The 112,954-nt window shown below is 33.6% G+C and overlaps 6 protein-coding genes and 4 long non-coding RNA genes across 12 annotated transcripts; 6 read left to right on the forward strand and 4 right to left on the reverse strand.

Annotated features, from left to right (window-relative positions):
• Window positions 1-8,995: 8,995 nt before the first annotated feature.
• Window positions 8,996-18,191, forward strand: LOC128176924 (contactin-3-like). The gene is made up of 21 exons (XM_052843445.1): window positions 8,996-9,158; window positions 9,260-9,367; window positions 9,547-9,882; window positions 10,070-10,165; window positions 10,345-10,575; window positions 10,815-10,920; window positions 11,056-11,240; window positions 11,907-12,176; window positions 13,737-14,030; window positions 14,192-14,355; window positions 14,448-14,574; window positions 14,926-15,090; window positions 15,285-15,431; window positions 15,529-15,623; window positions 15,843-15,929; window positions 16,040-16,187; window positions 16,401-16,522; window positions 16,666-16,852; window positions 16,937-17,052; window positions 17,564-17,738; window positions 18,052-18,191. Exons 1-21 carry the CDS (start codon window positions 8,996-8,998, stop codon window positions 18,180-18,182), a joined length of 3,453 nt encoding a protein of 1,150 aa, XP_052699405.1. The 3' UTR covers window positions 18,183-18,191.
• Window positions 18,192-18,571: 380 nt separating this feature from the next.
• On the reverse strand, window positions 18,572-48,248 carry LOC128192740 (uncharacterized). Its single transcript, XM_052865687.1, has 21 exons — window positions 45,810-48,248; window positions 43,834-43,898; window positions 43,490-43,573; window positions 34,767-34,894; window positions 34,405-34,478; window positions 33,720-33,828; window positions 33,430-33,454; window positions 33,180-33,246; window positions 32,878-32,963; window positions 32,428-32,572; window positions 32,030-32,086; window positions 31,566-31,717; window positions 29,352-29,401; window positions 28,169-29,062; window positions 27,744-27,871; window positions 27,295-27,441; window positions 20,429-20,545; window positions 19,833-19,928; window positions 19,548-19,588; window positions 19,419-19,435; window positions 18,572-18,741 (listed from the first exon to the last, which is right to left on the reverse strand). Exons 1-21 carry the CDS (start codon window positions 45,891-45,893, stop codon window positions 18,572-18,574), a joined length of 2,736 nt encoding a protein of 911 aa, XP_052721647.1. The 5' UTR covers window positions 45,894-48,248.
• Window positions 48,249-52,916: 4,668 nt separating this feature from the next.
• Window positions 52,917-54,860, forward strand: LOC128192747 (DNA-binding protein Ikaros-like). Its single transcript, XM_052865698.1, has 2 exons — window positions 52,917-53,100; window positions 53,425-54,860. The coding sequence occupies exons 1-2, from the start codon at window positions 52,917-52,919 to the stop codon at window positions 54,858-54,860; spliced, it is 1,620 nt and encodes a 539-aa protein (XP_052721658.1).
• A 14,627-nt stretch (window positions 54,861-69,487) lies between these two features.
• LOC128166153 (uncharacterized) lies at window positions 69,488-70,510 on the forward strand. Of its 2 annotated transcripts, none has more exons than XR_008241134.1 (3): window positions 69,488-69,574; window positions 69,985-70,110; window positions 70,311-70,510. It is a non-coding gene; the product is annotated as an uncharacterized LOC128166153 (long non-coding RNA). The 2 variants fall into 2 exon arrangements; XR_008241135.1 differs by lacking the exon at window positions 69,488-69,574 and adding an exon at window positions 69,797-69,815.
• A 1,923-nt stretch (window positions 70,511-72,433) lies between these two features.
• LOC128170914 (uncharacterized) lies at window positions 72,434-73,246 on the forward strand. Its single transcript, XR_008241943.1, has 3 exons — window positions 72,434-72,525; window positions 72,633-72,725; window positions 73,063-73,246. It is a non-coding gene; the product is annotated as an uncharacterized LOC128170914 (long non-coding RNA).
• Window positions 73,247-76,926: 3,680 nt separating this feature from the next.
• Window positions 76,927-77,810, forward strand: LOC128183829 (uncharacterized). Its single transcript, XR_008243653.1, has 3 exons — window positions 76,927-76,990; window positions 77,316-77,429; window positions 77,552-77,810. It is a non-coding gene; the product is annotated as an uncharacterized LOC128183829 (long non-coding RNA).
• Window positions 77,811-79,019: 1,209 nt separating this feature from the next.
• LOC128183796 (uncharacterized) lies at window positions 79,020-82,949 on the reverse strand. Its single transcript, XM_052852956.1, has 2 exons — window positions 82,146-82,949; window positions 79,020-81,768 (listed from the first exon to the last, which is right to left on the reverse strand). Exons 1-2 carry the CDS (start codon window positions 82,897-82,899, stop codon window positions 81,356-81,358), a joined length of 1,167 nt encoding a protein of 388 aa, XP_052708916.1. The 5' UTR covers window positions 82,900-82,949; the 3' UTR covers window positions 79,020-81,355.
• Window positions 82,950-83,050: 101 nt separating this feature from the next.
• On the forward strand, window positions 83,051-84,641 carry LOC128183836 (uncharacterized). The gene is made up of 2 exons (XR_008243654.1): window positions 83,051-83,706; window positions 83,906-84,641. It is a non-coding gene; the product is annotated as an uncharacterized LOC128183836 (long non-coding RNA).
• Window positions 84,642-84,792: 151 nt separating this feature from the next.
• On the reverse strand, window positions 84,793-88,531 carry LOC128183822 (protein FAM167A-like). Its single transcript, XM_052852983.1, has 2 exons — window positions 86,966-88,531; window positions 84,793-85,989 (listed from the first exon to the last, which is right to left on the reverse strand). The coding sequence occupies exons 1-2, from the start codon at window positions 87,332-87,334 to the stop codon at window positions 85,735-85,737; spliced, it is 624 nt and encodes a 207-aa protein (XP_052708943.1). The 5' UTR covers window positions 87,335-88,531; the 3' UTR covers window positions 84,793-85,734.
• Window positions 88,532-88,663: 132 nt separating this feature from the next.
• LOC128183806 (protein FAM167A-like) lies at window positions 88,664-94,438 on the reverse strand. 2 transcript variants are annotated; one of them, XM_052852973.1, is made up of 3 exons: window positions 94,292-94,438; window positions 89,992-90,588; window positions 88,664-88,963 (listed from the first exon to the last, which is right to left on the reverse strand). In XM_052852973.1, the coding sequence occupies exons 2-3, from the start codon at window positions 90,439-90,441 to the stop codon at window positions 88,712-88,714; spliced, it is 702 nt and encodes a 233-aa protein (XP_052708933.1). In that variant the 5' UTR covers window positions 90,442-90,588; window positions 94,292-94,438; the 3' UTR covers window positions 88,664-88,711. The 2 variants fall into 2 exon arrangements, with proteins under 2 accessions (XP_052708933.1, XP_052708926.1); XM_052852966.1 differs by lacking the exon at window positions 94,292-94,438 and adding an exon at window positions 92,508-92,650.
• Window positions 94,439-112,954: the final 18,516 nt, after the last annotated feature.

Consider the following 112,954-nt stretch of genomic DNA (forward strand, 5'->3'; position numbering starts at 1 on the left):
CTGCTTAGTAATACTCATTAAACCACAATTTGGCACAATGCGAATAGAGTGCAATAATTCCAATCAATCAATCAATCAATAAATCAATCAGTCAGTAAGTCAATCAATATTTCACTCAAATGTTAAAGCAAAGCTTCCAAAATAATCATAAAATGAATATACAATATATCAATTTACAAATATTAAATAAATAAATATCAAGAAAACGGAAGGTGAATTCTTTTTATAAAATAAATTTGACTCATCCTGCTTAAAAAATTCACACACATAGATGACAAGAAAATTCATTAATTACATGGTTCTACATGCTTTATTTTATCAGACCCACATTATAAAAGTCACCACAAATTAATCTCAAATCTAGGTAAAAACAATCAAAAAGGAAAAAAAGTTGGCAATCGTTACCGCTATACAAGTTTGTGGGTAAAGATAAGAATTCGTAAAGGAGAAAGAAGCCAATTATCTGATTCTGTTCTCATACTTTAAGGGAAAAACAGAAAAAAATCTTGATTTCTTGAAATCGAAAAGAGATTAAAACACAAAACTTCTTTGCGACCTGCACCGAAATGAACGAAACTAAAAAAACCAGGAATTACGAGAGACGATTTGCAGCGTGTATAAATAAAACATCTCCAACAAGTGCCTTTGTGTAGTTGGATGCTGGTTTCACTGGCGTGTTTCAAGAACATAACTTTTTTTTCTTATGACCTTTATGATAGAAATTGACCTTGAAAGAATTCTTTGAATGTTAATTCGCGATTTATTGAGTAATGTCCACCTCTATTCTAAAGGCAATCGCTTAAACAATAGATAGCTGTAGGCATATGATGCATAATAATATTATTATGTGCGACCTGATTTTCTCTAGTTTTGAATTTCTAAGACAAACTCTAAAAATTAAATATAAAGGATGAGGGCATAATCCGCTAAGAGATGAAAATTATAGGATGTATATGTTCTTAGCTATCTAGTTGAGGTTAAACAGCTAATCAGATTATAGTACAAAAGACCTACATGTTAGAATGGTTAACCTGCCATGTTGCGTTTATCGTCGATTTACTGCGATAATCAATACTAGATTTCACAAATAAGATAACTGTAAAAGCATCTCAGATAAACACTACATTTTTTTTTATTTATGATGATGTCATTCTATTTTTAAAAAAAAAGTTCAACGACCTCTTAAAGTCATTATTTTCGGCGACAGAACTATTCGGACATTAAAGTCGTAATATGCCGTTGGAAGGACTTAATGCTAACTTTAGTTGGATTGTACTATAATCACATAATGTCATTAAGTTTTCACGAATGGTGTGATCACAAACAAATCAAGGCAAAGATGTTCTACTTACCTCAGAGTCCAATGAGACGCACAGTAACCAGAAGAACATTTATATATACGCGAGTTAAAACATTTTTCCTCGAGGGGTACGATTCTAACATTAATTCATTGATCTACTTTCAAAAAAATTTTGCAATAAATGTCAATTCTTCTAGAAATGAAACTGGAGCCTTCTTTAGGCAAAGATACAGCGAGAGTGGTCGGAGAGATTTGGTGCTCCATTTCAGTACATAATTTTTAGGATAACTCGTGGTCATGTGCAGGGAAATGTCACTGATTGCCAATGCAGTTCGCCATTGTCATCTGTACAGATTGGATGTCTCGGCGATGATAATGTTTCGGATAAGTATACCCCAGAAGGATGGACCTGGTTCGACTTTACCTCTCTAAGCCATGGAGGGATAAAGACAGATAGGGTGTCCCATTACCGATCGCAAGTCTAAATTACAGGGTGACTTTCACTCTAATTATATGGGGACTAATCGCTATTGCAACAAATATTTCCTCGTCTTTATATTTTGTATTTGTTTGTAAACTTTTATGTCATTTCTTTGGTAGAGGATGGCTGTGAGAGGATTGAGAAAATAGTTGTATATTAATTAACTTAATAAACAATGACATCAGATGGAATATCCTTCTAATCTGCATCATATAAAATTGTTGGTGAACCATATTAAAACTGTAATTCTTTATAAGAATTCTTTTCCATGTTACATCCTGTTTACGTAAAAATGTGCAAAATAATAATTACAAAAATAGCATTCTAATATAATTCCATCAATTTCCATGTACTTTTCCTTCAAACAGTAGTGCTAACAAAGACAATGATAAGAATATCCCGAAGAATGGGAGCAAATCCTGGACAGAAAGGAGATAAATACATAAATACCCCCATTGAGTTAGTCGACCTTGCCGGGGGATACCATTCTGTGATATTGTCAAGACGGTGTTTGTTTCTCAGCATAAAACCATGATCTTGACACGTTATTATGGAGCCCTATTCATCAACCTTGGGCAGAGAGCTTGCTATCACACTGCAGAAAAAGGTACTTAGGAAGGTTTCAGAGACCTGATTAATAGTCATTTCAAGAGAGACACTGGGTTCTTTTAATATGAACAAGAATCAGCACCAGAGAGCAATGATACAAATGCCAGTTTCAGTTATCAGTGATTGATAACAAAAGAACAAGTGCGAGTAAGACGTTAGAGGTACCCATGAAACGGACTTCATTTAACATTTTCATCAACAATCCGTCCTCGAATGTGTTCATTATTCATTTTATTACTTTGTTTTCATAAACCGCTGTTTTAATTTAAATACTTTTAAAGTACATGTACATGCGCGGATCTAGAGGGGGGGTCGGGGGGGTCCCGACCCCCCCTGGAAAATGAAAATTTATTAAATTTACATAGTAAAATTATCACGAAAATATGCCTCGGACCCCCCCTTGCAAACACAATTATCCTTCGGACCCCCCCCTGGAAAAATTTTCTGGATCCGCGCATGATGTACATGGGTATAACATACCGAATCTTCCAATAGCGTGGTTTTTAGAACTTTAAATCATGTGGTTTTATAAAGTGGAGTTTAAATGAAATTTTTGTTGCGGTTAAAAGCAAGTATGATTAAAAATAAACAATATGTATATCAAACATTTTCTAACACAGCATTGATTTTACACTATCAATAAAAATTAAAGTCTTGAACAGAACAATAAATAACAATTAAATTCTACATGTACATGTAGTACCCTTGATTGTTGTGACTTAAACGGTTCATTATTATTATGTTTTCCAATTGTGTTTGGCTTAAAGATTCAAGTTTTGTTCTTTGTTTTTTGGGTTTTTTTTTTTAATTATAGCTGGAATTCGGTCCCGACTATAACCTTTTTTCTACGCCACTAAAAATAAGACTAAAGTAAAAATTGCTTTGACGTGCTTTCTTGATGTTAAAATGAAGTTTATGAAATAGACAGACAGACGACGTACAGACAGACGGACGGACGGACATGCATTCTTTATTTCTTCTATGAAATTAATATACATATATATTATCTACCCATTAAGCATTAGCTCCATCTTATTCACTCGTGCTCTTTTAAGAATTAAGAGTGACCAAACGAGGGCATTAAAATAAATCAAATTCCATTTCAAACATGACAAAAACTAATATTCACTAAAATAAGAAAGTTGGTATTTTTAAACGCGAGTAAATAGAATAATTCGGTGCATACATGTTATTAATTACAAATACTTTACATATGTTGTAGCCATCAGAAAGTTGTCCAAACAGTGGTACAATATGCTGGGTTTTATTTATTTACATGTTAGCGTTTTGTGTGGGAACATGCTATATTTCTTGCTAGAAGGCTTTGATCTCGCTAGAACTTGATTTGTTTTCGAATACATATATATATACCATACGCGTAATGTAGTTACTCTCTCTCTCTCTCTCTCTCTCTCTCTCTCATTAAATTTGTCAGATGGAAACAATGCAGAGTATAGAATTTCAAATATAATTACTTTTTTACATAGAAAATATCTGTATTATAAATAAGTCACTGCGTCATTATAAAAAATACATGTACATCTGGTGGGAATGGAAATTCGGTCGATAATAAAGACACGCGTTCCAAATTTCTGTAATAACTTTATCGTTTTTTACCGCGTTGTTTGTTTAAGACTTAGAGATGTAATGCTCATTTTTCTCCCCGTTCTTATCAGCTAAAGTGATATGACCCCGTGGTGACAATATTTGTCAACACCCTGTCAAGGGCTAAAAATCACATATAACCGCCCGATACCTATCTCACTTTATCTCACACTATCTTTTATTGAACACCTTTAACCAACTGCACACTTGCTCTTGCGGTGCGCTGTGTGCAGTGTCGGTACGTGTTACAATGAACAATGTCATCCCAAATTAATTCGGGTATCTTTGATTTGTCCACGTGAAATTAGGACGAGTTTCATGATCATGTGAGAAGAGTCACTTTGGAATGTCACTGTTTCGAGGCATGTTCATATGCAATTCGGATTTAGTTCAAGTGATGAAGCACTATCACCATCTTGATTGGAAAGATCTACCTGCTTAGTGTACCAACGAATCGCTCATAATCGTGTTTCATTAAACTGAATTTCGGACTTGAGGGTCATGTATTTCGATTGTCAGTTATTGACTCTTACAAATATCCATTAAATATTGCATTACTTCGTAAAAAATATGACAAATTTTAACATCAACTTTTGCCCAATGATTGTATTATCTTCGAAACACTTTGGAAATTTTGTTTGAATTGAGAAACTCTCAGTTTATGTGCAATTCTTTAAGGATGACGCTTCAAACACCAATGATAAAACACGTGCACCTGGGACAAAACCTGTGATTTATAACATACCTTCCCTACATACAGTGCATGACATATATCCAAGCATCTAACTTTAGAAACTCGATAGGCTTTGGGAGTATTTTTATAATAAATAAAAAAGCCCTTACCTTACGTTTTGATAAAATCACCTCCAGAATGAATGAAAGCAACCGATACATTTAACAAACTCCCACCGATAATCAAAGTTTCTCTCATAAAATTCCTCAAATCAAGCCAGAGGTAGAAAACTCCCCCAAAACGGCGAGCTAACAGTTGATTTTTCACAGTCGTCGCAGAAATAAAATGCAAGTTAAGTGGTACGGGACGCTTACGCAACGTGACGGGTAGAGTTGTAACTTTTATGACTGTCTCTCTCTCGCCACTCATCCCCGTGTCAAATACAGGTATCACTTACATCTCCTTTCTCCCCCCATCTTTCCCTTCAGTGTCAACACAAAAAATATAATATATCTGAACCCAATACAGTAAACTGAACAAAATACAGACCCATATAACCAAATACTTGTTAATTATCGTCTTCTATGATTTTTCATCCCTTTCTTTATTGAGGGCTGCAAAGCATTCTGACGATAAAGATCAAAATCCACAAAAATGGAAACTTTACGACTTTATTAAAATTTGAAATTTTACCGGCATTGAATTCATGAACAAAGATAACTTTTAAGGATACACAACTATTTCTGTAATCTTCATAAAAGCAGGGGGAAAATTGTAATAAAAATATTGGTTTTATGTTCGGTCTTTTATACGCTGTCGTAATTGATTGTGACAACAGGTGTTTATATAATGAGCTGGATAAGTACCTATATTACACATCAACTATTATATTAAAGTTTCAAGATTGATTTTAATTACGCGTATCTTACAACAGATTTCTATAAAGGTGCACCTTTATTACTTAATGACGATAGGTGACAAACTTGTAGGAATGTTCATATGCCGATTTTATGATCTTGTAAACGCTTCTTAGATTATAGACAGATATACCGGTATTTCGATTCCGATTTCAAATGAAACCACATATCATAAACAACAATATCCTAAAAACCAAAACAGTAATTATACAGCATGTGTGATACGCAAGGAAATTATGGTAGAGTTTGTACCAGATAAGTTTAGGATAACAAAAAAGAATATAAAAATAGTCTATTATAACAATGAAATTGAAAAATTCTCTGTTTATCGCCCACGACTGTTTGATATTAGCGATTTCATCTCTGGATCATCCAAAATATAAATATTAACGTTCAAGTCAACAAAAGATTCAATATCACTCTTAATTAGAGTAATCTGGGTATTAAAATATACAAATGCATATTAACTTCCTGATCGATTTTCTTATTTGAAATTTAAAGCAACTAATATAGAACTTTTAAAAATATTCATACACAAAATTAAAAATTTTGTTTAAAATTCCCGCCCGTATCAATTATATGAACGTTATCCACACATTCACAGGAAGTTATAAATAGAAATTTACGACTGTAGAACAACTGGTACTCAACATGAATGTTTCCCGGTCTCAATCGATGACACATTTTTATTATGGATAATAAAGTAATAAAATTAAAAGTTCGATTGCAAACTTCATGGAGTTGGGCGATGAATCAAAATGAGGCAAGTAGCCATTTTTAGTTTCTTTATATAAAAGTAACAACTTTTTCAATATCCCATACTAGTAATCTTTGAAATAAACATAATTAATTATTTCAAATACATAAATAACGATGTTTTTTAAGCGTTAAGAGTTTCTACTTCAGAACAAAACTTGTACTTCGTGGGTACGTCATTACTCGTACAATGTACATGCAATCATTGTAACCCTCTCCATTCGAATTTCAGACAGGCGGTTTTATCACTATTATTTCTAATCCAGGGAGTTTCCTCACAATGGTTTAGTAAGTATACAAGATCATGTCAATGACCATGCATTAACTAATAGAAAAACAAAATTCTTCAACAAATTTATTGCATTAAAGTGCGCGTTTAAGTTTTATTTCGATTAATTTCAACATAGTGTTGATGACATATTTTCGAAACGAATATATATTTCTAACAAGCTGAAGTGTCAATAAACAGATAGCATTTTTACTTGATAAGAAAGAAAGTATATATACACAAATAATATCATTCTGCTACATAGAGAATGTAGTGTTTAAAGAATACACTAATTTATTACTAATTGTGTAAAATGCTTTACACTGCAGATTATTCGATTCTGTATATCCAAATTTTACCCTTCAAAGAGCAGGTCACTCTAATTAAACAAAAGTACTTGTATCACAGAACTCCCATCATATAAATTTATACAGATAACTCACCATGTAGCATGTAAATGAACATGTACATGTATTTACATGTAAATGACCTTTAAGAAAATTCAACTTAACAGGTGCCCTCAAACAAGAAGCCTACAGGCCTTGACGGTCACATGTGTACCATAGCACTTAGACTTACCTGTCAGAAGGTGTAATCTTTGCATTTTAAGATTTGTTTTGGAGTCAACTCTAATCCAAAACACCTCAGAATGTTGCCCCTGCCATTCATAATTTGATTTTCTTAAAAACATTCATTCCTGTACATGGGTTGGGGGAGGCAAGAGTAAGAAAAAACTCCAGTTATTACATCCTAGCTCCAGGCTCCAAATATTGTAAACTTCTGGTAAAAGAGACCTGCAGGCCTTTACTGGTCGTTCTTTCATAATATTCAGTTTCATTTAAAATGCACACATTTTGTCAAGCATACACTGCACAGTATATTAAAGTAGATTTCCTAGAAGTTTTCAATTTGAAAAATGTAAAATTATTTACAGACAACATACGACCAACAGCAATAGGTTACCCCAGTGTCTCAAGTGACTTAAAAACATGTTTACTACATGTATAATTGTATATAGCCATAATTATCACCCCCCCCCCCCCCCCATCAAACCCTGCCCCATGGGCCGTGAATGTCACTGATAAAAAAGAAGACATCATGAACAAAAAACAATGCATTTAATTTATCTCAATTAACAGTGAAAGTACAGAAGAAAATATTTAAAAATTTTAATGAATTTCACTATGTTGCCATATTAGCCCTACGCAAAAGACCTGACCCAGGGGCCATGCATTTCATAATTTGGGTAAAGGATTTCATAGCAATGCATTTAGTTTTTCTAAAATATATATGGAATTAGAGAAGAAGATTTTTAAAGATTTAATACATTTTCACTATTAGCCCCAAGAGTCTGGATCCCTGACCAAGGGTCATGAATTTCTCAATTTTGATAGAGGGTTTCATTGACATCATAACCATGCATTTAGATTTTCTAACGTGTGGAAGTAAAGAAAAAGATTTTTGAGGCCCCGGGATTGGTAGAGCAATTTTCTTATCATAGAGATGCTTCAAACCAAAAATGGTAGTAATTCTTCGCACCAAAAATGGTAGCAATTTACCGTGTAGTTTTTTGAGAAGCATAAAAATGTAAAACTGTTAACCACGATGCACGAAGCACGGTGCGCCGGCGACGGACGAAGACCGACAATATTAGGTTACCCGAGTGACTCAGATGACTTAAAAAGTTATGATTTCCATATAGTTATTCTCAAATTACTTGTATGCATTAAATGTATTCAGAACTTTTTGTCATATTTCGTTTTTATAAATAAAGTATTAAACCGTATTTTTATTAATTTTGATTTATCTAATTTTGTTTTTTCAGACTGTCCGGAGAATTGGGTCCTATTTGAAACACACTGTTATCAGTTTAACGTGTACCCTTACCGAAACTACGTGGATGCCAAAGCTGCTTGTGGTGTAGGGAATTGTTATTTCTCAATCCCTCTGTATCATCTATTCTCGATGTTACGGAAAAAATCCTAAAAAGAAACGTTCTGAATTCCTAAAATAAAAATCCTACTAAAAATTTCCGAACACGATATTTTTAGATTTAGGAAGTAATGATTTTTATTTTCATTCTGCGAATAAAAAGTGCACATCTTAAGATCAAAGCAATGAAATCGGTAATTGCAAAGAGTAAAAATTTATATACTTTTTGTTTCAAGGCAAATGGCGCACAGTTGCTGAGCGTTAACACACTTCCAGAGCACAATTTCATTGGCCAATGGCTGCTTAACAACGATGTTTCAGCGTATGTAGTATGGATTTGTCTTAAATCCTCACGCATTATAAAATAATATTTGAGGTCTTTAATAGAAAAAGGAGCAAGAAGTTGAATGCATGGTAAACAATGATTAATTCTTAAAATTAAAATTGTCTTGAAATGTACAGGTATCGCTGGTTCACAAGTGGAGTTGTGTACGACATGGCGAACTATGACGTCAGATGGGAGGGGGACGGGACCAAAGAGTATCTGGGTCACTCCTTGTGGGTCAATGAGGACGAAATGAATAAACCCGGGAGACAAGTTGTGTATACTTATGGAGGTCAGTGTTTGCAATATGAATTATCATAGAAATAATCTTTTTGTGTAAGATGCAGTTTAATAAGAAGATATACAATGTATGTGTATGTTTCTTAAATGTAGTGTATGCGTATCTTTTGGGGAGGGACACGTCATCAGCCATGAACCCGTTTATTTGTGAGATCAGTCAGGAGGAATCCTACAAGGTTGTACAAGACGAGAGGGATTACAGTGAGTATGTTCAAATGTATATCATTAAGAAATTACATGTATAACCAAATACAGTTGTTGCTATGCCAGCATTATACATGTATATACATTATACAAACTCATAGGACTGCATTAACCAGCTAATGGCATTAACACAACTGATTCTGATCTAACATTAAAATAACTGTTTCATTCCTTAGCGTATGGCTTTAACACAACTGATTCCGAAAAAGTTCCACAAGGACCAAGATTCCTGATACAGCCTCGCAGCATTGTGGTGGTTGGCAAAGCTATTGCAGCAACCTTTGAGTGCGTAGCTTACGGTAATCCTCAACCGGATTACAGAATCACCAAAATAGCCAACAATGGCAGTGTGTATGACGTCAGTTCCGCCACCGATTACCGGTACACTTTGACCAATGGAAAGCTCTCTATTCAGAGCCCGGATGAGATCTATGATGCCGGGACGTACTACTGTACCGCGGAGAATCAGATTGGGACGGTGAGGAGTGACTACCTGTCCATGAGATTCGGCAGTAAGTGTTGTGGTTGGCTAACCTAATGATTTTGAATACAATACATACGTGTACTACACAAACATCAAGTAACCAATTCTATCTATAATAAATGTCTGCACCTTTTTAGAAGTTTTTTTCTGTTTTGTGTATACATGTAGGTCTTGCACCATACTTTATATAGCATTTCTATGTAATTTATATACAGGCCTTGGAGAATTTAGCAATGTTGACCGAGCACCAGTGACAGCATACGCCTTCCAGTTTGCCGTCATAGACTGTCTTCCCCCAACATATACACCAGGTGAGCCAATTATCAGTTTCGTAAAATTTGTTACAAAAATATCACAGACGCAAAAATATATGAAAAAGTTATAACTTCCCTCTCTAAATTTTCGATATGATGGCTACAATCACATCAATACAAAATAGCACTGCGATCAGCAAGAATTCTATTCATTCAGTTCGATTTCCATTTTGCAGCTGTATCCTACCAGTGGTACAAAGATGACAAACAGTTTGTTCGACCAGATCTTCATTCCTACATCTTTATCTCCCGCAATGGGAAGCTGTACTTCAGCGAGGTGTCGACCGCGGACCGAGGAAACTACCGGTGTATTGTGAAACTGACGTCTAACAATGGTGCCGCTATAGGGACTGACCAGCCCCCGAGTAGGACTAGCCTACCCACGTTACTGGACGTACAAAACGCAGGTGAACGCTTGTTTACGTCACAAGTGTATAAAGTATAAAAGTATACCAGTATAAAATAGTGTAGGCAGTTTACACTTTATAAACCGCAAAAACCTACAAAAAGCCCATGCCAATCGTGTAAATATATTTACAACCTTCAAATGTTCTGAAGTTACTGTCAGATGATTAACAATCGGCTATTACATCTCAAATGACAGAACTGTTTAAACTCAATTTTGATACTTTTTGGTATATTACAGTTGCCACTGTTTGGGGTCCAGAAATTTCGAATGAGTTCATCTCAGTACACCCAAGGACACCTCAAAAAGGACAAAGGGTTTATTTGGAATGTCTTGCCTTTGGAACGTAAGAACTCTACCCAGAAAACTTGGGTATTTTGATGTGAATAGTCCATGCAGTGGACCAATTAATTATATTTTGCTGATGTCTTTTTATGATTTATGATTTATGTTTATACCGAGCTTTCACCTATTTATTTAGTATGCCAATAACGTATTCTTGGTCTCGCCACGGCCTTCCAATGTCACCAAGAGCGAGTTTTACGGACCACAACCGTGTGTTGATCATTGAGGATGTCCGAATAGAAGATGGCGGGACCTATATATGTCACGCATCAAGATACACAACAGCCAGGACGCAGAAAAACGTCACTTTGTTTATAGAAAGTAAGTGTCAACTTCGTCTCATTACCATTATGGAAATATACTATAATTTATCATAACCAAGTTTTCAAAGTTTATTGTGCACAATGATGATGAACTAAAGTATAGGCACAGTTATCAATTAATGTAATTGCGCTCATATTCGTTGAACACCTTTTTCATTGACATTTTTGTTAATTGGATTCTCTAATCAAAAGTTCATTAAATTTGATGTGACAACATACGAAATTGATTAAAGCCAAGAGGTAATATATCTTCGATTTTTTTTTTATTTCACTAAATCAACGGTAACTGATGTCAATGAATATTAATGAAACTTCAGTATTAGATCTGCAAAGTCAGATTGTGAGTAGAAAACAATGTAGTTGTCTGTTGAGACGAAAGGCGGCAGAGCAGTGTTAAGATCTCTCGAATTTATCACGTAGATTCAGCAGTAAACATTCTAGTTCGAATAGAGATAAAGAGATGACAGATATACTGTTATTTTCAGGACAAACAATGTCACGCCTACAAGTGAATACAGATTACATCAACATCTCTGTTTTACATTGATGTTAAATGAAATATTATCTCGTTCGTTCGAAAACACAAGTTTACCAAGTACATAAAAAGGACGCGCTCTTTTCTCTATATGAATGCTTCCTTGTTTTATTATTTTTTAAATTTTAGCAAAGCCTTATTTTAGTTACCCTTTGAAAAGTCAACATGTGGACATAGGAAGCAAGCTAACTTGGAGATGCGAAGCTACGGCTATGCCGGAACCGGTATATGAATGGTATAAAGACGGAGTCCGGCTGGTCATCATTCCGGGGAAAATAAGCATTGTCAGAAATGTTTTGACGATACAGAACCTAGAAATCAGTGACAATGGAATGTATCAATGTTCAGCAGAAAACATTTATGGAAAGTCATTTACGGAGGGTCAACTAAGGGTGCTAGGTATCCACTTATTTTTCAAAACTTTTTAATATACTTAGTTTCTTTATATCCAAGAAATGAACAAGCAACTTTAAACTGTCAAAGTTAAAAAAAATGTTTAAGATAATTTTGTAAAAAAAAATGGTATAAGAAAATTATGAATGTCGTGTAAATTAAGTATGATTAAAAGTAAGTTAAAAAATTGTAAAGAAATTTTGAAAACATCGTTTTAAGGTGGCTCTATACACCACTTTTTGATGACGCAGTACGCAAAAAAGTAAATCTGGAAACATGCATTTCCGGTACTGGCTGATTTAAACTGAGGTGAATTGTATGGGAACCGCTATTTTGAAAAATGTGTTAAACGAATAGATTTAATTTGATAATTGGAAAATTCATTACTTACAAGTAATGTGGTATGTGACACCTTCACGTTGTGTGGTATTATTTATCGAAATAAACAATAAAATCAAGTATAAATTTTTAAAGAGTTTCTTTAGCATCATCGATATGTTACACCGTAGCGCAGTGGGTTAGTGGGTTCACTACAAACCAGTAGGTCATGAGTTCGATTCCCGTTGAGAACAATAAATTTTTTAACTTTCCAAAAATTTCTAAAACGTATTTTTTGGTTGAATACCGTGAAAGAAAATTCTAAACAGGTGAAAATATTTCAATTATAATATACTTTAATGCACATTAATATCGACACCTAACGGGGATGAGAGGGTTGCTTTGAATTTCTCTCAGGTTGGGATACATAAATCCTATTAGCCTAGTCAATGTTCCCCTTTATTTATTTGACTTAGTTTTGCACTAAAGCGAATATATTCACTTATACAGGGCAAAGTCTATAATGAAATATGCATGTATTTATCATTCCAACATTATATTTAGGAAATTTTCTTCAACTCAGAAATGAAAAGTCCCCAAGGTGTTTGGGCCTTGGGACTTAGGAACGATAACCCTTACATGAGGAACTTTCATACCAAATAAAATTTTAAATATTTTTTGTGTTTATTTGCAATTGTTTTCATTCAATTTTTTATTTCACATTTATCAAAATACATTTTCTTATAACATCAAGCAACTTTTTCAGATGATTTGTCATCAGAGTAAGAAAATATGAAAAAATATGTTTTGGGGAAATACTAAAAAAAATTGCAATAATAACATTTTTGAATGTTAAGAAGTGTTATATTTTTTTTTATGTGTCCGAAGGAAATATCCATCATATGACAAAATAATTTCTCTCAATTTGTTGATAGCTGTCTTTTTAAAAAATATTTTACAAAAACACGAAAAAACATTAAAAAATTCTTTAAAAATACCTATAGTATCCCTATCGTCATTTTGATATTTGATAAGTATATGTTTTGTGGTCTTCTATTGAAAATTTGAATAAACTGTGGGTGTATAGAGCCACCTTAAGCGACACTTTTATAAGCACATATATTTCAGCATCTACAAAAAGCCATTGCTTTTGTTTATGTGATAAATACTCCTCATTTTAAGTTTAACAAGAGTAACACGAATTTGAGTTCGCGCCATTGTTTAAAACATGGTTTGTACGCACTGCAGCTTTCCCCCCATCGTTCGTCAAAGAGCCCCTGATTGACGTCATGTTTGGTGTCGTTGGCGGGAATATCACATATCCGTGTAATCCGGAAGCTGCACCTACGCCCACTTACACCTGGCTGAAGAACAATATGGAGCTAAATTTGAACCCCGGGGACACCACCTCCCGTATCAGGATGCTGCAGAACGGGAACCTGCTTATTCTGAACATCAATCCCGGAGACGTGGCGTACTATACGTGTAGGACAGAGAACCAGTTTGGAAGGTCCAGTAGTACAGGACAGCTGCAAATAGCAGGTAAATCAAACTATTTGTACCTCTACTTGTAAACCATATCATATGCGCAGGAAATTCTGTAACTGAAAAATACGGAGTACATGCTTTAGAAAAATACTCATATTTGGTGCATAATATTTGTTCCGAGATCTAATCAAGGTGTCCGCCGATATCATCCGCAGATAAAGTGGTAATAGGTCTACCACCAGTAAACGTCCAAGTGAAGGTGAACCAGACTGCCTTCTTAAGATGCCAGGCTTCGTACAACAGCCTCCAAGACGTCATCTACACCTGGCTCTTCAATGACGAAATCATCGACATCAATAAAAACGTGTACTACAAACAGGTATGGAATTGGTGCAATTCTCATAATTCATCTTTCTTTGTATTGTGCATCTTCTCCTCCCAGACTTCTCTTTACTATGCTGTATTTGACAGGGTGTATCGCAGTCCCTAACAGGGCTTTTCGTCACAGCTGCCCAATTTAAACACAGTGGAAAATACACGTGCAGAGCACAGACAACGAAGGAACACACAGAAGCCTGGGCATTTCTAACTGTTCTAGGCAAGTCTAACTCTATCTTGCAATGATTATTCAGAGTAAAAATCTCTTTTTTGGTTACGCGTGTAAAAATATTGTAGGAGAACTCATAATAATTCAGTGGTCATATTTTTACTTTTAAAAAACATCGCAATCTGTAACCAGCACCCGATTGCTCCAAATACATTTACACCAATTACAGTAATAAAACGTTTTTCAATGGGCATATGGCAATATCAGTTTGCTTAGAAATAAACGTTGTTTAATATGCTTTCAAAGTAATTGTGTCAATTTTTGCGTGAACTGAGAGTTAAAAAAAGAAGTACAAATAACACTCACTGCACAATCGTTTGATCCGCCATCTTCTTTTCCCAGGTCCACCCAGTGAGCCCGCGGGGGTATACGCCATCCAGAGCAGCATCGGGACGTCCTCTCTCCGTCTGTCGTGGACTGTTGGTGCTTCTAATGGAGAGAACATCCTCTTTCACACCGTGGAAGCACTGCCTGTAATGTTAAATGAGTGGTATACTGCCGTAGACTGTAAGTTTAGTTATATTAATAAAGATTATTGTGATAGAAATGTGTGTTTTTTTATTTTAAATTAGCTAAATCATATACTGGGACTTCTATAATCAATTTCAACCTAATAAAGATAAAATGTTGAAAATTTACACTGCAACATTTAAAGAAAAAAAACATTAAATATATATACTTCAATTTTTAATCAAAATTAGATGTTTCCGACGTCTCGTCAATCGTTCCGGGTTTGGACAACAAGAAACGGGTTGTTGAAGTTCATGGACTCAATCCCGGATGTGGATACCGCTTCCGGGTTTACTCGACCAACTCGTTTGGAGTAGGTCCTAGAAGTAGACAATCCGGTAAGATTCCTATCAAATCGTGAGCTTTTCAGCACACGTTTTACTGAAATTTTTTATATAGAGATTTTGATAAACGGCCTCACCTTTGATCTTTTAGACGCCTACACTACACGATATGGACCTCCAACCCACCCACCCACTCACGTGGGAGGAGGGTACGGGAGTGTGGGTGATTTAACCATTACCTGGATGGTACAGTATTATGTTGATTATTTATCCATATTCAGCAGTTTTCCTATCCTTCTTGGAATTAACCGATCAACGTTTTGCAAAAGATAAATTAAATACGAGTGAAATTACTTTTACAATTTTATAGATATTAATATGAATATTTACCTAACCACCTAACCATCAAGATAATATATTAATTCAATTAAAATAAACTGTATCTTTATGTTTCCATTTGGTTAGCCTCTAGAAGATTATCAGCTAGGAGGACCTGGTATTGGATATCATGTATACTACCGAAGGAATCTTACAGATACTTGGACCAACAAGGTTTTTGTCATGAATATAGTTACTCCGTTCCCGAACCGAGTCGTGTTTTCGATAATGGTTTGAGTTTATTGTACACGGAATTAGTAGATCTCATTTCTTTGTTATATTAGGTTCAACTGACTGGAAATGTCGGAAAATATGTGACTCAAGTAGGGGCGTACAATTACTACCTGTTGTATGACGTCATGATACAACCATACAATGACTTAGGCCAAGGACCAAACTCTAGTGTCAGTACGATCTACTCTGCAGAAGAAAGTAAGAGCCAGACTGAACACAACGATTTCATTTCAGTAATTTTAAACATGAAGACTAAAATTACTTCAAATAACATTGTTTTGCTCTTGGTGATACACCAATAGCATTCTATTAGAAAACTGGGAGCGAAATCGCGTTTGCAATTCCGGTCTCTTATTCTTACTTGCTGCCCATTTGCCTGTGTGACAGAATGGGTTGATTTATTTCTTTTAGTTCCATCTATTTCAATCACAAACGTACAAGCTTACCCGTACAACGCCAGTGCTCTGATGGTAACCTGGGACCCCGTGCCCGACACTCGCGAGGTTATGAAAGGGAAGCTGCTTGGATACCAGGTGAAAAATGAACCTTCCTGGATAGCTCTTTAAAAAACCTATGTTCTCTAAGCCCTCATTTTTTAACTATAGTTGAAATAAAAGACAACGATTATCTTCTGCATAAAAAAACTCTCTGGTGTTGACTTTAATTTTTTGTTCAGGTAAACTATTGGGAGAGATTCACCGAGGACCCTATTATGAACTCCATCAGCTGGCGCGGGCAAATGAGTAGCGGTTTAGTGATTGGTCTGTTGCCAGACACGTGGTACACCGTGAACCTGCAAGCACTGAACATGGCGGGAATGAGTCAAATAAGCGAGACGGACTTTCAGCTAACCTTAAAAATGGGTGCATGTTACAAATATATTTCTCTATAGATTAAACTTTTCCTTTTAAATGCAAATTTAATTCTTCTACCGATTGATTTTTTAGCGCCCCGCATGTATCCAACAGAAATCCACGTAGGATCTCACGGCTCCCAAAGCGTGTATGTCACGTGGCGCGGGGTCACTACAGGCATTGAAGAAGAACCAATCCAAGGATACATTGTGAGTGATAGAAACGCAATTGCAGAATTTTAATGAATAAAATGGAAGCAATCAAACAAACGCATTAGTTTAAAATACAAAATTCTAAAACTCCCATACAAGAATTAATGACTCATTAAACAGGTTAAGCAAAATTGTGAACAATGGCAAGTTCATTATGGTCTTGTATTTAAAAATTGTTTGTTTCGATTGTGTTTACATAACGATCACTAGTATGAAATCATGGTTACTAGATGTGTCCTTAATTTCCAATCGCAGATAAAGTCGTAATCAAACTGATAATCAATCAGGCATAGTATTTATTTAAATCAAAATCTATCATACCGTATATTAAAGATTCAATACAAAAACAACTGCACCTACAAAACGATGCATATTGTTACATATAAAACGTTCATAAACGTTCGTTGAATGCTAAACAGAAGTTGTGTAGTTACATACAAATGTATAAAACATAATTTACAAGCACACGTGTATACAACACGTAACCTTCTACAACACGTCTTCACAGCTACGCTACTGGTTTGACGGTGACGACATTCGAACCGCGTCCGATGTGCGTGTGGGCAAGCAGGACCAGGCGGTGATCTACGGCATCCAGAAGAACTACCTGTACTGTCTGCGCGTGCTGGGATTCAGCACGGGAGGGGACGGGACCATGAGTGAACTTGTCTACTTCACACTGGGTGAGCAATGTTTACATGTATGACAAGTGTGAACTCGTCTTCTGTACTCCAGTTTACCACAAACATCATTTAACATCCAATTTGACCAACAAGGGAGGCAACCCCTTGGCCCTTTTCACTGATACATGTCATACAAAAACTTTTGATGAGTGCAATAATAGTAACACTTGCATCTATGCATTTATGAAATTCAAGTTGATGTTAATAAATCATTACATGACATTTGAATAACACACTGCACAAAAACAAACAAACTAAACGATATTTGGCAAATCAGACAACACTTTATCAAAACAACTGCTTTGATTTCCAGGTGGACGGATTGCGGCAGTGGACCAATCTTTGACCGAGGTCAGGGCCACAGCCAGTCATCTGACTGTCTGCCACTACACCATTCTATCACTATGCATAATACAAGCGATTTCAAGATTAACATATCATTAGTAATCACCTTCTACTCAACGCACAAGAAGTCAAACTGAACAAACGAAGACATCTTACGCTTCCAATGTTTAAGTTCATTATCATCAAGTAGCAGTAGATTTCACTTTTGTTTCCACGCTAAAAAATGTTGATCCTCTATACTTTATTCAGTTGTAATTGCATCAAGTAATTCATCTGTTTACTTAAGTTATTGTCAGCTTTCATCTAGCACTGTAATCATCTATCAGTCACATACATGTACATAACACAGCCTTTTGTAAATAACTTCCTCTGTATCTTGTCAACTTTAAGACCATGTACATTCCAAACTAACTACAAGTAAGTTTTCACTCAAACATCTGGCCTGTTAACTCACTTGATAGTACACCTAGCTATAGTTCGTTCTTTCATTAGACACACACAGTGGTAGTGACCACTTTGTTTGAACGAGATTCTCCCGACATAAAATCATAGCTGTTTACAAAGTTCTCGTCAGTGTGGGGTGTTGTTGTGTGGAGATCAGGATGGAGGTCTATAGATCTATCATTTATGTCCAAGTCATTGTAAGTCGTGGTCAAATCTGAAATCATTGTATACATCAACTCTTTCGTTTTTACTGACAATAAATATTTTTTAAATAAAATTGGTGTTGCATGTTATGATTTTAGAAATTTTACTTGGTTTGAACATGTGTTATTGTATATTTTATATACAGAGGGTTTGAAACAAGTTCTGATAACTTACTAGGTTCTCACCCTAATACAGATAATCTACAGTTGTCATAAAACCATGCTATTTAACAAGGTAAGTAAAAAATATGAAAACACATCATGCTAATGTAAATCTGCAATGATTGGTTATAAATTTCTCCACAGCAGTAAAAATTCCAATGTTTGTTTTATAATCTATAATCTGTTACCATTTAATTTACAATAGTCAAATATGCATGTCTAAAACACATGTTTTTTGGGACTGTTCAAAGTAATCATGCATTCAAAAATATTTTGCAGACAAATAAAAAGTGATACAGTATACATCTTTCTTTTCACATATGCAGTTTGGGGAATGAATGATATTTCTTCTGTGTAGATCATAATTCAGTAAACAACTGTGACTGAATTTTGTATGAATGATGTTAGTTACTCTATTGCATTACATAAAATATTTAGAATCTTTTGTATCACTCTTATTTTCAGAAATGCTTCTTTGAAATTAACAGATGGATGTTGCTTTCTTGAAAATTTTAAATTTACTTACCAAAAGAAGCAGCTTTTCTACAAGAAAAAATATATTCGTATTTCATTAAATGTTCATAATATCTTTAAATTCATAAGAAAATGTAATTATAAGAGTATTGATTAAAAAGAGGCATCAAATTATGTATACCTTGATTGCAAAAGTTTGTCCTTTTTCCTTTTCTGTTTAGTCTGAAAACAATATAGTAAAAAAACTTTCATTCCCGTTCAAGATATCTGTCTTATAATGGTGAACATTTGGAACTGTGAATTTGAGGCAACATATATCCAGTATATATAAATACATAAGAGTAATGTAAGTACTGCACTGTAAAAGTAAATACAAGTATTGCATGGTGGCTATTCAGTATTGTATTATCCAATCACATACAAATTTGTTAGATACCAGATGCATAAACTGAATGTTGACATCGACCTTGCCCTGGCTCTTGACGGAGGGTAGAGTGGATGAGGAGGAGGATTTGTGGATTCTGGAGTACAGGGGGTCTCCTCTGTAGTCATCCCTCTCAACCTGTGTGTTAACATGGGAAAAATCAATCAATATTGTGTACTCTAATACATGTAATGAAACAGTAGTAAATGATCATAGATTTCAGCTTAATGTATAGAAAATGCTCTGAAATGAAAATTGCACATTAATGCATTAATTAAGTTTTTGATTTTCGTTAAGGAAATAGTTCAGAAAATAGGTGCCATCTCAGGGGACAATATCCTTGCAATCATCATCCTCTTAGGCAGTAAACCAGTATATACATGTATTATTATTCAGTGGTAAATAAAAGAACAATTGTCTGCTTACTTCCCTTGTATCATTTATTTTGATGCATTCATTTTTCTCTGACACTTTCCTAAGCCAACTTAACTAAGGGCAGCTTAGTCTAAGTGTTATTAAACGAACAATCGTATGTATTTATTAAATGTTTTATTTTTATACCTTAAGTATAAATTCTATAACAGTTTGCTAACTGCCAGAATAAAACATATCAGGTAAACATAACTGTGTAGACTGACCCTGGTAGGAGAATGGCCTCTCTCCTCCACACCCTCCATGCTCTGTTGTTCCATGACCGAGGATCGGGGACTGAGATGTGGTCTCCACATGTTCAACATGGACTGCACAAAGTTACTCTAAAAAGAGTCCAAACATTTAACATTGTCAAGCACAAACATGTACATTGTAGGCTCCTGCTGATATATAAATAATTGAAGGGGAAAAATTGCTGGATTAAGGCAAAATTTTAGAATTATAAAAAAGTGTAAAACAACAACACTTGGTCAAATGTTTAAATGTTTTAAAAAACTTTCTCTTGCTTGATTAAATTCAATCTATGACAATGCAAGGGATGTAAAACTTGGGAGATGTTATACATGTACAAGTATGATACAATGAAAAGGTTGATGATATATACATGCTATGTTTATGTTGTGTAAAGGGGAGAACTGAGTGCTTTTAATTATGCTGTTGATTTATAAATAGACACACATGCCTTAACTTTTCCTTTACATATTGAAGTTTTTCTCAGAAATGTTTATGTACTTTAACAATATATTGTTTCAACTTTTTATGTAATTGGAGCTACATTTAACATCAGAAACATTTATTTAATTACTGTAATCCAGGTCCATTCAAACGTGTACAGAGATAAACCACAGGTTTCATGTCATACACAAACAGGTTGAAAATAACATAAACTCATTGCATTTTTATATCAATTAGGCCATAAAACATTAATCTCTTGATTCTCGCGCCAACATTTTAAAACAAGAGGCCCATGGGCCACATCGCTCACCTGAGGAACAATAGGTATGATAAAATCAGCTTAATGGAGTCATAATACAAACAATCTGGACAATGTACAATAATACATGTAGATCCTGTATAAATAAAATCCATTTCCCCCCTGGATATTTTTTATGTTTATAATCATTAGTCCCTTTTCTAACAGGATGGTTTTATAATCATATCACATGATGAGTATTACAGTTCTCAAAAAGATCCTTAATAATTGTTTATCTATGGGATATAAAGCTACATCAAACTCTGAACCTTCTTGTGAGGCCGAAGAATTGTCCTGGAGCCAAAGTCTTAACAATTATAAAGAATCATCTGGCTGATTAGTTTCTGAGAAGATTTTAAAAGTTTTACTCTATATATTCCTATGTAAAACTTTAACCCCCCCCCCCCCCATGTGGCTCCACCCTACCCCCAGGGATCATGATTTTCACAACTTTGAATCTACACTACCTGAGGATACTTCCACACAAGTTTCAGCTTTCCTGTCTGATTAGTTTCTGAGAAGAAGATTTTTAAAGATTTACTCTATATATTACTATGTAAAACTTCGAGCCCCCATTGTGGCCCCACCCACCCCCAGGAATCATGAATTTCACAACTCTGAGTTTACACTACCTGAGGATGCTTCCACACAAGTTTCAGCTTTCCTGGCTGATTAGTTTCTGAGAAGAAGATTTTTAAAGATTTACTCTATAAATTCCTATACATGTAAAACTTCGACCCCCCCATTGTGGCCCCACCTTACCCCCAGGGATCATGATTTTCACAACTTTGAATCTACACTACCTGAGGATACTTCCACACAAGTTTCAGCTTTCCTGTCTGATTAGTTTCTGAGAAGAAGATTTTTAAAGATTTACTCTATATATTACTATGTAAAACTTCGAGCCCCCATTGTGGCCCCACCCACCCCCAGGGATCATGAATTTCACAACTCTGAGTCTACACTACCTGAGGATGCTTCCACACAAGTTTCAGCTTTCCTGGCTGATTAGTTTCTGAGAAGAAGATTTTTAAAGATTTACTCTATAAATTCCTATGTAAAACTTTGACCCCCCATTGGGGCCCCACCCTAACCCCGGGGCTCATGATTTTCACAACTTTGAATCTACACTTCTTGAGGATAATTCCACACAAGTTTCAGCTTTCCTGGCTGATTAGTTTTTGGGAAGAAGATTTTTAAAGATTTACTCTATATATTCTTATGTAAAACTTCGACCCCCCCATTGTGGCCCCACCTTACCCCCAGGGATCATGATTTTCACAACTTTGAATCTACACTACCTGGGGATACTTCCACACAAGTTTCAGCTTTCCTGTCTGATTAGTTTCTGAGAAGAAGATTTTTAAAGATTTACTCTATATATTACTATGTAAAACTTCGAGCCCCCATTGTGGCCCCACCCACCCTGACATTACTGACAGACGGACGGACAGACGGACGACAGACAAAATGTGATCAGAATAGCTCACTTGAGCTTTCAGCTCAGGTGAGCTAAAAAAACCCAGATGCGGTTGGGGGGGGGGGGGGTTGTTTGTAATTGTTTGTATCAATCGATTCAGATGTATATCGTAATAGCTCAGTGGTTAAAGTATCAGCCTTGTGAACCGCAGGTCATGAGTTCGAATCTGCCTGGGGCTTTTGTTCATGTTTACCTGAATGAAATTTTTGAAAATATCATTTTTTATCTAAAATTGCACATTTGATTCCCATTTGACAGATATACTTCTCATCCATCATGCTATCTATCATAATCAAGTAATTTTCTGCTGATTTGAGAAACTATTTCAAGGTGTAGTGAGGCACCTTAAAGGGACTTGGACACAATTTGAGATCAAAAATTCTATTTTTATTTTTTATGTATAAAATGATTTATTGGAGCATTTTAAATGATTGACCAAAATATTAAAAGTTACAAGCGAGATACAGAGGTAAGAATTGATAGTTATGTAAACAAAGCTCTAGTCTTATAGTTGTTTACAAAAAATGAAATGTAGAGAATTACGATTTCTTGGGCATAATGACACGTAAAAAACAATTCAAACTAGAGGTACTGTGAGCAAGCTCACAATTGATACCCCCCGCTAAGATAAAAATCATAATGCGTGTATTTTTCCAATTATAGAAAATATTGGATGAATCTATTTCACCGTCTATTTTCTTTAAATAACAACTGCTCTATTTTTTTTTTAAACTGTTGGTCATAAGCAATATTTGTGTGAAGTAAGAACATTCAATGCTTCTCCATAAGAAAGATAATGACCAGACACGAATTTTGCACTTTTTCTGCCAGTGACCTTAACCTTGCCCAAATGACCTTGGGTCAAGGTCATGAAACACCCTTTGGACCTAAGCAATATTTGTGTTAAGTTAGAACATTCAATGCTTCTCCATAAGAAAGATAATGACCAGACACGAATTTTGCACTTTTTCTGCCAGTGACCTTAACCTTGCCCGAATGACCTTGGATCAAGGTCATGACACACCCTTAGGTTATAAGCAATCTTTGTGTGAACTAAGAACTTCCAATGTTTCTCCATAAGAAAGATATGGGCCGGACACAAATTTTGCCCTTTATCTGCCAGTGACCTTGACCTTGCATCAATGATCTTGGGTCAAGGTCATGACACACACTTAGGTCATAAGCAATATTTGTGTGAAGTAAGAACTTCAAATGTTTCTCCATATGAAAGATATGGACCGGACACAAATTTTTGTCTTTTTTCTGCCAGTGACCTTGACCTTGCCTGAATGACCTTGGGTCAAGGTCATGACACACCCTTAGGTCATAAGCAATCTTTGTGTGAATTAAGAACTTCCAATGTTTCTCCATATGAAAGATATGGACCGGACACGAATTTTTGTATTTTTTCTGTCAGTGACCTTGACCTTGCCCGAATGACCTTGGATCAAGGTCATGACACACCCCTAGGTCATAAGCAATCTTTGTGTGAATTAAGAACTTCCAATGTTTCCCAATAAGAAAGATATGGACTGGACACGAGTTTTGTATTTTTCTGCCAGTGACCTTGCCCGAATGACCTTGGGTCAAGGTCATGACACACCCCTAGGTCATAAGCAATCTTTGTGTGAAGTAAGAACTTCCAATGTTTCTCCATAAGAAAGATATTGACCGGACACGATTGCACAGACAGACGGACGGACGGACGGACGGACAAGGTGATTCCTATATACCCCCCCAAACTTCGTTTGCGGGGGGAATAACTAACTCAGTATCTCATAAATACTATTATCAAAAAAACAAAAAAAAGTTACATTTGATTGAAATTTACACCAATTCAACGAATATGTAAAACTGACAATATTCGAGCTTGCAGGAACTCTCCCCCTACATGCATTTCAGGATAAATGACAGTCTTATTCATATACCAAAACTAAAATCATTGCCTTCGCAATCGTAACTAAACACAGCATATCAAAACTAGATTTGGCAGCCATTTGCAATTGCTATAATTAATTCTGAATCATCGAGATGTTTGCAGTTATGTTCTATATTAAAGGGGCATGGTCACGATTTTGGTCAAATTTTATTTTTCTGTTTTTATTATTTGCAAAGCTTTAAGAATGCATTTCTAATGATGAAATAAAATTTGGGTGCCAGTCGTTAAGTTTTAAGCAAGATACATGGCTCACAATTCTTTGTCATGTAAACAAGGCTCGTGCCCTGTTTTTGTTTACATGAGTTCAATATACCAGTAAAAAATCTTTTTGAAGCTGGATTGTCTATTTTATTATTCATTTTAAGCATAAATAAACAGTTTCTAACGATTAACACATTTATTTTAGGTCTAAAACTGGAATTTTCACTTCAACATTCGAAATGTAAACAAACTTTGTTTACATAGCGAAGAATTGTAAGCTCTGTAACTCGCTTATATCTTATCAAATGACACTCAAATTTTGGTTGCCTATTAAAAATGCCTTACTGAAGCACTGTAAACATCAAATCGAAAAAATAATTTTTGACCTAAATCGTGACCATGCCCCGTTAAGTCAAGCGTTTTACTGACTTGAGTATCTAAAATGCGGTCCTATATCAAGAAATTTTTTTCTGACATAAGCAAGCGCACAATAGAAATTTTATTTCATTCATTAAATTAAAAAAATGGGCAATGCGCAATGTGAAATCAGATGCGCACGGGCCTGAGAACCAAGGAATTAATTTTTTATGGCCTTATAAAAATAAGCCCATTTGAAAAAAGTCAGGAATGTCATATCTTAAAAAAATAAAGTAGTATTTGCTCAAGTATCATATACTACCACAATTGCAATGTCCAAAGCACGAAGTTTAAGTCATGTAGTTTTACTTATTTATTCCATGTCCCTGTATTGTAGAATAATACCCACTCCTCAACAGCCAATTAAAAATTTATTTGAAAAACGTGTCTAAGAAAGTGGAAACAGAAAAAACAAATAGCAAATGAGGAGGAAGCTATGTTATCACTGTGGGTGAAGACAACTTACTTCTAGGAAAGAGCTTTTCTAAACATCAAGATATTAAATCATTACCAATTAAAATACAAAATTTGAGCCACTTTAAATAATCATTGATAAAGTATTGTTTGTTTATAGATATTCTTGTTTTTCACAAATGATAAGGGCTCTTTAAGGATTCCTTAAGGTAATGGTCCATACCCCACTAGATAAATAAAATGCGTACAGAATTTTTTCATATTTTTCAAACATGTATCTGAGGATATCTTCTCATCAAATTTTACCCTGTTGGGTGGTCCATCGGTATTATAAGAGCTAGGGTCGTTGCTAAAAATAGAACCGATTGCAGAAAATGGCGCTTTTTCATACATAGAGAATATAAGCCTAAGCCTGAAATTTGAATTTCACAAAATCATTTTTTGACTTATATCCTATGTAAAATAAAGGAATTATTATTTCAAATCAAAAATTTTTATGTTACACTTGCTTATTTATCAAAAAAAGATAAATCCGCATACAAATGAGATAAAATGAAATAAATTTTCAAAGAGAATTTAAGCTCTTATAATTTTATTTACGTACAGAATTCTCTAAAATTTTGATATTATTTAAACCTTAACGCCCTTAATCAACTGGAAATAAATTTACCCAAGGGACCGGCCTTTTCAGGATCACAATGGGCGTATTTTGGGTAAAAATCATTAAAATATATATTTTGAAAAAAGATCCGTAAAATTTAAATTGTGCATAGGTTTATTATTTCATCATTCTAAAAAAATATGTTAAAATTATTGTTAATTAGAAAACATGATTTAAACAAACTGTTGATTAATCTGTATTATTTAAACCGCAAAAGATTGTATCTTTGGATATCGGTAAGTATTATGGATCGAGATCGGTATTTAGAATTGCAGTCACACGCGTGGATAATGCTAACTACCTGATATGCCTTTAAGACAGAACCTCTATTCAACCTTTTTTTAATGGTTTTAAAGACTGTTCTTAAAATGAAATAACTTTTCTTCAGCGCATGATTTTAATTCTAAAAACATTTTTTGTTGTTGAAAATATATCTATGCTCGTTGCTAAGCGAATATAGGATAAAGATGAAATAAGTCAAATTATTTCCCCTTGTGTATTTATCTCCCTTATTTATACACTGGAATATATATAGATCTCGGTCAGGATTTCATTGTGGATGTTTATGAACTTTCAGGGATTAATGTTCAAAGAATTGGATCAAGTTCAGCCTTGTAATGAATTGATGTTTATGCAGGACAAAAGTAAGCGGTCTATATTTTCAAAACGAGTACTCAATCGACACAATCCAGTCAAATTTTCATTTCGCTGAGTAATAGGCTAATTGATTGCAGTTTTCAGGATTTTTAATAGATTTGTTTTGAATTAATTTCTAGATCAGCTTGATTTTTTTGTTTTGAAACACATGTACACCGTAGCGTTAGGTTTCGATTAGATCGGGCACGGAAAAAACGTAATAACGCGTGAATTACGTCAGACGTTGTTTTGTGACGTATGGATAATTACCTTAATAAGCTACATGAACGGCAATACCAAGTAGGTATAAACATTGTATCTCAATTTCTATATTTGTGAATAATATCTTACCATAGCTCCTTCCCTCAACATTTCTTCTTGTTCCTGCTTTTGTCTTTGGAAACGAATCATTCTTTCCCCTTCCTTTCTGTTTCTAGTGACTTTTAACAACAGCTCCTTCTCAAGGACTTGTCTCCTTTTCTTGTTACTTTCAAACATCTGTAATTAGATAATGTCAAACCAACATCCTAGTCAACATCTTTACTACAATGCATGCTCCATTGTCATTACATGAAATGTGAAATCATTTTTAAGCATAGATGTGCAATCAGTTAAAAACCATAAATGCATTAAATCAAATCATTAAAATGAATCACTTTCTCCAGTTATCCTTCACGAAAAATAATCTGGCATTGGCGTGTGTCTATACACTATGTAAAGAGGTAGTCTATTTATGCTGTTAGAAATTGGACAATGCCCGTTTTGAGTTTTGTTGAAAAGCACACAACACTGCCACCTACTTCCTGCCTCAGTTTCTCTGCTGCTCTCGCCTGCTTCTTCTTCTTCTCATCAAGAACTTTCTGAAGTCTCTGAGTTGTCTCCCAGCTCTTCATTGACTCCAACGTGTGCTCAAGCTCTTTCCTTCTCTCTGTCAAATCAACTCAACATTTTATTTTAAATTTATCAATGTCTTGGATCCTATTTATATACCAGTACTAGTATATAATTTCCATCAATCACTCATGATTACATGTAATACTTATTCCTAGGTTTCTATTTTAACTAAAATAATGAATTTAATGAATGACTTCTACGAGGTAGTTATAAATTTCCCTTATTGAATGCAGATATCCAAAGCAAATAAATTCTTTCTAAGTTCTAATTAGAAATCAGAGACTTTTTTTTTAAGACATTGTACCGTATATAACCTAGACACCAGACTTACCCTCTTCATGCATTTTTTCCTCTCTCAGTTGCTGAATCTCCTCTATCAGTTTCTGTTTTTCAGCTCGAGGATCAAATTCCTTCACCAGCCCCTTCTCTCTGTTCCTTTGTTTAATGGGGGATTTCTTTGACTGGATCAATTCTGGTTCACCCTCCACAAATTGAACAACCTTGGAATCTTTTCCTTTTTTCTTTCTACTGGTGTCTGAATTTCTCCTCGCCAATACAGGGCTTTTACTCTCAAAATCAACAACAGATCTTTTCTTTTTAGTATCCATATCTCTTAATGAATGAAACTTCATCTTTTCTGCCATAGTACCCCTTCTACTCTCTTCCTTATTATCTGCATCTTCTGTCAACTGCCTCACCAAATCTTCCATAGGGGCCTTATCTGTGCCTTCAGTATGCAGTGAAGGGCCTGTCTCAAGAGGTGGCACTGGGATCTCTATAATGGGGCTCTCCATCTCTGCTTCACCAGACAAATCTCCATCGCTAACAGAGCTCCTTCTACTCAACATTTTCCTTTGATGATCAAGGAAATCTTTAGGAAACAATTGAGTTGGAACACTTAGAAAATCCATGGGTTTTGAATTGCCCAAAGCTTCATCATATCTTTCATCATTGAATGAACTACTTCTACTAGAGTTACTTCTCTTGTGGATGGGGGAATTAGTGGACTTTGATTGCTGGGGCAGAGCTAGATGGTCTACAGACTTAGAGGAGGTGTATCTGTCAGAGTCCTTTTTCAAGCCAAAGCCTTCTCTTTCTTCAATACCATTAATGTCTTCTGTGTAAAAGTCTTCTTCCATGGCATCTTGCTTCTGTAGAGATTTTCCCATCATTCTTTTCTGTTTCCACTTCAGCCGTGCTAATTCTGCCAGAATTAACCCAGTTTCTAAAAGGAACACAGTACGATTTGACAAACTACACACCTTACCAATTCTTTTAAAACTTATACCTAGAACAATATTGAGAAAATCAATTTCAAATACATGTACATGTATTTCGTAAAATTAAACATCCTTTCTTTTATATTTAATTTGTCTAAATCAAACCAACAAATTCCATTTGTTTCTGAGATTGTAAATGTTATCATCTTAAAAAAAAATTTGGCAATTGTTTAGATTAGGACATTGATCTTGTTAGCTCCTATAATTGAAATGTATGATTAAAGATGTCCTTACCAATTTCTGTCTCAGCATCCCTCAATGTCCAATTGTCTAGCTCCAACACACTAAAGAAGAAACAACTACCTACATACAGAATATCTAGTTATTTTCACACTCGGCAGGGTGCTTATTTAGCTATTACAGGGGCTGGATGGTCGAGGCCATTATTAGACTATATTAGTCACCTTTAAATAGAGAGCATTGTAAAAAAAAAAAAAAAGTAAAGACTTAGAATTGTATACTGTAAACGTATTACATTTGGCTGTGTATTCTATTTAGCGCTTTTGGTGGAATTTGGCTTATGCTTAGTCAAGTACATTGCTAAATGTCATGCGTAGATGTTATAGTCACATTCAGCAATACGCTAATTCAAATCTAAGCATATTGTTCAAAAACTAATTTCCGCCAAATATGTACATGCAAAAAATATAATACGTTTACAGTAAAGTATTAGAAATTTTCTTTATTAAATTACAGTTTATTGCTAAAAAAATCAAACCTATTATAATTTTTTGGATAAATCTAATGGTTAATTTGTTGACTATCCTCCCTCTATAATCCAAAATGTAAATAAATGAAGTTATCAAAAGATATGAAGAAATTAAATTGTCAACATATATATTTACATAGTGAAACAATTTCGAAATTACCAAATTGCATTACAGTGTGTTATCACAAAGAGATTTTAGTGTCCTGTAAAATTATTTTTACATTACTCTACTAGTCTGTCTTCATTCGTAGCTCAGTCAAAAATGTATTGACTGTTGATCCCTCGGATCATGTGTTCAAACTCAGAAGGGACCACTCTTTATATGAATTGTAATAAAAAAAAATTATCCAAAAATGCTAATTTTAAACTCTCATTAGTACAAGAACATTATATTAATCTAGGTTGATTGTAATAATTAGAGAAACTTAATAACATGTTAGGACCTTTAAACTATGCACGTAATTATTCAAATTATAAAACATTACATATTAATTATTTTATATTTAACTTTATGAAACACTTTTTAAAAAATTAACAAAGTCAAAATTAATCAAAGCCTGGTGTATATAGGTGTAAGTGTTCTTTTAGTCCAAGTACATCGAATGTTACCATGCACAAAACAGAACAACATCCATATACTGTAAAAATGGTTATTTACACTGGTGGTTAGGTACACGTTTTCTATGGTTGAAAAATATGCATTAATTGGTATTGAATACCCAGATGTATGATTAACCACTCAGATGTTTTTTGTTTTTAACCATACATGCGGGGGTATTTCATTCTGTTTTAAGCTTACTGCGTAACTAGTTTAAATTTCTCCTACATGTAAATAACCACTTTCACATGTACAGTATCAGTACAATTAATACATGTACTTGTGCATACACGTCTGTCAATGTAACAAACGCAAGTGAGGATAATGCTTTCTTTAAAGAAATGAAAGGAATTAAATTGCTTGGAAGAAATCCTCAACAACTTTGGTTTAGGAATAACAATAATAAACACATATAGTAATCATGTATAAAAAATAATTTTATTTGTAAAATAAAATGGCATTAGGCGTGATTACAGGTAGCACCCAGGTATGTGATATAAACATAAACATGCAAAAAATATTGTCTGCACAATTGGTAGTTTTCATTTCCTTCTAAGATCAATGAAAACATTCAAGTATACAGATTTAAAGAAACAAAAGAGAGCTTTCCTCTAATCTCCATTTTAATACTTTAAATAATTTTTAAATTGAAGAATCTATATCCTTAAAAACCTCACTAATAATCTCTTGCTACATCTGAAGTTGCTTGTGCATTGAAAAATTGGTAACGTTACTGTTAGTTATAAAATTTAGTACCAGTCTAAAAGTTACACACCTCTAAGTTAAATGTGTTAAATGAATTAGTTTCAACAGTAAAAAAATGTTAATAAAAGTACAGGTATATGAATGTAGACAAACACCAAGAATTTTTAATCAACCTTACTTTATATATACACTAGCCTAAGGAAATCCTGTCATTATAGGTCCAATCTGTGATGAAAGAAAACTGAAAAGTTAAAAATCATTTAAAACTGAAACTGAACAGTCATGTGTACATCAATAAGGCAAAACTCAATGAAAAGTGAACAAACAAGATCATGTGCTTTAGAAATCAATCAGCAGGCACTTAATTTATCACATGCAGTCTCAGAGTGTGAATTATTTATGAATTCAAACTGTAGAAGTAATATTTGAATGTCTCTATGATCCCATATCTAACACAGCGTCATTCTCGTCGCCGGAATCATCAGATTCGTACCTCTCACTGCGAGACGGCGGGGTCTCTATGTGAGCCTGGGTCACCTGGGTGGCCGCTTTAGATGTGTCGACAACCGAAGACAACAAGGGAAGCCCCTACACAGAAAGGAAATGATTTTTGTTTAAAGTTTTATAACAAATTCTTCATTTTATATTTTGATTGAAACTTTTTAAAGTTAAAAATCTACATACATGTATTTTGTTTTTCTTTTTTTTAGGAAAAAAATGGTAAAAAAAATGTTATTGGAAGTTTATTCATCCATCATGCAAACTTCAAATAAAAAGTTGTGCTTTATTTTTATTAAAAATCTAATGCGGTTTCAACTGACAAATGCTTTTTTTCCCTACACACCTAATGTTTCACAGAACAGACAACTTAAGTGGTAAACAGAAAATAGAGACACCTACCACTCCTTTCCTAATGGTGATGTTTAGTTCTTTACTGCTCTTCAGTGCCACGATCGCCTGAGAAGATCATTAAACAATATCAACTGTATGACAAGCTCAAGTACCAGCATGTGATTTTGAAAACTTCTTCACAAAAAGTTAATCTAGATTAATTAATCTAAATAATGTTTCGCCACCTTTCTACATTTAAAGATAATTGTTAAATTATACTGTCTAGTAAAACTATATTTTCTATATAGATTATTCTTAAATAGCTTGACACCTGATATATACACTGTCAGACAAGTAAAATATTGAATTTTCAAAGTGATTGAACATAATTTATCTTTATTTATCTCTGTTTACAGATCTAAACATTATTAAACATCATGTTAAAAACCTAGGTACAAATCCACTACCTCTTGATGGGTGATATTAAGAAAACTGGTTCCATTGACATTGACTATCTGGTCCCCGGCCTCAATTCCAACGTCTGCTCCCATGGAGCCAGGATTAACATGCTCAACAAAGATTCCTTTGTAGTTTGAGGGTCCACTCACAATTCTATAACATTACACAATCAATCATCTTAAACCTCTCAATAACACAGTTTGGACTATTACATGTGTTTCTTAATACCCTTTTTAATCACAGTGAAGTTTCAGACTATGGCTGGACTTTTTATACAGTAGGACTTAAAGTGTGTTTATGTGCATGTGATAATTTGCTGTTCCAATTTTTAACAGTTAATGATACAACAGTATGAAAATAATGTGTATAATTCAATAACAATATGGCTGTGACATGTTTATCCATTTTCCAACATGTTAATCATACAACGGTCTATAAATAACTGGATTATCACAGACCTGCAGCCCAGGGACGGGGCCTGTCTCAGGTTCACAAACAGCTTCACCTCCTCTGCCCTCACTTCTTGTCTTCTCTGAGAACCTTCCTGTTAAGTAAAGCAGATTTAATCAGAGTTATCTTTCTTGGAAAGTCTAAAAATTTAAGGAAAATGGCAGAAGAACACCAGTGAATAGAAATCAGAGAATGTAGTTTATCTCCAAAATATGAAATGAAGATTCACTTGTAACTTGGATGTGACAAAAATCATGGTGATCAACATTTTACCAGCCTCAACTCAACAGAATTGTTCCTTTTGACTTACCGAATTTCCTTGGACTCCTTTCTGAGCTTTCTCTACATAAGACCAAGTTAAAGGATCTGTGGCTCTCCTATAAAACCACACACATTTAAGAATTATAATAGAAAGGTGTGTAAAAAAATAACACACGAATCATACATGTAATATGAAGAAATTTTATTCAATTAAATTCAATTTCAAAAAGGTTGTTTCATAACATTATCAAAACGAAATCTTTAAATATCTGTAATGGGTATTGCATGGCTTGACTTACTCTTTAATAGGCAGCATCCCAATGTCTAAAAATATAGAAAACAAAACAATTAACAATACAATTCCCTTATCCCTTACGAAACATACATGTAAGAAGTTTAACATATTTCTCCTCAATGACATGTACAAAGAAATGTGCATCATAGATAAACAGTCAAATTATTTATTTTTTAAATTCGATTCTTTTTTTATTTAAATTATCTTTCATTATATCAAGAAAAATAAGTGTGTCGCATTCTGAAACAATGACCGTGGGAATGATTAAGATATAGAGATGTACAGCACACCTACTTGTGACCTTGAGCTCAATCTCATCTCGACCTTTGATCAGGTTTAGGACTTCTTCGTGGACGGCTTCAGCAATTGTGTAACCATCCACTCGTACAATCTCATCTCCTACCTTTCAAAGAATGACGGTAGTACAAAAAAGCACCTATTTATTTTTCTATAACTTTCATACTTCAAATCAAATTACTACCAATTTTGTAGACAAAACAATTTACCAGTATCTAAAATGATACAAAGAAAAAAAAAATTGACACAAATTTCACATTTTTCGAAATTAGAAAATAATTTTAATGCAAAAATGGAGTTAGTATGCACATCATAATTATGGAAATACATGTAATACTAGATTTGAGCGATTTTCATAGTCAAATTTTTAATTTATGCCAAACTATTGCCTCATTTAATGGCAATCATATTGAAGAGGATGGACTGTCCTCATAGAAAAAGAAGAAAAGAGAAATTATATGAAGTCACAAAGCAATAAGATTGGCCATGAAGGAAAAAGACTATCATGACAAGATATCTAGTCATAATGCCTGAGAAAACTAAAATTCAGTTTATCAGGCACAATGCTGTCAACAGAGTTATTTTACTACTGTAAATGAAAAGAGGTACAACTCAGTGCACATAATAATCCAATCTTTAGGCTTTGTATTACGGTAATTAAAGATACATCCCCTATACTCACCTTCAAACCTTTCTGCTCAGCCTGTGAACCTGGGTTGACATGAGACACAAATATCCCTACTCCATGCTCAAAGCCTGTACAAAATGATCATTATACTGTTAACAGGTTTATCTATAAACATACATGTATAAAGCAAATTCACATCCAGATTTGATCTAGCGTTAATTTTTTTTTTGTTAAATATTGATGGATATATACATTTCATTTCTTAATGTTCTTCACAGGTAAAACCTCTTATTACATTATGTAATAGTCTCCATCCTAAGAAATCTTTGATAAATCTTACGAATCCAGGAATAATTGGTTGCATCATAGATCATTTTCTAATAAAACTTTTCATTTTTCTGTTCTAAATGCCATACCTCCTCTAACTGCAAATCCAAAACTTTCATTTGGACGCTTTCTGAGAGTTATAGCCCTTAGTTTTCTGCCAGGAGGAGCCGGTGCTAGCTTGTCATAATCTGATTGGTGCTTTGGTGGTATAAGTGGTCTACAAGTATAATAACTATGTTTATCATCACAAGAAATAAGTCAAAGAACTTCTCCCTTAAAATCATCAATGCCAACAGATATGTTTCTAGTTTCATTATATTTTCAAAGGCAAAATACAGAATTTCATCTGTATCAGATTTATCTTTCTTAAATCATTTCCATCCCAACTCCATGGCTAATACTATTTCTGATGCAGGTTCACTGCATTGAGGATTCAAAAGTACACAAGATTTTTTAAGCACTTTTGGAGCATATTTTGTTAAACATGTACCAAGAGAGGCACACACAGGCCAGTCAAGTTGACAGTACATGCACAATGTGTGTGTCAGAGTCCAATTCTCATCACCTTCTGAAAAAATCAGCACTTAAAAATATCCTTCCTAGAGACAGGGACTGCATATCACCAATCAAAAATCTAGCTGCAGGTCTGTAGCTTCAGATCTAAAAATAAATTGGATGGACAACCATTTTTTTTATAGACCAGAGCTACAGACCTGCAGCGACCCAAATTCAAGTTATCATGATTAGTGTGTCTCACATTGTATAGTTTGTTCAGAAATTATCCACAACCATTCATTTCTGTGAGCAAAATTATCCTCCATTTTCTAAATTTAACACAAAGAAACAAACAACTGGTTCAAAATGAGAAATTTCTAATTAAGAGCAGAAGCTGCACACAAATCTTGCATATTTATTGCACAGGCATAATATGAAGTTTAAAGTAAGTATTCAGGCAATATAATTACTGCTCACCAGAATTTGAACTCAAATATCCATTTCCAGGCAAAACTCTAATTTGTACCCATATGTTTTAAAATCAATGTTTGCAATGTTAGTGACAAAAATCAATAAATAGTTCAAATAAGTGTCCAAATTTACCATCTCTAAATTATTCATATTACTCCATTATTTTAAACCTACAGTTTATGCAGCTTTAACAAGAAATTGGACTTTGGGCAGCACATGTCTGACTTCAACTTGATGAAGGGGTTGGGGTGGGGGTGTCTACTCATGGTAAACTGCCCAGTCATTGGCTAATAGACATGAATACATCGAATTAAACAGCACTTGTCCAACTTTATCCAAGAGGTATATTTCAAACATATTTTGAAACAGCGTCAATTTCACATAAAAGAGCAGACCTTTGAAAAAAATGATGACTCTGACAGCCAATGAATAGTGATGACCTTCTCTTCGGGAATCAGAAAGCAGGTACTCAATGTTTGGCAACTTGTTTGGGATTAGCAAACTAGATAGTTACATCCCATCCAAACATCCAAGATCTTGTTAACATGACTCTAGTTCTGATGCTGCATGGCTATTACAAAGAGTGTCAATGTTTTAAGCAGAAGTAGAACAAAATAACAAAACAAACCAAGCGAACGTGTTTGTCTATTAAGTTAAGTACAAACATATATATATATATATGAAGGAAGATATAAATAAATTGAACATAAAATGTGTCAGCAGCACATATATTACATGTACAAATTTAAACTTTTAAATTTGCTTTATACTGCTAATTCACTTATCAAAAATAAATCTTTGAATATCCTTTATATATAAAGTTGGTCAATGTGTATCTTTGCTATCCTTACAAGTTACATGTATGTGTCCGTAAACTGTTTTTTATACCCGCACTTTCTAAAGAAAGTTTGGGTATATTATTGTTACCCTGTTCCGTCCGTCCGTCCGTCCGTCTGGTTTTACTTTCTCAAACTGCTCTTACATCTTATAAACCAGCAAACCGAACTCTTGGAGTTTGATTAGGGGTGTCATGTTGTTTTGTAAAAAGGTTTCAAAAATTCTCTGGTAGTCCTGGAGATCAAATAATTGAAAAACCAAAAAACCTTCTTCCTTGAACTCCTCCTACATTTTCAACAGTAGACAAATCGTCTCTTGGAATATGTTTTAGGGTATCCTATAGATGCGCAATAAGGTTTTGGAATTTTCAATTTTGTCCTGGGGGTCATTTAATGGCTGAAAAATGACGTTTTTTCACAAAAAACTGGTTTCAAAAACGTCATTTTTTTTTTGGCAGTAGCCAAATGATCTTCTAGAATATGATTGTCATATTGAAGTGTGATCAGGTTCCAGAAGTTTTTTCTTTATTAAGGGGATCAGTGGGCAACAAAAAATGACGTTTTTTTACAGAAAAAGTATGGTTCCAAGAACTCCTCTTACAAATTTTGGAGTAGCTACGTCATCTCTCGGGATATGATGGGACTGTTCTATAGATGTGCAGTAAGGTTTTAAAAATTTAAATTTCATCCAGGGAGTCAAATAGTAGCCGAAAATTGACGTTTATCACTAAAAAAAAACCATAAATGATTTAATGGACAGACACTTCAAATCTTGGGATATGATAGGGACTGTTCTAGAGATGTGCATTACGGTTTTGAAAAATTAAATTTAACCCGAGGCCCATTACTGGTACCTACATGCCGTTTGATGCCCTTTAAGGATCAAGAATAAAGGGTGGGAATTAAACCGTTTTCGAGATATTCGTGCACTTCCTGTTCGAAGGGGGTCATGACCACCCCCAAGGCCCATGACCTACATACCGTTTGATGCCCCTTGACACAATGAACAAGAACATATATGGTTTAAGGGTGGCGATCTCAACTGTTTTGAAGATATTAAGGGATTTGCTGCTCCAGGGGGGTCAGGACCACCCACAAGGCCCATAATCTACATAACATTTGATGCCCCTTGATATAAGGAACAAGAATATATATGGTTTAGGAGTCATGATTATAACAGTTGCTGATATATATAGTAATTTCCTATTCTTGGGGGGTGGGGATGACCCCAGGGGTCAGATCTAATAAACCCTATATATTGCCAGTAACAGTCAATATATGATAATCATTATGAAAACCCTATATTATTATCTTTGTCCGTTTTCAAGTTACCATTTACAATAGAGTCTACGATTCTTCCCACATGGTTCAATGTTAGACCCCACACCCTTTTGACCCCCCCCCCCCCTCCACTCCAGAAAAGTGATTGTCTAACCCCAAATGAGAAAAATAAAACTAGGGTGCACAACTAGATATGCAGGCCTATTGTATCCTAGAGTTTTGTACAATTCTGGTTAGCCATCTCTGAGAAAGAAGTTCAGAGGGGTAAAGAAGAAAAAGAAGAAGTCTTAGAACAATAATACATGTAATAAAACAATGAGTCTTAAAATTTTATTTGGGAGACTTAATAATAAAGATTAAATAGAAATAGGATCATCAAACATCAATAATTTAAAGATAATTGACAATTTCTGATTCTAAGGGGGTCAGGATGACCCCTTAGGGTCATGACTTACATACCATAATGATCTGATGCACCATGACCAAAGGAGAAATAATATCTTTGGATTAAGGTGGGAATCTCAATGGCTTTTATGATATTTGATAATTTCAGGAAGAGCACTTGGGATCATGACCTACATACCATCTGAAATGCCTTGAACAAAGAAACAATATAAATCTATGTACATGATATATGATTCAATTTAAGAACCCAGATATAGATCTATCATCTATGTTTTGTAATACTTCCTATGTACACGTATATATATATGTATCAATTTGTGTTTTGTTCTATACTATTTATGTTCATGACTGTAGTATGACTTAGTCTTATTTTAAATTACATCAAAAAGTTGTCAAATATATGACTTGGAACCCCCACCCCCAAACAAACTCAATGACATATATAAACTGCCCCCCCCCCTCCTTCCCCCAGGAAAATTTTCTGGATCCGAGCATGTATTCCTCCTCAAACTATAGATAAAATGAAATATTAATATGCTTAAAATGAAAATAATCTTACATTTACACTTTTCTTCATTGTCGAAAGATCTATTAAAATCAAAATATAATTTGGGGTCTAAGAAGTTTTATAAACTGGTAAAAAATTTATTCTTAAAAAAAAATCACATTACACCATGCATAATTGACAAATGATCTACTGAGATATGATCAGAAGTCATATTTCGACCTTGGGATCAATAACTAGTATTCATTGACAAGTTAAATTTAATAACAATAAATGATTCAAATTATAAATGTTTATACTCCACATCCCCCCCCCCCCCCCACCAAACAAACTTGGTTCTAAAGTTTCAGTCTTCTTACATTTTTACATGTGTACAGTAGCAAATTTTAAATCATTTCTTGATTGCTTTTTCTCTCCTAATGCACTTAAACAATTTTGAAATTGCTTAATTTAATTTTGAGATTTGTAAACAAAATGTTATATGCATGTGTATTCGCCTATTTGGGGCAATTATAAAGTCTCCTAAACAAAGCAGTGTCATCATTAGGCTAGGAATTACCCGCATGGATCAAACACTACACATGAATAAGATAAAATTATTTATTATTTCTAGTTCTAGAATGTAAGGGTGTCTCCAAGGCAAGGGGGCATAACCTATATACAATATGAAGCGCAATGACACAAAGAGCAAGAATAAATTATATGGTTGAGGGATGAGGATCTCAAAAGTTATCAAAATATACAGTGTATCATCATTTCCTATTTCATGGGGGGGGGGGGGGGGGGGGGTTAAAGACAACACCTGGGCGTCATGTACTTTACACCATTTGATGCATCAAAATGACATACGAAGATATTTTGTATTTTCCTGTTTCATGGGGTCAGAACAATCCCATAGGGTCATGGCCTACATTGTATTCGATTCATTATAATACATTAGGAAAGAAAGACCCCTTCCTTCCTATTATAACTCATATAAAAATGATAAGTCTCTTCACTTACTTATACATGTAATACACAAATTTAATACGAAATTGTTACAGGATCAATAAGGAGTCAACTCAATAGTGCAAGTCTGACAAATGAAAAAATAACTTTTGCAACTAAAATGACAGAAACTTTACAAATGCGATAGGATAGGTAACGATGATAAGCTTATTTAAATATTAAAAGATGATGATACAGTATGCTAGCAAAGGGAGATCACTTATTTAGAAAGTGAAAGTAATACTTATGCACATACCAGTGTCTCATAATATTGTGCTACTATAATAATCACTATACATGTTTTATGCTTACCTATATTGGTCAACATCATAATGATAATCCAATTAGAACACAATATGAATCCCTTTAGCTGATCGTCACAAAAGAAATGTTTATGCATGTTAACTAATCCTTTTCCGCATATGAAAAACACATACCGGTACATGTAAATCGAAGAGCTTGGTAAAACTAGTACCCGCTATTGAGACCTGTAGACCTGTGTTTTGTACGTAACTTCAGACAAAGATCAGTTATTTGTAACATGCATGTATTTTTATGACCTATTCTTCAAAACCCCTTGCACTATTTTATTAGGTAAATAACAGCTTTAAGGTGATGCAGGACACCTGCATATTGTGATGTATACTTCCTATTGAAATAAACAATCAAGTATAAATATAATATTTTCCCCCAAAATAATGTTACCTTACATTGAAGCGCAATGGGTTAGATCAATTACATGTCATAAGGGCATTGGAGTCCGAGGTGTATTTTTGGTAATTTTACTATTGATATAAATGAATTTTCATGGGGGGGAGAGGGGGGATGGAGATGGTCTGGACCCCTCACTTCCACCCCTTTTCTAAATCCGTGCACACGATTATGTACATGTAGGCACACAGAAGCAAATCTAAAGCCGGCAACCGCCGTGGATAGGAGGCATAATTTAATTTTGTTTGTAATATTTATATAGACCATTATACTTTCTATGACACGAAATGTTAAGATTATTGATTAACTTAAAATTCACATGCTAACAGTTCAACCCCAAATTGCACATTAAGTGCTGCTCATGTGTATTATCATATGGGAAGGGATCTCATCCTTCAGTTATGAAAATTTTAATTTTTAAATGTATTACCGGAACTTGCATGTGGCCTTCATTTTTAATTTCGGTAAACTGGTACAAAACAGTGTTATCTAGGGGCAAACACTTGGTGCAGGTATTACTGTCTAATGACAGCATCTAGTTTATTTAATGTGAGAGATCTTTGACCTGAAAAAATGCACCAGAATCTGCGCAATTAACATTCTTTTCACACAAAAAAAGTCAGAATGAGTCAACACTTTTGTTCTAATGTAACGAACAATGTAATGAACAATTCATTAATGTGGCATCATAATTTCAGACATAACAATGAAAATGTCTTTATGACACACCATAATGATTATACATTGGTTAAAAATACAACATTTAGAGCCTGCATTTTTGGGATATGCATTTGTCTCAATTCTTTCCTGTAACTTAAATAATAAATTGAAATTCATGCAAATAATATCTGTTCATTTCCTTATAATGAAACAAATACAATAAAAGTTATTTCAAAAAGATCTATTCAATTTTAACTCTATGTTATAAACACAGCAGAAGTCCATTTATATTTAATATTTTCCAATTGTCTTTCTTGCATGGCAATAAAGGTTGCATGTCATCATCTTATTCAACAGAAAATAAAACTATTATCTTCAGATGTTCATTAAATTTTCAAAGTTTGAATATAATTGGATATTTTTCTGTCATATCTTCCTTAAATTCTGAAAGTTTTTGGCCTCTTCCTTCTCAAATACTGGCACCAGTTTACATAATTCATTGGAAACCCATCCACTGTCTAGACTGTAAATTTTTCATTCGTTGACCAGGCAATAAATAAAACAATCAATAACTGAAACTGTCCATGGAGTCTAAAGCATTACATAAGATTTATTTCAAAAGAAATGGACAGTCTTGAATTTTTAATAAATTTCATAAAACTAAATGACTTTCATAATACGCAACCAATTTTGATTCAAACTGTCTTTATTTCTTTTGATTTACCATTTAAGCGCATGTACAACACTAATATGATGAAGTCAGACAAGACAATATACTGTTACAATGTGATTAAGTCAAATATTGGAGCACAATGTCAGTGATGTAATCAATCAAGTTAAGCAAGAACGCAAATTGTCAGTGATGTGATCAAATCAAACATTAGAACACACTGTCAGTCATGTGATCAAATCAAACATTAGAACACACTGTTAGTGATGTGATCAAGTCAAACATTAGAACTCAATGTCAGTGACGTGATCAAATTAAAAATTAGAACACACTGTCAGTGATGTGATAAAATCAAACATTAGAACACTGTCAGTGATGTGATCAAATCAAACATTAGAACACACTGTCAATGGTGTGATCAAATCAAACATTAGAATCACACATAGGAACACACTGTCAATGGTGTGATCAAATCAAACATTAGAATCAAACATAAGAACACACTGTCAATGGTGTGATCAAATCAAACATTAGAATCAAACATAAGAACACACTGTCAATGGTGTGATCAAATCAAACATTAGAACACACTCTCAATGATGTGTTCTAGTCAAGCAAGAACACACATTATCATTGATGTGATCAAAGCAAACATTAGATTTCAATGTCAGTGATGTAATCAATTAAGTCAAACAAGAACGCAAATTGTCAGTGATGTGATCAAATCAAACATTAGAACACACTGTCAATGATGTGATCAAATCAAGCATTAGAACACAGTGTCAATGGTGTGATCAAACCAAACATTATAACACACTGTCAGTGATGTGATTGAGTCAACTATGAGCCTGCATGTACACTGTCAATGATATGAACAAGTTAAATATAAGTACACATTGTCAGTGATGTGATCAAGTCAAACATGAATACACACTGTCAGTGAGGTGATTGAGTCAACACAGAAATGTCAGTCAACTATGAGTACACTCTGGCATGATGTGGATTGGTCAAACTGTAAGTAATATGACTGAGTCAAACATGTGACTGAAATAACTGTGAACATACACTGTCAGTGATGTAAACAAGTTAAACATGAGCACACACTGTCAAAAATGTGAACAAGACGAACATTAGAACACACAGTGTCAATGATGTAAACAAATTAAACATTAGAACACACTGGCAGTGATGTGAATAAGTTAAATATTAGAACATACTGGCAGTGATGTGATTGAGTAATACATGTGCACACACTGGCAGTGATGTGAACAAATATTAAAACACATTGGCAGTGGTGTGATTGGGTAATACATTAGCACACACATCAGTGATCTGAACAGGACATGTATAAAAACACAGAGTCAGTGATGTGAACTAGTCAAACATGAGTTCTCACTTGCAGTGATGTGAACAAGTCAAACATGAGCATACACAGTCAGTGATGTTATTAACTAAATACTGGAGCAGCCATTTACTGTTCTGAACAAGTTTAAAATATTAAAACACTTTATCAGAGAAGTGAACAAGTCAAATATGAGAGCACACTGTCAGTGGTGTAATCAATTAAATGTTGGAAAAGTGTGTCAGTATACTCATATATTTACAGTATTCTTTATATCTTGAATAATCTACATATTTACAGTACCAATTCTCAAAGATTTATGGTTCTCATTTAACTAATGCATGAAAAATCATTGATTTACAGTACATGCATGCATTCATTTTTCTTCATCTACTTAGAGATTTAAAGTATTTTTACCACATATACTCAAAAGCTTACGGAATCATTACCTCATATATTCATATATTTCCAATTTTGTGGGCTCATTCAGCACAACCTTCATGTCTTCTATCAGCCTTTTTAAGTCCATAGACCTATATTTAGAACAGATTTACATTAATTTATTTATCTAATAAACAAAATATGATATTAAATCTATAAGTCAATTTTTTAAGGATAATTCCTGTTTTTTAACTGGTAAATAAGATGTTAAAACAGAGTTATTTGATGATTACTATACAATGTATAAATACATGTCATGTAGATATAACAAAATTTGAAGCTATAAGTTTAATTGTCCTCTTAAACTCTACTATTTACAATGCAGTAAGGTATAATATATATAATATCATACGACTGGTATCTCTTCAGTGCCTCAAATATCTGAGGCCTTTCTTCTTCAGAAAGGAGTTCATTGACCTGAAAGTAACAAATGTTATAGTTACTAAACTGACTTTAAATGCATATAACCTGTCAAACAAACCTTTAGCTAATTTCATTTTGCCTCATTAAAAAGTAACCATTACAGGGGAAATTAAGGACAATTTCCGAATTTTTCTCGGAATGATGTATAAATACATTACAAAGTAGTCTGCATTTTTCTTTTCAATCCACTGACTCTTTTTTTCATCCCATACACAGATACAATTGTAATGATTTACATACACAGATACAATTGTAATGATTTACATTTCATCCCATACACAGATACAATTGTAATGATTTACATTAAGACTCTAATCAAAGACATTTCATACATATCATACCTTTTATCATGTTTATACATATTCTTTACAATGAATCCTTAACATTTTTAATTGAGTATTACATGTACTCAAAATGTACACATCAATATATTTAATATAATATATCCCATAAAACTATACAAATACATTTTGACCATACATGTCGACCTTCATGAAGTGTATAATTTCATACTACAACTGATATGTAGCTTAAAATCACTCCTCAAATGCACATTTTAAATACACATCTTCAATGTACATCACACAATATTTATTTTCTATGTTGTATGTGTCAGTGTAACATGAAGGATCCATTTCATTGTACATGTACAGTACTGCTACATATACAGCTAGCGATTATATAGTCATGTTTGTACATTGTATTATGTACATGACACAAAGATTCACAACTGAAGGAAAAAATATCTTATAACTATGTATTGTAGCATTATATGCTAAAATTCAAAATCAGATGATAAAAAATTTGGATAAAATATTAATGGTAATATCTGAAATATTGAACCAATTAGTGCATCTTGCACAAAATAACAGATATATATAAACCTCAAAATAAGCAAAACGGTAAATGATATTTTTTATCAGGCATTTACAGTACATGAACAATGGACAAACATAAAATTGAGCATTAAGATACCTTTTCAACCAGTTCATTAGCGGTTGCAACTTTACTGGTGGCCATATTTATGCAAGACAATGCACCGAAATGTTGAAACAGAAACACCTTGTCAATGAATATTGACAAGATCTACCTGTAATATTGGTCCTATCACAGGAAGTATGTACAAGTACTGAAAGCAAAGGGGCTCCAGAAGGGCTCTCTGGATAGTGTTCAAACATGTACATTAAACTTATGTCAAATGTAAACAATCTTAATGTGGAAATGTCATCTTTGCAAATCTTCATTTTGTTTGCAGTGAAAAAAAACACTTCACAGATCTTTTTCATCAAAAAAAGAAAAAAAAGAAAGAACAAGTTTCAAACAAATGAAATGTAAAAACTTTCACCTATTCCTGTAAAATTACATTCTGTTTAAAGACTTATTGACTGATTCAATCTGTTCCATTGATCCTGTTAAGAAATCTCTACTTTTCTACTTTTCATATGTATTCAAAGTCACTTCAGACGAAAGGGTGACACTACAAGTTACTAGTATCTAGATTTTACCCTTACGGTACCTCTTGCCTGATAAAAGCTTTAATATTGATTTAATCATTCAAAGATACACATGATAAAGATGATCCACCTGTTAAGATTTTTGAAAAACCTTGCAATACACTACTTCAAAATCAATGTGTCTAAGAAACCAGCAAGTGTTTTCTTGACGTGTCTCTGGAATATACAGCCAAAGAAGGTAGTGTAGTATATATTAAAATATGTCAGTTCTAACCGTGACATTTTTCTATGACTAAAATGAATTTTTTATACAAGTTGATTTGTTGATGTATGGCAATAAATTTTTAACGTAACCCAAAAATTGGAAATTCAGTCAATAGAATATTTATTAAGCACAGGTGCATGAGTTAGCTATACCAATATTTCATCTGTAAACCATAGATAAATGTACCTGTTCCTTCACCAAATAACTACACAAAAAGTATTCAGTTAAATTTATGGAATTAACTTCATTGCTATTGTTTACTTCCTTCATATTTTTCTTCTGTCCCTGAAATTTAATTAATGTTGCACAATTAATATTTATTCCTGCCAATTATTCATTAAAAATTTTATCAGTCTATTTTTTCCTCATGCAATCAAGCTCATTGCAGACCATTATAATTAAATATAAAAGAGAATTCTTAGTCACACATTTCTTTCAAGTCCAGACTTTGCACTGCTTAGTAACCCAACAACTAGTCAGTCAGTCATGCAACTTTATCCCTCTGAAGTTAGCTTAAACATTGATTTGGCATGAAACTTTCATTGAATATAATCAAAAAATGATATATGATAGCAAAGCAGAGAGTAATGATCAATAAAGTATAGTACATACTGAATTTTTCATTCTTGTTTATACCCTATAAGATGACAGCTCCATGTTTTATGTGCTTGGGTTTAAAAGTTCAAAACAAATAATCTTTCTTGAAAAAAGGGATTAAATTTATACACCTGTAATAATCCTCCAATGGACAGTCCTGCTGTATGTGATATCAAATGATACCTGGTAATTTTTTCAAGGATTTGGAAAATATAACAATTTGTATGAAACAGAGAAATTTAAAATTGTCATTTACACAAACTCTACAACGAATGCTTAATCCTATAGCTTATATGGCCTGGAAGCCACACTGTGGACCTATTAGAGTCTGTGAGTATATTAAACTACAACAACTGCAAGTCAACTAGTACCAGCAGACTGAGCCTCAGTTTATTGCAGTTTTTTTTGTCAAAATCCTCAAATTGCAATGGTAGGATTTGAACCAACGATCTTCAGATTACTACCCGGTCCCTATTTTTACTTCTCGCCATAAAATTATGTGAGCATAAAGAACTATATAGTATATCTATTCTTGTAGAAAATACTGGTAACTGACAGACTGAAATATCATGCATTTTTTACACTATGTACATATGAGTCATTGAATAAGATAAAGTAAAGAGTTTATGTGACAAAACGCATGTATGTACGTAAGAATTCAGAATGCACGACTTTCATAAGGTCAGAGTCTCTACCTCAGATGAGAAATCAGGAGTATCTAGTTCTACACTTTCTTAATTAAGGTGCATTTACATAATCCGATTTTTCATCTGATTTTCTATCAACTTACTCAGTAAGGTAATTTGATTAAGTTTATTGTTGAGATGGTCACAATCTAAGTTATGATTTAACAGTAGATTTTCATTCAATACCATCAATTTAAAATGATTTTTGTTTGGGAAAAAGTCATTGTGACACCACAATTTCAGATATTTGATTGAAAATCGCATGCTTTCAGATTTTTAATCGAGTTTCAAACTTTGCTCTCAAATTTTGACTGAGATGGTCACACATATGATTTTAGTAAAAAGCGAATCAGATCAGAAAATCAGATGAAAAATGGGATGAAAAAATCACATTGTGTGACCGCACCATTAAGTAGGACTCTTCTGTTTCACATTTTAAAACTAAAATTGATAAACAGTAATACATTGGTGTCAAAAAAAATATTCATCGATCCACTACAATGAAACATTTGCGGAAGTTTCTTCATTGAAACACCCTCACAGTACATACACATGTACCATCTACCGGTATTTTAACAGGTTGAAGGACACTACTAAATGGTAAAAAGTCTATCTTAAATACATTGCAAACTACGTACACAAAGATAGTGAATAGCAATTGGATGATATCATTGTGCAAGTTTTCCCAAAAAGTTCTGAATGAATCACCACTGACCCATGGTCATGAGCCTTCACACAAAATACCATTTCTCGCTAGTATTAATTAAAATCACTTTCTGTATATAATTTTATGCGTTGATGAAATGTTGTAACAATGCACTGGCAAGGAAAGTTACATAGTGAGAATTGGTCTAAGGCTTTATATTAATTGTTTCTGTTGTTTTTGCTTACATTATAATAGTTCAAGTGAAATTACTCTGTACAGTATACGATCTTACAAAATTAAATGTGTTGATTTGTTTCCGTGATATTTATCAAAGTCTAAATTTGATGATTCATTTCATAAATATAATGAAACAAGAACTTGAACTATTATGTGTATTGAAATATCATTGATAGGCCTACCGAGTTTAATTTTCTTCTGTTCTGGTTGTATAATTGTATTGCGATTTTTATCCCAATTTATATAAAGTGGTGGAAGTGACATGTTGTTTCATTTGACTCAGCCCCAGCACGACCGGTTTACTGTAACAGGTTCAACCTCTTGAAAACATGCGTTTAGTCTTCGACATGTTTCACCACGAACAACAAGGCTTGTATCACTATCGCTCATGAATTATTCAGGGCTGCCTCAAAATTTCTTGAATGAAGAACCTTTGAAATTCCTTTTTGATCAAATAAACCTTATAAATCTTATAAGAAAAATGATACCTTTGTAACATATCTTCTAGCAACCTTATTTTCCATGAGTTTTTTCTTATCTTTGATGGAATGTAAACACTGGATTTAGCGCCCTCTTTCAGCCACGGAATTCTACTACTTGGATGGGATTCGCAACGAAAATCCGGAAAGGATTCGAATAATGATAATGAAAATCTATCGAAGTCTTCGAATATCCTACAAAAAAAAATTAAATACATAAAATGTGTTATAATTTCAGTCTATTTTTACCATGGTTAATCACCGCTTCTGCGTAATCTGGTATTTTGTTTTGTGTACCCTTAATATGCCCCCATTTGGTCCACAATTTAATTTAATAAATTAAGACTAGTAGGCCTATTTTATTCAAGTCAGACACGGAGCTTCAGAGGGGGGCATGCAAAATGCAGCAAAGATTTCTTTTTCATTTACATATAAAAAAGTGAATTATCAAGGAGTTGCCCTCCTACTTTTCTTAGCTCAAGTGAAAAATTGAAGTAAAAATAAGAACATGAACAGTGAAATTAAGTTGTAGGTGTACTACGCTACCCCCTACCACGGATTAGGATTGTTCATGATTTTGGGAAGTTGTCTTTTTTAATAAGGTTTGTTTGTTTGTCAAGATATTTTGGATGAGTATGCACCCCTTTCAAAAACGATGCCACGTGCCTGCCAGTATCATATAGATACATGTACATTAAAATTGGATTGAACAACAGGAATGTTCATTTGATATACTTAAATATATTCTACATCAAGTTGTATTCTATCATGTATTACTGTAATTACCTACTACTAGTTTTGTATTAAATCTAGAATTGAAAGAAAAAACCACTCGTTATTTTGTATTGTATATATCAATTATAATTATATAATCACATTTATGTTTATACATGTAGTTGTACCTGTTTCATCTCTACAATGCCCCTGCATGCGGTGTTTTGATAACTGCCATGACAATCAGGCTACATGTTGGCCTATATTGAAGTTATCTTTATTTTTTATAACACATGAATTTTTAAAATTCTATAATTGAAAATCCAAAATGCATTGAACAAAAACAGAACCTTTGTTTCTTCGTGACTTATCAAGGGGAAAATATACATTTTTTAAAAAGACGACAATGTATAATTGAACAGGTCATACTTTTTTCGTCTCCGATGATAATTAGTTTAATTTGTCAACAGAATCATGAATAAGCCCTGTCTTTGTCACCAGAGAAGAAATGTTTCACGATTTCTATCCTCTGTGTGTTAAATTATTCAGCCTTCATAGCATCTCCACAGTGACACAGTTCACCGTTCTCTGCAAATATTCACACTAAGGAGTCATTAATATTTTAGCAAAGAGCTTCAGCATGCCGAACGGAAACCCCTTCCATAATAAATAATGCAAACCCCTGTCCCAGCTTGAACGTTGGAAGAGTTGGAAGGATCAGGAAAAATTGAAAAAAAGGCTTTCAAGAATTGCCGCTCAAATGTATCCCTTCCTGAACATTTATCAAACCAGATCGGGTCTCTTAAAATATTTAAAAAAACATTTAGATGCACGAAACCATTACAATACATACACGCATCCACATATATTGTACTACATGTACATGTCTGGAGTTTTAGCATATTTCTATTGAATAAATATTCAGTAAGTTTTTAAGAAACGGACATCGCACCTAAATGGAATATACATACATTGTTCCGTCCTTGTAAAATGCTTGTTTTTTTTATTGACTATGACAAAACAGATACAAAACAAGTTTTTCAGAAAATTTAATTAATAAAAATAATTAATAAAAAATCCATTAAAATGCTTCTTCATAATTTTCGGAGAGAGAGAGAGAGAGAGAGAGAGAGAGAGAGAGAGAGAGAGAGAGAGAGATTATAAAAGGCGCACTTAGCAGACATCAATAAATTAATTTCGGCACATTTCGCCCGCAAACGAATGATGTCAATTGTTCATATCTTATTCATCATAGATTTCCTACGGAGTGAATCATTTACGAGTATTATGTATTCTTAATAGTTTCAATCTGAAATTTCTAATAAAATAAACCTCCGTTTATTGCAATACGTTCAAACGCATTGCTGATCTTCCCAAAAAAATAAATAAATAAATGAATATTGAATTTCGTGAAATGGAAAGAAATCTAACGAATATATTTATAAAATTAGCCAGGAATTGATAAGACAGAACCCTCTCTCTCTCTCTCTCTCTCTCTCTCTCTCTCTCTCTCTCTCTCTCTCTCTCTCACATACATATACAGATGTTGTAACACGAACGTTTATGCCTTAGATTAAAAAATACATCCAGCAATGGTGACATTGAACAAAATTATATTAAGGTATTGATTTGACAATGTGTTACTAAATTGGTTGATCTTAATAACGAGGATATTTTCGTATAATAGGTCATGTTAATTATTGAAGATTGAGCGCTGAATTTTTCAGCAGGAGCAGATAAAAGCAAGTTCGCTAAATGACATGCGACTTTGGCCTCCCATTTTATGCGAATAAAAACTAAATGTAAATGTACATGTACCTTTAAAATTACAAAAGCTATAATTATAATGATTGAAAGAGTTCAAGGCAGATGACTGTCTTTATTGTTTTAAAGATGGATTCAGATTCCTATCCATTACGTAATCGTTTAAAACTTGCTACATATATAAGCATAACTGTTTACCAAGCTGAGAATGAAATGAAAACAGTTGGTAATTCCTCTTATCGAAGTTTTTAGTAAACCTAACCGTTGTCACGCCAAAGTATAGATCTAGAAGTTGTTACAAAATTAAAGTATACAAAAGTTGTTAAACATATATGATAAATAATGAAACATGTCACAAAATCAAACAATTTTCCGCTGCATGTCGTGTAAAATCCCATGTGTGTGTACCCGGAAATAGGCACCTGGCGCCCTAACCCCATTCATAATTAATTCTCAATTAAATTAACGTATGTTCATGTTCGGATGCTATCATCGTATGTATTTTTTACAACATCAAATCGCATTTTAATGAAAATTTAATAATAACGCGATTTTATTACATGTAATAGACTGAAAAATCTGTAATGATATTGATGTGGGTAACCTATATGTTGTCAGTATGTTTATTTCTCAAATTATTGCATGATATGGAATACTGTCATCAGCATATCAATATTATGTACATGTATGTGGCGCTCTTACGACAATTGATTCCTAACTAGGAAAATCTATTAACCATTAAAAGTTATATAGGGACAATAATTATTATGTAGCGAAGACATAACCATTTTTCGCCACTTTATAAATTACCATTCTTTATAGTTTAAGCCTCCATAAAGCGGCTGTAACTTAACATACCCCCCCCCCCCCCCCCGCCCCCTTAAAAATTGTCTAAAGGTCACCGCTACAAAATCACGTTCATGTTTTTTTATTTGGCGGATCTCATGGGTTATTTATGTATGATGGGTTATTTGTATAACAGCTTCCTTATTCACAGGTAGGCTGGGGAACCCTTCTCAAAAACCCTTTGATTTGTGCATGCCCACAAATAATTATGATAACTTGAGTTTAAAATCATAGGCATAGTGTGTAATTATTTGCACATAGCTGTTACAATATACATTTTCTTGCTATGTTATAAAATTTTGAACCATAATCTCTGTGATCAAAACATAAAATGCAACACAACATTGTAAATAGGGAGATGCCACTGATTTGAAAATAAGAAAAAATATATCACTCGATTTAAAATTAACGTACATGTTAAGTGTTAAAAGGAAAATTTGTCAAAAACAAAAACTTTAAAGGGATTATAATATTTGGCATTTTATCCATAAATACCAGCTGTTCCTGGTGATGAATAAGTTATGTTCTCCCCATAATGCCATCTGATAGGGGGATTGAGCTTAAATTTACATACTCATGTGTCAGGTTTCTATACATGCCTAGATTGTACATGTATTCCACGAAGTAATACGTACAGAGGGAAATAGTTTGTTTTCTGAGTTTAACGTATTCAGTTTGAAAATTTGTTCTTAATTGATTTTTGCCTCTGCTCATCAAATAAAGACATCACTTAAATATTTCTTCAAACAAGTAAATATACTTATCGATTTTTTTCCCTCTTCAAGTTTTGTTTTCAAAGGTGTTAAAATTATTTTCTTTCCCATCCTTCATTCATGATGTTAGAATTAATCTCATTTACATTGACTATCGCGAATATTGCCTATAATAAATAATTAAAAGGTTTCTAATTTGATATAGAGAAAAGTTATGAATAATAGATCTGGAGAATATTCCGGCATACAGTATATTGCATGGAGGTTCTGTTTGGCACCAGCACAAGACAATCAAAGGTAGAACTAAGATCGACTCATTAATAATTCAGGGACCAATAGGCGATTTGAAATAACCTTCAACGGGCGGCGCTTATTAAGAATTCAACCATACTAATTATTCACAATAGAAAAGGAGCCCCTGTAAATAATTAATGAACGCGGAGTTTGCGCTCTAATGTAATCCATATACAGTGTACGGATAACCTACCATAGTGCCAGACGAACTTTATGTGCCCGGCTCTTTGCATCGTGGAGACACAACGGGGAGGGACAAATATTTATTAGGGGGAGACGTTTTTTTTGAGATGCTGAGAAAAATTAAACAAGAGCCCATGGACAGCACAGAAGTGAGTCCTTCACTCCTGGCCAACGCAAAATCAGCGTACAGAAACGGGCTGTATTCTAGCGAGGACAGCTCTTCTTATGAAGGACTAAAGAGGAAGTCTGCGGATTCGGAACACTTCGTTGTGAAACGGGGGCGATTCATGCCTTCCGGGTCGGAGATATACTCGCCAGGTAGCCTCAGTGATGTATCGCCGAGAAGTAGCAGTTCCGTCGGTGAAAAATCCTTTGAGTGTTCTCTATGCGAAGAGAAATTTTCAAGCGAGGAAGATAGAATATGTCACATAACTTTAGTTCATAAAAGTAAGAGTAACACTGGTCGACGGAATTCTACCCGGTTCGCGCGTCACACCTGCCAGATATGTTTTGCAAGGTTTCGTACACTAAAAGATTTCTTCAGCCATACAAATTGCCATGCCGAAAGTGTTGGATTAAGTGCAATCCAAAAGAGCATTAATGAATCAATCGCTAATAACAATTTACAACGATTTTTTGCAGGCTCTCTTAATTCCGCCTCAGTCAGCGATATTTTTCAAACCGCCTTTAAATGTGATTGCTGTGACCGGATTTTTTCTAATAGGGATTCCTATGCCATGCACGTTATGATGCGCGTGAAAAACGACGCTTGCAAACAGCAAAGTGAAGTATCCAATGGAGAAAAAGAACAATGGAGAAAACTTGGAGAGAGGGCCAGAGTAGAAAAACAAGTTAAGGGAGACCTCCCAAGTCCTAAGCCCGACGTTTTGACGGCTGATCTTAACAAAGCTTCTTACATTGATGTAACAAATTCTACCGAAAAAGACGAATATCTTCAATCTTTTCTTGAACAATCCGTTGAAAGACTCTGCAATCAGAATATGGCTTTGTTATTGAAAGACTCAAGAAAATGCATGATATGTCACGAAGTTTGCGCAGATAAAGATGCCCTTGCTATGCACGTTATGTCCCATCATACCAATGGACTGTCCGCATTTTCGACTCAAAACAGGCACACTGACGATAAAATCAGCCCTTTGTCCATGCGCATGCCTGCTTCTTTTGTGCGACTGATGCAAGGCTCAACTACGGAGGAAAAGAAATCAACAAAAGCAGCCCAGAAGAAACTTTGGTGTGAGTTTTGTAAAATAGATTTTGTCGACCACGACTCCTTGGCAATGCATATATTGAATCATACTTTATCTGAAGTAAATGAAAAAGAAAAAAGAGAAGGCTCACCCATGATAAAAGCATCACCGCAGTTTAACATTTGGGAGGCATCGAGGAAATTCGCTTCTTACAATGAGCTCCCAGATTCGCCGTTAGATCTGGTGAGAAAAAGAGAAGCCTTGCCATCAAGCGCCTTTCAAAAAAGAAACGAAAGAAATGAACATTTCGCAGACACAAAACAGAAAATGATAGCAAATGAACACGAAGAAGCATCGGTGAAAATAACCGATTATCCCGCAAGTCCTCGTCAAATTCAAAGGTGCGCAAGCGTCCCGGACATGAGGCAAACAATCCCAGAAGTCCCTGGTCGACCGGCTTCCGCGGAAGGAATAGGAAAGAGGTATGAATATGTTCTAGACGACGCATCCATAGAATGTGTCTCGAAAGAGAAATCCACGAAAGAATCTCCTACCGACCTGTCCAAGCCCAAAGAAGCCGCGAAACCAGAGGAGCTTGTAGAGAAACGATCGCTCGCAGAAGTTCATCCTGAAAACGACAAGAGACCGTCGTCTGCTGTGATGGAAGAATTCGGCAACCCACACGAGCTTTTCAAGCACCTTAATAAACCGGTTTATTTTTGTCGGTTCTGTGACATCATTTTTCTAAACCGAACGACATTTTATTTGCACAAAGGTCTCCACAACGTGAACAACCCATGGCAGTGCAACATGTGTGGACAGACATTTAGTGACGTGCACGATTTCTCAGCCCACGTCATACACCCATAAGGTCACCAAGCAAGAAACGTTAAAGTATGAAAAATGATTTTCACCTTCTTGCAATAGTAAACCAGTGCGTTGGACAGTACATGAGTTTATAAATACCAAATACCTGTACATCATTTCATTTAATATAGCTTAAATTCTGTCTAGAGTATTATTGGTAAATTATGTACGCCACTGATTTTGTCGGCATCGTATTTTCCATTTTGCAGTGATGATTCGGTCAAATGATCTCAGTGTCTTGCATTTCAAAATTCTTCATGTTTAATCTTTAATGATTATATTCTCAATGTGACAGATTAAATAAACTGATCGTAATGTCATTTTACTTACATTGTATTTTAATGTAGTAAATCAAATTGAAACACTAAGCTGAAGAGAAATATGAAAAGAATATCATTAACAGTGGGTATAGGATATCCCTTCTACGTTATTCATAATTAATGATTCTATTGTTTTGGATATTAACGATACATATTAACAGTAACTCTAGATGTTCTTACTCTGGTGAGCACCTCACAAATAATGTCACCAGGCAAAATCATATCGGCGCTTTTGAGTGGTTGATGCACAAGTTCCGTCATGTCAATAAACTATAAACGTGATTAAATTGGTTTTTATCAAATATTCATGATTTCCCCGATCAGTTTCTTGGAGCTATTGGCCTCAGATTGTGCAGAGAATGCAACATAAAATATTGACAACAGCTTGGATGGGGCAGAGGTATTGTAACTGGATTAGTCGTAGGAATACATGCACATGAAAACAAATGTGTCCATTATCCCAGACAGAGACGATATAAACGTTATATACCTGTCTGAGTTCAGCAGCGTGCTAGTTTATCAGCCTTTTTATTTCGTTGGTAAATAACTATTTTGCACTTATATGTTATGTACATGAACTATTAAGCATTCCCTTTTTAGAACGATCACGACGAATGATTTGATTCTAAAAATACATATTTATTTGACTTTTCAACAGTTTACTTAGTCAATTATAAGTATTTAAGACATACATGTAAATATCTGCTAAATGAAGATAGTTTCCACGGGATCAATGAATCCTACAAAAGAACCCAAAAAAAAGGAAAGAAAAAAGAACCATATCAGAGTTACTTTGTAGTGAAACAAGAATGAAGCTTAATGAAGACAACAATAATGTCTTTTACTAATTAACAATTTTTAATTGTCAATGAATCCATGACATTGACAATTAAAAATTGTTAATTAGTAAAAGACAATAAGAATAAAATGAAACAATTAGTTTAAAGCGTTGTTGTGTCAATGAATGAACAATTTAAAATATTATCTGTTTTGAGGGCACAGTTGAAGACCAAGAGATAGATATAAACATAAACTTAGATAATGATACACTTCTTAATCAGTCTATAACTTGTGAAGAAATTAGGAATGCTGTAAAAAAAATTAAAAAACAATAAAGCGCCTGGCGGTGACCATGTTATCAACGAATATACTAAGACAACTATGGAAACCTCATTACCCTTATAGGCAGTATATGGTGTTATACGAAAAATACGTTATTTTAGCCTAGCAATTAATTGTCAATTAGACCTATTTGACAAGGTCATTAACCCTATTTTACTTTACTCGTGCGAAGTGTGGGGTTACGAAAACTTGGATATTATTGAAAAGGTACATTTAAAATTTTTGAAATTTATTCTTAATCTTTAATTAAATCTAGTACTCCAAATTGTATGGTGTATGGAGAAATTGGAAGGTACTAGTATCCGTTGTCACTCTTTGTTAAAATCAAAATGATAATGTACTGGGCAAAAGTTTTGACAGCCAACGATTGTAAACTCACTAATGTAATCTATTGTTATTTTTATAGATGTTACAAAACTGGATCTTTTATACATCCATGGATAAAATGTATACATGATATACTCAACTCGTGCGGGTTGTCTTATATATGGGAAACCAAACAGTATATAGTTATAACTGGCTTAAGTCAATATTTAAAGAAATATTACAAAATCAATTTGTACAAGATTGGAGAATTATAATGGATAACTCACCAAAATGTATTAATTATAGAATTTTTTAAACAAATCTCAATTTAGAAAAGTACTTTTTGATTTTACCTACAGATCTACGGATCACGTTTACAAAATTACGAACATTCCGATTCCCCACAGAAACAGGTAGATGGCATAATATTAAAAGAAATTTAAGAAAATGTACAATGTGTGACTCTAATAGTATTGGGGATGAAATTCATTATATTTTAGAATGTACACATTTTGTAAACAATAGAAAAATGTTTTTGCCCAAGACATATTATGAAAACCCAAACATTATAAAATTTAACGAGCTCATGAATACTTTTAATGTAGAAAAACTAAAAAACTTGTCAATATTTTTTAAGAAAATTTTCAAAGTCTGTTCTTCCAGAAACCAACTTTAACAACCTGTTGTATTGTAATTTTAACCTTTTTTCGTCATTATTACTCCTACTTTATATGTGATTCTTGACTGTGTTCGTGTACATTTGTATATACTGATTTTGAACCTCAAATACCAGTGAACTGGTCTTGAGTGAATAAAGAATTGAATTGAATTGAATTGATGTCAGCAACTCAGTAAAACAAAAAATTGAACATTTGATAAAATGTCATTCTATCAATGAAACAAACGAACAAATAAAAAAAAATTGCGTCCTAATATCAATATCAAAAACAAAAGATTAAACAATTTATTAAATAAAACAAAGAACAAAACATCTTAGTGTCAGTATATCAAAGAAACAAAGAATAAAACATCTTAGTGTCGGCATATCAAAGAAACAAAGAATTAAACATATTGGTGTAAGTGTATCATTGAAACAAAGAATCAAACATCTTAGTATTAGTGTATTATTGAAACAAAGAATCTAACATTTTAGTGTCACTGTATTATTGAAACAAAGCATCAAACATCTTACTGTAAGTGTATCGCTTTTGTATCAAAGAAACAAAGAATTAAACATTCTAGTGTCAGTGTATCAAAGAAACAAAGAATTAAACATCTTAGTATTAGTAATTAAAGAAACAAAGAATCAAACATTCTAGTGTCAGTATATCAAAGAAACAAAGAATTAAACATCTTAGTATTAGTAATTAAAGAAACAAAGAATCAAACATTCTAGTGTCAGTATATCAAAGAAACAAAGAATTAAACACCTTAGTATTAGTAATTAAAGAAACAAAGAATCAAACATTCTAGTGTCAGTATATCAAAGAAACAAAGAACCAAACATCTTAGTGTAAGTGTATCAAAGAAACAAAGAATTAAACACCTTAGTATTAGTGTATTATTGAAACAAGGAATCGAACATTCTAGTGTCAGTGTATCAAAGAAACAAAGAATTAAACATCTTAGTATTAGTAAATCAAAGAAACAAAGAACTAAACATCTTAGTGTCAGTGTATCACAGAAAAAAAATTCAACATCTTAGTATCAGTGTATCGAAGAAACAAGAAACTAATAATGTAAAAGTCATTGTGTCAAAAACAAAGTTCTTTGTGTTTCACTGTCCAAGAAAAGAGAGCTTTAAAAGCAAGGTGCCAATGACAAAAAAATCCAAGAAAAAGAACATGACCCTATCACTGTGTCCGTTGGGAAAAAACCTCCACTTGGTATGATGACATTTTCCGGTGTCAATATGTCAGTGACATCCGAACATAGAAATGAAATCAGCTTTGTCATGCTTCAAACTTTTTCGCTGAAAAAACCTCATAATTACTTCATAAATAAGTAATACACTGTCAAAGGATAATTAGGTTTATAAATTATTCTTTTTTCTAAAAAAAATTTTGACTTAAAAAAAATTCCAACCCATTTAAAAGTAAAAATGTTTAATAATTTATGGCAAAGTAATGGCTTGATGCGCTTAAATAAAAATTACATGACTATGTAGTGCAATGGTTTAATGCGCTTAAATAAAAAATGTTTGAATTCATGTACTCAATCATTAAAATTTCATTTAACGAGTCTTTGATGATGAAGGTCGATACCTTTCACAAAACCTCTGTTCTACTGCGTAGCAATCGTTTGTTTCGTTCATTTACTCAATGTGAATTCATATCACTTTTATTGCATTAATTTAGAGGATGAGCAATTTTGACACACACTGTCATACAGTACAATATTAGTTATTACAGCATACAATGATATTTTGACCATTCTGTTCAATACCACAAATTCAAAAAAAATTATTCTTGTCATTGCGACTATTTCCTCCATTTTTAAACGCACTCGTTAGCTGATTACCAGTACATCGACTAAATAATGCGATACGTCTGGAATAACACAGATTCTCCCTGTAAGCTTCAATAATATACACAACAGGTATGAATTATTTACCTGTAATTGGCACACTATCGACGTAATACATTTATCTATCATATAGTTGAAGTTGTGTGTGGTAATTGGGTGGGTTTTTTTACGCAATTGGGGTCAATGTTGGTCCATCAGGTGAATGTACATCCTAATATATGAATAAGTATCTTTCACGAATCGATTCCAATGGTAAAGGTACATACAAGTACTAGTAGATACCGCATTTTATGTATTTCAGTGAACTTGCGGGTTTACAAAACGTCTGAAATATTGTCCTAGATTTTTTCAGCTAAACTCATAAGTTCAAAATTTGATTTCTGGTTTTTTTTTTAAATCATATGTTGTACATATAATAACGTTGTAAAAGCATTCCGAATTCGGAGACAATCTCTTTATAGATAATTTATTCATTCCAGGATATAAACTTTGATGTTACATTGTGATTTAATAGGTACCATAACCCAAGTATAAGTTAATAATTGATACACCTTGTATGAAGCGTGATGAACTATAACTGTTAATATTACAAAGGTGACTTATAGGCCCAATGGGCCGGGTGCCCAATATTCATGTACAAGTAGTTGTTATAAAATTTGTATCATACGGCACAGTTGTACATAATATGCACATGTCACTATAATAAATAATTTACTTACTTATAATTGTTTCGCAAATGGCAACTATAGTAATATACAAGAGTGACACCTTTTCAAAGAATAATATTTTTTAAAACGACGTTTCAAGTCTCTTATTTATATAAACACGATGAAAATGTAGCAATTACATGTGTAACTTTAACGGACTAAAGATAAAGCAAAAAAAAAATACGTCAAAGTTCCTGCTAAAATAAATCCAAGCTACATGTGTTACATGTGTTACATGGGTTTAATTATCACATACTCGTGTAATGAATAATGTTGTTATATTCACTAATGAATAAAAAAAATCGCCAAACAATAGCTTAAGTTCTATCCTGTTTCTTTTCTGAACATGTATATATGATAGTATTGTGTGTGATATTTCGCCGATTAGTTTTGCTTTGGGGTGACAAAGAATTAAAAGTGTGTCCAATTTCATTCTTTAACACTTGATCAAAAAGCAACATGATAGACTGAGGACGTATTCCAAGCTGTGACATACATCCTGGTAGGCCTTTCCCGTTCTCCCGTGGATTTTTCTCTCGCAAATCATTCCGTTGTCGGGCTGAGTGTAAATGAATGGAGTATTAAATACGACCTGTTACAAGTTTCTCGTTATCATTTAATAATTGATGAATAATTTTATAAAATCAAGTAATCTAAAAAACAAAATGAATTAAAACCCCAGAAAACGAATAGAAATCAAAATGTTGTGGGTTATTTAATTTCAGTTTACGAAGTGAGTCATTGTGCTGCGTTGGGATTTGATACTTGGAGTCCCATCCCTATTGCAAAGCATACTATTCAGACTGGCTCGTTTTGAATTCATAAAAAAGATAGAACATTCATGTATGTTTTGAGATCATCTACGGGGGTTTTGAATAATGATATTTGAAGATAGAAGGAAACGATTCTGAAAAAAACCCACTGGATTTTGATCCTTCGTAGGAATACTTGTTCCCGGATTAAAAGCCAGCCTGGGATTTTACTTTTTCTTTGCAGGTAGAATACCCGATAAAAGGTAGACGTTTTCCACAGTAGTGCAGGAGATTACGATAAACCCATAGTATCTGTTTGCAATCAAGATAAGTAGTTAACGCCGTAAATAAAATCGAATATTTGCTAGGAATATATTTGTAATTATAAACAAAATAAATATGAACAGCATAAAGAAAAAAAATCAATTTATGCGAACATTGATCTCAATATGAACATCACCACTGTACCATATGTATCATTCTGAATTAAGCTAAGATTAAAGGAACCACTCTGAAATTTTCGAAGCAACCGTATTAAACACTGTTAAACAATATATGGAGTAGGCACTGTACTGCCATTTTCCATCCAGTTGTTCAAAGACACCAAAGAACTAACCAAGAAAACTTACTGTACGTTCATCTGCTTAAAGGGACCTGGGCACGATTTCAGATGAAAATTTTATCTCTGATTTTTATGTACAAAATAGTTTTCTTTTGCATTTTGAATGATTCACCAAAATTTGAATGTTAGAAGTCATGTTACAAGCGAGATACAGAGGAAAGAAGTCGTTGTTATGTAAACAAAGCTCGAGTCGTATATTAGTTTACAAATACTGTAAAGTAAAGAAATTGCCATTTCTTTATCAACATAACATGTGGAAACAAGATAAACTGATTCAATGGGTTCATAAATAATTCCAACAACAACAAACAGCAACATTAGATTGAAACTTATACCAATACAACAAATATGCAACCATTAACAGGACACGAGCTTTGTTTACAAAACATAGAATTCTAACCTCTATAACCCGCTTGTAACTCGATATTTGACTTTCAAATTCTGTCAAAGCATTGAAAACATCTATGTTAACAATTCTAGACATAAACATTGAAAAAATTTAAAATTTGAAACTTTTGAGCTCAAATCGTCCTTAGTAGATAAATAAATAAATCAGGAAAATATATAAAAATGGAGTGTTTAGATCTACTTTCTGGTCGAAAATGTGGTTACATATTCGAACCGATTACAAATTCGGTTTATCAGGTTTTCCTTTATACGAGATCAATATGACAACAAAGAGTGCAAAGTACTCCGTCATAAACACCATTGAGCGGATCCCTACTGTAAAACGACAGTCAGCCTTTGAAAAGAAAGATAAATCCCAGTGATATTAACATTTATAAGAACGTGATAAAAACAACTTAAATTGATAGAAAACCTTAGTTGGCTTAATTGAAGGAGTGAAAACATATGAAGACGAAATATATAACGTTTCGTATGTAAAATACTTGTACACTTCATGCGTAAAATCTTCCAGTTCAATTTGCGTTTTGTAGTTCATACATTTAAGTTACATTGTATATGGATTGTTCATCATTAAATATGGATATGTCTTCCTGTACAAAGAAAATATCTGTCCACATCTCGTAAATTACGATCAAAGATCTGATACATATAGATGAAATCAGTTGATAAAATATTCAACAGCGAGCATTTACGAAAGCCGAGAAGGATCATTCGAGATTCGAGATTCGAAATACGAGATTCGAAATACGAGATTCGAGATTCGAAATTCGAGATTCAATATCTAAATTAACCAATCAAATCATGGATCTGAAACCTGTATCCTAGCAACATAAAACTGTTCTAAATAAAGATCATTCGTACATGCTCTTTCCTACAAATAAATGTCTTTATAGCTCTTAATAAATGCTATGTTCACTTCTCCCTACCTAACTAAATAATTATGTGTATTTACTTTTACACAGAATATCTAAGTAGACTAGTAATAATGCAGTGTGCTTCGCGGATCTAAGTGATTTTGTTTGCCCTGGTGCATTTCCACCTGATGCGTTTGAACCCTTGGGTATTTCACCACCAGTAATAGTTTAAAACCCGGGTTTATTCACCCCTTTTGTGTAAAAATGCGGTTATGGTAGAGAACTTCATAAGCGTAGCTAAATTTGTCTGTAGGGGGTCCTAGGCCAATTTTAACAAGAGGCCCATGGGCCACATCGCTCACCTGAACAGCAGTTCCTTGTAACATTACATTTCGTAGCATATGCTTTTTCTATTTTAAACATTGAACCCCTTTCTGGGGACCCAGTTATGGTCCGAGGTTTATGGTTGGCTTGAACAACATAAATAGTAACATAGGAATGAAAATATGTAGCACTGCGGTGGGACCGCACGTACACAACCTGAAAAACTGAACGTAGAAGAGTTCCACTTCAAGAGGAATAACTCTCAGACTGTACAGAACATCAAGAAAGATAACTCTTGGTTCCACTACATTAGAGTTTACACAATTTGAGGATCCTTGCATAGTAATCTCACAAACTGTAGCATTATAGTTCTCGAGAAAAACTTTTTAAAAACATTTTCAATATATCTTTCTATGTTAAACTTTGAACCCCTCTTGGGGCCACAGTATTAGTCCAGTGCTAAAGTTTTTATTATTTGGAATCTACATTATTTAAGGATGCTTGCATAGTTATCTCACAAGCTGAAGCATTATAGTTCCCAAGAAAAAGATTTTTCAACATTTTCCCTCTTTATTTCTATGCTAAACTTTGAACACCTCTTGGGGCCCCAGTATTAGATTGAGGTCACGGCTTTTATAATTTTGAATCTACACTTTTTGAGGGTGCTTACGTAGTTATCTGACAAATTGATGCATTGTAGTTCTCGAAAAGAAGATTTTTAAACATTTTCCATATATACCGGTACTTCTACATTTAACTTTAAACCCATCTTGGGTCCCTAGTATTAGTCAAGGGGTCACTATTTTAAAACTGTCGAACCTTCATTATCCAAGGTTGTATGCATGATAGTAATCTCACAAATTGAAGCATTGTAGTTCTCGAGAAGATTTTTTAACATGTTACCTTTATATTTCTATAATAAACTTTGACCCCATCTTGGGGCCCCAGTATTGGTCCGGGGTCACGATTTTACCAATTAGGAATCTACACAAGCGAAGGATGCATGCATAGAAATTCCACAAACTAAAACATTGTAGTTCTTGAGAAGAAATTTTTTTAAACTTTTCCTTTATGTTTTTTAAAATGTTTAAATTTTGAACCCCTCTTGGTGCCCATCAATTGTCCAGGAGTTACAATTTTTTGAATCTACATTATTTAAGGATGTACATGTATGCATAGTAATATCCCAAACAGTTGCACTATAGTTCTTGAGAAGAAGATTTTAAAACATTTTCCTATATATGTTAAAATCTAAACCCCTACTGGGGCCCCACTTTTTGTTCGGGGGTCACAATTTTTACAATCTTCACTATATATACAACCTTTTGTGTATGTATTGGCATTTTTGGTGAAGTGGTTCTTGAGAAGAAAATTTTTAAACATTTTTCATATGTAGTTATATGTTAAACTTTGAACCCCGCCTGGGGCTGTAGTTTTCGTCTGAGGGTCACGATTTCTACAATTTAGAATCTTCATTATACATACAAGCTTTTGTGTAAATATTGGCATTTCTGGTGCAGTGGTTCTTGAGAAGAAGATTTTTTAAACTTTTCCATATGTGGTTCTATGTTAAACTTTGAACCCCGCCTGGGGCCCCAGTTTTGGTCCGAGGGTCACGATTTTTACAATTTAGAGTCTTCACTATATATACAAGCTTTTGTGTAAATATTGGCATTTCTGGTGCAGTGGTTCTTGAGAAGAAGATTTTTTAAACATTTTCCTATGTATTTCTATGTTAAACATTGAACCCCGCCTGGGGCCCCAGTTTTGGTCCGAGGGTCACGATTTTTACAATTTAGAATCTTCACTATATATACAAGCTTTTGTGTAAATATTGGCATTTCTGGTGCAGTGGTTCTTGAGAAGAAGATTTTTTAAACATTTTCCTATGTATTTCTATGTTAAACTTTGAACCCCGCCTGGGGCCCCAGTTTTGGTCTGAGGGTCACGATTTTTACAATTTAGAATCTTCACTATATATACAAGCTTTTGTGTAAATATTGGCATTTCTGGTGCAGTGGTTCTTGAGAAGAAGATTTTTTAAACATTTTCCTATGTATTTCTATGTTAAAATTTGAACCCCGCCTGGGGCCCCAGTTTTGGTCCGAGGGTCACGATTTTTACAATTTAGAATCTTCACTATATATACAAGCTTTTGTGTAAATATTGGCATTTCTGGTGCAGTGGTTCTTGAGAAGAAGATTTTTTAAACATTTTCCTATGTATTTCTATGTTAAACTTTGAACCCCGCCTGGGGCCCCAGTTTTGGTCCGAGGGTCACGATTTTTACAATTTAGAATCTTCACTATATATACAAGCTTTTGTGTAAATATTGGCATTTCTGGTGCAGTGGTTCTTGAGAAGAAGATTTTTAAAACATTTTCCTATGTATTTCTATGTTAAACTTTGAACCCCGCCTGGGGCCTCAGTTTTGGTCTGAGGGTCACGATTTTTACAATTTAGAATCTTCACTATATATACAAGTTTTTGTGTAAATATTGGCATTTCTGGTGCAGTGGTTCTTGAGAAGAAGATTTTTTAACTTTTCCATATGTGGTTCTATGTTAAACTTTGAACCCCGCCTGGGGCCCCAGTTTTGGTCCGAGGGTCACGAGTTTTACAATTTAGAATCTTCACTATATATACAAGCTTTTGTGTAAATATTGGCATTTCTGGTGCAGTGGTTCTTGAGAAGAAGATTTTTTAAACATTTTCCTATGTATTTCTATGTTAAAATTTGAACCCCGCCTGGGGCCCCAGTTTTGGTCCGAGGGTCACGAGTTTTACAATTTAGAATCTTCACTATATATACAAGCTTTTGTGTAAATATTGGCATTTCTGGTGCAGTGGTTCTTGAGAAGAAGATTTTTAAAGACATGCACCCTATACTTACTGTTTCGCAATTATCTCCCTTTTGAAAAGGGCTGTGCCCTTCATTTTAATAATTTATAATCCCCTTACCATAAGGATGCTTTGTACCAAATTTGGTTAAATTTGGCCCGGTGGTTTTTGAGAAGAAGTTGAAAATGTGAAAAGTTTACAGACGGACGGACAGACAGACAGACGGACGGACGGACGGACGGACGACGGACAACGGGTGATCAGAAAAGCTCACTTGAACCTTCGGTTCAGGTGAGCTAAAAATGTTTACTATGTAAATTTAATAAGCTCCAATTTTCCCGAGGAGGGGGTCCAGATCCCCTGACCCCCTCCTTTCTAGATCCCCGCATGAAGATTAGTACATGTATCTAAATATGAATAACCTGTCCCGTTTCACTAATAAATATAAGCATTACTTATCGTTTTTATGTATGCATACAGTGATACACTAGTACTATGATTATAAACAAATCATTGAGATATTATCACATTATACGGAATTATTAATAAATACATTTTTTTTCCTTTTCCTCAGTAAACAACTTATTATGAGTCTTACTTTTGGAATTGTTTTCAATATAGAAGGATACCTACTATCTACAATTAAAGGTAGGGATGATAGGGTGCCAATTTGTTCACATTGCCGATTTCTTGTGCAGAGAACAGTAAAACTTTTTAAAAATTTGATTGTGCATGAATATTTCAAAATTAATTGTTGTACATGTATTTTGTTATAAATCATTCTTTGATATATCAATAAGAAAGATTAAAAGCATATGTTTCACAGCCAAGTTAAGTTTCTCTGTAGTTTCCTACCCCCCCCCCCCCCCCCCCGCACCAAAATTGACAATAATAACATATGAGTCATACAAATGTTTACTTTTTTTGTAAGTAAATCTCTAAAGATGTAAATAAGCACTGCAAACAAAGATGTGTGTATTTAATATACTACTACATTACACTTAGCCAGATCAAATGTAATCAGGATGAAGCTACAAGGGGTGAGTGGTGCAAATTTACCAATTTGTCGCCATACACACAGAACACCAAATAAAGAAACTGTGAGTGGTGAGTGGAATGCATAAAAAATGGCGGCAAATTATCTCAAATAATCAGTGCAAACACCAACAAATAGACTGTTATTTGTTACATATCCTGCAAAAACATTGATAAAAAATGTTATCGTCCCATAACATAGCCGATTAAGTTAATGTGTACATATGGTCAACGTACATGTAATTCTAATATACAAGAAGGCGGACGTATTAGGCGGGGATCCAGAAAATTAAATTTCAAAAATGATCGGTTGAATTACATTAAATGCTTTGAAATTGTTTTAAACTATCGCACGGGTCAAAATGCATGATAGAAGCTATGTACAGTGTAATTTGAAACTTTCATTTTATATCAATATGTAGTATTACCTATTATAACAAATGAGAGTATAGCGCAACTGCCACAAGCAATACATGTCCTTTACCGGCACCACCTCCCTCCCCATAAAAAAATGAAACAATTGTCGTTTTATTTGCTAAAATGTGTGTGGTTCAAGATTTTTCTAAAGCACATACCCGATTAAAATTGAAAAAGAGTCGTACGTTTAAAACTAATTTTGTCAAATTTTTTAGATTCATTTGGTTATATTTTGGTCCATTTGGGTAAATAGATGCACCAGCGCAGCTCTTATTTATATATAATCAGGCCATAAATTCAAAATATTTTCAAAAACTAATAGCTTTAAATCCAGTGGATGAAAAAGGAAAGCAAGTCGAACTCGATGAGTGCTAATACCTGTGTTGAATGAATGGTACAGTAGGATATGCGCAAAAAAGTCCCGTCTACTCTTTCCTACCCTATATTTATTGGAATATTAAATCCGATTATAAGAGTCAAATTAAAAATCAAGTACGGATATGTACCTGTTTATCAAAAGTAAAACTACTCATAATTTATCTACAGTGGATCGTTATGGAGCTACACAAAAAGTTTTATATTAATTTGCCGAGCCAAATAAAAAAAACCTGGAAAACGAAGAGAAAACAAAGTGGGGACAGAATAATTGGCAAACTACTTAGGACTTTATGCCCCCCCCCCTCTTGAAATGTATATACTGAAAACAGATTATTGGAGTACAACATCCGCACACAATTTAAAGAAAATTTCATGTTTTTTTTCATCATTTTAGCGAGCTAATGTAAGACATCACAAATACCCCAAACCCCCTCACGGAAAAGGAAATGCTAAGTGATGAGAGAGAGAGAGAGAGAGAGAGAGAGAGAGAGAGAGAGAGAGAGAGAGAGAGAGAGAGAGAGAGAGTCGATGTAAATCACAGGTGCGCTAACACCGTTAAAATTAAAGCTTGCTTGTTGGTCTGCCTTATCCTAGCTACCTCCTCTCTTTTCTCCTTTTAGAGGCTTAATTATTGTCTATATATGCTTGTAACAAATCAAATCAATTTCAAATTCTAAATCAAAACTGAATTTGACACTACAAAACTCTCTCTGTGTCTGTCTGTCTGTCTGTCTGTCTGTCTCTCTCCTTCTCTCTCTCTCTCTCTCTCTCTCTCTCTCTCTCTCTCTCTCATATATCGACAATGGCATTGCCATACCCTACAATACACTATTCTTATCTGGATTTTTGTCTTTGAGGTTGTAAATCATTATATCTTCTATGGTTTAAAACTTTATCATAACCTATATTTTGACATGTCGATTATTTCATTGAGTTTCGTTTCATAGCTAAAACATTTAGATTAAACAGATCTTTCTTCGCGAGCCGATTTTTACACAGTTGGGGCGAATACACTTCGGGTTAAAATTGTTCGGGGGGAAATACATACAGGGCAAACAAAACCACTTAGATTCGCAAAGCCAACAGTGTTATTTCTAATTTAATTGTTTATACTGTGTTGGGTTAATTCATCAATGTTAATTTAACCATGTTATAACCACTATATAAGAGCTATTAAGACATTTATTTGTAGGAAAGAGAATGTACGAATGATCTTTATTTAAAACAGTTTGATGTTGCTAGGATACAGGATTCAGATCCATAATTTGATTGGTTAATTTAGATATTGAATCTCGAATTTCGAATCTCGAATCTCGTATTTCGAATCTCGTATTTTGAATCTCGAATCTCGAATGATCCTTCTCGGCTTTCGTAAGCATTGCTTTTTGGAACAATAACTTGTTGAAGCGGATGTACATGTTCATAGTTGGGAGACCGCCGAAACAAGCATAAAAAACCTGTTCAATCCGCTCATTGCAAGAAAGATCTTCAGATGAGATACATGTAGGATCCAAGAAAAAGGTTCTTCGTTTACAGTGATGACAGTTTTGTTTTAGTGGCCAACCGTTCAGTTTTCGGTAATTCCAACGGTTTTTAATAGTGTTGCAATTTTGAAACGTTCGTAAAAAGGATTTTTAATGATTAATGGTTTAGATAAAAGTTACTAAATCCTTCATATCTACCAATCCCCTACAAAATCTATTAAGATAATCAATATTATTGTTTCGTAGCTACTCTATTATGTAACTCTATATTCCAGATTTATATATAACATTATTTCGTTGAATGCAAATAAAATTTAAAATACAAAGCACTTGATTGGATGGTCTCAATATGAGTGAAATATGCTCGAGTATATATATGACGTAAAACAACCACGAATTCATGATCACTCCGTTTTAGTATATATATTAGTATACGATAAACAAAAACCATAATTGGAAGAGTAGACATAAAAGGTGTGACTCTTTAGGATGAAACGGTGCGATTGTGCAATTGTCTTTGTTATGTAACGTCAGACGACTAGGTGTTGGTGAGGGTTATCTGAAGGTTGTGTATAAAAGCCTCATTGATCCAACAATTAGTCACATTACAAGAGCTCCAAGGTAAGTCATTCGTTTTTCGGATAATAATGTGTTGTTGTTGTTTTTTTTTTTTATTTCGAACTCCCAACAACTTTTCAACCGATTCAATGTAAATACTAACACGTAATGCAGCACTGCATTACGTATAAATTATACACATTGTAATTATGTTTTTCTTCAGAAACTGCAAAGTAACTGTTCTAAGGATACCATTTTAAAGTTGCCAATATTACGAAATAAGAAAATGCTTCCAATCACAAAAGTAAACAAACGGCTAATTTATGTATGTATAACTAATAAAGTTTTTCTAATATGTTGCTTGTTTAATTTTGCAAGTTATTACTGTATTAGAGAACCCCTCAACTAATTATAATATTTTTAGTGTCTTATTTGGCTTGTAAAACTATTTTCATTCTTTGACCGTTATGCAGGTCTCGACAACTGGATGCTTAATTCATTTTGTTGCCTCATGATTAGGATGCTCAAACTCATTGTGTTTTCATGTTTGATTGCCAACGTTTTGACAGTTCCACATAGAAAATTTATCTTGGATAAACGTAAGTTAAAATTAGCGATATGTTGTATATTAAATTTCTGAGTGATCAGTACAAAAACGCAACCATCTTAATGAGTGATCTCAAAAAGAATTTATTGAATTTTCAATATCATGAAAAATAATGAATTGAAAATAATTTCTTTTAGATTTAAAAATTTCCAAGAATGTTTGTAAAAAATCAATATTTTTTTTTTATTACAGCCATCACGGGAAACTGTCACCACGGCACCGCATGTAATGGTTGCAACACAGCTGATATCATCGGTCACGGTTTCTGTTGCTACAACTGCTACGGAGCTATGAAAATAGATGTTACTGTAGACGGAGTGCATTGCCAATGCTGAAACTTTTGTAATGCTGTTCATTTTGTTTGCCACGGAAAAATAAAACTCCTCTGTTCATTTGTCGTTTTCTAAGACTATTCATCTCTTTTTTTATTTCTTTTATTTGATATAATAAAAGCACTCGCATTGTAAATTAATGACAATTAATAATAAAATGTAATCCAAGTTGTTTTCATTTCTTTATTTTTTTTTTTAAATTCAGTTTTCAGTATATTCTACAAGTTTATTAGTATTATATTTAACCAAAATTTGGAATATTTAAGAGCGTACAATGCGTTGATTTTCTTTCATCATACTTGAAAAAAAAACACCCCAAACAATACCACAGGAATAACATTAGTTCTGTTCAAATGAAACTCCATCTATAGCTAAAATTTCACATACATTGTATATAATCGAATTAGGTATAATTTGATTCAGTTTTAAGATTTTTAGACTCTCAGTCCGATAAATTGCAAAGCAATATTACATGTACCAACCTAAAGATGTCTGTTCTTGGTACTCTAAATAATAAATTCATATCATACATCATACCAATGTTGTACCTGACATGTAAGATGTCAAATACTAGCATTAGATGGTGTATAATCCAATTTTCTTTCAAAAATTGATAATTTGCATTTCAACATAAAGTATCATGCATGTTGATATACCTTTCTTGCATGGTTATTTAATTTTTCTTGCCTGTAGGGGGCAGAAATATGCCACAATAAGAAATAGTCTATAATCGTAATGTTTTTTTTATTCCTTATGAACCATATGATCAACGTTAGAATTATTGTAAATAAATGTTTTGTATGTTATTTTTTTTTTAAATAAAATGTTTACTTCTAAGCGCAACTCCTGTTAAACCGTGGCACGAAATTTTGTTAATCTTTGTCGACATTAGGAACACAATGTGTAGAAGTGCATATTACAAGAATTCCGGTTCCTTAATTTTTCTTGAAATGTCCGCCCTCTTGAACTTGGAATATTGGCCAGATGTTGAATATACGAACAGATTGTAAGCACAACTCCTTTTAAACCCATATAACCGATTCCATTAATCTTATGGTTTCGGTACGTTTAAACTTAGAATTTTTGCCATATGTTAAATAAAGTCATGAACATATTGTAAGCGGGTTAAACCGCTGCCTGAAATTTAGTGAAACTTCGTAGGCGTTTAGGACACAATAAGCAGATGTGCATAGTACCAGGAAATTCTGATTCCATTATTATTCTGGCCATTTTTATCTAGAACTTTGGTCCTATGTATTAAATAAGTAATAAACATTTTGTAAGCTTAAACCCCTGCATTGAATTTAGTGATATAATGTAGGCATTTAGGACACAATGTGCAGGAGTCCGGAAATTTTGGCCATTTTGAACTTGAATGTTTAAAGTTTTTAGGAATAATAAAAAATAAATAAGATAAATAAAAAGAAATACTTTATACACGGTTATTTTCGCCCCGTGTAATTTTCGCCCTTTTCAACTTGCAAACAGTTTCGCCCTGTCTTGAATTGGCCCTGATACAGCTGTGTTAAAAGAGAGATAATTTGAAACATTGAAATATTCGCCTGGTCTTAAATTCGCCTGCTGACATCGAAGGCGAAAGGGGCAAAATAAAACAGGGACGGATATTTCCCTGTATACAATTATAGATGTGCATATATGCAAGAAGTTTAACGCTGATGATTTTTTGCAATTTAACGTGCTCTCTGTCAAATTATTTTGTGTATTTAATGCATACCTTGCAATTCATCATATGAAACATTGTCAAGTAATGGGGAAGCGACGGGTATGTGAGCTTGCTCACTGAGTACTTATCTATATTGCAGCTAAGGATATGGCAATAGGTATCGTAAAATGTTCTGTCATTGTAATTTGATTAATATTACAATGTGAAAACAGGTACAGAGTGATTGATCCATGGTCTCGTTCAAACCTTTGGCAATTCGAGATCTTATGCAATAACTCGCTATACCATTTGACTCCCGTTGGAGGAGGTTATCTATACGAAATTAAAACCTAGTATAAAGCCTTCATTGCACAGCAGAGTTCTCTAATCTCAGACCATACTTATTGCTTTGGTAAGCACTTAGTTTATAAATGTTACATGTATGCAAATTTTCCATTCTTTTTTATTGCTGATGCATTTTTTTTGCATTTGAATAATTGTAACGTTCGTTAATTCCAGTAACCTCTCTTCTTGAAATGTTTCGTGTTGTGTTGCTGTTGGCTGTTTTGGCGACAATATCTGCCGCTCCAAATAAAAGACTTCTCATCGAAGGTATTTTGACTATTGTATCAACCTCTCATGCTACAGATCATTTATTCAAGTAATACCATACTAAGTGGGCAGTGTTTTTCGTTTAATCATTAAAAGCTAAACATGAACAGTAAACCAATGAATTACAAGACAACCCCCCCCCCCATAACCTTGTTGCAAAATTAATAGCGCCAGTTCTGACCAACCAATCAATATGCAAATTCATTTTAATATGAAAATGATCGCAATAATTCATTCTGATTCCAAAATCAACCTTATGGATGACGTGTCGCGAAAACTTCTTTAGCTTACACTTTAGACTTTATGAATTCATTTCTGAGCTTTTAAACTGTTTTAGGAATGACTGGGAACTGTGTCATTGGCGACAGATGCAATGGCTGTAGCGGGATAGTAGTGGGCGACATAAAAATCTGTTGCAACATATGCCATGGTAGAGTGAACCTGGTTTTCCAAGGTGAAAGTGCTCATTGTACCTGCTGAGATGGGCGATATTATAATAAAATAATGTGAACTGAAATACCTTTCAGTCTTCTCTTCTTTTTATTTTCTAGCTAGGATTACAAAGTGAATAAGAAGTATGATATGGCATTGTTTTCTATTTCTATAACCAAATGCATTCCAAATTTACATGATGGCATCATCATTAATTCAAATTATACACAACAACATATGAGCTTTTCTTTAACTTAATCTTATTCTAAATAAAAACTACGTACAGCTTTCAAATAGTCAAATTATAGCATCAGACAAAAATGAAAAAAAAAAGTTTTTAAAAAAGTTATTCAAAACATGCAATATTGACGCAATACAATGTAAAAATAGCACTTGTAAATCATTTTTTGACGAAAATTTGCAACACCTAAGTTCTCTATGGAAAAATTGTATAGTTTAAATCTAAATAAAAGGATCAGTTGTATATAGGATTTTTTAGGGGCATTCCTACCCTGAGGTCGATTTTTGCACAAAAAAAACTAATTGTTTTTAAAACTAATTTGTATAATATAAGGTTATATATATTATGTTTTACACCTGTAAGGTTTGAACAGCTCAGTTGATTTTAACGCTGTCACTTACCGCATAACTAAAGATCTTTTTGTAACCTGATTCGATTCCACCTGTCGGCATGATTTTTTAAAAATCATCTGCTTGTATAAACACCTTTTTATTTTTATTTTTTATACAGGATGGTGCATTTTTGCATTTTACTCCGATTTTCTTCATTTATTGCACCTTTTCTCTTCAAATTGAAGACATTTTTGAAAAAGTAGGTACTGAACTGAATGCAATTAACCTTAACTATACCTTAGTATAATATAAGTGTTAAATATGTCAATTACAATGTTTATCTTTAAAAATGAAATATTATCAATATATTTTATATAAAGTCAATATAAATAAATAAATCATCAATTATCTATCAATAGAGGTCGACGACTGACAGATCGGCCTGTCAACCCCATCGACCTGTCTACCTGTCAACCCGTTAACCTGTCGACCTGTCTACCCGTCAACATATTTAATTTTCGTGGGCCCGTCTACCTGTGCACATATCTACTCATCGACCTGTCTACCCGTCAGCCTGTCAACCGGTAAACCTGTTAAGCTGTTACCCGTGGACCTGAATATCCGACCTGTATACCAGTCGACCTCTCAATCTGTCGACCTTTTTACCCGTCGATCTGTAAATCCGTCGATGTTTCAACCGTCAACCGTCAACTGTCAACCGTCGATCTGTTAACCTGACTACCCGTCGACATGTCTACCCATCGATATGACAACCTGTCAACCTTTCCACCTTTCAAGCCGTCGGTAAATATCAGATCTATTATTTTTCATCCTTTATCTGTCATAACATAAAAAAAACCTTTAAAAAAATATTTTATAACTAAATATTGCTATAAAAAATAATCTACCAGAAAAACTACCGACAATACGGCCCTATTGTCTAACCCGATTTATTATACAGATAATAATTTTGAAACACTACGCTTAAATTATTTGACATAACAACTACTTTTTCCTTATTCTGTACTTCAGCCAAAAATTTAACAATCGTAATGATTATAATCCTTTGAGGTATGTCCAATGCACGATTTTATCAATGTTGACCAACATCGAGTCGATATTTGTGTTTAAATTGTGTGCGTTTTTTCTTGTTTACATGGTTGATATCGTCGATATCGCAAAGTTGATCGACATCGAATCAACATCGTCTACATTGTTTCTTTTATTGTTGTCTACGATGTAATGTTAAAGAAATGCATGCGATATAAGCGATGTACACTCAATATGGGTTCAACATCGGATGCTGCAATGTCGACAATGTTAACAATGTTAACTTCAAAGAATAATCGGCAATGTAAACTCAATTCAACATCGTAAACTGCAATGTCGACGATGTCGACAATGTTAACTTCAAAGAAATATCGGCAATGTCGACGATGTTAACGTAAAAAAAATATCGGTAAAGTCGATAATGTAAACTCAATATTGTTTCAACATCGTGAAAGTCGCGATGTCGACTCGACAAAGGGGCGATGTTTTTTTTTTTTTTTTTTTTTTTTTTTTTTTTTAATTATTATTTATTTACAAAAGTACATGTTACAATATTCAAATGTATTTGTAGTAACAAATATATAATAATTAATATATTAGTGACAATAATAATAATAATAATAATAATAATAATAATAATAATACATGTAATATGAGCAATAGTAGTAGTAATAACAGCTATTATATCTGACTAAGTACCATATGTATATATATATATAAAGTTACAATAATATTTTAAACAAATCACTGTTATTTTTTTTACAAAGATAATATTATTATTGATTGATCTGAATAAAGAGAAGTGTACAGAAATATTGAAGTTGATGGGTTGTAATAAGAAAAGCGTTTTGTAGGGAGGTAGATCCATCGTCACCACAGTCTCTTTTTACCTCCCTATTTATGTGAAAAACCATGGGCCAGGTCACCCATGGCAACATAAAATTATCTACAATTTATCCAAGAGCGTTTTGAAGAATGAATAATATCTAGTTTTTCCGATACAATGTAGAATTTCTAAGTATTTCTGAATGCATAATTTCAAATTACATACGATTCCTTCTGATGTTTCTACAATATTTTCTAGTCTACAAAACATCTTATATTTGTAAAGTTTTAATGCAACAAAAGATAGAAGTAAATTATACATGGCAGTGGTTTCATTTCTTACAGAGTAAAAACCAATAACTATGTGTTTCCATTTAACATCAAAACCAAAAATATTGCTCACTAACTTCCATGTATGCTGTACATTCACACACTCAAAAATAAGGTGGTGTGAATTTTCAATTTTTTCTGTACATATTTTACACATATAATCACAATTTTTATTTATCTTACTCACAAAATAATTATTTGAAAGTAAATTATTTAACAATTTATAATTAAATTCCGAAATCTTTTTGTCTTGTAACAAAACGATTTTATTCATATAGATATTTTCCCAATCGCTTTTGAGAATATCAAATTCTTTATTGTATTTTGATTGCATGGTTGGTTTTTGAAATTTCTTCTTTATAAAATGATTATAGAAATCTTTAGTTGAGTATTGATTGTACGAAGGGGTATGTAATTGTACTTGATTCATATACTGGCAAACTCTAAGATCCAATTTGTTTTCATAATTCTTGAATATTGTTTTAATTATCTTATATTCGCACAACCAGTTATTTTTGTTTATCAATATGTCTGCTATTTCCTCGGGCGATTTTAAAGTTCCCGCCTCAGAGTATAAGTCTTTAACAAACAAAATATTACTTTTAAGCCAAGTTTTGAAAAATATTGTTTTCCCTTTGTATAAAAACAAGGGACGATGTTAACGTTAAATAAATATCGGCAATGTCGGCAATGTAAAATCGATAGCCAAATTGATATCGGTTCAGTATCGTACGATGTTATGTCGATATTGTATCAATATTGTATACATCACGATGTTTACGATGTCGAAAAGAAAAAAAGGTATTGGATAGAATGGATATACCTGTATCGTATACATGTAGTATATATTAGGACTTAAACAGTCTTCGTTTCGTTAAATTGCCGTTTTACATGTATATCTGAATCAAAGAAAACACTCTATATATGTGTACTATATAAGAACGGAATATATATCATTTAGCACCGAGTAACTGGCCTTGGCCTTCTGGGTTATCTATAGCCTTGCTTTTAGTACTACGTTTTAGTCTTCACAACGTATTCTTAATTAACTTAAGGTAAGGTTTACTTATAGCATCATTTTGCAAATAAAGTTAACCATTTTTACCAAAGCAGCTGACAAATATACTCTTATTGTTAAACTGTTTTGAACTATTTGGACACAGAAAAAAATACATTGTGTGTAAATAAATGTAAAAATAATTGCTGTTTTGTAATAAAAAAAAAAGTACATGACTGTGAATAACGATTTTTTGCAGTATCAAAAACCCTAAACTTGTGCTCCTATGCAGAAAAATTCGTCAAAACCTATTTGTTCATACCGAGTTTCAGAAATTGTTATACATAGATAAGATATTAATCGTGTCCATTTATTTACATTAGAGTGTCAATCAACCAGTATAATGGCCCTTAGATTTGTCCTGCTCTGTGCGGGGTTGTCATTGGTCCTGGCTGTTCCTCATGATCACAGACAAAAACGATTCCTAACGGACACAGGTACTAGACTAAAACCTTTCTCACTAAATAAATATCCATAGTATGAAACATTTTATACAGCATATTTCTACCTTTTACGGAAGAAGCTTTTGGTGAATGTGTTTAACTATTTAAATTCCTAGGGGTTACTGGAAACTGCTTGGTTGGTCACCAAAACTGCCACCACTGCGGGACTTATACAATGATATCAGGAGAATACCTCTGCTGCGCAGAATGTGACGACAGTATCATGACGTCACCGTCTGGTACAGGGGGTATTCATTGTCAGTGTATTAGTAACTCTCCGCCTACTGACTTCTCCCCTGAACACTGAGAAATGGCTGGGTTTTAATTTTTTTATTTGGATAAAAGAAAATGTAATAAAAAGCATGAAATATTGAGTGTTACAGTCTTGAGCTATAAGTTTGCTAGGCTCTTATCAAGAAGGGATGTGTGACCAAATTATACTAACGATACGATCGTAAGTGTGACTAATTTAAAAATTGTTGGAGATTCACAAGTGCATTATAGCAATAACCAGTGTTATTTCGTTTACATCAACTGAAGAATATTCTTCCGGTATATATAGTTGATAGAGAAAAGCCCCAAAAGATTGGCCTGGTTACATAAGACTTGAGGTTTTGGTTCTCTTAAAGTGGTTTTAATACATATTTCGGCAAACTTTTTAAAAAATCCCCGTGTAACAGTGAATTTGCAGTGAAATATAAAGGTTATCACCGAACTTTGATCATTATTAATTTGAAATATTTATTCAATCAGTGCTTACTATCTATTCTAGGTATATATTACTATAGTCAGGTACTCCTTGCACAATCGCGCTGAAACATATAGTTCTATTCATGAACAGCAGATACATCATTACAACAATTTATCATATATAAGTATGTATAGAACCATTTTAACAAGAGCTTGGACGTTGGGTAGTTGTGTCAAACATCAATGTGACGTAGGCCTATCTATTGCATTGTAGGCCACTCAGTCATGGTTCTTTGAAATCAACAAGATTTGTCTGGCTTTTGAGCTAATGCTACGCAATCGATGTAAATTTCGCTTGAAACCAGCGTCATTTTAACTTGTTTTGATGCAAGAAATAGATAGTTACATCCTACTGAAAGTCCAAGGCCTTGTTAAAATGGTTCTAATACTAGTACGTGTTAAAAAAATAGCCAAGAAATGTAAATGTGAAGTATTCATACTCCTACGCTAGCTGCTTTCTTAGTCTTTTCCATGAAAATATAGTAGAAGTTTACTGGCGTATACATTACATAGCATAAATTTAACAGTAATTTACAATAATTGTGAGTACAGGTGGGAGGCAGGTTATATAAATATATAAATTATAAAGTGAAAGAACACATATCAATTAGACAAACAAAGGAGTAATTGTATAAACTTAATTTATGCTTATTCACGTCTGGTGATAAAGTTATCCCTCTTATTGAAACATTCGTACACATATTTACCAATATAGGTCATTCTTCGATTGATAATTTTCGCTAATGAATATTGCTTATATCATTACAATAGTTCTATTACTGTTGTATACATGAGTGTATTTTTTCTCTCGTCGGAATGGTTAAGCAACACCTGCACAGTATTTCATTTATTCACTCAAAACCATTTCAAACATGAGGACAAATATAAGATTAAAATATACATATAAATTGGGTCAGAGGTACAAAAGTATAAACATGTATAATTATAAGGTTTATATATTTAAGTTGAAACTCATGGAGGACAGACTGCCTCGTATATCTTTGTTATAAACATACACAATTTTCTCAACAATTTCATGTTACATGTTGTGATAAGGTACGAACATTTGAGCACAATTGGTCTAGCCGAGAATGTTTGCGTGGACCCTGAGGTCCAAGCAGAAAATATATAAGCGAGGTTATTCCGGATGCTATGGGGAAAATTCAGCCTGCGCATGAGCTAGCCTGGTTCCTGTGCGTAATGGGTAGCTCAGGGAACCAGGCTAGCACACGTTTATCTGAATCGGGTTCGGGATTCCATGCCATATGTGCATAAGTTCAAAGGCGCTGTAATTGTAAAGTTGTCGGTAAACAGTACAGAAAACAAAGTATTCCTTTTAAAGAAATAATCGGCATGTGATATGAACTGTTAGTATTATTAAATAAGTTGATGGTATGCCGAAACTACAACATCCATCAAATAGCATAATTTGCAATGTTTTGTTGTTTTCTGAATACACATGTAACTTAACTTTACTTTTATAGTAGGCGAGGCTAGAGTACTTCCCGATTAAAATTTTTATAAGGATTTAAGAATGATTGAATAATTATGTCACTGTTTACAAGTTAAAATCTCAATAAAAATGAATCAAAATATGAAATTAATTTACACAAAGCTGTCATTGCATAGTTAACAAAGTAGTGCGAATCATAATGTGTGCGCAAATAGTAGAATTCGCCGAATACCTGATACTATACATGCAATCCTCATTAATAGATAGATCATAATTAATTTAGAAGTATGACCCTTTTAAATTCTGAGATAAAAAGTCGGGCTATACATATACGTAATCCAACGTACAAATTTAGTGGTTAAAGCAGGGGGCTAGAGTCGGTGGAATCTCTGATAATCTTAAAGCTTTCACGTTTTCGTTGGAAACACTTGCAAATGGTCAACGTATTGTAGTCCTTTTTTAAAGGACAGCAACTTGTTTATCTATAAACTTGTTCCGGACTTGTGGTATTGCATCAGATTCTAAAATATAATGAAGTTCATCGGCTATACGTTTTGTGTTACAGAGAGGACAAAATCCTTCATTTAATGGAATACCTTCCCATCTTCCGAGTTCAACTGGTAGATAGTGATTTGAAGTACGAAATTTTACAAGAATTTTTCTGAATTTCAGGGGTAATATATCTAAATATCTTTCCTATCCAAAATATGTTTTAAAAAATTTATATGTAACTCCTTTTGATGAATTATTTATATCAGCATGCCAAGAAGATGGGGGAATAAGATGGCGCAAATGCCCATTCGGTTTAGTAGTGAAATTTGAATTTATTTTTTCCCATTTACATCTATTCATATATATAATAATACAAGTTTGCAAAAGCAAAATTTCTCACTATTGTCAGTTACCATATGCCATGTATTCTAACCCCTGAGCCATTTCAGACACAACAAGGTGGGCTTTTTAAATATAATGTGCGACTTTGGTCACGAACTACCGGACTTGTATTATTTTTTCAAAACGTTCAACTGTTGGGATACAAAATGATATTTTACATGTATAGTGGGTCATTTCTCCACGTTTTTGTTGATTGAAATAGGTTTGTTTTCCAATAGACCTTAATTAGACTATGAGAAAAATATGGAGCACAGACCCACTCTATAAAAGAAAATGCCTTGAAGTTCTAAAAAATGACACTATTTGCAGGCTTTTACGTATTCGCCTGTTGAGTCAATATATTCCAAGTATTGAACATACCAATAGGTTAAAAATCAACGATTCGTTAAACATATATTGTTTTAAATGATTTTTTTTATACATAAAATTTATTGATACTTTAATTTTTCAGTAGCCTGTCCGACCGTGTATGGGCATTTACACATCTTATCCACCCATCTTCTTTGAACAAATTGATCTTGTAATCTCAATCTCAATTTTGGCCAGTTTTCGGACAGAAACAAGCCAGTTCAAGAAAAGTTTACATTCTCTTCCTCAAATGTACAAGATGGCCGCACATCCCCCTTAAATTGGACTTCGAGTGCTAAAGAATTTAACAAAACAAAAAGAAAAACAAGCAATAATAAGTATATAAAACTTTACAGTATTTTTATCAAAAAAAACAAAAAAAAAACAAACCCGAAAATAAATGTACATTTTCAAATTCATGAGAAGATGCTTTGTATTCTGTTTCAATTTGCAGGGATATCATTCAGTCTTTCAATTAGGATATCTTCCAGCCAGAAAACGTTGAGGCGCACTCGAACTCAACATAGAGCCTTCCGTTTCCGGGCCCCCGGAGCTGCGTCCTGACGAACACCTGGTCCCCTTCCTGGGCGTTCACGACAATGATCCCTGTTTCTGTATCCGCATCCCCCGTCTCTTGTGTATCGCTCAAAGTTCCTCCGAATATTGTTCCCGCCACAACGATTTCCAGGCGAACGTATTCCTCCACGTAACTGAACGTAGTCCAAGTAAACACGTAAGTGCCTGACTCCGGCACGGTGAAGATTCCGGTGGACTCGTTATAGCCATTGCCGTTGTTGGTCTTTATTTCGTCGTATACGATCCGTTGATGAGGGCCTTGTATGGGAATCACTGTAGTCATGGAGGCGTAAAAAGACGGAGGGGTTTCATCTGTAAAACATAGATACTTAGATTAAACTAATTTAATGATAACTTAACGTCTCAGCGAGAAAAAATTGCAACAGTTGAAACGGTTTGTTAAGTTAGAATCGCCCTGTAGAACAAAACAAACTTGTTCATAGCATGATACATGTACAGTGTATATTTATGTATCAACAAAATATTAAATATCTGCAGAGATAAAAACAGCTGCAGGTATGTAGCTCCCGGTCTGAAAAAAAAAATCGGATGGACAACCTGGGTCGGTTCGTCTGTCGGAATTTTATCCTACCGAGAGCTACAGACCTGCAGGTAGTATAATGGTAGAAAGTAAAAAATTAAACAAATACTATTACATAAAATATATTTTGTATATTAATGGTGTGTACCTTTCGTGTCGTTGGTAGTGTATTGTAAATTTACTAGTTCGGTCTCCAAGACCCCGATTTTTTGATTCAGTTTGTTATCCATCTCTTGTACTGCTGTATTCGTTACAACCAGAGAGTCCTTCACCTCTTTGACGTCACTGTCTATTTTGAACTCAAGGGCCATTTTGTTTGTTTTGACCTCGTTCTCAAGGCCATTTATTTTATTCACTGAAGACTTGAGGGTGGACTCCAGTTGTGATATATCGCCATGCTGAGGGGTCAAGGCCAAAGTTTCCTCTAGAACAGTAAACCTGTCATCCATTGTAGCTTTGATCAGCGACTGATTCGACTCAATCTTAGTTACAGTGTCATTGAGAGAAACAAAATTCTGGGTCCATTTTGCATCCTGGCTTTCTAGCATTAGTTTACTTTGTGTCACATTTTTAACTACTTTTTGCTCCAATTCAAGCAATTCCTTTTGAAGACTGCCTAGCTTTCTATACTCCAGTATTTTTATTTCGTTTTTCAATATCAAATCCTCTTGTGGCAATGTCTCTTGCATTTTTCTTAAATCGGACCTCAGAACTTCTATTGTGTCGTTTTGTTTTTCAATCAAATGCTCCAACGCAATGTTTTTATTCTCCAGAGAGGTAACTTTTCTTCCCAGCTCATCGAGTCTGTTAAATATTTCGGTGGTAGTGGAGTCGTCTACATCTGCTAATACCACTGAAACGAACAGAATCACAATGTTGAAGAAAATGAAAAGCACAGCCATGTTTGTGGTGTATCTGACCGGTATCTGCAGTACTAAATAAAAATGTGAAGTGTTATTTTCTAATTGAGGACATACTTCCTTTCTAATGAATTTTAAAGTGGTATAAATCACGTGATCGTACAGCAATTAAACTTTCACCAAGAATGCATAAGAATAACACGTTGCTGATGGTCCTCCTTGGGTCAGGTTCTACGCTTCTTTCCTCATCTCGATGATTGGTACTTAAAGTGGCTGTAGAAATTAAACACAATATAGCCGTGTTTCATTTTTTAAGATATCAACTAAACCGTAAGGAAGAAGTGATGTAAGCTTGATGTAGTACAAATAATGTGCCAATGTACATGTACCTCATTAAAAGTGACTTTTGTATGATTTCGTTCTTTGATTTAAACTAACTTAGATTATCTTTCATGTGCATTTTTCATATCAACTCTTCTCTTTTTCCTTGTCTGCGATTAGTGAATGATTTTATTATTGCATTTGACTGAACAAACAAACTCTTCAAACACACTACACAAATAAACCGTGGAGTTTAAAATCTAAACACATAACAATTATCTGTCTTTGTGATCCGAACGAATGAACCCAATCGTTTACGAAAGTTGAGTATTGAATCCATGATCAGTCTGCAAAATGTACGGGCAAGTCTACTTGATGTTGAGATGTTTTTAAGACGTTTTGTGTGAACATTCGTCATTCATTGGTACTAAGTAGAAATGCACGCATTTATTTTTGAAATGGCTGTCACAAGACATTGATATTGATCTATGCAAAAATGACCCAGCGGAAGAACAAAGTCCAACATATGTAAGTTTTAACTTTTATTATTCCTGTTATCATTATTCCTGTTATCATTTAAATACTTTCACATATTTGTTTCATGAAAGCCATCATGCTTGATACATACAGTAGTATTACACAAATTGTTAAACAATTAAGCTATCAATATCTATGTAAACGATGATGATCTAGCTCACATTGTAGCGCTTCCATTATTTTGGTTTAGTGCAGCTGATAAACAACGTCCACTTGCCGGATCATTTGTGTTCTGGGGGAATCCACATAGTTTCAAAGAATTTTCCAATGTACAAGACTTGTTACCCGAGGTACATGTAGTTCCAGTTTCAAATAAAACTGATTCAAAAAGAGAAGGGAGGTCATACGGAATTGGTCCAAACCACCAAATTCATTTCTACGATTACGTTCATGAGGCAAAGTACCATAGCTACGAGAAAATACATTGTTATCAACCAATTAGCAAAGACTACGTATTACGTGACTACACATTGTGTCACGAGTACAAGCGAGTTCACGAATACGATGATCCTTGGGAATACTTGGATTATGTTGACTACAGACCAAATTTAAAGAGATGTAGGTGTAAACCGAAAGGCAGTACGTATCTTAAGGTCAAACCAAAAGCTAAATGATTCCCAAGATTACGTACAATCCGCGGGTAATGTTTTCAAAATGATAGAGAGAATGGCCGGATACCAAGTCGCAGGAAAGATAACTCTAGTCACTTTGTATTGTCAAGTTGGTGTGCATCGAATTCCACGTACAGAAATAATGGACCATAACAAACACAACTTTACCGATTTTTAAAAAAAATTATCTAGAATAATTATATTATTTACGAAACATCCAACTGTTCAAGATATGTAACTTGTTCAACTATAAGCTTGTTGAAGAGAAAATTAATACATGGCTTTTGAATAAAATCAAATGAGAAAAACGCTTAATATAGTGTGTGCTTTACTTATTGTTATATGAGTTTACAATCAAATGATATTAAAGTTTTGGTTGATAAAACATTTTAAACTGCAATTACTACATATTCATGCATGCTCATTTATTTCCAAATTCATGCGTGTTTACTACTTTATATAATTATACGTTTATTATATACTAGTAAATGTTGAATTTTACTTTATAAATAATCAAACGAAAATGTGTATACAAAGGTATGTAAATGTGTTGAAAGGAAATCTTCATATAAGTGGACATGTGTATTGAGGGAAAATAATGTTTTAAAGCTTAGATAAAAGATTAAATTCAAAGCAAAAATTTATTACAATTAACCATTGTCAAAATATTACAGATTTTACAAGTTTAAAATTGTATACGTAGGCAATCTCAAATATTGACTACCCAGTGATCATGTTAATAACAACACACTTAATAAAGAAAATAAACATGCAAATGCCTGCAAATCCCATACCAAGTGGCTCCGTAAACAAAATATTTAAATGTTAAGTTCTTGAGTAAATACCATTGTAGGATCGGTTTTGCTGTCTCATGGTCAAGTTTAAAGACAGCAGACTGCAAAGTTAGGTTAAATGTTAATGAACTTCTACATAATGACAACCCTGGGGGTCAGGGATAGACGGTGACGGATTGTCTTTTTGCCCTAGGGAAGTGATCAAAAATTAAATTCTCAAAAATCGCTGACAACCCGATTAAAAAATCACGGAACTTTCAGCTGTATTTCTATAAATGTATGGACATAGCTTAACGAGACAATGGAAAGGTATCAGTTATATAGAAACGTCTTTACTAAAAAAATAAACTTAAGCCTTGAACTGTATGTGTGTTAACAACAACTATCATAAAAAGGCACCTCCTTCTCTAAAAAGGGGATATAGAAAGTTTTCCTAGAGTAAAATACTTTAAAAGTATGAAGTCTCAATTCATATTTGATGCAGATTTTACATTACAACCTTTTTTCCCATAAGTTGTTATTGACGGTTTTTAATCTTTCAAAATTTAACTAAATGTAGCTAAACTACACATTTAATAATGATAAAGTGTTTAGATAAATACTAAGATACTGGGTTACAGAACAGAGTATTTTCTATGGCACAGATTCAATTTTGTGAGTCCTAGATCCACCAGGGACGTTTCCGTCTCTGAGGCCAGCGGTAGGTCCGAGATTCGTTTGATCTCGTCCACCTCCTGGAGGTCCATGGCGGCGTCCTGTAGCGTGAGCTCGTGGAACTGCCAGCTCCACTCTAGTTTCAGTTTCTGGATCTCGCTGTGGATGGTCAGGAACTGTCGGGCCAGGTCCTCGTCTTGTTCCCTCATCTTTGTCTGAAAAATCGGGAGAGGAATTATTTTAATACATTAGACATGCAAAAAACTAGAGAAAAGTTCGCAAAGACGTTGAGGAGAGGTCGCGGTGTCTGCACCCCCTCCCGATTTAATTTAAACATTTTTGGGGAAAATAAACGATCCGCTCTTTCATTAATATCTCTCAATTGTCCTTCATAAACATAAATGAATACATACATAAAGAAATGCACTTTTTCAAATTTACTCAAACTTGTTTGTGATTTATTTTCTGTTTGTCGCACACGCCTTTAAAATGCAATATACGTCTAAAACGTTTTGACTGGGTATTATGAAATAAATATCTGTAACTCATATCAATCGAAAACTAATATAAAGCTGTAAATGTATGTATCTCTTATTTGATTGGTACCTCATATATTCATTCGGTATTACGAATATTTATTTTTACTTTCTTGTGAAAATAGATGATAAATGTACAGTTTCACAAATTCTGAATCTTTTTACAAAATCACATACAAGAGAATCTCTGATTTGATATGTATGATAATTCATAATTTACGATAGCTACAACCAGTAATGTCGTCTAAAAAATGTGAGCAGGGGAAAAAGCTGATATTAAAATTATGAGAACACAATGAAAATGTGATGTTGTGTAAACAGTGCCGAGAGTAATTGTACTTTCGTATTGTAAACCTTTTTGATGCTTTTTTATTACTGAAGCAGATGTTACTATTGATCAAAATAATTTAATACATAATATGATAATAATATGCATGTGTGGATTATGATTCATCATTGCTATTTAATGCTTTTAACGATACGTATACAGGTGTATACAGTTCATATATGAAGTTACGTGAACTAATGTTGATATCACTGAGATTTTAAACCGTGGTGAAATTAAAAATGGTCTACGTGGATGTGCACAGGAAGTACGGCTATCTATATCTTACTGATATGCTACCGAGTGATTATAAGAAATATATATTCATACCAGCTCTTCTCTAATCCATTTTAAAGAATTGTTAATTCTACTGACATCTTCGTCAGTCGGAACACCTTTGAAGTTATTATCCACCTCACATATTGAATCTTTCGAATGGTATTTCCCAATGCCTGCCCTCCATTCTGCGTAACTTTGTCTCCTTGTGTCCAGACGCAGTTTTCTGGTTTTACATTTCAACCTGAACAAGTACATGTATATATCTACAGAATGGATCTGGCCCATGGCCTTCAAATCACTGGATGACAAGGACTGTCTGATTTTTGTCTTCTCAGAAACAGGTAAAGCTAGCATTGGCGTCCATGGTAACGCGTCCTCTCGAGCATCATCCAGATCGGCAGCGGAAAAGTTTTTCCGCATTTTCCTATAAGGTTATATCTAACCGTCCAAGCTAGTTTATAAACTTATATCCACCTGACCAAGATTCAATTCTCAAACGACAACCGCAAAACCCGTTATAGCACCTGCGTATGTAGGATAAATCTCTTAATTCTTTCAGAGTAAATTTAACTTTCAGATCTGATTACTTCTTATTGTTCTGATTGAAGCAGAATATCTAGTATTTCCACATTATTCTTTATTGGAGCGAGTTATATAGTGACAAACGCTGCACACCATATGGGGGTCAGGCATACAAAACTAAGAGCCCAGTTAGTCTCAGTTCAGGACACAGAGACTTTCTGAAACAAAAGGTACATACTTTTCATTTACGTCGCGATATAACACAAATCTTAAGAACAAACGTTTATTTGCACCTTTGTCCAAGTTCATTGTCTCATCTCTTCACCTCCATTCGCCCTGAACAAGTCAATGGAAACAAAATATTTCAATTTAATTGGGAAACGTTTGTGAATATGAAGGACATATATACAAAACGTTAAGCCTGGATTACAATTATAATTGTGAATGAATATTTTTGGGGGAGAATTAAGCCAAGCCAATTTAATTCATATTATGTTTTATACATTGTAGTATTACCTAGTCATTTATATGTTGCAATAAATGACAATTATACATAATCTGGGAGTTTGCTTTAATTTTTTCTCTCTTTGAATTACATGTATCATTAAATCAAATTCTATAAAAGAAAAACAAGCTTCGAAATGTCAAAATCTTTTTTCCCGTGCAATGAAGAAAATATGTGGACATCAATATATTTGCGGTTCATGTTTGTGAATAAAAAAATTGCAATATTAAATAAACATGTAGAAAAGTTCAAGCGATCGGATTGCAAATAATGTTTGAGTAAGAAATCATTCGATTGACCATGCAATGTTTAACATTCCAGTATAATTGTTTCCATGCAGCATCAATACGTTATGATTGGCCGATAAAATGGAATTCATGTATAATTAATTTATATGTGAATATCAACAATAAAAAAAGACATTTTAATGATTAATGATTAATCATGATTCTTTTTATCGCTCACCAATATCAAAGAATAGGCTACATGATCAGGGACGTATATACGTCCCTGATATGATAAAGTAAAAAACTTGGTGAATTTAACACTGAATGTACATTATTGCATTTGGAGAACACATTAGTTTTCTAAATATCAATGTTCGTTTGGCAATCATGCATTTAACAGAATAATAAATGTTTTCCTTTTTAATAATACAGCTGACTGATTCCTAACAATAAAAGCATTATAATTATTTGCATTTTGGAAACGCATGCACTTCGCTGGGATGAAAATTTAATTCCTTCTAAACACACGATAATGCATTTGATTTAACACGTCGAAAATCTCCTGGCGGTCAAATTGTAAGAGGTGACCCCCAGGTGTTTCAAGGGATTTTCCACAGTGTCCACATGGAGATCACTTATGTCTTTCAGTTGTTGAATTTCCTCCATATCTTTTGTGACGTCATCCAGCATTTCCCTATGCTCTTGACAACTCCGGTTGAGTTTCAGTTTGTGGATATCATGACGTAATGAGAGCAGCGTTCTCGCCAGGGCTTGGTCTTGCGACCTCATTGCTCGCTGAAATAAAAATAACAAACACCGGGGTTATACAAAAAGTCGTAAAGATAAACTTATCTGTGAATATATTACTTTGAAATTCGTCAAAATTGAGGTAGACTTTGCTTCGCTTCCTTAACGTCCATGACATTATAAAGCTTTGTTGTGCAATTGAAGTAAAGGGTTCAAACTGCAGAGAATGGCATTTCAATTGCAGAAAATGACACATTCAATATCTTAGTACTTGTTGCTTTGTTTATAAACATTTAGAACTTTAAAGTCCAAAAATATCAAAGGAGTAATTTGCAGCCTTCTATCACTCTAATGTATATATAAGTGTTTAAGTTTCAGTATTTAAAATACTCAAGCGCATTTAATCTTCAGTTGGTTTGTTTACTTTTTGTGCTGTGCGCCAGTGGTTCTCCATTCACTTTAAAAAATGTAAAGATTTTTATCTATGAATGTTTATGATCATGTTGAATCTTCAATTCGCCATGACATTCCATTATGAGTAACAAAACTTGTTTAACCTGTTCTGTAAATTATGTGATTATGTATTTTATTGTTGGTTTTATACATCAATTTTCGCAAAAAAATCATTTCTAAATCATTTTTAGGACACAATTTTATTAGAATTAAATTATCACAATTTTTAAAATCAAATTATATGTAAAAGGAGATAAAAGTGCATGATGTTGAAATGAAAAAAATAGTAACTTGTTTGAGAATATATTTCCCTATGTTTAAAAATTTGACATTTTTATACAATATTTTTATAGGTCGACATGAAAAATGCTAATGAAGCAAACACTTCAGATTATAAAGAAATGGAATAGGGTATTTGATACATGTACGAGCTAATTGGTTCATTTTAATAAAAGAAATCCCTCTTTCTGTAGTAAGAAAGACTGCTGGCTTCTTATGATAACATAGCGTTTACAATAGATTAACATTTTCAAAATTGATAAGATAGTTTGTTAAACCATTGCGGGTGTACAATGAAACATATTTGGAAACAAGTCAACAATGTAGTAGTGTGAAGAACTTACTAATTCGTCTTTAATCCACACTAAGGCTTCATTTATTTTATGCTTTCTATCCTCAGTCAACACATCGTTACCATTGTGGTCAAAGTCCACTTTTAAGTCTGGCCTTGACCTCCGACGAGGTCGGTCAAGATATTGTTCCTTCCATTCCACAATGCTCGACCTTCTGGTCGCCAGCCGTAGTCTATTTGCTGTCACCTTCAAGTGCGCTAAATCCGTCTCACTTCCGCTTCTCGATGACGTCACAGAAGACACATCGTCATTATCACTAGCTTGATTTGAATCATCACAACATGTGACAGTGATGGACGGCAGAATGAGATCTTTTTCTTCGTCATTGTTGTTGGATTCATCGATGACGGACAGAGAAGGACGCCTATATTCTTTCATTGGAGAGGAATGTTCCAGTCTTCCTTCACTGATGTCTGTATTCAATGGTGGCACATGTAACATTGATATTCATTTGTTGGCGATTCCATTGATATCTTTGGAATTCATAATTTGATTCATTTCCTTTTTATCAAGATTCTTCACAGTAAAGGCGGTGAACGTCTTCTAAAATTTAAAGCTTATTGGGGAACTTCTCCTGGTCTGTACTTGCTACAAAAATTAGAAATAGAAAATTAAATATTATTTACAATTCCTCTTTTTCCTAAACAAGCAAAATGATTTTCTGAAATAGACAAGATAGCGCGACAAATTTGGAGCATTAAATTACTTTTGAAATCCTTTTATATCCTCCAATTATAGGAATTTGTTAAGTCATTTAAACATTCAATCAACCTGTGAATTGATGTTCGAACAAATGTCACAAAAGATTATGTTACAGAACACAATAAAGGTAACCAGGCTATCTACATTCCGCTGTGGTCCATGAACTGCGATTTAAATCGCTCAGTTAAAGACAATGAGGAATAAATAACAACAATGTCAGTGGGGTTAAACTAATTGGCTACATAATGGTGATTATAATAGGTTCTCTCTTTTGGAAAAATTACGACTTCGTGCCCTGCATACTTTGATGTGACAGCATCTAATTGGGTTAACCTGCCTCGCTTCCTCGTCCCCACGACTTTGATTTTACTTTAATTATGCAATGTACAATTTCCATTACCTGTCCGTTTCTTATCAAATGCATCATGTTACCTGTATCTCGAAAGATTTGTTCTTGTTATCTTGTATGTTTAGTTGGATCTCAAAATACGACATTTGTCAACAGGTACGCAATGTCTGACTGAAGAGTTATGTAACCAAGAAAATAAGTTTGTCTGAATTTTAAACGCTCTGTTCAATCCTTCTATACTTTACGTAAGCTTCAATAAGTTAAAGCTTATGTTAATTACATTAGGATTCCAGTGTTTCTAATCTTTCAGTAAGTTAATTGGTAAAAATAGGATTATCTCTTCTTCTTTTTTTTTTTATCTCGACCGTTATTAATTACTCAGCCCCCTAATCCCTTGTTGTTGAATTTAACGAACTTTAAATATGCGTATAATAATTATTCAACAATTTTTAAAAGCGTCGTTCCTTAAATAAGGACAAATTACAATGGATAGCAATAAATGTAAAAAATGACTCTGATCTTTTGCCACCCTTTCTATAGTGTTCGCCAAGAGAGACTCAAAAATAATTACCGGTTTAATTACAAAACCACTGTAATTCAATAGTCCAGGTGTCGGTAAAAATGAAAGATTGGGAGAAAAAAACTGAAGTGTTTGTTAAAAGCTTACAAGACATACCATGTTTACATTGGGGACGAGAAGTAATTATAAAGAAGAATGAAGAAAAGCGTGTGTTCTCTCCCGGAGTTAACTAGATCTGTGTATTGCAATGGCAATAACAAAGCATTCAGTCTGGTGCATACTTGTACAGGTAAAATCATCCATAGAAAGCTCGACCAAGGTCTGGATTTAGAAGAATAATGCCAAGATACAGTGTTAGAATTAAATTCAATGCATCATTGTAATCATCTGATTTTTTAGTGGAATTTAGACCTTGTCTGAAAATGCACCCTAGTAATTACGATGATAAGGGACTATTGACTGATAGAAAAAAATGTATGGTTTAATTTAAGTGATTTAAAAAAATCATCTTATGACCTTTTATACACAGTAAGATCGATAAATATTCTATAAAATGATACATATTGCAATTTACTTCTCCGATTTTATGGCGATTCAAAAATTAATATGTTTGAAAATTATACATCAATACCATTAATTACAACTAAATTTTCAAAATGAAAAATGGTCAGCAAATGCATACCCCCCTCCCCCCCCCCCATTTTCCACAATGTTTATACATTTTCTCTCGTTTAGAGTAAAGATGATGAATGTTGAACCCTAATAATTCAGGGTGTTACATGTATATAATAAATTATTTTTTTGAAATTAAAAACTTAAAAAACTAATTCTAATTATAATATGTTCAAAATGTTATAATATCAATTACCTTTTAGTAATACCGGAAACAAATAGAATCTGAATAAAAATAAATCAAATGAAAGAAAATAAATGTACCTTTTTGGATAAAACAAAAGTGTCCACAATTGCAATTTTCCTTAAGATCAGACCAACTTAAGAATCAGAGAGCAAACTCATAAAGAAGTCAAGCACTCGACGTCGTACAAGAACTCCTTTTAAAGGACCTCTAAAGTGTATTTATATTTCGTGTTGGATGTAAATATTTTAAACCGTCCAATAGGATTATCATTAAATTCTGCGAAGAATAAGTACATTCATTCTTCGACAGCGAGCTGACAATTTACCTCGTTAAGATCACCAGAGGAAATTGACAAGGTTGACACAATTTATTGTTAATTATGTGGTTGCTTGTCAGCGGTCATCTGAAATGGTTACAGTTCGGCTTAAAATAACTTGAAAATTGATTCATGCATACTCTTTTTTTTTTTATAAACGGGGATAAGACACGCTCCTTTTGAAGTTTTTTCTCGTTTCTTCTGATCACGGCTACAGTAATACACGAGTCTATATCAGGCAGACAATATTCCTCCTAAATTACACTAGCATGCTATAAATTTCAGAAATTTAGACGCACGCACTTTGATGGATATATGCATAATATTTATGTTACACGAGATATGCAGACATTTTTTCCTATCCAAATCGCTGACCATTTGATTTATAGAAAGAGAATAAACATATAAAACATATGAAAAACCAAAATACACAATCTTTTCTATTCACGTAACAGTTGAAAAGAAGACCAAGTGCATGTGCATCACAGAAAGAGGACCAATAGTACAACCTGTGAATTTAAGAAACTTAATAAAATAAGATAACCTCGTAATAAAATCAGATAACCTTTTAATAAAATAAGATTCGTTCCCACCCTTTCAAATTGCCACAAGTATTGATGTCAGAAAAGGACGTAACTAAATAGGCAGGTAGACTGCTTGCCGCTCTTTTACCTTATTGTGTATATATATACGATTGTATACTTAAACAATGAAATGTTACTTGAATCAAAATTGATGTCATGAGTGCATCCATCTATCCATCCATCCATTGATCCAAAACAAAGTATATACCAGCGAAGTGTACTCGAACGTATAAACTACACTTTTCAAGAGCGTCGAAAATTCTACTTTCACATACACATGTTGCTATAATATGTTAAATATGAATATCATAAACTATATAATCATGTCTTTAGTGAAGTTAAAACATTCGTTATTTAAGCCATCTTAAGTACAATAATAGTCGTATGTGATGAAAATTGTCGACAACAAATTTCACCCAAACATTCAAATATTTATTCATTCATTCATTCATCGTACCTGTATTTGTGTCGTACCATAGGTAGATTGTATCTCAGAAAGGCCTGGGGTAATTGTTTGTTAATATCAGCATGGGGGTAGGTAAGTACAACACCATCGCATCTATCTTAAATATCCAGTGTATACAACATCCCCAGTAATGACAACAGACACACAAAGCATTCATTACCAGCGACAACAATGCATATAAGGACCAAATGAACTCAACGATTGGTAGAGAAATTACAAACATTTAGTGGTTTCGATTTAAATGACGAAATCATTATATATATTTTATTTTAAAAAATAGATATAGTTTATATATACTTGCAGCAGTTAAATAAAAGTAATGAAATATATTTTTGAGAAGATTTACATGTATTTGCATTTTATATGGATTTTTAAAAGCTTTGAGTTAATAGAATACGGTTGACGTCCTTGAGATAAAGTGTGCGTTTAGGCACTAGGAACATTTTCTAAACCGACTAAAGGATATTTTACAAAATATACAGGAAATTTGTTTACCTTTGCTAGCATGTACCAACTATTAAGACCTCGTGCTGCTTGAAGAGAACGGAATACCCCAATAAATTCATCGCCACCTCTCCCACATATATTATAACTAGGATGTTTAAGATAAGCCCTGTATTCTTCGGATGCATCGAGCGTAAAATCTTTGATAAACTGTTACAGACCCGCGGTCGTGTCACCTTAACATTTATCTATCGACACAAATTAGCGAGCTAATGCTTATCGACATGCCAAGAGACTTATCACCTTGTTTATTGATTTTAATGTGGATTATGTAAAACATAATTGCCTCAAATATGTCCCTGCAAGGTGTTGTCACCTGCACACGTGCCATTGGTTGCAATGTTTGCACATGTCTCAGCCACAGAGATTAAGAGCTCATGATTATGGACACACAGAGCAATGTAATGATGACAAACGTACAATTAAAATTAAATCCTGGGTACTTGCACGTCTAACATGCCCCCAAGGGACTATATGTTTAACAGTTTATTTTCTTTTTTATCTCTTTGGTTATTATTTACAACTTGAGAATATAACAGCAATATACAACAATTTACATTGTATAACGTGAGTAGAGAAAATAAACATTCAACATTAAAATGAAGCAATATATAGTTCTTATTAAATGTGACAAAGTGAAACATGCGTGGATATGAAAGCATCACCATACTAACTGCAATAAATATGTGCCTTCGAAAAGAACATGTCATTTTAACTCAGTAAACATAAATATACGTGCCATTTTAACTATGTGAAAATAACTTAACTATACAAAGCCAATGTATGAGGACAACAAAGATATTTCACAAAACTAGTTTATATACTGATCATTATACAAGGAGAGGATATACATAGGCTATGCCTGTTGTTCAATCCTATTCAATTTATTCAACAAAATATGTACAAATTACATTCTGATTATGAAAATGTATCAACAAAAAACGATGGTATTGAAGATAAGGGCATATACTTATTATAACTATATCTACATTATATAAAATGATTAACAATGAAGAGATGATGAAAAATTATAAATCATAAATCGCAGATACATGTAAATCGACTTATTGTAAATTAACAATTCCCTCATTTCACATAATGTAGGTCGAACATCAAAATACTGAATGCGTAATCCTGTAGTGAAATAGCAAGATCCTTAATGTGAGAAAATGATGCTATTTACTGGACCATGGGCTCAAAAATCTTCAGAAAAGGGGTGATTTTGTGTAATCACAATGAAAATCGTGAAGGCAAAACTCGTGCTGCGTCGTTGAAATGTAAATTAATGTTTTTGAAATCCGTTTATACAATTTGACAAAAAAACCTTTTTTTAATGAAAAACGTTGTATGGCATGACACATCGCTTTATTTGTACGACAAGATTTTTTTATGGAGATCTAGCACATTTAATTACGGCGGCGTGGAAGGGCCAGATGAAAAAATAAAAAATTCTTATTTGTTCGGACAAATAAGTTATTTGTTCGGACGAATTACGATTTGTTCGGACGAATAAGTTATTTGTTCGGACGAATTACGATTTGTTCGGACGAATTAGGATTTGTTCGGACGAATAAGTTATTTGTTCGGACGAATTAGGATTTGTTCGGACGAATTACATTTTTGTTCGGACAAATAATTTATTTGTTCGGACAAATAAGTTATTTGTTCGGACGAATTACGATTTGTTCGGACGAATTACGATTTGTTCGGACGAATAAGTTATTTGTTCGGACGAATTAGGATTTGTTCGGACGAATTACACATTTGTTCGGACAAATAATTTATTTGTTCGGACAAATAAGTTATTTGTTCGGACGAATTAGGATTTGTTCGGACGAATTACGATTTGTTCGGACGAATAAGTTATTTGTTCGGACGAATTACGATTTGTTCGGACGAATTAGATATTTGTTCGGACGAATTAAGATTTGTTCGGACGAATTAGGATGTCATAATCATGGATACATAAATGTGAAAAGTCAACATGATCATGCGCGGGTCCAGAAAAATTTACCGGGGTAGTGGTGGTGGTGATGGGGGGGGGGGGGGGTCTGATAGATAGTTTTGTTTGTGGGGTGGGGGGGGGCAAGGCCCCCCGACCACCCCGGCTCTAGATCCGCGTATAGATGTATGCCAACTCTAGTCAGCGCAGGTTTTTTCTTTGCTAACTATAAGTTTTATTTCGCGCAATGCCAGAAGAAATGATTCCAATAGTCATAATTATATGATTCCGCAGGTGGATTTCGATTGTCGATGTTTATATTGAAAATGTAGTCATTCTCCTGTTTACTTGGGACACTGGACATACGAAATTATCTTACGCCTTAACTTTATACATATACATGTATACGATCAAAGTTAACTGATATGCTTCGTGGAATTGTAATAATCGCACAATTACTTAAGTGACTTATAAAACAAACTAGTTTTTACTTATACTTTATAATATAAAGACTACATGTATATTTAGACTACATGTATCTGCTCTGGTAATGATGTAGATGAAAGGGGGGGGGGGTCAAGCCACCCCTTTCCTTCAAATGATAAATTGTTAATTATATAGACATAGGTGTTACATGTATACTATCTGACATATATGCAATATCTGACATATTGTGCTGTCAAGCTCAATTTTCAAACTCTATCTATCTAAAGGATTGGAGTTATATTATCATGGTGCCATGGGTTTTCGATAGTCTAAAACTAATGTTAACCTTGGTTGTCTCATTAGTCAACTTTGAATCTATTTCATTTTTAAAATCAGACATGGCATCAAAAATCGTCGATACAAAATCAAAGTTAGTCGTCATCATATGCAGTTTTTATCTATAAATAACCTGGATGCCGCATTCGACCGATGAAAATAGGCGTCAGATGTTTACGATAGTATGATTCATAAACAAAATTTTTCAATAATAGTTAAGAAAAATGAGATACAACCTTTTGAAAATATTGTATAAAATTGTCAATTGTTTTGTAAGCTTTTATTTCACCTTAAATCGTCCAATTATTTTAATTTTCCCCATAACTTGATTCAATCAGTTATGATTATTCAATCAGTTATGGGGCGCCTGTAAAGTGCGAAACGAAATCGAAACGAAACGAAATCAAACGAAACGAAACGAAACCAATCGAAACGAAACGAAATCAATCGAAACGAAACGAAATCAAACGAAACGAAACGGAATTTAAACAAAACTAATATCAATTTTGACTACATAAAAGTGAAAATAAATTCATTGAAATAAATTTCAAAAGATATGAGGATGATACTAAAGGGGACATTCTAACATCAATTTCCTTTCTGTCGATTTGAAATATTGTAAAAACGAAACGATCGAATACAATGTGATTTAGAGCATACTGGTTGGTTACCAGTTTCTAACATATAATAAGAATTAATTAATATGTAATATGTATAGCATGAATTTGGACGTCGTAATTTGACAAAATTAACTTGCAATATAAAGATGATTATACTGTAAACGTATTCTAAAACTGTCTTTACCCCTTTGGCTATGTATTCTATTTTGCGTTTTTGGCGGAAAACGGCGTCCGCAAAATCAAGTACATTGCCAAATGTAAAATATATAAGTAGATAAAAAGGTAAATTCAGAAATGCGCTAAATCAAATCCATGCTAACTTGTTGAAAAATTATATTCCGCCAAATATTGTACACCCTAAATATAGTGCGTTTACAGTATTTACGGAGACATTCCAACTACACGATTTTTTTAATATCGATATGTAATATTGTAAAAATGATTCAAATACATTGTGTTTGCGTGTGAAAGGGAGAGAGAGAGAACAGGTAAAACACCTCTTCATATTGCACTTTAATTTTGTCAAACTACGACGTCCAAATTCATCCTATACTTTCTTATTATATGTTAGAAACTGGTAACCAACCAGTATGCTATAAATCACGTTGTATTCGATCGTTTCATTTTTACAATATTTCAAATCGATAGAAAGAAAATTGTTGTAAGAATGTCCCCTTCAGTATCATCATCATATCTCTATCTCTCTCTTCCAAAACTTGCGTATATACTTTGCTATGTGATGTCGCTGATAAGTTTTAAGGCATCTCTCTCTCTCTCTCTCTCTCTCTCTCTCTCTCTCTCTCTCAAAACGTCTGAATATCATTTTTATCATTTAATGAAACAAATAAGAAACATTAAAAGGTATAGGAATGTACATCACTTATTTACATAATTATATAATTTTTGCAAATTTCGGATAATCGGCTTAAAAATTTACAGCGCCAATCTGAAACATACAGGTAGTTATATTTTATGGTTCAAAAATTTATTTCAATGAATTTATTTTCACTTTTATGTAGTCAAAATTGATATTAGTTTTGTTTAAATTCCGTTTCGTTTCGTTTCGATTTTTGGTTTCGTTTCGTTTGATTTCGTTTCGTTTCGATTGATTTCGTTTCGTTTCGATTGGTTTCGTTTCGTTTCGTTTGATTTCGTTTCGTTTCGTTTCGTTTCGATTTCGTTTCGCACTTTACAGGCGCCCTCAGTTATGATTATTGATAATGTTTTTATTTGCGCTCCTAAGATTCCAAACATAGGAAAACTTTACAAAGCCATATGATAATTTTAACATGCAAATACGTCATCAGAGGTCTATTTGACGGACAATAAGTATTTTTATCATTAAATTCTATTTTTATTACTTTTTTGCATTATAGTTAGGATGTTGTGATATTTTGCTGACTTTATATTTCACTTTTAAAAGTAACTGTGCGATTATTACAATTCCACGAAGTATATCAGTTAACTTTGATCGTATACATGTATATGTATAAAGTTAAGGCGAAAGATAATTTCGTATGTCCAGCGTCCCAAGTAAACAGGAGAATGACTATATTTTCAATATAAACATCGACAATCGAAATCCACCTGCGGAATCATATAATTATGACTATTGGAATCATTTCTTCTGGCATTGCGCGAAATAAAACTTATAGTTAGTTAAGAAAAAACCTGCGCTGCCTAAAGTTGGCATACATGTACATCTATACGCGGATCTAGAGCCGGGGTGGTCGGGGGGCCTTGCACCCCCACCCCGCAAACAAAACTATCTATCAGACCCCACCCCCCACCACCACCACCCCGGTAAATTTTTCTGGATCCGCGCATGATCATGTTAACTGATTAGACTTTTCACATTTATGTATCCATGATTATGACATATCTCTCTCTCTCTCTCTCTCTCTCTCTCTCTCTCTCTCTCTCTCTCATACATGTACCACTATTAATAACTTATTCGTCCGAACAAATCCTAATTCGTCCGAACAAATCCTTATTCGTCCGAACAAATCCTAATTCGTCCGAACAAATAAGTTATTTGTCCGAACAAATCGTAATTCGTCCGAACAAATCCTAATTCGTCCGAACAAATAACTTATTTGTCCGAACAAATCATAATTCGTCCGAACAAATCCTAATTCGTCCAAACAAATATCTAATTCGTCCGAACAAATAACTTATTTGTCCGAACAAATCCTAGTTCGTCCGAACAAATAACTTATTTGTCCGAACAAATAGCTAATTCGTCCGAACAAATCTTAATTCGTCCGAACAAATAATTTATTTGTCCGAACGAATCCTAATTCGTCTGAACAAATCCTAATTCGTCCGAACAAATAACTTATTCGTCCGAACAAATAGCTAATTCGTCCGAACGAATAAGATTAATTTTTTTTCTCATCTGGCCCTTCCACGCCGCCGTATTTAATAAACCATTTGAGGGTTTTGCATTGATATTTTACACACCTTTCGTTTCAACGTTAGGCTAGTGTTGTAATACTACTGTACCATAGGCGTCGGAACCGGGGGGGGGGGGGGGCTAGGGGGGGGGGGGCTAACCATTAGAAACATAGCATGATAGAGGGTTTAGCCCCCCCCCCCCCCCCCACTTTTTCTGGCAGGAAAGAATATTGTTCCTAAATTTACCTAGAAAGATTGAGAAGTTGGTATCAGAAGCATACTAGGCCCCCCCCCCCCCCCCCCCCCCCCACGGGTTAGGAAATTCATGATTTTAGGGAAAAAAATTTGGGTAAGTAAGTTTTTTTTCTTTAGGAAGTATAGGTTTACTACCCCCCCCCCTCCCCCCCCCCCCCGACGCCAGTGTGTACGGTATCATTTACCGCCATCTTATGTAAATAAGTTCTTTTAAGTAAATGTCCATTAAAAAAATAAACGATAATAACCATTTCTAATTATCATTTAATATTATCAAATATCTATGAATAATAGTATTTGATTTTGTTCATGTAATTCATGATACGTTTTCATGCACATCAAGTAATGTTTTGAATCTAATCTAGATTATTGGAAATTATTGTTCTCATCCGTTATTTGTCAACAAATAATACTTACTGGTTACAAAGCGCTATTTTTCAGTTCAAATATCACAAACAGTTTTTACAGTAGCAATAACAATTGTAAGGTCCTTTGACTCAATGCATGCACGGCATCATTTCAGAGATTCCAGAAGCTATTCTTATATTCGAAATGAAAATGGAATTGTTAATGTGAAGTTGATCACTGTCAAGCAAAGAAAGAAAGACCAGATTGAACAGAATGGTCAGTCGGTATTGTTATAGTGAAACAAAGGGCAATAATAAAACATTCTAAATATATTTTGTAACACAAGTCTTTGAATATTTTGTTTAAAAACGCTGAAGTTGTGAAATAAGGAATGTTATTTCACCGTGCACTGTAGATACCCGTAAATACATGTAGTGAGGAATTTTTTAATTTTAGAACTTTTGTAATCAAGATAGTCTAATAGCTCATGTAGTTTTGTAGTGGTAAGAAATGCTTTATATGCTTAAGAAAAACTTGACTCCAGGTTCATAATGATATGTAATATTTTAAAGAAGTAATATCGATGTAAAGCGTAAAAGGATTATACTAAAAATAAATGAATGAGTCAGTTTTCCTTGAAACTAAATGATACATCTCATTTGCATATTTTTTGCTCGTTTTCTATAATTTATGCTGTAGCTTTCACATTATAAACTTCAAGTACATATTAATGATATGTATTTATGAGGTTACAGAAATTAATTGAATCCAATTGATTGTATTTTTTCCCTTCTAATCACCAGTTGACATAACAGGAAATAACGTTTGTAACATAAATGTGGTGTATTTTTGATAAGGTCACCTGAGTAAACTCAGGTGACCTATTGCTATCCGTTTTCGTTCGTCGTCGTGCGTCGTGCGTTAACATTTTTAACTGCTTCTTAAAAACTACAAGGCTGATTGTTACCATTTTTGTGAGAGGCATCTTTATGGTAAGAGGAATCCAAATTGTGAAATTTATGGCTCTACCACCCAGGGGCGCCACATGTGGGGCCAAATATGCCAAAAAAAAGCCAAATTTTCAAAAATCTCCTTCTCTACTCCCACACATGTGAGGAGAAAACTGCTTGCATAGTTATGATGTCAATGAGGCCCTCTACCAAAATTGTGAAATTCATGACCCCTGGGTCAGGGGTTCTGGCTCTAGGGTGGGGCCAATATGGCCATATAGTAAAAATGTATTAAATCTTAGAAATTCTTCTCTACTCCCATATACTTTTGTTAAAAACTAAATGCATGATAATGATGTCCATGAAGCCCTCTACTTAAATTGTGAAATTCATGACCCCTGTGTCCGGGCTTCAGGCTCTAGGGTGGTTGCAATATGGCCATGTAGTAAAAATATATTAAATCTTAGAAAATCTTCTTCTCTATACTCCCATATATATTTGTTAAATACTAAATGCCTGGTTATAATATCCATGAAGCCCTCTACCAAAATTGTGAAATTCATGACCCCTTTGTTAGAGGTTCAGGCTCTAGGGTGGGGCCAATATGGCCATATAGTAAAAATGTTTTAAATCTAAAAAAATCTTCTTCTCTACTCCCACACATGTGGGCAAAAAACTGAATACATTGTTATGATGTCCACTTACTCCTCTACCAAAATTGTGATATTCATGGCCCCTGGGTCAGGGGTTCGGGGGGGGGGCAAAATGGCAATATAGTGTTAATGCATATATATTGTGTTTAAAATTTTTCTTCTCTATTCTCACACATTTGTATAAAAACTGACCTATAATTATGTCTACCAGGAAGTCCTCTACTGAAATTTTAATTTTCATGTCCCCTGGAATATGGGTTTTGACTCTAGGGCAGGGCCAAAATGGATTTGTTAATGCATATAATGTTAAAAAATTATCTTCTTTACTCCCACACACCTGAAAGGAAAACTGAATTCATGATTTCGTATACCAGATCTTTAAGTTTTAGCCAAAATTATAGGTTTCACAGTTCTTTTTGAAAGATTTCAGGCAGGGAGGTGGTCGTCATTACAAATTTATAATTTCCAGAATGAAACCTAATTAATTAAAAGGATATATGAGACTCCTCGACAAGTTTGTGTAGGGGTTATTTGCTACTCAGGTGACCGTTAAGGCCAATTGGCCTCTTGTTATTTTATATGTTCGATAATAAATCAATCAAAATTAATATTCAAATGTCGACAAAAATACATTTGTCAATGTTTCGGGAATCAATTAAGATAAACTTGTGAATTAATGAAGCAATATCAGTTTTATATATAGAATTAGAAAAGTGTTAATTGAATTTTATGACAAAGACCACGCTTTCTCTTCAAAACAATTATATAATAATTTGCATAAGACGAACTCAGTTGATAGCAACATGTACCTCAGTTCAACTTAATAGATACCTATACAATAACGATTAAGTAGCGTTCAGTACGGATGCTAAACAATAGTCGTTCGTTTAAACATGTTAATTAATGAATGATGGTCGGTCATAGGACAAAAACCACACTCATGAAGAAATAAGAAATAAAACTAAACACGATAATTTATTCAATTACAATGTATCACGACAATATCGAACTTTAACTCTAAAGATTGTTGAGATACAAATGTTTCAAGTGTCTTAAAAGTTTGGATTATAGATGCCGCTTTCTTCTCTTGTATATTCTTGATACTCAAAATCCGACGCCTGTCTTTACAATTATTTATATAAAAAAGAATATCTTACTTTCAAAGATCACAGTACTGGTTAATTAATTGTGGCTTTCTTTTTGAAATATGTCAAATATAACATGAATAACATTTTAGTATATGAAAAGTTTATTATGATAAACATTGTCATAACGTACATGCTTTAGCAGTGCATTAGCTATGCAAAACAAAGGAAAAATGTCTCGAGATAAGATTAATGTTATTAAAATACTTGAATAACTTACATTATAATGATGTTGGTACAAGAAAAAAGCATTTGTTCTATAATGTAACTGAATTCATTTGTCAACAAGATAAATGTTGTGAACATAAACAAGGGTATATAAAAGGTACAGTGTACTTATTTGTGTATCAAAGCACAACCATGTTAATAGATGTATTATACATGCACAACAGTGGTTAAACAGCCGTGTCCTCCCCGGTCAAGAATTCAAAATAGATAGCTTTACTTGTAAATTTTATATATATTTCTTATTTATCAGAGCATCCTTATATTAAGTTTTAAAGAGAATAATACTTAAGTGTATATATTAATGATGTTTTGAGAACACTATACTTGTTTTACCTTTTCATCATTATCATAAAAAAAACAAAAGGTAACAGCCTGTACAGAGCTGTAAAAAAGCAAGGTTAAAGAATTAGACACTGTAAAATGTGACAAACAACTGTCATATAAAAGTGGCTTCTAAATATACGTAGCTGTAAAAATAATTGATATAGAAGGGAGGCTGTTGAAGATAATTCACGCTCAGACATGCTAACAAAACGACCAGTGCATCTGGAAATAAAAATAAAAATGGAAAAAGATAAAAGATACAGTGTGATAGCTGAAAAAAGGGAGACTCAAGTGAATCTTAAACAAACGGTCTTGGGTGCATGAATTTACCTTGTTAATTTGCACATATCTGCCCCCAACATGGAAAATAAATTATGCTTACATGCAACATTCAGCAAAGTATGTTAACATACAGGATAATTTATTACGTTTGCATGCAACAAAACTGTTTAGAAAGTCTATTTGATATTGAAAAATTAATTTAATAATGACAGTATCTGACATCACACTTGCAAGAAGCAACATTTAATGAGCAAGCCACTTACAAATGTGAACGTGCGAGTTAATTTTTTCCTCATGCCTGGTATTTAAAAAGGTGCATAAAACAACCCACAAAGCTACATACACATCTCTTTAGCATTAATTACATTTAAGATGCTAGTCCATATAATCACCAGCAATATTATGAGACACATATGGAGATTATGGAATTCTAACCGACGCTCAATGCAGATTTTGCAAGAACAGATCCTGTGAAATGCAGCTCATCATCACCATTTAAAGGTCTGTCCAAGTCTCTCGACGATAAAAGCCAGTCAGATGTGGTCCAGTACAGTGAGGAGTCCCTCAAGGAAGTGTTCTAACATTAACTACTTTCTTCCTGCTCTACATCAACGACCTACCCCGTTAAATAAACAACGGGTCCTCCGTCAGCCTGTTAGCTGACGACTGTGTCCAGTAAAAACGGGAAAACACGCCTGATGACACGGTCCTGCTCCAAAAGATATGGACACCTTTCAGGAGTGGGGGGGGGGGAACAACTGGCTCGTTCAATTTAATCCAAAGAAGTGCAAATTTCTTCATGTTCATCTATTAAAAACATGCACCCATAAACCATCCATTTTCATCGTCTTGGATAAAGTGGAATCAGGAAAACATATTTTGGTGTAAACAAACACTGTGGTAAGCTAGAACTTCCAGAAAAACTAGGTAATAAAGAAAGCTAAGAACACTAGCGCCTTTTTACAGAGAAACATCATCAAAATGTACTGTGCTATAAAAATGTGTTCGACCGTGCACAAATGTAGTATCCCAGCGTTATATTGGATTCTCATACAGTGAATGACACACAAAAACTGAAAACGGTATAGCGAAGGGTGGCTATGTTTGTCGTTGGGGATTTCCAACGCGCCAGCAGTATCAACAAAAGCTGTAAAGGTCGACCCTACTAGAAAGAAGATTTGCGGGCTGAGTGATGAAAAAATGACAATAACAAACCGTGAACCATCTCAAAAATCCATAAAACGAAATACAAATTCAAAGCAGAGCAACACGGACCTCCTGTTTAAACATTCCAACACGGAATTTCTTGCACGGAGAGGAAGAATATAGGTAGGCTTTTATCGTTGCAAAACGTATATAATTTTTTTTATAAGAGCGACTTGTTATCTTATTGTTTATTAAAAATTTCTGAAGCATTATCATGGAAGCTTAATACATAGCGTACATGTATAAAGACACACGTTACAAAAATCAAAGGAAATACAAAATCTGATAAAACATACAAAATGTAATATTTTGAAATCCTAGCCCATTATTCATAATCAATTGCTGATATACTTAGTAAAGAAGGAATATATTAGAACTCAAAATGCAAAGATATTTAAATCTTCTGAACTTATTCAATATTCGATGATGAGTTGTCGTTCGTTTGATTTTTGAACGACATACAAGTTTCAGGATGTAAACTGCTGAGTTTATATATATATGAATTTTGATAAGATACTTGATCTTTTTAGTTTTTGATTTACCGGGATTGGATTGTCGTGGCTTTTCGTATTGATTTGCATTAAACATGGTATTAAATTATTAATCGTTTACAGTGTTTTCAATGAGGAAGAATCAGTTTAGAAATATTACACATGTATCTCAATAATATTGCATGGAAATTGTTCGAATAAGCAAGAGACGCTGTGTCGGATAATTATGCCAGTGCCAAGGTGGCATTATTGCACCCGCTAAAGAGGCAGTTTCGGAAAAATTCATACATACAATATGATAGACCATTGTCTAGAAAGTATATAACCACTTTTTTAATGTGTTTCACCTGATAGGTGAGATATTTACCTTTAAAAATTAATATCCCATAGGAAAATGATAATTCCCATAGGAGAAATGATTCTCCTAAAGGAAATATTGACAATCTTATTGGATTTTCAAAAAATCCTAGAGGAATTATATTTCCTGTAGGAGAATGGTATTTCCTGCGGGAATTTGATTCAGACAGGCAGTTTTCCTATAGGAAACTAATATCTGCCATCGGATTTTATCAAATTCTGTCAGAATTGAAATTCCTATAGAAAGTTCTTGTATACCGATAGGAAATTTCAAATTTCCTGTAGGAGTTTTGGTTTTCCTATGGAAAAATTATTTTCCTATAGGAACATTTTGAAAGGTAAATATCTCACCTGACAGTTGAGTTACGATGATAACAAAGGTGGTTAAACCATTTAAGCAATGATCTACATGTATCATGTGGCATATTTGAATTTTTCGATTTATGCAGCTTAGACGAGTGCAAAAATGCCACCTTGCCACTGGCATAATTATCCGGCACAGTGTTAAGAGCGCGATAAGTATAAAAAATAAGAAAACCTCTTTTTATTTGAAACCATAACAAATGTTAACCACAAAGTATGATATTCGTATATTCAATACTCGATTTCAATTTCCAATTTTAAAGTTAAGGTGTGATCATCAAAGATTTGCAAAGAACGATAACTGGCGCAGTATATAACTTCAATTTCACTCATTTCCTTATTTTCATATCAATTTTTTACATATTCCTAAAAAAGTAGGGGGGCCAACTCAATCATAATTCTATTTTTATATGTAAATTTGTTGCTGCGAGAAAAAGTGTGGGGGGGGGGGGGGAGGGGGGAGGCCCCCCGGGCCCCCCTTGATTCTACGTGCCTGTAAACTTAATCAATTTCAAGTTTTGCACAATGGAATAACAAATTATATGAATATTCTTTGAATTATCATATAATAACTAAAGAAACCTTGTGCCACACTTGAACCCGGATTTAACTTACCTAAGTTTTTAATTAAAAGAAAAACAAAAATCTATTTTATTTATAGTAATTTTGTAAGAAATTTTCACTGTTCACATAATTAATGGGTGTTGGCTCACAAAGATTGGGTCTTTTGTCCAGTTCTACATCCGTTGTCTTTATAATATGTTTGAACAAACAATATATCATAACGATGCTTGTATTTTATGATACTTAATAGAGTTATTTGTGAATTATTTAAACCGATTAGAATTAATGCATAATAATGGGGATATGTTTTCAATAAAAAATTCTTGACCCAATTCTTGACCCAATTACAAGTACTTAAAAAATTAGGCTGACCAAATTAAATGATCAATTATTGTTAGTCATAAAACACATTGTCTCTGTGGGTCATTCGTTCACATCTATAATCCATTTGTAAAATGTTTGGTATTATTTTGATTCAGTACCATGTTATAAGGAGGCTAGATGGTGAACAAATTTCCCATCAGACCTGCCTTACAATTTCATGAATAATCTACATGTATCTAGCCTACCACTGTTATTTATAGTAAGAAAATGTCCAAATATTTTAGGATTAAAATTTAAATGTTTATTTATCTTTGTTCAGATTTCTTCTGAAGAAGAAATTTGAAAGTTGAATTTCTTTAACTTTTCGTCTATGAAGTTCATAATTATGTGTTTACATGTGCGTGCTTTTATCTTTATGTGTTGCTCTAGAAATTATGTGCTTGTTTTAATCTGTTAAATCTAAATATCAAATGTTTGTCCCTTAATGTCAATATAAATTCAGCATCTTTTATTTTAAATAGACTTCAGTTAACAGGAACATCTTTTAAAGAAAGACTTCCGTGTTTTTAAAAGACAACTCCTACTGTTATTACTGTTATTCACCTTTTATTATGTCTGGAGAGTTTATTGAACTGCAAAAGGTGATCATATTTAAAAGGTACCCTACTCAACGTGAAAGTGTCAATTAACGAAATCATTAATCGTTTTAAATACAGCATACATGTCTTAATGGAATATGATGGAACATTAATTCAAACCTATCGTATTTATATCAATTTGCCATGAAACATGTTCAAAACAAGCCACTAGCAGTCACCAATGGCACATTGAACAGAAACATGCATGTAAAATATCCTTTTACAATCATTTGAGTCAATTTCAAATATTTGACAATTTTAACCATCTATATTTGAATTACAGTTAGCAAAACACTCATTGGTAGTTTTTGTATGAATTGAAATGTTTTATCAGTTATATTTCTTGATTAAAAAATAATATCCTAATATTATATGAAGCTACATTTATAGTAAAATTATTATTTATCGAATATATCACCAAATTTTGAATGTTGTCATCAATATAACGATTCTAATCAATATCATAACTTTGACAGGCTATGAATTAAACTTATATATGTTTTGACAAATTTTAAAACTATCAGAATTTTTTTTATAACCTAGATAGTTCTCTCTAAATGATACATAGAAAAATGATGAAATGTTAGAGACGACGCATGATTTATTCAACTTTAGAACGGAGATATCTGTTTAAAAAAAACAACATTCGTACAGTTTTCTTCAGCTTAAAATTTAAATGTGAAGAACAAGTTTTCTTATTTCGATTATCGGGTACAGAGTATATGCTAACACTTAAAGATGTATACACGCAGTTTGTATATTCAAGAGAGAAACATTTCAAGCACCAGTGATAAAAATTTCCTGTGTAATATGCACTTTTGTGTGTAATTAACTCTATCGTACAAAAAAAAAATATTGGGAATTTTTACTACTCATCCCCTGAACTGAATAAAATTACTTTAAAATGACTTTCCAATTTGATATCGATCTTTTGATCTCTGCACTTTTGTAGCTGGCCTTTAATCTGACACTGTAAAAAGTTTGAAAAGGTATTTAAAAACTCAAAATATTGTTCAAAGTGTTTGAAAATATTAAGATAAAGTACTAAATCATCATTTTAACATAAATTGTTTTAAGATATTTAATAACGAAAATTATTAGATAATTTTACCTCTTGGAATGTAACAATCTTTTAAAAATTGAGTTGCACAAATAGTCATAAAATGCTACATGGCTTCATTTATCTCTGTTGCATGATATGAACTTTGATGTACTCGTAGAAATAATGCTATGTCATGTATGGAAATATTTTGCCAGTCTGTTGGATAGGTGACAAGATTTAAAGTCTAAGATTTTTTTTACACCTATTAACTTTATATATATAATGCATTTATAAGGTAAACAGCAGTGATAGTCTTCCACAAGAATGTACATAGTTCTTCATAAAAATTTCATGATTCACATTTTGATTAATTATACTAATGTTATCTACCAAGCATCGATATTTTTGTAGAGATGCAACTTAGAAATGATTAACTGGATTATTTATATTTTAGATTAGACGAATTAGATTGTTTTTATATTTTTATATATTTTTGGAATCAACAATAATTCTTGAATGAACCCAGCAAAACTCAGTATAAAGGCAAAAGTGGCTAGAATGATTTGCATTAATTTACTTCTTATACGAAAACCATGCAACATTTCATGTGAATTTTGAATGTTTTTAAATGAATTTGACACAAATACTTCATTGCACGAATCATGTGAAAAATAGTTTTCACGAAAGTTGTACGAATGTCATTCGAACACATTTGCATGATATTCGCATGAAAAAACTTTTCATTTGATTTTTTATGAATCATATCAAATCACAGGATTTCTAATGAAAAAGAAATCGTATGAAAAACATCATGTGAGCAACTTTATCAAGTAAACCAAAATAACGCTACGCAAAGAAACAAATGAAACATTATTCATTTACAAATAAATTCACCTTTATGGCCTCATTACGTTCCCATCAAACTCCCAAAAGGTCTCCAATTTTGAATATCTTTAATTATGTTAAAAAAAGTTTTCTTAAAAATTTTTGAATGGTAATAATCATTTCCACAAAATTTGTGCAATTTATTCAGTCTGAAACTAGCACACCATTTCGGCACGTAAAGAATTTAGTTTGTCAATCCGAGTTTGTCATACCGCAGCATGGTGGCTTGAACCAAGAATAAAGCACCTGCTAATATGGTAAACAAAAATAAACAGATACAGTATCCTCGACCCAAGTTCTTTTGACCTGGAGCTATAATTTTGCAGCTTCCCTAGGTAATTTAATTATTTTTGTATGCTTGTTCGTTGGAGGGGGTATCGTTAGGTGTACTTTAAACAAGAGGACCATGGGCCACATCGCTCACCTGAGGAACAATAGGTATGATAAAATCAGCTTAATGGAGTCATAATACAAACAATCTGGACAGTGTACAATAATACATGTAGATCCTGTATAAATAAAATGCACTTTTCCCCCTGGATATTCTTATGTTTATAATCATTAGTCCCTTTTCTAACAGGATGATTTTATAGTCATATCACATGTTGAGTATTGCAGTTCTCAAAAAGATCCTTAACAATTGTTTATATATGGGATATAAAGCTTCATCAAACTCTGAACCTTCTTGTGAGGCCGAAGAATTGCCCTGGAGCCAAAGTCTTAACAATTATAAAGAATCATCTGGCTGATTAGTTTTTGAGAAGAAGATTTTTAAAGATTTACTCTATATATTCCTATGTCAAAACTTCGACCCCCTATTGTTGCCCCACCCTACCTCCAGGGGTCACGATTTTCACAACTTTAAATCTACACTCCTTGAGGATGCTTCCACACAAGTTTCAGCTTTACTGGCTGATTAGTTTCTGAGAAGAAGATTTTTAAAGATTTACTCTATATATTCCTATGTAAAATTTCGAGCCCCCATTGTGGCCCCACCCTACCTCCAGGGGTCATGATTTTCACAACTTTGAATCTACACTACCTGAGGATGCTTCCACACAAATTTCAGCTTTGCTGGCTGATTGGTTTCTAAAAAGAAGATTTTTAAAGATTTACTCTATATATTCTTATGTAAAACTTCGACCCCCATTGTGGCCCTATCCTACCCCCGGGGGTCATGAAATTCACAACTTGAATCTACACTCCTTGAGGATGCTTCCACACAAGTTTCAGCTTTACTGGCTGATTAGTTTCTGAGAAGAAGATTTTTAAAGATTTACTCTATATATTCCTATGTAAAATTTCGAGCCCCCATTGTGGCCCCACCCTACCTCCAGGGGTCATGATTTTCACAACTTTGAATCTACACTACCTGAGGATGCTTCCACACAAATTTCAGCTTTGCTGGCTGATTGGTTTCTAAAAAGAAGATTTTTAAAGATTTACTCTATATATTCCTATGTAAAACTTCGACCCCCATTGTGGCCCTATCCTACCCCCGGGGGTCATGAAATTCACAACTTTGAATCTACACTACCTGAGGATACTTCCATACAAGTTTCAGCTTTACTGGCTGATTAGTTTCTGAGAAGATTTTAAAGATTTACTCTATATATTCCTATGTAAAACTTCGACCCCCCCCCATTGTGGCTCACCCTACCCCCGGGGGTCATGATTTTCACAACTTTGAATCTACACTACCTGAGGATGCTTCCACACATGTTTCAGCTTTCCTGGCTGGTTAGTTTTTGAGGAGAAGATTTTTAAAGATTTACTCTATATATTCCTATGTAAAACTTCAACCCCCTATTGTGGCCCCACCCTACACCCGGGGGTCATGAATTTCACAACTTTGAATCTACACTACCTGAGGATGCTTCCACACAAGTTTCAGCTTTCCTGGCTTTCTGGTTCTTGAGAAGAAGATTTTTGAAAATTTCTCGACATTTTTCTCTAATTTCTAATTATATCCCCTTGAAAACGGGTGTGGCCCTTAATTTTCACAACTTTGAATTCCCTTTGCCTAAGGATGATATGTGCCAAGTTTGGTTGAAATTGGCCCTGTAGTTCTTGAGAAGATGTTGAAAATTTGAAAAGTTTACGGACAGACAGACAGACAGACAGACAAACGGACGGACAGACGGACGACAGACAAAATGTGAGCAGAATAGCTCACTTGAGCTTTCAGCTCAGGTGAGCTAAAAAGGAAATGACAAATTAATGTCACATAAAAAAAATTAGGTTTAAATTTTTAACACATTCAACTCAAATAAAAATGCACCTAACTTGCTGCTAAGTCTAAAGTTGAAAGTGCATTGATAATGATCAAAACAATTCAGCTGTCACATGCTTTACGTAATCCATTAATCCATCGCCTTTTATACAAAATAACGTCTTTAGAATAATCTATATTTTAATTTTGTTTTTATTCAATTCATTCATGATATTGATATTTTCTTTCAGTTTACAAATCACTTTCTCCACCTAAGACTTACTAGGGCTTTGTCATTTGATGTTGAACACATACTTAATAATTTTATAACAGCCCAAGTCATATTATTGTAAAAGATGAATCGTATATTTATTTAAAAATCGATTTGATTATACAATGCATAGTATATATAGTTAGTTGGGTTTTATTTGGTTCAGGTTTAAAAAAATAAGTTCGGGAAAAGACGGATCTATCTCACTTCATTATTTTGAATTTTAAGACAAACAAACAGAATATTGATCGAGCAGAAAAAATTAAATGATTTTAGTGATGTCACTATGAAAAGTATCTTTAACTAGATACATTAACAAGAGTTTTTTTGTATAAGATAAAATCATTGGAATAAACACTATCATACAAACGGCAATCATAATTGAGCAGTCTGTG

This window comes from Crassostrea angulata, chromosome 1 (assembly GCF_025612915.1).
Source record: "Crassostrea angulata isolate pt1a10 chromosome 1, ASM2561291v2, whole genome shotgun sequence".
Classification (NCBI taxonomy): domain Eukaryota; kingdom Metazoa; phylum Mollusca; class Bivalvia; order Ostreida; family Ostreidae; genus Magallana; species Magallana angulata.

Bases quoted from the DNA above. Each gene is read 5' to 3' on its own strand.
- LOC128183806 (XM_052852973.1), bottom strand. From the start codon at position 90,441: ATGTTACATGTGCCACCATTGAATACAGACATCAGTGAAGGAAGACTG. The intron at 88,964-89,991 runs GTAAGTTCTTCA...TTTTTATTTCAG, and splicing joins TGTGGATTAAAGACGAATTA to CGAGCAATGAGGTCGCAAGA.
- LOC128183822 (XM_052852983.1), bottom strand. From the start codon at position 87,334: ATGCGGAAAAACTTTTCCGCTGCCGATCTGGATGATGCTCGAGAGGAC. The intron at 85,990-86,965 runs GTATGAATATAT...CCGATTTTTCAG, and splicing joins AATGGATTAGAGAAGAGCTG to ACAAAGATGAGGGAACAAGA.
- LOC128176924 (XM_052843445.1), top strand. From the start codon at position 8,996: ATGTACAGGTATCGCTGGTTCACAAGTGGAGTTGTGTACGACATGGCG. The intron at 14,575-14,925 runs GCAAGTCTAACT...TTCTTTTCCCAG, and splicing joins GGCATTTCTAACTGTTCTAG to GTCCACCCAGTGAGCCCGCG. The intron at 15,624-15,842 runs GTACAGTATTAT...CCATTTGGTTAG, and splicing joins ATTTAACCATTACCTGGATG to CCTCTAGAAGATTATCAGCT.
- LOC128192740 (XM_052865687.1), bottom strand. From the start codon at position 45,893: ATGAAGGAAGTAAACAATAGCAATGAAGTTAATTCCATAAATTTAACT. The intron at 27,442-27,743 runs GTAGGTGGCAGT...ATCTAATTACAG, and splicing joins CAGAGAAACTGAGGCAGGAA to ATGTTTGAAAGTAACAAGAA. The intron at 20,546-27,294 runs GTAAGATATTAT...GACTCTTTTTAG, and splicing joins TGTTGAGGGAAGGAGCTATG to AGTAACTTTGTGCAGTCCAT.
- LOC128192747 (XM_052865698.1), top strand. From the start codon at position 52,917: ATGGACAGCACAGAAGTGAGTCCTTCACTCCTGGCCAACGCAAAATCA. The intron at 53,101-53,424 runs GTAGCCTCAGTG...GATTTTTTGCAG, and splicing joins GTCGGAGATATACTCGCCAG to GCTCTCTTAATTCCGCCTCA.
- LOC128183796 (XM_052852956.1), bottom strand. From the start codon at position 82,899: ATGGCTGTGCTTTTCATTTTCTTCAACATTGTGATTCTGTTCGTTTCA. The intron at 81,769-82,145 runs GTACACACCATT...TATGTTTTACAG, and splicing joins CACTACCAACGACACGAAAG to ATGAAACCCCTCCGTCTTTT.